This window comes from Equus asinus, chromosome 8 (assembly GCF_041296235.1).
Source record: "Equus asinus isolate D_3611 breed Donkey chromosome 8, EquAss-T2T_v2, whole genome shotgun sequence".
Classification (NCBI taxonomy): domain Eukaryota; kingdom Metazoa; phylum Chordata; class Mammalia; order Perissodactyla; family Equidae; genus Equus; species Equus asinus.
In genome coordinates this window covers 93,380,550-93,520,417 of record NC_091797.1, presented here as the reverse complement: position 1 = coordinate 93,520,417, position 139,868 = coordinate 93,380,550, and the positions used below count along the sequence as shown (strand labels likewise).

At 47.8% G+C, this 139,868-nt stretch overlaps 4 protein-coding genes across 9 annotated transcripts in view; 2 read left to right on the top strand and 2 right to left on the bottom strand.

Annotated features, from left to right (window-relative positions):
* Positions 1–6,841, top strand: part of PATZ1 (POZ/BTB and AT hook containing zinc finger 1) — a 17,620-nt gene extending 10,779 nt beyond the window's left edge. The window contains exons 4-5 of one of the 4 annotated variants that reach the window (XM_014834427.3): positions 3,734–3,871; positions 5,328–6,841. In XM_014834427.3, coding sequence (XP_014689913.1) covers positions 3,734–3,871; positions 5,328–5,743 — 554 coding nt within the window. In that variant the 3' untranslated portion in view covers positions 5,744–6,841. Of the gene's footprint in view, positions 1–3,733; positions 3,872–5,324 lie in introns of all 4 variants that reach the window. The other 3 variants (XM_014834439.3, XM_014834421.3, XM_014834430.3) reach the window with 3 other exon arrangements.
* A 24,977-nt stretch (positions 6,842–31,818) lies between these two features.
* PIK3IP1 (phosphoinositide-3-kinase interacting protein 1) lies at positions 31,819–42,877 on the top strand. Its single transcript, XM_014834460.3, has 6 exons — positions 31,819–32,080; positions 33,048–33,164; positions 33,246–33,365; positions 34,309–34,503; positions 34,605–34,683; positions 41,129–42,877. Exons 1-6 carry the CDS (start codon positions 32,011–32,013, stop codon positions 41,331–41,333), a joined length of 786 nt encoding a protein of 261 aa, XP_014689946.1. The 5' UTR covers positions 31,819–32,010; the 3' UTR covers positions 41,334–42,877.
* Positions 42,878–44,083: 1,206 nt separating this feature from the next.
* Positions 44,084–99,019, bottom strand: LIMK2 (LIM domain kinase 2). Of its 3 annotated transcripts, XM_014834471.3 has the most exons (16): positions 98,831–99,019; positions 87,941–88,040; positions 60,420–60,555; positions 59,643–59,752; positions 58,857–59,045; positions 57,527–57,632; positions 56,969–57,165; positions 55,084–55,270; positions 54,149–54,235; positions 53,321–53,452; positions 53,021–53,077; positions 50,830–50,895; positions 49,745–49,919; positions 48,951–49,006; positions 47,736–47,893; positions 44,084–45,896 (listed from the first exon to the last, which is right to left on the bottom strand). In XM_014834471.3, the coding sequence occupies exons 1-16, from the start codon at positions 98,844–98,846 to the stop codon at positions 45,752–45,754; spliced, it is 1,917 nt and encodes a 638-aa protein (XP_014689957.1). In that variant the 5' UTR covers positions 98,847–99,019; the 3' UTR covers positions 44,084–45,751. The 3 variants fall into 3 exon arrangements, with proteins under 3 accessions (XP_014689957.1, XP_044631489.1, XP_014689967.1); XM_044775554.2 differs by lacking the exon at positions 87,941–88,040 and having other exon boundaries at positions 98,831–98,985; XM_014834481.3 differs by lacking the exons at positions 87,941–88,040; positions 98,831–99,019 and adding an exon at positions 69,149–69,595.
* A 1,845-nt stretch (positions 99,020–100,864) lies between these two features.
* RNF185 (ring finger protein 185) lies at positions 100,865–130,982 on the bottom strand. Its single transcript, XM_014834502.3, has 7 exons — positions 130,816–130,982; positions 116,091–116,314; positions 113,453–113,471; positions 111,372–111,484; positions 109,896–109,950; positions 105,255–105,372; positions 100,865–103,334 (listed from the first exon to the last, which is right to left on the bottom strand). The coding sequence occupies exons 2-7, from the start codon at positions 116,264–116,266 to the stop codon at positions 103,237–103,239; spliced, it is 579 nt and encodes a 192-aa protein (XP_014689988.1). The 5' UTR covers positions 116,267–116,314; positions 130,816–130,982; the 3' UTR covers positions 100,865–103,236.
* Between the last annotated feature and the right edge of the window lie 8,886 nt (positions 130,983–139,868).

Below are 139,868 nucleotides of genomic sequence, written 5' to 3'. Positions count from 1 at the left end.
GAGGGCTCTGGTCCAACCCACCCTGGGTACTGAGAAGGAAGAGAAGATAATTTCCGTCTTTATCGGAAAAGAAGGAGCAGGATTCTACGTCTGGACGCATTTCTTGGGCAGAAATAGGAAGAGACTCCTCCCCCCCCTCTCCCCCTCCCCCAAAAAAGGAGGAGGAAGGCAGTTCTTCCAGGAAGAGGATAAGGACACCAAAGACACTGAGACAGGAATCGGAATGCAGAGAGTTCTGGGTCATCCGTGCCCTGCCTGCCACCAAGGCTGTGAATGCAGGAGGAGCTGCACGAATAAATGAATGTTCTTATCTCTACAAGGACTCAAGCAAAGGCTGCTATCAGCCAGCTGGTCAGATGGTTGAGGTCGAACCAGGTGAACTCCCAAGTGCCCTTTGAGATCCTTCAGTCCCAACAATTCTTAAGCAATCAACTTAACTACCTATTAGATCTGCCTCTTCTCAGTCTTTGCCACACAAACGGCTCCTGCCCGTGAAGAATGGGAAAGAGGGGAGGCAGCCTGGCTGCCCTGGCCCCACGCTTGAGACAGATGACTTTGTCTTTGTCCTAGAGACATAACAGGACGTGGGTCATACCATCTGTAAAGGAAGATAATTTGCAGTGGAAGGAGTATGATGGCTAGAAAAGCTTGTTCCCTTATTTTCAAGTTGAGTTGAACAGTGTGAAGGAGGCAGGACCTGGTAGATCACCGTGATTTTCTTCCCTCCTTTTTAAATTTCTGTAGCAGTCTTTGTATATATGCCTGTGTACTGATATGAGGAAGAGGGATAGCTTTCTGCCTTTGACGGAGACAACATTTGAACTCAAACATCATTGCTTAAAGGGTAGAGGAAGCCTTCTGCCCAGTCAGAAGTGAGCGCACAAGTTGTCACCAATGCCAGTCATGGATGCAGACAGCCTACCATTCCCTGGGACTGAGCTGACATAAATCTACTTAGTGCCTCCCCCAGCACAGCTCAGTTGGGCATGGCCCCACCGAGGTTTGGACAAGGAGAAAGCAGTCCCCGACTCCTGCATGGATGTGAAGCTTGCAAAAGGAGGATTTGCTTCTGGAGTGCAAATTGCAGCATACTAGGCAAGAAAATGCAGTGGAGGAACAGTAGCCTTTGGTAATAAATCCTTCGTATCTGGAGTGTGAGGGTGGGTGGCTTGTTGGTTGTAGTGGAGTCATATGTGTGCTCAGTGTCTCCAGCATGCTGCTGCCTGGATCAAGCTGCCTTTTTGGTTAATCAGTGGTGAATGGGCAGGTGAGTTCAGAATTCTGGCTAAATATTTCTGGCTTCAAAGATGTGTTCTTCTCAGAAACTCAGCTTCCGTGTTATCCCAACACTTGGCTGCTGAGTTGCTCTGTGTTTAAATTCTGGGCTTTAAGTGGCAGCTGTGGATCCACTCCTAGCACCCCACTGTGTGGTTTTGCTATAGATAGTACAGTCTGCAGCTTGGGTAAAGTCAAGAAGACCCAGCCACGTGTTTCTCAGACTGTTTTTCAGGAAAACACAGCAAGTTTTCAATGAGCATCTGCTGTATTCCCCCGGTATAGCTCTTCCCACAAGGAGTAAATATAATAATCCTGGTGCTCCTTTCCTGTCCCCTTTGATTGCAGTATACCTGCCCCAGTACTCCATAGAGAGGCCTTCATACCACTTCAGAGGCCCCACAAGGGATTAAAAAACAAAGAAAAAATTCCCTTCTAAAGTGGCATCATGATATCATCAGAGTCCTGATATCTCCTGCTTGTTGCCAGGGGCCACAGCCCCAGTCCCAGGCACAGAGCTAAGATCCTCTTTTCCATTAGCCTCATCTACTCATTCCTGACTACTGCCTCCCTCTTAGGAATATTTATATGGGACCCTCTTAAGCCAGTCTGTCTCCCAGTAATTGGTCCCAGGCAGACCTGGTTACAGCATAGGACAACTTGCTCTAGAGGCAAGGCAAGACACCAGCATCTGGTCTAGGCAGGTCTGTGGAGTAGCTGTGTCAGGAAAGGACAGAAAATTCACCCAGTCCCCCCATTTCCCTCCAGAACCACCAGCTGCTACCGTCAGGGGAATGTTTGTTAAATAAGCTTCCCACAGGTCAGCCCCCTCTACCAGCAGCTTTGTTCTCATCCACCAGTGTGGCAGAGAAATACATGTGTGTAAATGGTAATAATGAAATCCACTGCAAAAGTGCAAGGGGTGTCTGTAGGGCCAGGACCAAGACACAGGAACCATTAAAGAGTCTGCTGAGTAGTTAAGGACCGAGTTCTGGTGGCACGTGGTCCTGGGGTTGGAGTCCAGGCTCCGCCGTTTAGTAGCTGTACATGTGACTGCAGTTACTTAACCTCACCAAGCCTCTTGTCTCTTCAACTATAAAACGGAATCATAATTCCCAGCTCACGGGGTGTTTGGGGGAATTCTGCAGAGTAATGCATGCAGTGCCGTGGGCCCTGTTGCACCATCATCACTCGCTACAGGTGAACCTTTATTACAATTCCAGCAGCAGTCAAAAGGCCATGCCAATTTGGAATTTTTTTAAGCAAGTCTTGTGCAGACATTGCACAGTTCTTTCCAGCCTCTGACCGGTTAGTAGTGGGTCCCACTGTTAGCCTGTGACTGTAATTTAAAAAGGGAATCAAAGTACTTGAGACTGTGTCAACCAGATCTGGAGTGGATTAAAGGGACACCATCAGGGCACTGGCGCCCCAAGTGGGCCTTACACCCGAATGCTTTGTTTCCTGCTGAAGGCGTTTTCGGATCCTTGACCGTGGTGGGGTCCGTGTCACAGTTCCTTCCTACGAAACTCAAGTCAGAATCCTTTGACTGGCCTGCCTGGTTCCATATCCTCGGACTCGTGGCTCGCATGGAAGTTGGCCCAAGATCTCCTCTTTCAAGCATGAGATATCTCACAGCGCAAAGTGACCAGAGCATCTGGGTTGGGCTGTAGCAGCTCCGAGAAGGCTGGATGGCCTCTCCCCCAAAATAAAGACAAACAAAGATTGTCCCTGTTTCTTCCTTAAGAGAACTGATGGATGCTCCAAAACTGAACCAAAAAGACTACCATGAATAAGAGATGACTACTCCCCTGTAACATAAGTTCCTATTTTTTGTTGTTCGTCACAAGGTCTAAACAGTTACTAAATCCAGTAATTCTGAAGGTGAGGAAGTTAGCAAAATAGAATATGTCCTAATAGAAGCAAAGGGACTCCTGGAGGCATCCCTCTGGGGTTTCATCCTGCCTCCACCTGGTGTGTGGTGCAGTTTACCTTTACACGTGTTGAGCGGGCATTTGCTGGCCGGAGTCCCATGGCTGCCCTGGAGCCCCATATACTTTTCTGACTACATTTCTAACCTTAGTCCCTGCAGCTAACCTGGGGCTGTGGGATTTCGCTCAAACCACTCATTACTGAGGCACCAAGCAAGCCTGGAGGCATCTGGCCTCTGCCCTGGCAGGAGCAGGATCTCAGGCCATCTCTCCAGGCAGCTGGCCTGGGCCCTCCACTGCAGCCTTGCAGAGCGGGCTCTGCAGAGAAGCTGATTCGAGGACAGTGCCACCTCCCATCCTGAGCCAGGTGGCTCCTGTGGTTGAAGCTGTTTCTGAGCCAAGGAGGGGGCCCCTTCTAGGTGCAGCTGACCCGGGAGTGCTAGCCAGAGCGGCCAGAGGAGAGGCATGGGGGAAGCAGAGAAGTATCTCTGTGCTGGCCGCGGGATCTCATCTCCTTTTGTCTTGTTTAGGTTTCTCCTCTGCCTCCTACTTAAAGGTCCATGTTAAAACCCACCACGGTGTTCCCCTTCCCCAGGTCTCCAGGCACCAGGAGCCCATCCCGAATGGGGGAGCAGCGTTCCACTGCGCCAGGACCTATGGCAACAAAGGCAAGCGACCCCTTGCTCTGCACTTTGCTTCTCTGCGCAGACTGTGTTGTGGGGGCGCTGGGCCGGGTGTGGGGAGGCAAGAAGACTGCCAGCTGGCTGGCTGCCTCGAGGAGGCTCGGAGAGTGGCAGTGGCCTCCAGGACAAAAGTCACAGTGGGTATCTCACTCCAGGGCAGTGAGTGAGGCTTCAGGGCACTGCCAACCTCGCCTCCTCTTCCCAGCCCTCCCCTCTTGCTCCTGGCCAGCCCCACTGTCTGAAGCCCTGCAGGGATGCCCCGGGCCCAGGGCAGGAAGAGGAGCCCTGCATGATGAGTCATTCTGGGCCTGTCCATTGCCTGTGGCCCTTCAAGGACGGTGTGGAGCTGCGGCCGAATGCTCTCTTCTCCTTGGTCCGTGTGGGCAGGGGGAGCCAATGGAATGGCTGGCTTCCTCCTCAATAGGGGTGACTGGTCGCTGTGAGCAGTCCTTTCTGGAGGGCCTCTGGCTGCATTTGTGAGATGCATGGCGGTAAATGAGCTACTGGACTGCCTCTGACTTGGGTTGGTTTGCATAGAGCTCACTAGGCCCCACCTTCACTTGTTGATTCAGGTTGTTCTTGGTATTTTAAGTTGTTGTTGGCTTGGATGAAGCCAGGGGCTTGGCAGATGGCAGAGATGGCATGCTCCATGCTCCCATCACAGACCTCCCTTCCTGGCATGGCTCTCTGAACCCAGACAGGAAGCTGCTGATTGGTGGAGGACTCCAGTGTGGGCCGGGCAAGGCAGAGCAGGGAGTTGCCTTGAGGCCCAGCTTATCCTAGGCCCTGCGTGGGGACAGCCAGCTGACTGAGTTGTTCACAGTTGCTTTTAATCTCTGTGCTTTGGCCGCTCTGCCCTGGAAGGGTTTTGGCAGGAGGAAGGTGGTAAAGGTAGGGCTTGTGTTTGCAGCACTGGGGAAAGGACTGGCTTCTGTCGCAGCCATCGATGGCGTCTGCCCAGGTTAAGGACCTCGTGACTCTGGTTCTGCCTTGCTAGGGCGCAGCTAGTCTGGTGCGGAGGTGAGGCCATTGACATACCCGCTCAGCATCCTCAGAACAGCCATCTTACCCTCAGAGGCACCCAAGAGGGTGCCTAGGAGTTGGAGGTTTTTGAGTTGTTCTCAGCAGAAGCAGAGGAGGTCCCCTCTCCGCACCCCATTCCTTGAAGCAGGCTGAGATGGTGGTGAGCGGTACAAGTGCACCTGCATGAAGAGTCCTCGGCGAGGGAGGCTGGCAGCCCTCGGGCCCTGCTGTCTCACCCCTGTAGGCACACCAGGCTCCCCGACTGACCAGCCGAACCTCCGTGGGTCCAGCCAGGGCAGTGGCTGGCCATCAGCTGCCCTCCACAGGCCCGTGAGCTGGCCCCTCACGACCCCTCCAGGAGGGGGCATCTCCAAAGCCCGGCCTCATCTCTCCTCTTTGTTTTGTTTTCTCCTAGAAGGCCAGAAATGCTCACATCAGGATCCGATTGAGAGCTCCGACTCCTACGGTGACCTCTCGGATGCCAGCGACCTGAAGACGCCGGAGAAACAGAGCACCAATGGCTCCTTCTCCTGCGACATGGCAGTCCCCAAAAACAAAATGGAGTCTGACGGGGAGAAGAAGTACCCCTGCCCTGAATGTGGGAGCTTCTTCCGCTCTAAGTCCTACTTGAACAAGCACATCCAGAAGGTGCATGTCCGGGCCCTTGGAGGTCCCCTTGGGGACCTGGGCCCTGCCCTCAGTTCACCTTTCTCTCCCCAGCAGAACATGTCTCTCCTCGAGTCCTTTGGGTTTCAGATTGTTCAGTCGGCGTTTGCATCATCTCTAGTAGATCCTGAGGTTGACCAGCAGCCCATGGGGCCTGAGGGGAAGTGAGGTAGATGCTGTGTCCCCACAGAAACAGCCATCCGGGGACTGCTGAGAAATGCTGTGAATGCGGAGGGAAGTGATGTCTTTGGGTTGGTTCTGTAGCTGAGAGATTTTTATTCGTTTTTAACTCCCCCCCAACCCTATCACCCCGTCTCTCTCCACCACCCATTCCCCCAGTGGCCTTTAGAAATAGGTTCTCATCTGATACTCTGCAGAAATATCTGCGAGCCCCAGTATGGGACAATGGCAGAAAACACTACATAGGCCTCCAAGGCAACACCAGTCTCAGTTTCTCTAGTGGGCAGAAGCTGGAATTCCTGGTGCTCAATTCTTAGTGACCCCAATCCCAAACCCATACCTGATGGCATTCTAGGACCTCAGTGATTTGGTCCCCTCCCACTTCTCCAATCCCTCATTTCCCCTTCTCATATCCTTCAAAAGAAACCACAGTAGGGTCTCCACCCACTTCCACAATGCTGATGCCCAACTGTTTTTAAGGAAGCTGGAAGCCTACAGCATCCCATGGACCATGGGGTGAGTGTCCTCCGAGAGCCCCCTGAGCTTGACCCTGGACTTGGAGGGCCCCAGACCTTTCTGAGCCCTGCTTGGAGGCTATCATTTTGCTACTAGGACAAGCTTAGCTATTGAGGACACCCCCACCCCAAATTCCAGTTCTTATGTGATTTTAACCATTCAACTTGCTGTTGGGTTTTAATTCTCTAATTATTATTATTATTGTTATTATTTTTTAGGACCAGTTGTAGTGATTGCTACTGAAAGCTATCCCAGGTGATACAGAGCCCTTTGTAAACCGCAGTCACACGTTAGGGTTAGTATTAAACTTTGTTTAGATGTACCATAATTAACTTGGCTAGTTGATTGTTTGAAGTCTATGGAAGAAATAGTTTTATGCAAAATTTTAAAAATGCCAGTCTGGTCAGGGAGGTAGGGGGTTCAATGCTGTCGGGAGCCAGAAAGTCAGGAGAGCTGGTAGGTGGGGACATTGTGTACCTCGGTTGTGTCACACGTGAGCAAGCCCAGGTTGACCTCGTGATGTGAATTGATCTGATCAGACTGTATTAAAAACGTTAGTATGTTACTCTCCCTGCTCCCCTGAGTCCGGTTTTTCAGCTGTGGGGGTCTTTGGGACCCAGAGGGTGGGCAGTCTACCTGCACCTGGGGGGGAGGGGTAGGATCACAGGAGACTTCTCTTCCTCTTCATTGCATCAGTTTCACTGCAGTTGAAGGTGGGTGTTCACACTGAGGACTCAGATGCCAGCATTTACCCATCATTCAACAAATATTCACTCCTTGTTATCTTCACTGCTATGTGCCAGGCCCAGCCTTAGACCCTAGGGACACAGTAGTGAACAGGACACCTTTGTGGAGGGAGCTTAATGGGGGAGACAGTTAACATGTAAGCAGATTTAACCATGAGTTCAGATAACAAGAAATCCAAGGAGAAAAACTAGGCAATAGGTGGGGATAGTGACAGCAGGAGGGTAGGTCCGGTGGTCCAGGATGGTGAGAGGCAGGGGATGGGACTGAGAGAGAAGGCCTGGAGTTAGAGGGGACCCAACATACGACCAGCTAGGACCTAAGGAGGGACATGGGCAGGGAGAAAATCCTCATGGCCACAGGGCTCCTGAAGCCCAGCGACTTGAATCTGTCCAGCCCCGTGTTACCCACAGGGTTGAGTAAAAGGTTGTTCCACCCTTAGTGGCGAACGTATGAAGAGAAGGGGAGAAGAAAACCAGGAGGCAAAAAGTGAGCACGATAGAGAATTAAGGGGAGCAAGAACTGGAACAAGACAGGACAGGCAGACGTGGCAGCCCAGGTACCTCGAGAAACCTCGGGGAAGAGGGAAGCCCTAAACTAATAGAATAGCATTCAACCTCCAAACAAGTAGAAAGGAAGAAATGTGATAAAGGAAAGAAAAATAAACATATAAAGCACAAAATGATTTAGACCCACATTGATGTCAGTAATTATATTGCTCTGGTTTAAAGGCAAAGACTGAGCTGGAGTTTTAAAAAACCCTCTAAGCCATCTACATGAAATCTTGTTAGTTGTTGGGCTCTGTCGAGTGTGTGGGATGGAGACTTCGGCCATTTGGTGTAAGTATAGGAGGAAAGGGCAGCCCTAGAATGCTGAGGCCCTGTGGACATGTCGCCTTGTGACCACCACAGAATCTGCTAGCTGGTGACACCCGCCAGGCATTAAAGTGGAGAACCTGGCTTGAACCAAAGACTTGAGACATTCTCGGTCCTGTCCCCCAGAACCCCTGGTCACATCCGTGGACAGGTAGGACCACAGTTAGGAAGCAGTATCTGTCACGTGGCAGGAGGGGAACGACAGAGCAAGCAGGCTGCCGCTTCTTCCAAAGCGTTACTCACCTGGATGCCTGAGCAGCCCCTGCCTGCCCCCTCACCTCCGCATCTCCTCTGTATACCTGTGCCCTTCAGGCCACGGGGAGAAAAGCTGTTCAGAACATGGATGCATACAGGCAGAATGGCTTCTCTTGCCATGGTCAAGGGTCAAGAACCTGAGCTTTGGCTGTCCAGCTCCATCATCTGCTCACTGCCAACTCTGGGCAAATCTCTGAGCCTCAGTTTCCGCATCAGTAAAGCAGACTCTGAAGACTAAGGGAGGCCACTGTGAGCTAACGTTCTCTGTGCCTAATTCTCAGCATGACCTGTGAGTCGGTTCCATTATTACCCTCTCCTGCACATGAGCAAACAGGCTCAGAGAGCTGGGCCCCACACCCCATCCCTGCCCTGAGTCACAGTACATGGCAGAGCCAGGGTTCAAACTCAGGTCCGTCCTCTGACTCCAGAACCTTCATTCCCGAGCTCTAGTGACAGTGCTTTCACACATATGTAAATGCCCACTACCGTGCTTGGCACAGTACAGGTTCTGTAACCCTGCCAGGCCCCCAGGACAAGGGCCTGCACAGCACAGCAGAAAAAATGCCACAGAGGAGCTCAGGGTCAGTGCCAGAGGGAATGCGCAGAGACCCTGCGTGAGAAAGCACACTCTTCATACTTACACTGACTCTCTGGGGTGACTTGCACCAGCAGCAGCCTGGTGGACTTGCTCTAGCAGAGCTGTCACACCAGAGAGCCCATCCAGCCACTGCCTGAGGGTCTGGGCCAGGACTGGGCACTGGCCTCCTCTCCCGGTGATGACCCGTCTCTGCCCCTAGCAGAGGTGAGGGAGGCCTCGTGGCACCAAAGGACCCCGGTGCGTATGGCTACAGAGACATTTGACCACTGACAGCCAGGAGTGGGGCCGGGACCTGGGGGCCAGGCAGGTCTGGGGCTGTGGCCAGTCTCAGGATCCGCTTTCTGAAATACTTTTTACAACACTGGCAGTTCTTCAAGCCTTGGCTTCCTCATCTGTACAGTGGGGCTGACAGGACGACTTGGGAGGGTTGTAGTGAGGATTAACAATGTCCCTCAGGAGCTGGGCCCAAAGCCAGGCTCCCCACAGGTGTGAGTGAACTTGAGCCCCTTCCCTGGCCCCCTCTTTTTCTACTCTCTGCCTTTCTCCCTCGGCAGCCTTGGGGATCCCCCAATCTAACCTTCCTCAGCAGCTTGCCTCCTCCGGGTTTCCCCGGCTCCAATCCCACACATCTTACTTGGTGTGCCCCAAGCACAGGTCCCCACTTGTGCTTCTATTTTGTGTGTGTCAAGTCTTTTTAATGCCAACCTTCAGTCACATCCTGTTCTGAACAACAATAGCCATAATAATAATGACAAATGCAGTATTTACTAAGTGCCAGGCACCCTTCTACGCACTTTGCACGTATTAATTCAGTTCGCCCTCACAGTCGCCCAAAGAGGTGGACGCTGTTTTTACAGTTAAGCAGCTGGCCCTAAACACACGGCTTTACGTGGTGTCGTGAGGCTCTGAACCCAGGCCCAGTCTGTTTCTTCACTGCCACCCTGCACTGGGGAGTGCCGTGGCTTGACCCCAACTGTCTGTCCAACCAGAGCGCCCAGGCTCAGCTCCTCCCATTCTCAGTACGCACCACCCACTCCGAGCCCTGTGTCTTCACCCATGGAACACCCTCCACAGCTCTGAGCACCTGAATCTTACCCTTTTCATCGTCTTCTTCGCCACAGCTCTCCTCCGACCTTCCGCAGCACTGCACCTGCCCTTCCCTGGGTCGTCGTCACTGTGCCCTGGTTCATGACGGTCTCTGGGGAGAGCCCGCTGGGCGCCACCACTTTCTAACTGGGTGACCTCTGGCAGGTGTGTCTCCATTTCCTCAGGTAGAAGACGAGGATAACAGTTCTTATTCACATGGCTGCTGTGAGGATTACATGGGCTGGCACCTGTAAAAGTAAGAGTTCCCTTTTAGTTTACCTGCATTATCTCCTCCACCACTCTACCCGCGTGAAAATGAACAAGAGTAGGGACAGGCAAACTTTTTCTGTAAAGAGCCACAGGGTAAACATTTTCAGCTTTGTGAGCCATACGGTCTCTGTCACAGCTACTTAACTCTGCGTTGTACAAGAGCAGCCAGGCACAGACAACAAAAGGATAGGCATGGCTGTGTTCTGATAAAACTTCATTAATGGACAGTGAAATTTGAATTTCACATGATTTTCACGTTACAAAATATCCTTCTTCTTTGGATTTCTTTCCAACCATTTAGAGATGTAAAAACCATCCTTAGCTCACAGGCTATATGAAAACAGGTGGCAGGCTGGATTTGGCCCCCAGGCCGTAGTTTGCTGATCGCTGCACAGACCAGCTCCTCCTCCTACTCCTCCAGGCCCTCCCCTGGCTTCAGATCTTGGATTTCACCCAGACTCTGGTCCCAGCCTACCTCAGGCTCATGTGAGTTAAACTGATCTGACACCCAGAGCTTGTGATTTCTTGGTCTGCCGATCAATCCATCTATCCACAGAGACTACGACACCGTGTCCCCCAACCGAGGTCATCCCGGAGAACTCCAGAGCCCACACAAAGAAGTGCCTAGTGTGCTCAGAACAAGAACTATTTGCCCAGTTCACGTATCCTGTGTTTCTGGTCATTTTGTTTTCATTCATGTCTCCTTTTGAGGGTAGGGGCAGAAGAGGCAGTACGCAGGGAAGACAGTAGGCAGGGAGCTGGCAGAAAGGAGTGGAGGATGTGGTAATGAGGCCAGTGACTGAATCTGCTACCGTCTGCTGGGGACCCTCCTGGCTGCTTATCTACCTCTGCTTTCTGGCTTTCCTGAGAGGCTTGTACTTGGAGGCACCAGGGATGCAGCGAGGGCTGCCAGTTTGGGCAGCGACTTCAGAATTTCACAGTCCTCTTGAGTACCCCTTGCAGGAGGAAGTTCCACAGTTACGCCCTCTCTTATATTGAGCGATGATGGTCAGCGCTCACCCTAAAGTTACCTAAAACTTGCCCCAAAGTTATCACCGGAGTCTCGCAAATCCCTCCTGGCCCTTGGAGGAAGCAGGCTGGTGCGATTCGCTGCAGTTTACGGTATCAGGCCTGGCCACCGAGCACCTGGCAGCAGGGCCTCCAGAATTCCAGCCCTTCACACTGTACCTCTCCCGCTCCTCTCCATGGCCACCGGCCCAACCCTCCTCTGGACCTCTCCAAGGGGGAGGGTGCCTGTTAGACCCTGGGAAGCCTGTCCCACTGGAGGTGGGGAGGAGGAGGGCAGAACAGCTAATGTCTGGATCTGCATCTCTTGCTAAACTGCTGTGAAAGGAAATGCCAAATATTTATCTACGAGACTACTCCATCCTAACAAAACAAGTTTCCTTTGAGGACAAGGCAGTGTGGAGGTAGGCGCCTCTGAATAAAGCTTCTTTGTATCGCTGTGGATGGGCACAACAGGATAATAACTTATTTTTGCTTCAGGGCAAGTCTGCTGCTCTCCCTAAGTCTGGTGCTCTACCCTGTGGCCAGTCCCTACCAGGCCGAGGTCAAAGCCTGTGGCAGCAGTGGAGGAAAAACTGCGTGATTATTGACATCTCCCTCCCTCCTTTAAGGGCATTCTCTTCTGATTTTCTCCTCTTCCGAGTTAAAATCTGTACCCTGAGCCTGCCGAAAGCTTTGGGGTCCATGTTAAGGGGCAGAAACTCCATGAGTGGTGGGGCCTCTGTTTAACTTTTTTCATCTTTTCTTTGGCTGGCGATGAACTGTTTGCTTATTCACATAGTTTCCTCTGCCTGTAAAGTCCTTATCTCTTGTCTACCTGTGGAATTATTATTCAAAAGCTCAACTCAGATGGCCCCTTGTCTACTCACTTTCCCTGCCCTCTGCAGAAGCGAGACAGCTCTCATTTATTACATCACTACTACATGCCACACTCCATGCCAGGGGCCTTATGTAAATCAACGACCCTGTGGGGTAGGTACTATTTTATTCTCACTGAGGCCCAGAGAGGTCAAGTAACTGCCAATGTCACATAGCTGTGAAGTGGCAGAGCCAAGAGTAGAATCCGGAACTGTCTGACCATGGAACCCAGTGGGGTTTTATCACTGTGTCTTCCTCTGTGACATCTCCCTATTCTGCACATATTTCTACTTTTGCATCATCTTTTTATGGATCTGTCTCCCCATATGAGATCAGGTGTCTTTGCAAATGGGGCTCATGCAAAGATAATTCATCTCTGTATTCCCAATACCTGGTATCACGCTTGGCACTTAGCAGGCACTAATTCATTTAACAGATATTCTGAGCGGCTACTGTGTGCTAAGAAAGACAATTCCTGTTTTCAAGGAGACTGAGTACAGAGTTGCACAGGACATGGGACATACACACAAACAGATGTCTGTACCACAAGAGAGAACATGACGTGAGAAGTGAGGGAAAATAAATCCTCTGATGTCTGGAGAAGGAGGGGATGCCAGCCGGGTCTGAGAAGGTGGTGGCATTAGAGCAGGGCCCTGGAGCGCGCTTAGAACTTGGCCGTGTAGGGGAAGCAGGGGTGCCCAGAGAAGGGAGGACGTGGGCAAACTTGCCCTTGAAGTCCAAATACCAGCTGACGACCAAAGTGACAAATCTCTTCATGTTACTGAGGGAGAAAAGGTCCATTCAGACTGTGTAGGAGCTGCTGGAAAAAGTTGGTCAGCCAGCAGACTGAGAAGAAGAGCTGGTCAAGGCAGACCGTGGTCGAATGTGGGGGCGAGTCTGGGTGACTGAACAAAGACAATTTCCGAAGAAGAATTCTGCAGCCAGCTTTTTAAATAACAAACTTTCTCTCATTATGATAATAACTACCACCATTTATTGAGCACACAGGTCTTCTGATTCCCATGCTCATGACAGGTGCGGCTGTCTCCATTCCACAAATAAGAAACCTGAGGCTCATAAATCTAGCACCGAATAAACAGCCTGACATTTAGAGTCAGAAGATCTTGGTTCCAAGATTCACTCTTACTTTCCCGTACTGATGGCAGAATTTTTATGGAAAATAATTTGTTAAAAATCTATCAAGTCTACAAGAACATACAATGGAGAAAAGACAGTCTCTTCAAAAAATGGTGCTGGGAAAACTAGACAGCCACATGCAAAAGAATGAAAGTAGACCGTTATCTCATGCCATACACAAAAATAAACTCAAAACGGATCAAAGACTTGAAGATAAGTCCTGAAACCATAAAACTCGTGGAAGATAATATAGGTGATACACTGTTTGACATTGAACTTAAAAGGATGTTTTCAAATACTATGTCTTCTCAGACAAGGGAAACAAAAGAAAAAATAAACAAGTGGGAGTTCATCAGACTAAAGAACTTCTGTAAGGGAAAAGAAACTAGGATCAAAACCAAAAGACAACCCACCAATTGGGGGAAAATTTTTGCAAATCATATACCCGATAAGGGGTTAAGCTCCGTATAAGGAACCCACACAACTGAACAACAAAAAACCAAACAGCCCGATCAAAAAATGGGCAGAGGATATGAACAGACATTTCTCCAAAGAAGATATACAGATGGCCAATAAACACGTGAAAAGATGTTCAACATCACTAATCATCAGGGAAATGCAAGTCAAAACTATACTAAGATACCACCTTACATCTGTTAAAATGGCTATAATCACTAAGACTAAAAATAACAAATGTTGGAGGTGTGGAGAAAAGGGCACCCTCATACTGTTAGTGGGAATGCAAACTGGTGCAGTCACTATGGAAAACAGTATGGAGTTTCCTCAAAAAACTAAAAATAAAAACACCATATGACCCAGCTATCCCACTACTGGGTATCTAGCCAAACAACTTGAAATCAACAATCCAAAGCAACATATGTACCCCTATGTTCATCACAGCACTATTCACAATAGCCAAGACATGGAAACTATCCAAGTGTCCATTGACTGATGATTGGATAAAGAAGATGTGGTATATATACAATGGAATACTACTCAGCCACAAAACAGACAAATTCATCCCATTGTGCTTAGTGAAATAAGCCAGACTGAGAAACATCAGGTGATTTCACTCATATGTGGAATATAAACAAGACACGACAAAGATAACAGGTCAGTGGTTACCAGGGGAAGCGGGGTGGGGGTGGGCACAGGGGGTGAAGGGGAGCACCTGTGTGGTAACAGACAAGAAATAATGTACAACTGAAATCTCACAATGATGTAAACTATTATGAACTCAAATGAAAAAAAAATTTATCAAGTCTAAAAATGTTCATATCCTTTAAGCCAATAATTCTACTTGTAGGGAGCTATCTAACAAAGTAATCCTAAAAAGAGGTACGTCAGATGTGGAAGAAGCCTAAGTGGCTGGTTAATATATAGCCATTTAAAAATGATGATTACAAAAAATGTTTAATACCATGGGAGGAAATGTTTATATTAAAAGTGGTTATGAGAAAACAGCAGGTCATGAAAAAACAAAACTGCCTAGATGGTAAGATCAGAACAGTGGTAAAAAGATGCATGGAAAAAAGACTGGAAGGAAATGCAATTGCAACTGGTTTACTGGGGCATCTCATTCTGTATAAATGTGAAGTTTTTTGATCTTTTCAACAGCTGCCCTCGGTAACACTAGGTCAAACCCCTTTTTCTTACTGGGTAGCTTAATGATAGATGCCACAGATTCCTAGCTACTTTCAGAAATTAGAATAGTCTCCTTCTGGTATTTAAGAGTAATTTTAAATGTTTACACATATAAAAATATTCATTTTTAAAATGTCCACCTTGAGCTCCCCTTAAAGCTTTTGCCCTGTCCCCTCCCGTGGCCCTGGTGGTTTGAGGGGAGGGTGGGGGAAATGTGCCCTGTCCTCCACTACTCTCCTACCGGTTCCTCTCTGAGGAAGGTCTGGGGACAGGGCTGGGTAGGCAGTGTCCTTCTACCTGACAGCCTTGGGGAAGCAGTGGTCTCTCTGTTGGTTGGCTGCTGCTCTTCAAGACTAACTGGCTGTTGTCTTCCTCTGTGTGGCAGCATCCAAAGACTGGTTCTCTTGTGCAGAGCCTTTCTGAATCTCGGCTTCCTTATCTGTAAAATGGGAAGGAAACAAACTACCTTATGTGGGTGATGGGAAAACAGAGTATGGTAATGTATGTGGGAACACTGTCAACTGGAAAGCACTATGTAAACATCATTAGCTATTATTATTATTCCTTTGAGGAGCCTATTATTTGAAATGTCTACTATTATTTGAAGTAGATACCTCCACTTGGTGATCAAATTGGTGTTTCACTTAATAGGCAGAAACAGAACTGGTGAATTTTCCCTCAGACCTGCTCTTCTCCCAATCTTCCCCACCTCAAAAAAACCCATGAGGCTGGCCCAGTGGCTGCGTGGTTAAGTTCATGTGCTCCACTTTGGCAGCCCGGGGTTTGCCAGTTTGGATCCTGGGCACAGACCCACGCACCACTTATCAAGCCATGCTGAGGCGGCATCCCACATATAGAGGAAGATGGGCATGGATGTTAGCTCAGGGCTAGTCTTCCTCAAAAAAAATTAATTAATTAAAAAAAATTAAAACGAACAAACAAACAAAAACCCATTCTTCCAGTGACACAGGCCAGAACCTTTGGAGGTAGCCCTGGCCCTCCCTTTCTCTCACACCCCACACCCATTCCATCAGCGGACCCTGCTGGCTATACTTTTAAACCGTATCTACAAGTCAATTGCTTCTTCTCACGTCCACAAGTACCCCATCCAAGCCTCCTCACCTCTCTCCAGTCACCACCCTCCCACTGGTTTCCCTCCTCCACCTCTGCCTTCTGTGATCAGTCTCCACACTGGCCCCAGAATGAGCCTTTTCAAACATAAATGGGTCCACATTACTTTTGGCTCCAAACCCTCCAATGGCTTTCCCTCTCACTCAAGGCGAAGTCCAAAGCCCCTGCCAAGGTGTGCAAGGCCCCATATGAGCTGGCCCTGGTTCCCTCGCTGACCTGGCTCCTACCATACTCGCTCTCACTCACCCAGCTGTAGCCACATTGGTCTCTTTGCTGTTCCCCCACAAGCCAACCGTGCTCCTGCCTCAGGGCCTTTGCACTTTCTAGTCCCTCTAGAATACTCTTTCTCCAGGTAGTCACAGGGCTTGCTCCCTCACCTCAACTGAGTTGTTTTCCCTGACCACCAAATTTAAAACAATGCACTCCTGCCCTATCCCTTTTCTCTGCTTTTTCTTCTCTGTTAGCACCCCTGACATATTACATGTTTATTTGTTTACAGTTTGCCTTCCCCCATTAGAACGCAGGACTTTGCCCACTGCCAGAGTCCCAGCACCCAGTACAGAAATGAGTTCCTCAAATACTTCTTTATAATGACCATTTCATAGCCATACCTGCCCAAGTCCAAGGGCGATTTTCACGCCCTGAGGTTCTTCTGGATTGGGTTCGCTTCCCTGTGTGTTGGGGAAAGTCACGTGCTTACCTCTGTGTCCTGAAGGGGAACATTTTCCACGTTCATCTTTAAGTGGAATTACCCTGGCTCTTGGGGTTTGGGTTGGAGAGAAGAGGAGGGGGTCTGCCTTTAGTGTCTGATCACCTTTAGCCCTCTTACTGATGATGCCTACAGTGGCTGGAGTCTGGCGAGATTCATTCTGCTACAGCCTGCTGTCTGGGGAATTGAATTGTGGAGAAGACAAATTTGTGTAAACAACCGGGAAATGTGATCTAGGGGGTGGGCAGGTGTGGGGAATTTATTTCCAGAGGGTGAAGGGTGGAGGCCCCAGCAGAATGTCCACCCAGAGCTCCACAGAGTTGTTACTGGTCTTGCGAGTTGGGAGATGGGGTCATGTATCCAACATAGGATCATAAACTCTGGGGATGCTTCCATCTACGTTTACCACCAACCTTGCCTCAATTTTCCCAGGAGGCCAAAATAAACTCTGCAGCCACTCTGCCTGCATGGTGACTATGTCTGACCCAGGCCACTTTGTCTTAAGGGGAGAAACAGCTCATCTCTGTTCTCAGTATAGGGTCTGATCACATAATGACCAACTCGTTTATGGGCCCGTGTGGTCACCACACTCGTGGTCTTCCAATGCCGCAGGCCCCGACCCTGCCCTCCTGACTTGAGCTGGCAGTGGACCCCCTTCCCTGCCCTTTACACAGAAAGCTGCACTTCCCAGAACTGTTTTCTACAAGCTGCTGTCTTCCTCCTCAGACCTGCCTGGACTAGCTAGGGCGCTCTATAACAATGTTCTATTTTCCCTTTGCTCAACTTGCCTCTGGCTCCAATCCTTTGCCACTGGAAGCATCTATATGCAACTGCCCAGGAGGGACCAGCAGGGGGAGCCAGAAAAATTCAGATTCTTCCGGAGACAAAAGGGTCAAGGATAAAAGCTATTTCTCAAGAGGCTCAGGTAATTTTCTCCTCATTTAAGATACACAGAAACAAGAGCACTGTTAAAACAGCCGATTGTATGGTTCAGGTGAGTGGAAAGCCAAGTGGAATTCATCCAACAGTCATCAACAACTATTTATTAAGTATCCACTACATGCCAAGCTAGACACCGCATACAGAGTAATTAAGAAGACTGTTAAAGTCCCTAAGCTCGTACCTTAGAGTTGGTGAACTGAGAGAACTGGTGAGTGGAGGTCTAGGCACTTGGATCAAAGTGAAGACATGTGACAGGTTCATAGGACTCTGGGAGTGGGAGACACAAAAGAATAGAGTTTGAGGCCAGAACTTTCCTGTGATTCTACCAATACAAAAAAACTGCCAGAGAAAGAATGTCTGGCTTAGCAACAAAATGAAAAGGCAACCTACTGAATGGGAGAAGCTATTTGCAAATGAGGAGATGATATCCAAAATATATAAAGAACTCATACAACTCAATATCAAAAAACCCCAAACAGGGGCTGGCCCCGTGGCCGAGTGGTTAAGTTCGCGCGCTCCGCTGCAGGCGGCCCAGTGTTTCGTTGGTTCGAATCCCGGGCGTGGACATGGCACTGCTCATCAAACCACGCTGAGGCAGCATCCCACATGCCACAACTAGAAGGACCCACAACGAAGAATATACAACTATGTACTGGGGGGCTTTGGGGAGAAAAAAGGAAAAAAATAAAATCTTAAAAAAAAAAACCAAACCAAACAATTGTATTAAAAAAATGGGCAGAGAACCTGAATAGACATTTTTCCAAAGAAGACATACAGATGGCCAATAGACACATGAAAAGATGCTCAATATCACTAATCATCAAAGAAATGCACATCAAAACTACAATGAGATATCACCCTACACCTGTCAGAATAGCTATTATCAAAAAGACAATAAATGACAAATGTTGGTGGGGATGTGGAGAAAAGGGAACCCTTGTGCACTGTTGGTGAGAATGCAAACTGGTGCAGCCACAGTATGGAGGTTCCTCAAAAAATTAAAAATAGAACTACTATATGATCCAGAAATTCCACTTCCAGGTATTTATCCCAAGAAAATGAACACACTAATTTGAAAAGATATATGTACCCCTATGTTCACCACAGCATTATTTACAACAGCCAAGTGTCCTTCAATAGCTGAATGGATAAAGAAGATGCAGTATATACATACACATACACCCACACACACACACTGGAATATTACTCAGCCATAAAAAAGAATGAAATCTTGCCATTAGTGACAACATGGATGGTCCTAGAGGGTATTATGCTAAGTAAAACAAGCCAGACAAAGACAAATACCATATGATTTCATTTACACGTGGAATCAAAAAACAAAACAAAACAGAAACAAACTCATAGATACAGAGAACAAACTGATGGTTGCCGGGGGAAGGGGAGAAATGGGTGAAATAGGTGAAGAGGATTAAGAGGTACAAACTACCAGTTATAAATGTCTCAGGGGTGCCATGTACAGCATAGGGAATATAGTCAATAATATTGTAATTACTTTATATGGTGACAGATGGTTACCAGACTTGCAGTGATCATTTTGGAATGTAGATAAATGTCAAATCACTATGTTGTACAACTGAAACTAATATAATATTGTATGTCAACTATACTTCAATTTAAAAAAAAAAAAGAATGAATGTAAAGAAAAAAAAAAAGAACAGCAGGTTCAATAAAACTACTAAAAGCAATCTAAATGGGAGCACAACCCAGTATCTAAGGGAAATAGCATCAAGAACAAGTACAAACTGAAGACTTGATCAATACAGTGACTTTGGTTTAAAATAATCCAGTGGGGAGAGGGAGGGAGTGAGGGTAGAGATGAAACAAGATTGGCCACGAATTGATGTTCCATAAGCTGGGTGACAGGTACCTGGTAATTTATTATATTATTCTCTCTACTTTTGCATATGCTTTAAATTCCCGTAGGAAAAGTTTATATATATCAACAACTTGGTCAATAACCATGACGGCCAAGTTTCACAGAGGACACCCTACTTGTTATGGGAGAAAACTGAGCATCTCTGCTCATCCAAAATTCCTAAAGCATTCAGAACACACTGAAGCTGTGGACGTTTCCTCGCCTGTCCCCTTCTCTCACAGATCTGTTGCCAGAGCCTAGGATCTTGATCCTTTAAAGAGCGGCACAATGTATGCAAGTTATTTACTGGGGCTCCTTACCTGCATTATTCACAAGGACAGGGAAGAAGAACCTCAAGACCTCCCTTAGGGGAAATACTAAGATGTGCATTCTATCTTCTGTTGGTAGGAAGGAAGGTTTGGTAACGCGGATGAGAAGGGAATCCGCGGGCGCAGGGGACGAATTCTGTTCCTAGTAGCACAGCGAGGTCACTGAGCAACCTTGAACAAGTCCCATAATCTCTGGGAGCTCCTCCTTTCTAAAGACAGGGACTACATATGGAAACACCACTTGTAAATGCTTGTTTTGGCAGCATGAGAGAAGTTCAAAACACAGGTTCTTTCCCACCTGTCTCCTCCTCAGTATGCCATCTCAGGGAGAGTAATTTACAAAAGAGCATGGAGAAGGTCTTAAGGCTGGTGCCACTCCTGACCTCTGGAGAGCTCTGGTTCAATACAGAGGTTTTCCTAGCAGGCTCCTACCCCAGGAGTTCGATCCATAACTGGCAGACATATTGGATCTGAGCTGAGGCAGATGGGAGTAGTCAGTTTCTGGGAGGATGAACCAAAAACAGCAGCCAGAATTCCCTGACATCCAGGGGTGTGGGGCTTGATAGCTAATGAGTCTGGGTCTAGAACAAACAGTGCAAACAAAGCCATCTAGAATGTGAAAACCAACCCAGAAAACAGAGTGAAATAAGAGCTTGAAAACCAAGCACAGCACAGGAAGGCAATAAAACAAACACTTCATAATTATTTTAAATGACAAATGTGCTGATTATATAAATGATCCACACAGAAGTACATGCTCCAGAAAAAGTGAAAGGAAAATACAAAATATTGATCATAATCCACAAATGTCCTAAAAATCAGAAGCACGTTTGGAGTAACAAGAGTAGAGCATTTGCAAAGCTACAGTAATCAAAATGGTATGGTACTGGCATAAGGATACACATATACATCAATGGAATGGAATTGAGCATTCAGAAACAAATTCATACATCTACAGTCAATTTATTTTTGACATGGGTACCAAGACCATTCAATAGGGAAATTGTCACTTCAATAATTGGTGCTAGGACAACTGGATACACGCATGCACTATGTGACACCAAAAGCATAAGCAACAAAGAAAAAAAGGATAAAATTAGACTTCATCAAAATTAAAAACTTTTGTGCATCAAAGGACTTTCAAGAAAGTGAAAAGATAACCCACAGAGTGGGAAAAAATATCTCATATATTTGATAAGGGTCTAGTATCCAGAATATATAAAGAACTCTCACAACTCAATAACAAAAAAAGACAAGCCAATTAAAAAATGGGCAAAAGACTTCAATAAATATTTTTCCAAAGAAGATAAACAAATGGCCAACAAGCACATGAAAAGACGCTCAACATAGTCATTAGGAAAACGCAAATCAAAACTACAATGAGATACCACTTTACACCCGCTAGGATGGCAATACTTAAGAAAAGGGGGAGGATAACAAGTATTAGCCAGGAAACGGAGAAATTGGAACCCTCATACGTAGCTGGTAGGAATGTAAAGGTATAGCCACTGTGGAAAACAATTTGGCAGTTCATCAAAGTTAAAGATAGAAATACCCAGTAGGGGCCGGCCCGGTGGCGCAGCCGTTAAGTTCGAACATTCCGCTACAGCGGCCCAGGGTTCGCCAGTTCGGATCCCAGGTGCGGACATGGCACTGCATGGCAAGCCATGCTGTGGTAGGCGTCCTACATATAAAGTGGAGAAAGATGGGCACGGATTTTAGCTCAGGGCCAGTCTTCCTCAGCAAAAAGAGGAGGATTGGCAGCAGATGTAAGCTCAGGGCTAATCTTCCTCGGAAAAAAAAAAAAGAAATACCCAGTAATTCTACTCCTAGGCATATACCCCAAAGAACCAAAAATAGGTATTAAACAAAAACCTGTACATGAATTTTCATAGCAGCATTATTCATAATAGCCAAAAGGTGGAAACAACCCAAATGTCCACCAACTGATGAATGGATAAACAAAATGTAGTATAACCATACAAAGGGATATTATTCAGCCATAAAAAGGAATGAAATACTGAACATGCTACAACACAGATGAATCTTGAATACATTATGTCTAGTAAAAGAAGCTAGACACAAAAGGTCAATGTAGTATGATTCCATTGATATGAAATGTCCAGAATAGGCAAATCCATAGGGACAGAAAGTAGATCAAGGGTTTCCATAGGATAGGGGGAGGGGAGAACGGGGAGTGACTGCTAACAGGTAGTAGGTTTCTTTTTGGAGTGATGAAAATGTTCTGGAACTAGTGTTGATGGTTGCACAACCTTGTGAATACACCAAAAACTGCTGAATCGTGCACTGTAAAATGGTGGATTTTACGGCATGTGAATTATATAGCTCATTCAAAAAGTAGAGCATTAAGTTCTTTTGTTGTTAAATTACTTAAATTCATTAAATTTTGTTTTTAAATGTGTCTGTGTCTTAATGGTGCAGGGAGTTACTGACATCTGAAGGCTTGTGTGCCCCTCCCTTTGCAGACTTATTTGTCACCATCAGTTCCCACGTCATCCTCAGTCCCCAGCTGCATATCAAACATCTGGCCATTACCCGAACATCTACTGCCAGGCTCTTTCACACTTCAGCACCTGTGCTCATGCTGTTCCTCATGCCTGGAAACTTGCACCCTCTGTCCACCTCACCCAATCCTACCTTGTCTTTCAATACCCAACCCGAACGTCACTGGGGCCTGGAAGCTTCTCCAACTCTGCCCTGCCCCAACTCAGAAAAGGTTACCTTCTCTTACCTCTCTCTGTACGTTCCTCCTCAGTGGCATTTCTTATACTATATTGTAATGGTTTGATTTCACGTTTGTCCTCTTCTTCTCTCTTCCCTCTTCACCCAAGACTAAGACGCCAAGGAGGCACAACTTTCCTGTTCCATCTTGAGCACCAGTGCAGTGCTTAGCATAGAATAGGAAGAGAAGAAACTAACTGAAGGCCTAACAAGCACACAGCACATAACAGTGAGGCTTTCAACCATCCTGTGAAGTGTATATTACAGTCCCTGTTAATCAGAGGAGCAGACTGAGGTTCAGGAAGCTTGAGTGACTTTCCTAAGGGCGTTCAACTTGTTAAGTGATGGAGTGGAGGAGTTGAGATCAGAATTGGACTTGCGCCTCTCAAATCCAGGGTTCTCCCTGGCCGTCCCGGGAGGTGGTTATTAGCACAGGCTGTGGGATCAGACTGCCTGGGTACATATCCTGGTTCTCCCACTTCTTATCTTTGGGGATTTAGGCAAGTTAGCCTCTTTAAGATTGTTTCTTCATTTGTAAAATGAGGATAATAATAGTGTCTGCACATAGGGGTTTTATGAAGAATAGACGAGACAGTCTATACAAAATCACTTAGAACACAAGCTGGCACGTACAAAGCGCTCAATAAATGTTAGCTATGATGTTTATTACTGTCGCGTGTTGAGCTAGCATTCCGTAAACTTACTGGATGGCTGGATAATGTGTACGTCATTCTAAGCAGAGATTGCTGGATTATCCAGCCCACTGTCAAGACAGGACCAGACTCTCTCAGGAATCCAGAGTGCAGATGTTCAAACTCGAACAAGTAAAAATACTAAGGTGATAACACTTTGGCCTTTTTAAGACTCCTTGAGCTGACATTGGCCACAAAATTGAGAGGAAACCAAGTATGTTCAACCCTAATTCCAGATAAACTGGATTTTCTTAAGCCACTCAGCACAACAAAAGCAAAATCAGAGGTTCAGCTAGGCTCCAGCTTCTGTTACTAGATGGTGGCAATAACAACAAGAACAATATTAATAATAGCAAAAGATCTTAATATGTGTTAGGCACTCTTCTAAACGCTTTTCACATATTAACAATCTAATGTTTATTGGAGCATGTTTTTCTACTATATCCAAGAGAGCAGAAACTCAGAGCAAAAAGCATGCTACTGGCTGATGGCAGAGCGACTGCAGAAATGGGGAGAATTTCTCATAAATCTGATGACCCATGAAGGTGACAAAAGGTTAGGCCACTCAGTGTTGGAGAGGACAAGATCCTGGAAAGTGGAAATGCTCCACCATTGCCTGGGTAGCAACAGCCTGGCTGCAACTGGGCAGAATTTCTATTTCTAATGCCAGGATAATAAGGAAGCCATTGCCAATGCTGCAGAAAACTCAAGAACACTTAGCAGCGATGGCTGACTTCCAACTGAGCCATTAACGTAAATGTAGACGAAAGCTCCAGGTAGAAAACATTGGGAACTCAGAGAACACACTGAGCGTTTGAAGTAGGTACTTAACCTCCTATTATTGAATTCATGGTTTTGCCATGCTGGGGACAATCTGAGTCCATTTATGACACCGCCCATAACACTGCTCATTTCTGTTATCTGGGCTTCACAGAGGGTGAGAAGGGCAGCAATCAGATCTTACGGCTGGGCCTTATAGTAATAAGATGTTGATTTCTTTTGTCCTTGAATTTCCTTCCACCCACAATCACTCTATGATTTCATTTGGAATTCTTTTTTCTTCTCTCTCCATTATACTGTAACAGAGTCTGGAGAATATATGTAACATTTACTAGTATTTCCTGACATACACATGCTTTAAAAAATATCTCTTAAGAGGAGAAGGGATGGAGCCAACCATAGGAAAAGATGGATAGAGAAAGTCTGAAGGAGAACGGTCCACAAGACAGAGCAGAATGGGAGAGACAGGCAGGAAGGAACTGAGATGATAAAAGGAGAAGCAGTCCCTGACACGGAAGGTACTCAAGAGCTATTTGTTGACTGAAATAGTAATAGTAGAAAGAAATACTAGGATTCTAAAGGGGGAACAGTGATATTTTCCCAGCTACCTTGTTGTTCTCCCAGCCAAGATATATTTAATAGATAAACATCTGATTTACATATTGTTTACGTAAATACAAATGCTAACTATAACCGTGTATGATAAATTAAAAGAAATTCATGTCAAACACCACAATCAGGGTTGGGCGCACCTGAAATACACGGATGAGTGTTTTTACATTCTGAAGACAGCAAAGATTAGGGCAAAAGCAGTGCGTTCCTAAAGTTAAGACACAGGGCTCATCATGCCATGTGACTGCCTAGACGAGGCCTAGTCTCTGGCCAAGGTCAATTGCTCCAACTCCAAACCCAGGACTTTCCTCTCCTGCTCCCTCTCCTTGACAGCTTAGAACTCCTGAGCTCCATCTCTGAGCTCCCCTGTCCATTGCAAATGCTGTTTATAAGCTATGAGGTCTGGATTTGAGGCCTGGTTTCTTACCTCCATTTTAAGACTAACTTTCCAGCCCACCAGTACCTGGCTCCATGGAGTTCACAGACTCTCCTTGTGATGATGAATTCTAAGCCTAGACCCAAAGCTCCTTTGTGCCTTCTTGCCAGCCATCCTGTGTTCTGGTACCTCCTAGTTGATCCTCACTCACCTGAGTGTTACTCTGATTTTCTGTCCAGTCATCTCACCATTAGTTTCGTGTCAAACTGTTTACTGGGCATTTGTACATGCGCACCTTGGCTTTACATCAAATTCAAAACCAGTGAGGCCAAATCCATTATTTGTCCCCAGATCAGCTCCCCTTCTTAACCTCCCTGGCATCGCTACTGACCAATTAGAATGCATGCACAACCACTCAGACTGTCACACCCAGCAGGCCAAATCAGTTTATTGGGTCCAGTGTCAGCCCTGTCCATAATCCTTCCAGCCACTTCCACTCCTTCACAGCTAAACTTCTTCTCTGTTCTCACAGTCTCCCTTCATCTTCTCCTTTTCCTTCCATAATCTACACATTTAGCTACGCCCTGCCTCCCCACCCCCTAAATTCCTCCTTATAAAGTCACCAATGGCCTTCTTTTTGCTAAAACCAATGGATTCTTTTTAGCTCTTATCTTACTTGACCCTCCTGGTACATTTAAAATACTGACCACTCCCTCCTTCCTCACTCTCTCCCCTTAGCTTCTCTAACACCAGACTCTCCTGGTTGCAATCCACCCACCTTTGGCTACATTTTCTTAGTCTTCCCCACAACTGCTCCTCCTCCACCATCTGCTAAGCCCCCAAACCAGAGACCAACTTCCTTAGCTCCTCCTACTTGCTCCTGACACCCCCTCCGCCATGGAGTCTTGCCTGTTCTTCCTCCCAGATAGTTCGCCTCTCTTCGGCCTCATTGCCTACATTTACGGAGCACTTACTATGTGCAGCCAGGTGTGTTCCATGTGCTTCCATCCTCACAACAAGCCTCTAAGGTAAATTTTATTATCGTCTCCAGTTTTCAGATTAGGAAATAGAGGCACATACGGTTAAAAGGTCACAGAGCTCCTAAGTGGCAGAGCCAGGATTCAAGCCCAGGTGGCCTGACTCAGTTCTGGATCCAGGTTACTATTCTCTCACCTAGATCATTGCAACAGTCTCCTTGCTGGTCTTCTGGCCTTCTGTCTTGACTTTCTCTAGTCCTCTCCACCCTGTGGCCAGAGTGATCTCACCAAAACAGAAGTTTGACTCTTGTCACTCTCTTGCTTAAAACTCTTTACTGGCTCCTCACTTCAAGATAAAGTCCACACATGGGAACCTCCATAACCTGGTCAGCAAGCCTGTACCTCTTCGGCTTCATGCTTTTGTTTTTTGGTCTCATTTTAATCCCCACCCTAAATGCTCCACTAACCACAGTGATAGCCTAGACTTCCCGGCTTCTACACATTCCAAGAACCTGACCTGCCAAGAACACTGACTCCTACCCCCTCAGATTTTACTTTTTCTGATAAGCATTTTGGGACCTCCTAAAACCAGGCCATACGCCCCTCCTGTGAGCTCCCCACAGCCACCAGTACTAATCTCGCATTAATAATCACTAATTAATAATCACTAATGTAGCATTGCACTGTGGTTTTTTGCCTTCTACCACATCTGGTCTACCACAAGACTGTGAGCTTCTGGAGCACAAGAACCTCATGGAGTTCCCTGTTGTATCCTCCGTACCCAGTTTAGTAGCCTGACTGGTGCACAGTACACATTTAAAAAATAATCATTGAATCAATAAACCTTTATTGACTGTGTCACACTCTTTAATACCTTACATAATGCCCTATATTGTTTTTATTTTCATATGTGTTAGCCTGATCTTTATAAGCAGATTGTAAGTTTCTTGAAGATAGCAAATATACAGATATTCCTCGACTTAAGATGGGGTTACATCTCGATAAACTTATAAGTTGAAAATAGCTGAAGTGAAAAATGCATTTAATACACCTAACCATCCAAACATCATAGCTTAGCCTAGTGTAGCTTAAATGTGCTCAGAACACTTATATTAGCCTATAATTAGGCAAAATCATCTAATACAAAGCTTGTTTTATAACAAAGTGTTGACTATCTCGTGTAATTTACTGAATACTGTACTAAAAGTGAAAAACAGAATGGTTGTATGGGTACAGAATGATTGTAAGTGTGCCGGTTGTTTACCCTTGTGATTGCGTGGCTGACCGGGAGCTGCAGCTCACTGCCCAGCACCATGAGAGAGTATTGTACTGCATATGGCCAGCCCGGGAAAAGATCAAAATTCAAAAATTGAAGTATGGCTACTACTGAATGTGTATCGCTTTTGCACCATTGTAAAGTAAAAAAATCGTAAGTTGGGTCATCATAAGTACCTTCAAGATAAAGTCCACACATGGGAACTTCTAAGTACTCAGTACTGCTAAGTTAGAGGCTACTCACACAAAAACTGACACCGTTAACATTTATTCAGGGCTCAATGGAGGGTCAACAATCCAATGATATAGATATTATTTTTATCTCTTTCTCCCTCCATATAAGGAAACTGAATCAGAGAGAGTTTAGCAACTCGTCTAAGATGACACAGCTAGTAAGTGACAGAGCTGGGGTTTGAATCCTGACATTGATGGCTGTACTCTTAACTGTAACTATACTATAATAGCAGGCTAAGGAAACTTAGAATTATAGATGCTAAGTAACTCATCCAAGATCATACCATAGTGCTGAGACTGGAACCCAGGTCTTTCCAAAGCCAGCACTCTTTGTTTTTTGGTGAGGAAGATTGGCTCTGTTGCCCATCTTCCTCTTTTGGCTTGAGGAAGATTGGCACTGAACTAACATCTGTGCCAATCTTCCTCTATTTTGTATGTGGGACGCCACCACAGCATGGCTTGATGAGTGGGGTGTACGTCCGTGCCTAGGATCCGAACTCATGAAACCCAGGCTGCTGAAGTGGAACCTGTGAACTTAACAACTATGCCACTGGGCCAGCCTCCCAAAGAAAGCACTCTTATATTTGACATACTGCTTCTCTTGCTTTAAATGTCAGTGCCAAAGCTCATACCGGATGTTGATAAACTTTAAAAGCTGCAGATCCAGTTTACTGGGAGTGTGGAGAATATTTGATCCCCTTCCTAAAGAGCCATAATTGTAGCTTACTGGGTTAATTTACCTTAAATATCGATAGCCTAGTTTCACCAACCAATGAAGTTTATAGTCTCTAGCGTTCTCCCTGTGACACTGAAGACTGTGTTCATTGTGAAAGCCATGTTTTCTAAGGCTGGCCTCTAAGTCAAAATCCACTCTCATTCAGGAATTTACTCTTCCCTTTATTACTTAAAACCAGTAACGTGAGGTTCTCAAGCTCTCTGCTTTTGTGGCTCCTCAGTTCCCCAGTGTGGAATGTCTTGTTTCTGAAAGTAAGTTGTGATCCATATGCCTTCTTGGCTGTTTTATTATTTACCCTTAGAAAAATCCTATTCTCTGTGGACTCATTAGACTCTTTTTCCTTACATGGTATTCTGCTTTTCCCATTTCAAATATTTATTAAACACTTAACTGTACCAAAATGGAAATAACCTAATTTACAGAAGGCCATACTTTCAAAGAAATGGCCTTGGGGTTTAGATATTTTGACTGGAATATTATTTCCTTAACAAGCTTGATAAAATCATCCTCTGCTCAGTTTTCAATTATACACCCAAATATCCTTCAGCACAATCTCAGTGGCTCCTTCTAGAGCACATGATGGGGAGAGAATAGCTGGAGCTAATTCATCAGATCGTACTCCAAAGATTTTTACCAATACCTTGGCCCTCTTTTGCTGACAAAAAGGATTCTTAAGCCTTTTAACAGCTTTATGGCTTCCTTATTAGAGCTCTTCCACTAATGTACCCCGTTATCCAAATGAACTACCCATCCTTCTGGGGAAATTCTCTGAAGGCAATTTCCTGAGTTCACGGTATGGCTTCGTCTCTCTGGGTTAGTACCGATTTAATATGAAACAAAGGGTCAAACATCCCTGAAATATTCAGTAAAATATGAGTGTTATATTTCACAATGTTGTCCTCAGGGATATAAACAATCCAAAATGAGTATTTGAGTAGCGCTGTATTAGAGTATTATTGCAGTAATATTTACAGAAGAAATCTCAAGTTTGGAAAAACTATAGGCCATAAAATCTGGCCATATAGGACCAATACACGAAGCAAAGTTCAAATCTGGATCATAAGAAAAAGACCAAAATATCATCAATGACGGTGACAGGCACATCTCTGAACAAAATCTGATTTCCTTGAGGAAGGAAGGTACTGAACCTATTATAATAGGATATGCCTAGGAAGAACTGGGAAACAAGTCCTTCATTTAAAAAAAAAAATCAAATCACGCTGCTAAATGTCTTAGTTACAGGGGAGGAAAAGCAGAGATGACTAAGCTGAAAGAAATCTCCTCTGGCCTGTCTTATATCTTTTCTAGGCAGTGCTGTTCCTGATAAAACACATGGCACAAAATACGGTTTTACTGTATATCAAGGTGTGTAAGTTAGGGATGATAGCAGTTTTTTAAATAGAAAAATAAGGTGACAACAGCAACAGGTAAGGAAGCTTTGAGCTTCTGAGGGAGCAATACTGGCACCCCTACATGGGCACAGCAGATAATCTGAAAATGGTACAAGTGCCAGCCTGTGTTAGCCCGTCTCTATCAAAGTCAGAAGGAAAAGTATTATAATTCAGCAGAAGTAGCTCCTCAGAGTCTAAGGAGGAGCATTTCATCAGACATTATTTGAGTACTCAGTGGATACAAGGGCAATAGGTTAGGTACTGAGGGGTCAATCCATAAGAACCCCTGCTACTCTGAAATTAAAAACTGCCCTCTCTTTTCTCAAGCCTATATATATATATATATTTTTTTTAAGATTTTTTATTTTTCCTTCTTCTCCCCAAAGCCCCCCAGTACGTAGTTGTGTATATTTTAGCTGTGGGTCCTTCTAGCTGTGGTACATGGGACGTGCCTCAGCATGGCCTGATGAGACTGCTAGGTCCGCGCCCGGGATCCAAACCGGTGAAACCCTGGGCTGCCGAAGTGGTGCGTGCGAACTTAACCACTCGGCCACGGGGCCGGCCCCAAGCCCATATATTTTATGTAATGAAACAAAATACACATCATCTCTCTTACAGCGGTGCAAGAATATTTAGGAACCACAAGGAAAATTGTGCCAAGAACTCTTCCTCTTCAGCCTTTGCCTACAGAAATGTTCTACTGGTTCCCTGAAAATAGCGTAAGCTTTCTTTAGCAAGTGAAATACCATCCCAACGCTCTCTCTCCCTACACTGTTTCGCTTTTTTTCATAACATGTAAGACCATCTGACATTTTATATCATATAATTTGTCTTTCCCAACTAGAATATAAGCTCCATGAGGGCAGAGACTTCAAATATTTTGTTTATAGATGTATTCTCAGTATCTACAACTATATCTAGCATGTAGTAGGTTCTCAAAAAGTTCGTAAAATTAATGAGTTAAAAAGACCCCTGAATAGTATGTTGGAATTGTTAAGTTCTACAATTTTGGCATATCTGTGTGGATACGTGTATGTGAGTCAATTTACAGAGTCTGTGGTGTGATTCCCAGTGTAGACCACCTCAGGTGTCAGAGGATCAGGAGCTTGTCTGGGGATATAGGAGAGAGACTGCAAAAACAAAGCAAAAGGTCTTATTAAATGGACTGAAGGGATCAAATACCGTAAGTAAACTTCTCTAAAGAGTGAACTAAATTTCTCTCTGTTCTTTCCATGTCTGACATCCGATGGTAGTGAATTGAAATTCACTTCAGATTAGTTGCACTGACATCAGCTTTCTTCCTTGATAAAACTTTTGAAACTTATTGAGTAAACTTTTTTTTCTTCTCCTCCCTAAATTACTGCCTGCAAGACCCAAGTCCTCTGATCCAAACAGTCTCCCATTTCTATTTTGAGACGTGCCTGAGTCACAAGGTAGTCTTGGCGAATCAGTCGGCTCTATCTTTCAGTTTACTGAGGCTGCCTGGGAACTTGAACTGTCAGCCAAACAGGAAGAGGGCCCTTCTGCCTAACTCCAAAAGGCCTAAGTCATATGGATGTGGTGAGGTTTAATGATGGATATAAATCACTGCAAATGGATTTCCCACAGGGTGGGGGGAAAAACAGCAAACATTTTACTTAATGTTCTCTATATGAATTCAGGGCTAGTAGAAAGGACAGATTATCAAAAAATATAGCTGAGCAAATGCCCCAATGTTTGCACATGTGTTTTCAACTAAAGAGACCCCTTCTGTATTCTTATTACGTATGACACCCCAAACCCCAAATATAAGAAAACGAATGTGACTGATCTGACCTTAGCAAAGTTACACTGTTTAAAAAAAAAATCAAGTCGGTGTTCATAAACATGTATAAACCACAAAGGCCCTTTTTCGAGAATGAGTACAAAGATTACTTCCACCTGGATACTCTTATTTGTGCCTCCTATGTGGTCTTGAGTCCCTCCTCCATTTTTAGCTAGCACATCCTCTATAAACTGTTCTGCTTTAGTCAGTATAATTCCAAGACTCCCTCCCCTCAACGCTGCCTCTTGACAAAATTACTCTTTCTGTACTCACACAAATGGAAACAGAAGGGAGGAAAAGCCCTGGGGATGCAGCCAGTGCAGGTCTCAAACTGATCTGCTGCTAAGCACAACCTGAACTTCTCTGCCTCTCTTCACTTGGCTGAGTTCCTCTCTTGGCTCAGGGTTAGTGATCTTGCATGGCATAGGAGGCTTAGGACCCAGGGGGCGCCTTTCAGCTGAAAAACACCTCGCTGCAGCAAGCTAGCTGGGAAGCTCCCAGTTCTAAAGAGAGGCTGTTTACCAGAAGAGCATAACAAGGGCAGGTCTGACTGCAAGGCTGGGGCCGGGAGGCAGAGCCACCGCCAAGGGGACCCCGGTTGGACGCTTTATTGATCACCTGCAAGACGAAGGAGGTGAGGATGCTGTTGGCCTGGGTGCAAACATTCTTCATCAGCAACATGCTCCTAGCAAAAGCCTATGGATCTGGAGGTGAGATAACAATCTTTCCTTTCTGCAGCAACTTAATGAAGCAGAAAGGGTAAAGCTCCCTATTTCCCAAGCATGGCCAGGCTAGACAGGAAGATGACAGGAAGCGAAGCTTTTAGCCAGTTTCTGTTGTCCCATGAAAGCTTTTTAAAAAATTTTTTCTTCCTTTCCCTGCCAGGGGCTTGCAGCTCCATCCTTGTCATTAAAAACAAAGGCAAGTAGCCACTTTCTCCTTCCTTTTGCTAGCCTGTGGCTCATGAGTGGATGGAGCTCGGGGGTTCATCTCCCCTACTCCCTACCTAAGTCCTGTTCCTTTCAGAGGCTTTGCACCCATGCGGCCAGGGCACAGGCCCTCCTTCCCCAGCCTCTTCCTGGGGTTCTCCTGCTGAGGGGAGTGGGAGCTGGGAGTCACATCCAGGCAGCGATGAGAGCAGCTTCCCTCCGTTTGAGGCTTTCTTGTGCCTGACTGAATCAAGGTTTTTGTAGAAGTCTCTTGGGAAGGAGTGTTGCCTGCGGAAGTGTGGCCGTATCCGCGGAGAGGGGAACCCCAGAGTTTATGTAACATGGAATTACACACAACACGGGGATGAATTTCAGTTCTGGCCGCCCACCGACCCCAAATTCCCACCATCTCCACAAAGGGACCCGAACCCAGGCCTCTCCCGCACCTTCCTCCAAAGTGGCCACGAGTTCCAGAGTAACAACCCCTGACACTTGTGTAGTACTTTCCGGCTTACAAAAAAACAAGCTAACGTTCTCTCAGCGCTGACTGGGGGCCAGGCACCGGCGGCTGCTTTCTCTTATGGGGCTCACAACAACCCTTCGAGGCAGGCGAGGTTTTCCACGTGAGGACAGTGTAGGGCCCCGGGTGCCCTAGCCGGGCAGGGACACGGACAGGGTGGGCCGGGGCTCCCCTGCCCGCCGCGCGTGGCGCCTTCGTTCGCCGCCTGCCACTCAGTCTGCCCCACAGGCTGCTTCTGGGACCACGGCCACCTGTACCGGGCGGACCAGCCCTCCCCCGCGCCGGGCCTCCGCTGCCTCAACTGGCTGGACGCGCAGAGCGGCCTGGCGTTGATTCCTGGGTCAGGTGAGTGTCCGCCCCTGGCGGTGGGCGGGCGGGCGGGCGGCGGCCGCGGCCCCGGCCCATCGCGCCCTCTCTCCTCTCCAGGCGCCGGCAACCACAGCTACTGCCGGAACCCAGACAACGACCCCGACGGGCCCTGGTGCTACGTCAGCGGCGAGACCAGCGCTCCCAAGAAGCGGCCTTGCGAGGACCTGCGCTGCCCAGGTACCCGGCCGGGACCCCCGGGACCCCCTGAGGCCGGCGCTGCCTGGGAGTGGCCGTTACCCCCGCTGCGCACGTGCGGCCGCCGGCCTGCCCCGCCCCGCCCCCGCGCCGCCCGATTGGCCAAGGCTGTCTCCAGGCCGTGGGGCCCGAAGCCCATTGGCCGCTTCGCCGCTCGGAGTGAGCTCATCCTCCCCGAGCGCCTCGTAAACAACCGTGGGAGCGAGGCCCCGCCCCTCGGCCGCGCGCTCCCGGCTCGTCACGCCGCGTGTGGGAGCGCCAGTGACTCGCGCTCCGGGCCCGAGGCCGTTAGCGAGCCCTTCAGCTTTTACCGACCGTTTGTGGAGGATCTGCTGCGTGCTAGGTGCGCTGCTCACAGCCTCCCTGGGAAGCAGCTGTTTGGGGGAGCTGAGCCTTAGGGAAGTTCCGCGCTCTACCAAAGGCAGTGGCGGGGTCCAGGTTTCAATCCAAGTTTCTTAGACGCCAGAGCGCAGGTTTGTTGCTCCCGAGGCAGCAAGACAATTCTCTAGGATTGAATGGGATGTGTAAAGCATATAACATAGGGATTGGCACAAAGCACGGGCTCAATAAATGTGAGCTGCTCAGAGGAGTCATAGATTGTCTTCCTGGCGTAGAGAGGGACCCTCTGGAGAAGATGGCGACTGAGCTGGGCCTTGGAAGGTGGCAAGGATTTAGAGAGATGAAGACAAGGGAGTCAGGAGAGGCCCTTTCTCATGGCGTTGCCCTCACATTTGCCTTGTCCCAGCAATGGAGCAGCCCTCTCAGGCCTGGTCTTGGCCCTGGGGCAGGGTTTGATTTCAGTGTTGTGTGTGGGGAGCATTCCAAGGTGGACATCCTTCATCTTCCTCAACACTCTGGCAAGGTTCAGCTGTGGAATTCCCTCAGGCCACTCTCTGATGAGAGCTATTTCCCACCTCACCTCCAGAGACCGCTTCCCAGGCCTTGCCAGCCTCCACAGCAGAAACGGAGGAGGCATCTGAAGTGCCAGGCGAAGATGAGGTGTTCGCTCCTGCCAACGCCCTGCCTGCCCGGAGTGAGGCGGCGGCCGTGCAGCCAGTGATTGGGATCAGCCAGCGGGTGCGGGTGAACTCCAAGGAGAAAAAGGACCTAGGAACCCTGGGTATGTCTGCCCCACCCCTGTCCTTGTGGGATTCGTCAAGCAATGTCATTTGCTGATTGTCTGGGGTGAGGCTAATGGAACCTGTGTCCTGTCCTTGGCAGGCTATGTGCTGGGCGTTGCCATGATGGTGATTATCATTATCATTGGAGCTGGCATCGTCTTGGGCTACACCTACAAGAGGTCAGTAGCTTCTCTTTTGTGCTCTCTTTAGAGGAGGGGAGGAAGGTACACAGTCAAATCAGACTCCTTCGTGGCATTCTTACCCCCAAAAAAGGAAGTGAGGTGTTGAAAGAGAAAAATCAGCTCAAAATGTAGAGACTTGGTTTCTAGCCTTTACTAGGTGACCTTGGACACACCCTTTCCTTTGGTGCCTTCACTCCTAACCCAAAAGTCTTGTGAGGTAGGGGTTCTTGTTCCCCATTTCACAGATGAGGAAACCTTTGTCAGAGAGGTGAAGCAATTTGCCCAAGGTCGCACTGCCTGGGAATGACAGAACCTGGATTCAAACCCAGCTCTTTTGTAAACCAAATTCCCTGCTGTCTAATCGACTGTGTCTGGCATGGAAGTGAGTGGCACTGCGGAAATCAAGCTGGGCACTCATTGCAGGGGACCCAGAGGCTGAATTCTTTCTGTGAGTTACAAAATTCTGCTACTAGAAAAGGTTACCAGCCACTCTTTTTGCAGCTTTGAATTTCCTGAGTCATAGGCAGTGGAATCTCCTCTAGGACAGGAGCGAAAAAGTGAGTTGGAGGACAGAGAGCCTGTTTGCCACATGTGAGAAAGCCAAAGAGGCTACCTGGGAAGCTCAAGGACGTGCCCTGTGGTTGGGACGGCAGGAGGAAGGATGCTTATTTTGAGAGGCCCTCTGGGATACCGTGTGGAAAAGGCTGTCAGTCAGTGATGGGTGCACGACGAGAAGCCAGAGTCGCGTTCATTTTTACAGTACTGGCTGACTCTGGGAAAATTATTTGCCATTCTTAGGCAAAATCATTCTTCCAGCCCTGAGTGTCTGTGATATTTCTTTTCTATGGTCTGAAAAGGCTTCCTGTAAAAGAAGTGACATGGTGGCCTGCATTTTCCAGTGGTGAGGGCCACGTCTGAGCCCACGTTCCCAGTGGAACACCCAGCATTAAATAAACTGAGGGTGTGCATAAACTGAGGGTGTGCTTAGAGGTGAAGTAGTCAACCTTCTTATTTTACAGATGAGAAAGGGGAAGTGTTGGGTAAGAGTAATAATAATTACAGCACTAGCGAACATTTACCACATGCCAGACACTGCTTCAAGCAATTTGCATGCTTTAACTCAGTTCTCCTCGTCACCCTTATGAGGTAAATGCTATTATTATCCCCAGTTTACAGATTAGGAAACTGAGGCAAGAGAGGACATGTGCCTTGCCGGAGGTCACATACCTAGCATTTGGTGGAGCCAAGTCTTAACCCTGCCACTAACTAGCTATCTGTGTGACTTGGGCAGGTTGCTTCTATTTCTACTCCAGAGCATTGCTGTAGCTAAAGCATGTGACTGCTTCACTCAGTGTGTAGCACATAGTAAGTGGTCAGTAAGCAATAATGTTTTTCCTTTCTGTAAAATATGGGTACTGTACTAGTGCTCTCCAAGCCCTGTTCCTTCCCTGATTTCCTATGATGCAGGAAGCAGAGGTTCAGAGAGGGGAAGAATTGACCTGATAAGGTCTCCTGATTCCTTGTCTGAGGTTGTTGCCCCAGTGGGATAGTTGACATGGCAAGTCCAGGACACCTGCTTGTTCATTTTAAGGAGTTAGAGGAAATGATGTGGTGGTCCTGGCCTGTACTTCATAGTCAGAAGCAAACCATGTTAGCTGGGTTTAGCCCTTGAAATATTTCCTCCTTCCTCAGCCACTGGATAGCATTTGGCTCTCCTCCAGTCTTGTGACAGTTTCCAGGCCGCCAGGTGCTTGAACTGACTAAATGTTAATTCTGAGCTCAGGTCTCATGCCCAGTGAAGAAGCCAGGCCTTTTTCTGCTAGATTTGCTCCTCTAAGGTTGTCACGGGACTGCCCTGAGGACTAGAATTGACTTTCCTGTAAGCTCAGGGCAGGGCACCCAGTCACCAGACTCCCCGTCACCAACCACCGGACCACCCCGTTCCTCAGCAAAAGTGCTCTGAGAACAGACTGCACAACAGGAAACCGCATGTGAGCTAGAGACAAGCTCTCAGCTGCCATCTCTCCCCAGAGTCAGAGAACAGAGTGTCTAGAAAGAGCTGTTGAGTGTAGGTTCTGCCAGCCTCTGAACCTTGGTTTGTTGTCTTTTAAATGGGGATATATCCCCCCTCCACACATATCCATACCCATCTACCCAAGATTTTCATAAGTATTAAATGTAAACAGTAGAACACCAATTGGGTAATCACAAGAGCAGCAAACATTTATTGCATGCTTTTTTAGTAAGTAAGGCCCTATTGAATGCATTTCCCTGATGATCTCGCCCAAGCCTCATGACCACACTAGAAGGAGCACTTTGACACCATTGTACAGTGAGGAGCTGAGACCTACAGGAGTTAAGTGCCATGTCCAAGCTACACAGCTAATAAGGTGTGTCTAAGGATTATCAATATTTCCCAGAAGTCCAGTGAGGCCCAGTAGCTTCATGCAAGTTTGCTTTGAATTGCAAAGGATAGTAGGAAAAATAGAACCTTTCAAAAAAATAGCTGGCTTTAGAAGTCAAAAGAACCAGGATCTAGTTTTGGAATTGGCACCGATTCTGGGCGCAACCCTGGACAAATCATTTCCTTTCTCTGTTTTCCTCATCTGTAAAATAGCGTAAGGGCAGGGAGTTAGATATGATGATCCTCCCAGCTCTGATATTTCCTGAAAAGACAATATTGCCTGCTGGTGGCTGCAGGCATTCTGGGTTCAAATCCCAGCTCGTCTATTTCCTTGAACAAATGATTTAACCTCTCTGCGTCTGCCTTCCCATCTCTGAAACAGAGATCCTGATAGAGAGCATGTAGGTTTGTTGTGAGGATGAAATTAGACGGTGTAGTTTGGGCATCCAGTTGGTGTTCATAACCTTAGCTGCCCTGAGGAGCTTTCCCCGAGCAGCAGTGTGGCACAGCACTGCTTCTGACTGGGAAAATAGCAGTGGCTCAGTTATGTAATAATTGGACGAAACCTCTGTTGCCTGAAGGAGATCTGCGGTGCCTCCATCACCCCTGAAGAGGATGTCAGAGGCAGGCAGCAGCTCCGTCCACACCTGCTGTCTCTGGCCAGCCCAGCTCCTGATTCTGGCCGTGGAGCAGCCAGGGATAGACTTACTGCAAGCCTTGAACTCTGCCAAGGCCATGAGGCTAATGGGATGGAGCTTTCTCTTGGCTGGGAAGGGCGGGCAAGCACCAGGCTTCCTCTCTGGGGAGGAAGAGCGGCAGGTGGGGGTGAGTGAGGGCTCAGCCTGGCTGGTCTTTGTCCTGGTTGTCTAGGCCACGAGGTTCAGAAGGCCAGTTGGTGACTGGGCAGCTCCCCGTCCCTACCCTCAGCACAATGTCTGTGCTAGCTCCTGAGGGAGTGCCTATTTTCTGATAAAAAGGAAAGGGAAAAACTGTAAGTCAACCCCATTCCCCCCGCCTTAGGAGAGGAGCTGAGTCAGTGAATAAGCCTTTTGTTCTCTCTTGGCTGCCAGACCACCGCCCAGCTGCCCCCCCGCCCCTCCCCAGGGGGAAGGGGCTGAGCTGCATGATGGTCAGTGCAGCAGGCCTAGTGGCCTCTCGCAGGTCTTGGAGGGAGCTGGAGGCAGCCGCTGCGTCTCTGGGACTCATAGGCACCATTAACATGAAGCACGTGAGGTTGGGTGTGTTTTGAGGCTTCCAAATGGATGAGACTGTAATCCGGATGAGTCCTAGCACCTGCTTCCTTTACCCTTGGCTGTTCTTCCAGCCCTGCTCTGCCCCAATACAGTTGATTTTTTTTCCCCTAAAGACTTGTGTATGAAGCAGCCTGGCCATTATCAACAACTCAGCTAGCCACAGCCAGATGCCTGGTAAAGGAGGTAGCTGAGGAGAGCAGGGCTTTGGACTCAGACTCTAAAGCGTCAGTTTCTTTATCTATAAAATGGGGATGACATTATGTTGCAAAGTTGGTGTGGAAATTAAATGAAGAGGGTATGCATATAAAGTGCATGGCATCCAGTAGGTACACAATTAGTTCTTCTCATCCTGGGTAATGGGAAGGCCATTTCCTGGCAGCTTAGTAGGTACTCAGGAAGTATGAGTTCCCACTTTCCCTGTTCCTCCAGCCCCTTAGATCGTGAAATTCAGGCCTTAGCAAACACACTTGCAAACTACATCTTTTGTAAAGTGCCTTTTGGTCTTCTCCTGGCTTGGGGGCTCCCTTGATAAAATTAAACCAAGACCTTCCAAGTTTCTCTCTACCTGGGCAACCTTGAAGAATCTGGCTTTTTGTTTTATTTTGGAGGTGGGTGTTTCCTTCCATGTGGCAGTACTGTAACTGATGAGCAGTGCCCAACGGTAAAGTGAATCTCAAGCTGAGTGTGGATGCACTTGGTCCAGATGACCTTCTCCCCACGTCCCTCCATTTCCCCTCTGGGTGCTCTGGGAGTTATTCTGCTGCGGGAGTTGGTGGTGTCCAGTACAGAGGCTAAGGAGAAGGATGGGGCAAGAGCCTGAGGCTTGCACATTCAGAAACTCAGTCACCCAAGGTGACTCAGGGAGATGAGCTCACGACTTTGCCCTCTGTGACCTTACAGTGGCAAGCGGGGAATCAGAGAACATCTCATGCAAGGGATCTTACAGAATGTTAGGGGCCGCAGAGATGATCAGGTTCAACTCCTTGTTTTACAGATGTTGAAATTAAGGCCCAGAGAGGAGGGGAGTTGCTCAGGTCATATCAGCCATACTTGCCTTGGCTGGCCAGTAGGAGGGTTTGCTTGGGAAGCCAAATTAAGATAACATTGCTTGGTGAGTCAAGTCATATTCAGGGCAAATCATAATAACCACTTATGGGTTTTACAGCAGTCTCACTGTTCTCAAAATGCTTTCACATTCATTATCTTATTTATTTTTTGAGGAAGATTAGCCCTGAGCCAAAATCCATGCCCATCTTCCTCTACTTTGTATGTGGGACGCCTGCGACAGCATGGCTTGACAAGCGGTGCCATGTCTGTACCCGGGATCTGAACCAGCGAACCCCTGGCCGCCAAAGCAGAACGTGTGCACTTAACCACTGCACCACCGGGCCGGCCCCCATTATCTTATTTTGAGGCAGATATTATCCCTATTTCAGAGATGAGGAAACCAAGCCTCAGCAAGGCTAAGTGTTTTGCCAAGTGTCACACAGCTAAGGCTGAGCTGATACTAGAACACAAGTAAAGAGAACTGGTTGATTTAAAGACAGTTCTGAGGCACTCGTGCAAACTCCTTCCCCTCCAGCCCCTGCCGTTTTCTCAATATTGTTGTCTCTGGAAACTCTGGTCATTGTACCTGACATTGTGATGGATGTGTAATCTGTCTGATCTCAGCCATCTCCCTGAGGAGGTCTGAAGCAGGCCTGTGTTGTTTTACCAAGTCATCCCTCAGCTGCCTGCGTCAAGGCCTCTTTGGGGTGGGCTCCTTCCAGGAAGATTTCCTTCAACAGCTGAGTCCATGTGTCTAGTTGCTGGCTTCAGAGGATGCTGACCTAGGTCCTGGTTCTAGTGTGCAGTGTGCTGGGCACTCACCCAACCCTTTGGCCTGCAATTGGGGTGACCTGGTGCAGTGGAAAGGGATCTACATGTGCAGCCAGAAGACTGGGTTTGAGTCCCTGCCCCACCATTTCTTTGGGGTGACCTTGATCAGATCAGAACTTCTCTGAGTACCAGCCAGAGTCCAGCAGACTTGGATTTGAGCCTACCATGTCATTGGAGAGTTCCTTAACTTCTCTGGGCTATTTCTTCATCTATAAAATGAATGAGATCTAATTCTTAGGGTTCAGCTGAGAATGAAGTCAGATAATGTACATAAAGTTCTCAGCATGGAGTGAGCACTCCACGTGAGTAAAATAGGGCAACACGATGGCCTCACTGGGTCATGAGCACCATGAGAATTCAAAGGCCTGTGAAAACTCTGAGGGGTCTGACCGTCATTGTCTCATCATTTCCCATTGACCTGAGCAGCCATCAGAATCGTTTTAGTCCCCTGCGTTGGGTGGGGATGGTCCCTGATTCCAGTCGGGGCTCACACCTTGTGGGACTTCAGGATAAGATGACTGTCTCAGAACAAGATGGTCAAACCAGTTTTCTGACTTTATGGGTTAGGGCCAGGATAGTTCTCTGAGTCTCTTGGAGCCCTGGGCTGAAAGAACAAAACTACATCTTGCTTTAAGAGTCTCTTTCCTCTACACTGTCTTCAGTGAGCCCCATTGCAGCCGTGTGAGGTTCATACTACTGTCGTCCCCATTTTACAGATGAGGAAGCAGAGACCAGAGGTGTGGGACCTCTTTGTTGAGTTAAGGCAGTCTGGCAGAGTAAAAATCTAGTACATCAGCCACTGATTTGCTGTGACCATGGCTTGCCCCTGCTCGGGCCTCAGAGATGCTGTCTAATGAGCAAAGCCACACAAGAAGCACAGCCTGAATGCTTCCCTTTTGTCCTCCAGGGGGAAGGACCTGAGAGAGCAGCATGAACAGAAGGTGTGTGAGAGGGAGATGCAGCGAATTACCCTGCCCCTGTCTGCCTTCACCAACCCCACCTGTGAGATCGTGGATGAGAAGACTGTTGTGGTCCACACCAACCAGACTCCAGTTGACCTTCAGGAGGGCAGTGCCCCCCTCATGGGCCAAGCAGGCACTCCTGGGGCCTGAGCCCCTCACAGTGGGCAGGAGCCCATGCAGACACTGGTGCAGTTTGGCCTACCCTCCTACAGCTGGGAGGTCTACACTTTTGTTGTGGTTAAAACCCTCCCCTCACTTTTTTGTTTTGGTGAATCCTAAGACAGAAGCAGGAGGTGCTGTGGGCTGAGGGCGAAGCTGGGTAGGGTCCTACCAATACGCCTTCTCGATCCCTTGGAGCAGGATTTCGCCTGTGGATGGAGACAGTGGCCGCCCCCACAGCAGTGCTGCTGACAAAGGTTTCCAAACATCACCCGTGCCCCAGAACTGAACCAGGGATGGACAGGGAGCTCCCCCAGCTCCTCTGTGCTTTATTATCCAAGATGGCCTCAGTCTCTGCCTTTCTGTTTGTTCTCTGTGGGCACACACTGTTATTCATAGTCCAGGTCAAGCAGGTCGAGAGGCAGCATTAAAAAATATATTTAGTTTTTTAAATATTTGGGATGGAACTCCCTACTGACCTCTGAGAACCGGAAATGAGTTTGTACAAAAGTCAAAACTGTGGGTTGAGAACAGGATCTAGGCTGGGGGCTGCTGGGTGTGCTCCAGCTTGCTGGCAGTGATGTGCCTTGACAACCGTGGGCCGGGCCTGGGCCCAGGCCCAGGGACTCTTCCTGTCTGGAGAGGAAAGGAAGGGAAGAATTGCACTGAACATTCCACTTAGGAAGAGGGTAGAGAAGGATCTGTGACTGCCTTAGGCCACAGGACCTGAGGTGGACCTGGGGTGCCCTCGTCTCTCTCCCCTCAGGGTAGACAGTGACCTCTTCATTTTGCAGGGGTAAGACACCAGCCAGCTAACCTACGGGAATTACACTGTGGGGTCTTGTGAGCTGCTTCTGAGAGGGTGACCTGGAAACTATGCTCAGAGGCAAGGTAATGAAGTCCTTCAGGCTTGCCTCTGCTGTGGTATGAGTTTGCAGGTGGCCCTGTGGCCTCCAGGCCAGCACCTTCCTGTGGGGCAGTGGGGCTAGGGGTCACAACCCCTAACTTGTAAAACAATCATAGAACCATTGGAAGGGACCTTAGGGTTCCTCAAGCCTTTTGGACAAAGTGGCCCAGAGGGGGGAAGTGACGCCCCAAGGTCAGAGCAAGCTACCGGCATAGCCAAGAGGAGAGGAACATTTCTCCACAGCACTGTGCTGGACTGTGCCAGGGCCTCAGCAGGGCCTCCAAGCCCTGATGTCACACTTGGAAGCCTTAGCAGTACTCTATCCACAGAGCTTCCTTCCCAGAGCCCTTCCACTGCCCCACGTGGAGCGGGGGGTTGGTAGGGCCCATTCTCTTCAGTAGGCTGTTCCTAGGAGTCGTCTGCTGAGGGGACCTAGGCCTCAGGGGGTCCCTTGGTGTTAGTGATGCTGAAGAAGAGAGTATTACTGGTTTCTACTTTTTTATAAAAGTATTTCTCTGTATACGTGTTTTATATACCTCATTCTGACACCTGTGTATGAAGTGCAGGAAATTGCTCTGCCATTTCACTTATATAAATAATAAAAAAAAAGACTCCGTATTGCCAATTTTTTGTAGGGTACCAGGACACTTCTCTCCTAAGTTGGGAAGTCTTGAATTACCTTGTTAACACTGTGTGGTGAGCTCTGGCTTTCTCATTCACTCTGCAGCTCTAACTGGGAGGTGGCAACAGTTGAATGGTTAGTAACTGCAGCCTCTGTGTTCTGTCATCATCGGGAATCTTTCAGGCTGAAGCTGCAGGAAAGGTGGGCGTGCGGGCAACCCAAAGGGATGTTGGTCGCTGCAAATCCTCTCCCCGTCAGCATTCTTTCCGAGCTGGAGGTAGTTAAAGGAACATCCATGCAGCCCTTGGCAGGGGCTGGAGACAGGGATGGTGGGTGATGGAGCTACAGCAGCCAGTGGAGGGATGGGTGTGCAGAGGGGGATGGGTCCTTGGGCTGAGGAAGGTCCCTGTGGGGCTGACTCCTAGGGCTCAAGAAGCTACCAATAGGAGTGTTTGTTGGACTTTTACCAGTGGGTTTCAGCAACAGGTTTTCAGCCTCTAGGAATCCCCAGAGTGAGCTCTGCCCATGTCCAGACATTGCTTTATAGTTCTACAAGCAAGGAGCACCCTGGAGCGTCAGTTTCCCAGTAACCAGATTCTGCCCTTAAGTTGGACTCCTCAAGCTTTGGGAGAAACCACTTTTGGGTATATGGATTTATATTGTGCCCAGAATCCCACTAGCCAGATAGCATCATCCTGCCCCATGGTCATCCATCCATAAAATCCTCTATATACAGAAGCAAGAAGAAACAGGTCGTCTCCTCTCAAGCACTTGTGGGGAAACAAAAGGGGTGTGGTGATTTGTATTCATTGCTTCCCATTATGAAGGTGGACTCGGCCCTGAGGAGAGGACTCCAGGATATCCAGGCTATAGGAGTGTATGTATATTAGAGGGTGGGACTGTAGGGCCCTGAAGGAATGACTTGGCCAGCAGGTGGGAGTCAGTCAGCCCTCTCCAAGGACTGGGCTGCCTCAGGGGGGATGTACATGTTCTCTGGAGCAGGTTGGTGTCCACATAAAGAGAAGGGATTAGGGTTCGGGAGCATAAGAATTCCCTGCTGTGGGGAGTCGTGTGACCTGGGCCTGAAAGTGCCCAGCAGTGTTCCTCTAGAAGGGAGCAGGGGAGGCCTTGCACTTCCTGGCAGACAGGCCAGCAGAACCTCCACACGGATCTCCATGAGCCAGGCCCCAAGTCACTTTTTCACTCTCAGTATCATCAGTTAAGTTAACTGCTTAATTTATTTGGTCTGCTCAATGGCCCAGCGTGGGCCCACCACTCCCACGTTTACTGGGGACAGCCGAGGCACAACCAGCCACACAATACGGACCTTGCTGCTGCTGGGAGCCCAGGGCTCAACCCTATACAAGCTTGCACACTCCACACCTAAGTATGGTCTATACAGCAAGTAAACTCTGGTCAGAGATGACATCTAATCCCACAACTTATCAGGTCTATGTACAGTATTTCACATATCACCCAAGAGATATAACAACAAGATAGTATTAACAGCAACCACTCTCCTGGATCACTCCCCCCCGCCCCGCCCCACCTCACCCCCTCCAAACAACCACCACACATTATAGTAATATCCCAAACCCATTCCCAACTTGTTAAATATGGTGCAAGCTCACAGACACTTAGGGAGAGGCAAATCTAGTTGTGTTCAACAGTCCCTAGAGCTCTGGAAGCCAAGGTGGAGGGTGCCCCCAGGGCTCTTCAGTGCCCATGGCTGTGGCTCAGGAGGCGGCAGCCAGGAGCTAGTGAGCTGGACCAGCCAACAAGGGAGGTAGAAGCCAGAGAGCCCAGCGCAGGGAGCTGTCTTCCCCGGCATCTCAGCTTTAGGACTCTGCCACCACCTCTTTCTGCCCAAGGTGCTGCCTGGACTAGCATGGTGAAGGGTGAGCAGTGGCTGCCACAAGGACAAGGCTAAGAGATTGCTGAGATTGCCACTCCCCTGCCTCATACACTGGGCCTGTGACAAGCCACACAGTCCTCCAGAACCCATCTAGCCCTAGGCAAAATGTCTTGGGCTTCTGACTGAGGTGCCCACCAGGTATGAGTGACAGCAGCCAGGATACAGCCTCTCTAGAGGTCGGGGCCCTCTTTCTTTCTCGCCCCCAGCCATTCCTGCACTTGTGGGTGACTGCTTGTTGCAGGCAGAAAGGAAGGCCCAGAAGTTCTCAGTCAGTCTCCAGCAGAACACGAGGTGGAGGCTTCCCCTCACACTGATATGGCCCCTGCACCTGGGAGGTGAACAGAAACCAGCCCTTCCCCTGACTCCTGGTCAGTTCCACCACAAACTGACTAAGAGACTCTTCAAAACCTACTCCCTCAATCCCTGCCCCAAGGGAAGGCAGGACACGAAGTGGAAGGGGCGTAGCACCACTGTCGTTTCACATCCTTGGAGTGCCGCCTGGCCACCAGGCTTTCTCTTGTCCACAGTCTCACTTGAAGTCCTCCTGTACCCAGCTGGACCAGAAACTTCAGAGCCCCAGGCAGGTTCACCCTGGCATCCTGCCCAGCAGGTCCAGATCACGCTGATTAGTGTAAGCAAGAGCGTCCCGGAATCCCACTGCCAGGGAGTTCCCGAGTGGTCACAAGTAAGACTCCTCCTGGCCCAGGGCCAGGCTTTTTCTTCTTCACAGCTTTCAGGCGAGTGTTGGATTTACAGACAGTAGCCAGGCCCCAAACCTGTGGAGATGTGTTTCCCTGGTGCTGCACCCGCTCGCCTCCTGGGGAGGTAGTAGGGATGGCTTGTTCTGCTTCTAAACAAGCTGCCAATCCACAGGAAGCCCGGACGGCCCTGCCCACAGCAGGAATGGGGCGCAGAGGGGGCAATGCTGGCTGTAGAACGCCCCCCTGCAGGGGGCTGGGCAGGGGTTAGGGGGGTGAGTCCCGGGTCAGGCCATACTGCATGCTCACAGTGTGGTCCAGCTCCTCCAGCTCTGCAGGCAGTGGGATGCCCAGCTCTCCAAGGTACAGGGAGAGGGCCTCAAAGGAGTCCTCCAGTTTTGAGAACGCCGGTCTGGAAAGACAAGGGGTGAGTCAGTGGCAGGTGAGATATGGGCACGGCTATGGGGTGGTGTGAAAGGCAGGTAGGCCTGTGGCTCAACCACATCCTAATTGTATGGGCTCGGGCAAGCCCCTTAACCTTGTTGTGCCTCCATGGGAAATGGGGATAATATAATGTTACTGCTGCTGCAAAGATTAGAGATAACACTGTGAGAAGGCTGGCCTAACTCCAGGGAGTAGCTTCAAAAAAGAAAGTCCAGGAGAAAAAAAGCCCCTCACATGTCTTGGAGAAAATGCAATCATCAAAGGTGGGATTGGACTAAGTGCCTTAAAGATCCTTTCCAGTCCCGAGACTGTTTCCACATCAATGCATCTGCCCAGGAAGGGGCATTTCATAGACTCAGCAGCTCTCCCCAGAGAAAGCAAACACTGGATTCCTCGTGCTGTGGAAATAGCTCAGCTGCTGATGCCTGGAATCCTAAGGCATCTCAGGCTTACTCCTCTGCCTCCTCCACATTTTTGTTTAAGTATCTTGTCACCTTCTCGGTGAGACCTACTCTGACCACCATATTTAAAATTGCAGCTTGCACCCTACACAATCCTCTTTACTCAGCTTGACTCATTTTTCCATAGCACTTGTCACTTTCTAATACTTAGTTTACTATACGTACTGTTTATCATCTCTCTTCGTTAAAATGTGAGTTCCAGTAGGGCGGGCACCTTTGTGTTGTTCACGGCTGTACCCCAGGTGCTAAGAACAGTATCGAGCATATGGTAAGCACTCACTAAGTATTTTTTGAATGAATTAAAGACAAACATTGAGAGTGACTGAGAAGGGATATTAGCTAACAAATATTGTGTAGCTTCTTGTTTTCTCCTCGTGCTCTTCATCTGGCGTTACTGAAGTGTGGTCCTTTGGTCCATGAAGGAACAAGATCTAGAGCCTCGCACTAGCAAGTCCCAGCTGTGAAGTGGACCATCAGAAATCATTTTAAAATAAAGGCTATGTGCCAACTGCTTATCTTGGTGGGGTGGAGTTGAGGAGTGAGGAGAGTGCTGAAGGGTGCATTGGTTAGGAAATTATGGAAGACATATACATCCTGTGCTATATATTTTGGTAACGCTTAAATTTGTTTTTTTAAAAGAAACATGATTTTTGATAGCAGGAGAAAAAGCACAAGATTCTAGTTTTCTGATGCACAAACTTGAAAAGACCCAGGATAACTTTGGTAATAATGAAAGTGATAACCTGAGAAGAATAAAAGTAATTTTTAAAAGATTTCTTTAAAGGAGAAAATTAACTAAATGCATAAAGATGCCCACTGTAGTAATATCAACTGCAAAGAGAAACTGGAAAAACCTGAACATCTACATTATGTATATTATATGTTTAGACAGCTTCTTAATTGAAATTTCAGGTAGTCAACAAAAATGATAAACAGGAAAATTGGGCAGCAACAAGGAAAATGCAGGGCAAAATATAAAACTTTTCTCTATTTGAGATTATTTAATGATATAAAAAATGTGTGTTTGGACATGGACGGGGAATATGGAAACATGAAGACATTTATTCTGTTAGAATGGTATAGTTTGGGTGAATTTTCTTCTGTTAAATTTTTTTAATGGCTGTGTTTATATCCAGCCTGTGATATCCACGTCACTTGCTACTACGCCCTCATCTCCCTCCCCTACCTGGCATGTCAGAGTCGTCAGGTGGCTTCAGTGGTTGACAGCCCCTCTTTGAGCTCAACGCTTTTGCCAGCCCCGTGCCTGGGAAGAGCTCAGAAAGGCTGAAGGTTGGGGCCAGTATCCCAGAGCTGTGTGAGCTGGGGGAAAGGGGTGGGGTACCAACCTGCTCTCAGGCTCCAGTTTGCAGCAGATGGCAGCCAGGGGGAAGAAGGCTGGGGGGCAGTCTGTGGGGACAAACTTCTCCCAGAAAAGCTTCACGTTGAGGCCAAAGTCCAGTGTTCGGGGCAGGCAATCAGGATCTGCATACACCTGCCCAATGATCTGCAAATGACAAGTTGGCTGGTCAGGAATGGATTATGGAGGGTGCAGCCATATGGTAGGAAAGAGGGATGTTGGTGTGTGGACAGGAAGGATGAGAAGAAGAGGGAGGTAAAGACTGAGGTTAGAGAGCTGCCCCCACCCCCATCTCTCCAAATCTTGCTGATCCAGACTTGTCTCTCGACTGAGAGAGTCTGGTTACCGAGGAGGGTTTAGAGGAGGCCTCGCTGCAGCGGAAGCACAATGTCTCAAATTGGCATCTGGAGGGGCAGCTTCCACACTTCCCACCCTGCCCTGCTGTGTTCCCTTGCGTCTGTGTCCCCTGCCAGAGTTCAGGCTCTGTGAAGTGCTGGGTCTGATTCATGTCTGAAGCCCTTTGGCGACAGCCTAGTGCTTTGTACACAGTAGATGCTCAGTTGATCTCTATTAAAGAAAAATTTTAAAAACACTTCCTCCGTTATTCCAACTGTCCCTTGTCTCCTCTACACTCATCACTTTGTAGGAATTACAGCAGCCTTGGAATGCATGTGGTTGGGTGAGTGCTTCGAGAGAAGACTGAGCGAAGCTCCTAAGGGCAGGAATCTCTCCGAGACTACTCATCCTGTACCCCACAGCGCCTAGCACTGTGCTAGACAGGCCTCCTGGAGTGCCTGCTTCCACTTGTCAGGCGGAGGTGGGGGCACCACTAGGGCCTGTGGAAGGGGAACAGAGGGAAAGGCTGCATCTGGCCCAGCGCTAGACAGACAGCCACAGGAACAACCTCGTGCCTTTCCTGGTGGAGTTCCAAGTCTCACCTGTGCCTTATTGGCCATGTCACTAAGAGCAGGCCACTGGCCCTTTCTGAGCCTCAGTTTCCTCACCTGAAAAAACCTGCCCAATCCTTCCCAGGGGACCAACGAGACTCGCACGTGTCAAGAGATGTATGATAAACTGTACAACGCTACCCTTGTGTTGATCCTATGGCAAGCTACTCATCTTTAGGAGGAGAAGCCCCAGTCCTGAGGCAGAACACAGCTGTTAGGCCTGCTTCCTCAGGCCTGGCCTCCACGCCGGAGCTCACCTCGCAGAGAACGATCCCAAAAGAGAAGACATCCACTGTCTCATCGTAGCTCTTTCCTTGGGGAACACAGGACAGCAGGCTGTTAGGTTTGGTCCCTTAACTGCTCTGTACTAAGTCTAGGGTCAAGCCAGGCCACACCCAAGAACCAGGGCTAGAATATAATATGTTCTGTGAGGATGCCCCAAAGGCTGCCCAGAAAAGGCGCCATCTGAAAATTACCTCTCCTCAGCCCTTGGGGTGGGCTGCCTTGGAGAGATCTTATCAAACAACACTGCCCAGGATGAAATGGAAGAGAACTGGACTCCGCCATTAGCTAGCTGTATGCTCCTGGGCAAACCACTGAACTTCTCTGGGCCTCAGACTCCAAAAACCCCTCCATTTCTGAGGCCTCACAACCCTGTGCATTTCAAGAAGCCCAGCCAGCATCTCTGGCTGGTTTTAGCATTATCCACAAGGGGGCACCACACATCAGTTCTCAGCATGGAGAGAGAAGAAAAGGCTGCAAGTTTGGGCAATAAATAGCCTGAGCTCTCAGCTACCCTTGGGACACAAAAGCCACAGTCAGATCTCGCCCTAGGCCTAGGATGGGACACTGACCAGCACGCAGCTCAGGGAGGAAGGAGCTTATGAGTCCTGGTCTGGCAAAGGACAAAAAAGATCCAGCTCTCAGCTCTGGGTACCTGGCCTTAAACTTCACAGGCCTCCCTTGGAGCTCCCAGGGCTCTGCTGCGAGATGTGGGCCCCCCACTCCCCTCTGGGGGCACGGCACGTCCCCTCAGGGCATCAGAACTCACCGTTCAGCATCTCAGGGGCCATCCAGTAGGGGTTTCCCACCACCGTGTAGCGCTTCTTACGGTCGTTCTTGCGCAAGGTACGTTTCTTGGTGGTGGCCTTCTCCACTGGGGGCCTTTTCCTCTCCTCGACTATGAGCCGTGACAGCCCAAAGTCTGCCACCACCACGGTCTTGTCCTGGTAGGACAAGGGCCAGGTCAGGGCTTGGTGGGGACATTCCCAAGAGAAGCCATTGAGAAGGGTAGGAAAGGTCTGTAGCCAAGGAGAGGCAGAGCTGGAGCTCTCTGGCGGCCAAGGTTCTAACAGTCTCTTTTGTGCACACAGCCGATTCCCCAGATGTGGGGGTATTTGTAGAAGAGCCTGGAGGGGTAAGGCTCCGGGACCTAGAGAGTGGAACTCAGAGGCAGGACAGGGGCTTTCTTTTGTTTTGTTTTTTTCCCCATCCTGCTTTTTTCCCAAAAAGATTTAAGGCCATGGCTAGAACCAGGATAAGACAGAAAAGGACAAGGTGGAGGCAGTCAGGGAGGGAACTTGGGAGATAAGCTCTTCAAATAGCTACAGAGCAGTCATGTGGAAAAGGGATTAAGATTATTTGGTGTTGGTCCAGAGGGCAGAGCCAGGGCCAGTTAGTGGACACCCAGGAAGCCAGATGGCAAGTCAACAGGAGGAATAACTCTAACAACCAGAGCTGATGGGCCAGTGGGAGAGTGCTGGCCCCAAACCGGTCACTGTAATTTACTAGCTCTGTGGCCTTAGGCTGAGGCTTTGGTGCCACAGTTATAACATGGGGTCTGCAGTGAGCTGCTTTGCAGGACCACCATGGGGCAAAACCAGGAAAAGTGACAGGGCTCTACATACAGTTAAGGAACTTCTGAAGTCCCTTTCAACCAAACGATTTCGAACTGTGTCTGCAGGTGTCTGGGAACCCCCGGAAGAGAGAGGAGGGCATCGAAGGCAGCAGGAAGGGCAGGACAGGAGCCCTAGGAGACACCTCTGGTCTAAAGCAAGAGGAGGCAGTCAGTCTCCTTTGTGACAAGGAAGCCAGGAGGGCTGGCCCTAGGGGGAGACCCATAGCCGTGGGACATACCAGTTTGATGAGGCAGTTGTGTGAGTTCAGATCCCGGTGGATGATACACATGGAATGCAAATAGGCCTGGAACAGAAGTACACGCTGAGGCTGATGGCCAGTAAATCAACCAGACGCTGATGCCGGAATTGGGGGCCACGGAACCCGTTCTTCTCCCAGGCCATCCCCACCCAGCTTCAGAACCCAACCTGGACTCCAGAGCCCAGACCCTCCTGCTGTTACTCCCTTGTCCCAACACCGAAAGAAAACCAAAGGCCACCTGGGCTTCCTCTCTCTCCCTGCTGCCATCTCCTGCCCATCCTTTGTTCACTCGCCCTAACCCAGTGGCTGCTCTAAGCCCTCACTGCTCTCTGCTAAAGTTCCTAACTCTACTGGGCCCTGGCCCTTGTGTGCCCCCAGACTTTCTACCTGTTTTACTTAGATCCAGGCCATCTGAAGTGAGTGCCCTCAGATGCACTGTTGCCGGCCCCCTCACACCCACCTTCACCCCAATCTCTAGATTCAGCCACCCTGGGTCCTTCCTGCCTGTGATGGGGGAAGAAGTGATCTTCTCCCTGTCTGGTTGGCTCTATATTCCTGATATTCCCCTCCCCTGAGACTCGGCACCCTCCTTGCTCTCTGTCTACACTTTAATCTCTCCCTCTTCTACCCAAATGTTTCTGAACAAGTCTCTGTTTGCTATTTCCCCCTCCAGGCCTCCGCCTCTGGCTCTTGTCACTCTCTGGAGCCACTTGCTTTTCCTTCCCTTCCTTTCCCCAGCAAATGTGGAGGGAGCCACTCCCCCTCCCCAGCACCCTGCAACACTGCTTCCATCCCCTAGGCTCCTGGAGCTGCTCAGAGACCCAAGGAGCTCTACCTGAATCACCTGTAGCTTGTGACCTGCTGCCTATCCCCTCCTCAAAGGTGGCTCACACCTCTCCCAAGCTACCTGCCCGAGACTGCTGCGTGCCTGCGTTTTCCTTCCAGCCTCCTCAATGTCAGCCCTTCTCAAAACCATCTTCTCTTCACATGCGGACCCCCACTAACCACACATCAACCTCAGCAGGCACCTATCCTAGCTCTTCCCAAATCTGTTTCTAGACCACCACTGCCACCCCCTAACATCTGGTAAATGACACCCCCATTGATCTAGGCACCTCAAGCCCCCCCAACTCCTCCTCCCCTTACCTCTGTTCTCTCACTGCCCACCAGTCTCCCCATTCTAACTCCATCTTGCCTCCCAGTCTCCTGTCTCCACAGCCATACCTTAATTCAGAAACCTGAAATATTTCATTAGCCCCCTACTCACGTCTCCCTGCCCTGAGTTCTCCCAACTTTACCCTAACCTCCTGACGACACCAGACTCATCTTGAAAAAAGCACAGCCTAGTCACAAAATTTTCCTGCTTAAAAATATTTTACACCTATCTTTTTGGCTTCCTAAATAAAGTCCAGACTCCTTAGCTTGAAACACAGGGACCTTAAGGTACCCCTAGACTAATACTGTCTTCATGGACCCCACATAAAGAGCAGTGACTAAAAGCTCAGGGTTGGAAGTCAATTGACTAGCCCAAGCGCCTAGCTCTGTCCCTTTCTAGTCTCAGCTTCTCATCTGGAAACCAGGGTGGTAGTAAGGAATAAATATGCACATGCATGTTAAGTTGCTCGGCCCAGTGCCTGGCATATAGAACACTCAGCAATTATCACTGTTATTATTGCTATGTTTGGCACCATTATTTCCCAGGCAAAATAAACTATTTCCTCCTCTCTCCCCCCAAGTCTTTGCTGCTTTCATCACCCTAACCTTGGGGCCTCTCTGCCAAGAGGAACTTTTATCCAATTCTGACCATCCTCCAGGGCTCAGCTAGAACACACTTCCCTCTTCTCTGATTTCCTAGGTGGTGAGGTATTCTGCTTGCCGGACACCTCTGCGTCAGCAAGGGCAGGCCACCTTGTGCTAGTTTGCTCCTCCAGTTTGCCTTGCCCATATCTTGTTTTCCCTTGAAGATTTGGAATTCGTTGAGATAGCGTTGTGAGCTGAGAACAGCCGGCTGGGGGCAATTTCACTGGCACGGAGAGCAGCTCAATAAGTGCCTGCTGAATGACCCAGCAAAAACAAGCTGTCCAGGCTGGGGTTTCTGCCTTCCAGCGCCTGCCCACAATCTTTGCACCTCTCCTGACCCCCCGTTGGCAGGGTTGTTGGCAGGACTCACCATTCCAGAGGCGATGCCTTTGGCAAAGCTGACCTTCTGCTGCCAGGGGAACGGGTCCTGCAGGAAGGAAAAATGCTCATCAGAGGCTGTTGGGCCTATCCCCGTTGTGGTCCAGGCCCCACGGGTCAACATGGTCTGCCAGTGAACCCTCCCTGCCCGTGCCAAGCCCCGCCCAGCATGGCCCTTTGTAGGCAAAGCGGGGAGCCTCTCTGGCCCTTGTAGTTCCATGGTAGTGGTGACATAGGTATCCCACTGACAACCCACCAGGGCTCCTGGGGACCATCGGGGTGTTGTGCTCACCACACTGCGCAGAAAGTCCTTCAGCGTGCCCCCCTCAATGTACTCTGTCAGCAAGTTCAGCTTCTTGTCCTTGTACAGCACGCCAATGAACTTGAGCACATTGGGGTGGTCCAGGCTGCGCATCACCTTCACCTGGGGGTGGGGGAAGACACGGAGGGTAAGTGATTACTTCCCACTATGTCTTCCTCACCCCTTCCCTCTAGGGTGTCAGTCTGGTAAGTGTTACCTGCATCTCCTACCTCTCATCTTACATGATGGGGAGGAACACCTCCACATGGATGGAGATGGCCTCACAGGCTCACCCTTGGGATCTTGCCTTTCTAGGAATTGCACTGGGAGGAACTGGAGTGGGAGGGTCCAAGAGTGAAACAAAGGCCTGGAAGGCAGCACTTAGACCACAGGTGCGCCCAACTGAAGTAATGGAGCAACTTGGGAGAGGCGGTGTAAGTGCTCAGTGGGTGTCACTTTTCTGGGAGGCCCCACTCCAGGTTCCCTTAGCAGGGTGTTCAGGGGGTCATTATAGCATCTGCTCTACTAAATTGGTCTGTTTCCAGGTCCATCATCCCCATTATCTGTGAGCTCCTGTGAACCACCTCTCACTTGTTACTGCATCCCTCATGCCCAGCTCGTGCTGTCTTAACAGGTGTTCATTGAAAAAATAATTATGCTATAATTTAGAGGCGCAGAGACCTTCCTCTAGTGCTCTCTGCTGCTCAGCCTTTAAGAAAGTGATTGCAAACTAAGTTTCCTCTTGAAAACACTGTTTAGTAAGGTCTTTCACCTTTCAATGGTGACACCAAATTCCTAACCCCTACGCCACCTTCGTACCTCAGTCAGGAAAGTCTTCTGTGTCTCCTCGTCACACCGAATTAACTCCTTCATGACCATCACTTTGCCCGTGGCTTTGTGCGTCACCTATAAGGAGGGAAATTGTTACCAGTGCAGAGACCAGAGGCAGTTCTGAGGAACCATTTGTGAAAATCTATGCAACTGGCCATCCCCATCCCTTGGAGGACACACTGAGCTGGATCAGACTGACAGAGTTCATGTGTAGAAGACACAGCACGGGGCAACAGGAAACTCAGAGGGGAGCATACCCTCTTCCCTGGAGAGCTGGGCATGCACAGAGGAGAGGCGAGAATCCAAAAAAGGGAAGTGCAGAAGGAGGCAGGAGGGGATGCTGCCAAGCCAAGCAGGAGCTCTGGTCATCTGACACAGGGGTGAGTCCCTTGGGTGAACAGAAGTCTGGGGGCAGGAGGGTCAGTGCCACAGACATGCACCAGGGAGCTAGGTGGGTGGGGTGTGAGCTCTTGAGCCCCACTGCCCCGAAAGCTGAGACACATGGCTTACCTGACCCCCCCTCCCAGCTCTCAGCAGAGGAGGAGGAGGAGAGAAAGAGAGAAGGTTAGTCCCTGAGACTGTTCATCAGGGAGGCAGAAGCCACTCTCCCTTATGCTCCCTGCAGCATGCCCAGCACTGAGGCCTCTGGGCACCTAAAAACACCCAATGACTGGAGGCAGGAGGGCCATGGGCACAGCTCGTCACAGCCCAGGTCTCCAGGTCCACCAAGCTCACTGCAACAGCAATGCTGCCCTTAGGTGGCCTGGGAGGGTGGGGGTCAGCCCTCACACCATCACCTGCAGCCAAGTAGGAGGCCTGGTGTTCTGCAGGATGTGGGGTGACGTTATGTGATGAGAACTCCCTGAAAGAAGGCGAGAGAAAGCTTGGGACACGGGGGCAGAGCAGCTACTGCCTGTGCTCACCTTGATGGCCTGCCCAAAGAAGCCCTTCCCCAGGACCTCCCCGTGGATCAGGTCACATGGCCGGAAGATCTGCTGTGAGTAGCTGCTGGAACAGCGGAGGGATTCTGAGCGGCTAATGTCACGGCTAAGCAGCAGGGGCTCCTTTGGGGAGCTGGGGCCAGGGGACTTGGATATGCTGTTACTGCGCCTGAGAACAAGGAAAGATGGAGGTAAGGATAGGGTAGTTCTCGGAGAGCCACCAGGAAATCCTGGAAGCAGGAACTTCAGGGCCACCCTGTCCATTCCAATGTCTGTAGTTCAGGTGCTATGAGGAGTGGGAGGGAGACCCACATCATACAGATGTGCCATGTTGGGGAAGCAGACATCAGTAGCTTATTTAAGCATGGTAAAAACACATTCAAAGTGGGAACCTTGAGTACTTCTCGTCGGGAACAATTGACTAGACTCTACTAGCTTATGGTGATCAATATATAACAGCACTGTAGATGGTAATCCACCACCTTCCATGTCTGCTTGATTCAAGGCACTAACCGGGCTAGAGTGATAGCCTACCATCATCCAAAAAACGGTCAAATGGGATTTTGGGATTTTGCATATCTTTGTACCTGTCTACACTTAACAAATTTTAAAATAAAAAGCATGTATGGTTTTTATAGCAGCAAAGCCAGCGTGTATACATTTTTAAAAGCAGCCAGTAATAGTAATGGGTGAGGACTGTTCCTCTGACTTCCTGAAGAAGGGACAAGGTTGACAGCACTGCAGGCGAAGTGCAACCCCGCAAACTTCTCTCCAGGGCATGGTCCTGCTTCACTTGGCCTACCCAGAAAGGACCACTTGCAGGCTTCCTAGCCTTTGCTCTTTTGCTCTGCCTCCCCCCAACTGTGCCCACCAGAGCACACAAGATGAGCTGTCCCCTCTCCTGCATGACGGCCCTCCAGATATCTAAGCAGCTCTCTGGCCACCCCCACATCTTCCCTTTCCCAGGCCATGTGTTCTCAGGCCTTCTCTGCCCTCTGGCGCCCAGCCTCCACCAGCTCACTTGTGCTGATTGAGGCCAAGAGGGCAGTCAGGAGTGACGGGAGCAAGCTGTGGGGAGGGCCTTGAGTGATTCAGTCTGTTTGGTCAGGCGGGTGGATAAAGAACCCGATTCCTAGTGATACTAACGACACCTCACATTTGCTGAGTGCTGACCCTATGCCAGCACTGTGCTACTTTGCATCCCTTTCCACACTGAATCCTTACATAATTGGTGAGACAGCCACCTCTATCTTGCAACTCCACTTCACAGATGCAGAAACAGAGGCTTGGAGAGATGAACGATTTGTAAGGGAGGGAGCAGTATGGGATGTCTGCCTTGAGAGCTGCTGCTCCAGGCTCCTGTTCCTTCAGTCTCCCCACTTGGCACCTGCACCCAGGGCGAGTGCTCCCTCCCCATGGACCTGGACAACTGTGAGGTTTTGCTTGCTGGTCTCTCAAATGTAAAACAACCTACTTTCATCTCTTGCTTTATTGTTTTCAACATCCTTATTTATACTTATTAATCCTATCTGTGCCCCTACTCCAGCCTCTGAGCCCCATGTTTTTCTCACAGACCATGATCTCCTTTGGGGTCCAGCATTGCCGCCTCCTGTCCAGCTCAGAAGTTCAGTGGACAGAGCTTGACCCTCTGGTTTCTACAGAAACCTGGCAGACAGCTGGGTCAGATCACAAACAGGCCCTGACTATGAATTGTGATCCCCGTTGGGGGAGCTGGGTCAGCACAATCCTCATAGCCTGCCCCTAGTCAGCTGGTTCTCTTCCTAATTCTGCTGGCCTTCGAAAGCCAGCTCTGCCTCATCTAAGGGATTGGCAGGGGTCAGCACAGAACTGGGGTGGGAGGCAGCACCTCAGAGAACGTCTCCTCAGCGTCCCTTCCAAATTCTCCTTGGTGTCCAGGGTGCTGAGGGTATGGGAGTGTCTGGTGTTCTGCATGTGGGGAGAGAGCCGGGCATCCAGCCGCAGGTGGTCCAGGCGCTGGGAGACGGGGTCGTGTTCAATCAAGAGCTGGAGCGTCTGGCTGGTCTGGCTAATTGCATCCTCTACCTGTGGCCAAGAGCAGTGTAAGGCTGGCTCCCACAGGCTGTCCCATCCCAGGCCACCCACTGTCAGCCCAGATGATCCAAGTGCAGTGTGGCCAATGCTCAACTTGGCTAATGGTGGCCTCCAGCTGCCGTAGCCCCACGGTGCCCTCTGCCTGGCATCCTGTCAGCTTCCCCATCTGTCAGGCCATCCCTGCTGCCCTGGGAACATGCCAGGCTGACACAGGAGGTCACGAGTGGTCACAGACTCAGTGACAAGACAAAGAGATAGAGTCGGGGTGGGGAAAGGTAAAGGCCAGAGTCTGATCTCCCAGAAATCTATTTCATGTCCCACCCCTACGAGACTGACTGGACACACATGCTACCTCCTCCACTCGGAGTGTGCGGACGGGGGTCCCATTGATCTCCAGGATGCGGTCCCCAGGGTGGATGGCGTTGCGGTTGTTGGGACTGATGTGCATCCGGTTGACCCTGGACCAGACAAGAATTGAAGCAAGGCAAAGGCATCCTAAAAATGGGCCTGACCATTTCACACATGCAGGGAAGGCTCACCAGGCCCCAGGCCCCCGCTGACCTCCAAGGCCCAGGCTGCTCACAGGGAAAGGCAACACCCTTCACAGATGCCTCGTCTCAGTGAAGGGCACTCCACTCGCCCAGTGGCCTACGCCAGAAACTTAGATGTCATCCTCCCCATCGAGAGTTCCCTCACTGCCCCCAACCCTCACCATCTTGGAGAATCCTTCCTTCTATCACCAGTCACCAAAATCTCTCATCTGGATCTTACAACAGTTTAACTGGTCTCTACAGGCTTGCTCGCTTGCTCCTCTCCCGTCCAACTTCCATACCAGCCATCCTTCAAAAATGCTAACCTGGTCACGTCACCCTGTTGCTTAGATCCCTCGATAGACCTGCTGAGTCTTCATAATCCAGGCCCTCCATGATTTAACAGCCCCCTCTCCGGCTACTCCCAACCACCTAATCTACACCAGGCACAACCAGAGACTCCCACCTCTGCCCTGAACACAATTCCCTCCCTCTTTCATCTAATGAGGCTTTAGAGCAGACCTCAGCTTCTCCTGACTACCCCAATCCTAGCACTTCTCACCTATACTGCAAGCACCTAGTGCCCAGCACAAACTCAGTGCACAATCACGATTTACAGGGTTAGCAGCCACAGGTGGCTCATTACTGGTATTAGACGGACACAGATTCCTTCCCCTTCTGGTCTCCGGCCTGGACCTAGAATGGAGGCTTTCTCCTCCTTCCTCCATTCATTCACTCAACTAACAAAACAATCATCAATGAACACCTACTACATCCCAGGCACTGTTCCAGGTCCCGGGCATGCAGTACTGAACGAGACTAAGTTCCAGAAGGAACTTGTGGGGAGGACAAATGATAAACTAATACACATGATTAAGCAGATAATTTCAAAGAGCAAACATGATCTGAAACCTGACATGTGAAAGGTGAACAATTCTGGCATCAAGTGTCCGGTGGGAAGCGGCCTAGGCAGAGAGAACAGTAAGTGCCAAGGCCCGGGTGTGATTACAGTATAGTGACCTCAAGGAGAAAGATATGGGATGAGGATGAAGGGAGCTCTGCATAAGACTCTGGAGTTCTGAGCCACTTGAGGCCCATCTATGGACTCTGCTCACTCACGAACCTCTGCTCCAGGGTTCCCAAAATACTCACTCTTTTACTTGCACAGTGGTGGCGTAGTTGGAGCAGCCACTCTCCACGGACACGGAGAAGCCCCGCCTGCCCTCAGTGGTGGCTGGCATGGAGATGTGTGTCACGGAGTAGGGCAGCTGGTCCTGAACAGACTCCGTGGAGAGCCTCTCAAACATGGGTGCCAGCACCACCTCATTGTGGCACTTCCCACTGGGGAGAGGAGCATAAAGGGGGCTCAGATCCTGGAGCCCCACCTGGAAGCCCCCAGCAGCCACTGCACCATGTGGCTTCAAGCAATAGCATCCACAGTCCCATTATGACTGCCCTTGCCATGATTCTAGCTGGCTGCTCAGAATGAGGAGCCTGGGTTCTCTGGGGCAGGCTGGGACTGCGGATGAAATGGCCTGTGTTCTCTCCACTCTGCCTGACTCACAGTGAGAACCCAGCCCCCTTCCTCTCTGGGCCTCAGCCTGACTTCATTGGTCAGTCGAGGCAGTTGGACTAAGTGAGCTCTAAGGGGCCTTTGCCTTTAATATTCTGGGATCCTTTTTCAAGAGCACCTTCCCAGCCATCCTCTTCCTCTGGGAGGACTGCAGGGCAGAACGTCGTTTTCCTCACAGCAGGTAAGAACAGAGGGCAGGGAAATGTTAACCGTTTTGCTTACAGGTTACAGAGCTGGTTAAGAGCATTGCTGATAGGAATCCAGTTCTCTGATACCCCAGTAGTCTTCCCACCCAACTCACACTGCCACCTGTCCCTCTCTATGGGCCACTCTTGTAGGGGAGAGATACAGGGCCACCATCTTACCAGTAGAGGGTGGCGTGCTGCACCAGGGCATATGCGTCCCCATCCTCGATGATCACCTTGCAGCTCATGCAGGCAAAGCACTCTGGGTGGTACTTGAACTCCCCGGCCACCTGTGAGCAGGTGAGGAGAGGGGTGGACAGACGGAGGAAGTGAGTTGTCACTGTTGCTGGAGTGAGGGTAGGGGTGGGTCAGTGATCTCTGATCAAGGATCTACAGATCCCTGTCATAATCTACCTCTGCACTTGAGCTTCCAGAGTAAGTGTCAGACTGGTGGCTCCTTGTCATTTTTGAGATTGCAAAAAACTGTTTTGGTCTCAGCCATGAGAACAAGTCCTCAGAAGTAACCATCCCCACTAGAAGGCCAACACAGGGTTGGCAAGTCTGTGACTAGGTTCAAAGCCCTTTGTTTAGAGCAGGTAGGGGAGGCGGTACCTCTCTCCGCCAGTCCATTCCGGGGTCTCTTTTTCTGATTCCCTAAACACAACTTAGGTGTATCCACCCCTCAACCTGTACTGCTCTCCTTTAAGGCCCGCATCCCATGGTATTGCGTCTCGTCCCTGCCTGGCCACCCACCCACTCCCAACGCCGGACTGTTAAGTCTTTGAGGGAAGGATCTTGCCTGGCTCAGGAGCTCAACAAACATCGGTTAAATTACTGAATAAATAAACAGAGAGGCCTTGATGAATGGCCTCAGAAGATGAATGTCCATGGAGAACCAGAGGCGCCTTCAATGGACTCTGATGACCAAGAGGGACAGAGGTGGAGGGACTCACTCACCATTACGGGCCCTGTCATCAGCAGAGAGCACCCATGGCAGAACTCCCCAAACTTCCCCCAGTAGTCCTTGTGGCAATAAAGCTTCCCATCCTTCTCGTAGTACCAGTTGGTGAGGGAATCCTGGCATTCTGAACACCTGAAAGGCAAGACAAGAACAGAAACTCTTCTGGATCCTTGGAACAAGGCCACACAGGCTGTGCCTGCCTTTCAGGTCTAACAACAAAATGGACAGACCTCTCTTTGATCCAAGGCCAGAATGGGGGAAAGTTACAGTTTACTGCTATCTCCCCAAAGGAAGCTGGTTCAGAGTGAACAAGACCCCAGAAACCAGCTCTGTATTGCCTGCCTGAGCTGGCAGACCAGTGTTTCTTAACCTCTTTGGGTCTTGAAACCCTCTGAGAATCTGATAAAAGCCAAGAAGCCTCTCCCAGAAAAATGCACATACAAGGAAAATGTGCACGTAATTTAGGTACAGGCTGTGTGTGTGTCAATGACTGAAGCCTATTCACGGCCCCAGTTAAGCACCTCTGGTCTAGACAGATAGCTTGATGAACCAAAGACGCTCAATAACCTCCACTCTTCCAAACCTGCCCTGTTAGCCAAGAGTACTACTGATGTAGCATTCTTACGAAAACCATGTTAAGCCTCAAGAAACAACCAGGCAAATCTAGAATGTGGCTCATTCTATAAGACAGCTGGTCTTGACTTTTCCAAAAAGTTAATTTCTTGGGGGGGGGGGGGGGCGTTGCATAGGGATTAAAAAAGCCTAAAGACATAGCAACCAAATGCAACACGTAAATCTTAGATTTGATTGGGGATTGAAAAAGCAAACAGCCATGAGTGACATTTTTAGAACAATTACGGAAATTTGAATTTGGACTATACATTAGATTATATTGTGAAATTACTGTCAATTTTCTTAGATGTGATAACAATACTTTGGTTATATAGAAGAATTCTTAGAAGAAACATATTACAGTAATTAAGGGTGAAAATCAAAATACCTACCACTTGTTTTTAAACAGTTCAGCAAAAATACATAAATAAATACATTGTGTATATGTGTGTGTGTACACATATAGACAGATAAAGAGAAAGTGGCTTAAAGTTAACAAATGATGAATCTAGGTACAGGATCCATGAGTGTTCGTCGAACTATGCTTTTGACTTTTCTGTTTATTTGGAAAATTTCTTTTCTTTTTTTTTTTTTGTACAGATTTTATTTTTCCTTTTTCTCCCAAAGCCCCCTGGTACACAGTTGTGTACTTTTAGTTGTGGATCCTTCTAGTTGTGGCATGTGGCATGCAGCCTCAGCATGGCCTGATGAGCAGTGCCATGTCTGCGCCCACGATTCAAACTGCTGAAACCTTGGGCCTCCGAAGCACAGCACGCGAACTTAACCACTCGGCCACAGGGCCAGCCCCTGAAAAATTCCAAAATAAAATGCTGGGGGGAAAAAACCCAAAACTCCATTAGCATTGTGTGAGATGTACATGTTAGACCCACGGCTCCTTTCTCCTCCAGTCACCTGGTTGTGACGCTCCACCTCTCAGTCAGGTCAGGTGTGTTCTCAGGCCATGTCTGCACAGACAAACTCCTCCTTATTTCTGAGCCTTCCAGCACCCAGAGCTAAGAGCTCCCTGGCCTGCTGAGCCCATGCCACCTCTTTCTAGTCAACAGACTATTCTTCTTGTCAAGGCCTCTCACCACCCACATGAGCCATAGCCTTGCTTCTGAGAGGCCGGGTGGAGCTGCCCCTTGGTTTGAATCCTGACTCTGCCACTTACTAGTTATGTCATCTTGGGCAAGTTATTTCACTTCTCTGACCCAGTTTCCTCATCTGTAAAAAGGGACTACTGTGAAAATGAAATAACATGTATTAAAGTATAGATGGTTTATATAAAAGGCCTAGTACAGTAGGAACTCAATAAATGTTAAGTGCTATTAAAGATGATGATGATAATGGTATTGGCCATTACTCACATTATTGGCCACGGTCACTAGCTTGATAGCTTTGGACAACTTCTCTCAATAGCTTTTCCTCACTGACAAATGTGACTAATAGCATCCTACTACAAAGAGCCACTGTGAGGACTACATAAGTTAATGTACGAGGAAAGCCTTTTGCAACCTGTGAAGGGCAAGGTAATTATTATAGTTTGCTTGTATTAAGTGTATTATTATAACTTGCTAGACATGGCTGATATAAAAGATAGATACATAAGATTCCCTACGCCACTTTCCAAGAGCTTATAATGAGTTGGGGAAGAGAAAGTCTAAACAAAACTTAACAATGCAAGCTGAGAGGTCACAATGGGTGCTACTACTTCTGGGCACTGCGGGAGGCAGGGGAGGGAGACGGGAATGAAGTGAAGCAGCTGTGGAAAGCAGCTGAGCTACGGAGGTCTGGAGAAGCAGGTGAACCCCTCTCTCTGGAGTGCCCAATTCCCCATGGATGCTTAACAGACTGATGGCTTCTGCCATGAGCCATTCCCATCCTACAGCATTTCCTACTTGTCCTATGCATGCTGAACTTTAGGGTCTTGAGAGCTGGGTAGAGCATGAAGACTGTGAAGTGCCTGAGGCGGCACAGTGAGAACCATGAATTACAGGGGGTGGAGGGGAAGATCCCATTTTGGGCAAGCAGCCCCAACTCCTCTCAACGTAAAAGACATGCTGGATGAGCTCTGAATTGGGAAGAGAGAGACCCGGGGTTCAAGTTCGTGGGAGCTACGTGCCCTTTCCCTCTCTAGGTTCAGTTTCCCCACCAGTAAAATGAGGGGATTATACTATACACCAGAACCCCTCAATTCTGTGCATATCTTTGTTTTTCCCTGGATGATCCAAGGTTCATATCTTAGCACCACCACTACCACCTAAGTGATCTTGAGCCAGCTACTTCACGTCTCCTCTGTGAAATGGCAACATCACCACCTGCCTTCGGGGTAGCAGTGAGGACTAAGCGCAGTTCTGAATGTCTGGAAGGTGCCTAGCAGAGGGCCAGCACTAGGAGCAGGGGCTTCCTTCTCGCCTCTCACCTTCTCACTTAAAGCTCCTGGGTACCTGTGTTTCTCCTTCACTAGACTGTGAGCTCCCTGAAGACAGGAACAGTGTCCCATTTACTCTCGGGAGACTCAGCACCTAGCAAAGGGCAAGGTGGAGTAAGCCCTTAGCAAATGTTTCCAAACTGAAAATGGTGGGAGCGGCAAGAACCAGCAGTCCAGGTGGAAGCACAAGGGTTCCATGGCTCAAGGTCACTAGGTCCTGCCCTTCTGTCTGCCATGGAGAAAAGTTGGTACAGACGTATTTGTACCCAACTGCAGGCCTGGGCCCTGTTACACCCTCGCAATGGTATGTGTGCCGCAGGGCACAAGAGCACCAGAACACGTCCTCCTTTCCATTGCCAATATCCTGCTTTTGTTTGCTGTGAGTAGCCTAGCTAGGCCCAGGAGAGGGGGTAGGGAGAAAAGCGAGTGCAGGCCTGCAGGAGAGCCACGCCAGCCTCCTGGGAAGACACCTGGCTTGAGAGCAACATTACCAATGCACATATCTGTGGAAGGAATGCCTCTGAAGGGCATGGCCAGCTACACTGCCGAAGTCGGCTGCCACAGGTGTCTCTGAAGAGCAGGAAGGTGAACAACTGATAGGAAAACTGGCGGGGGTCCCCAAGCTGTTTTGCCATAGAACACAAATGGTTCTTACGCCACTGGAGAAGTTGCATGGCAGAGTCCTAGTTTAGATATTAATAACAGCTACTGTTACCTGTTACTTGAATGCCAACCATCTTCTGGGCATGAGGTGCCTCGCATCTGCAATCTCTAATCCTGACCACACCCTGCAACGTGACAGGATGATCTCTATTTTATAGACTAGAAGACTGAAAAGCAGAGTCAAATCCCTTCTGCAAAGTCGCTAAATACATACATGATGGAGCTGGAATCCCAACCTATGAGTACTTGGCTATGAAGCCATTTCCACTGTCCATCGCCCGAGTGATGCAACACATCTACTAAGCTGGGCCTCGGGATTCGCATTTGTGAGAATAAGGAGGCTGGAGCCCCAAGAGCTCAAGTCCCCTGGAGAGTTAACACTCCGTGAGGCTTCTCCTTGGCATAATGATTGGCATAATCAAGGTATCTTCTCCTTCATTTAATCCACAGCGTTCTACTCCCCAGCAGTCTCTGCCCTTTTAAGAAAAGAATCCGAAACCACCTCTGGAAATGTAAAGTGCTACTCAAAAAAATAAATAAATAAAAAATCCCACCTCAGATTCTCAGAGGCCATGGCCACAATATGTTCTTTCCAAGCCAAGGCTTTTTTCCAGCTTTCAATTTTTGGAAGTTTCCAATGAAAGTGAGAATCTGCCCTGGCTGCAGGCTCAAGGGCACCCAGCTTGGAGGTGGTGGAGCCTCAAACCCAGGGCTGCAGCATCAGTCACCACACTCTTCTGAGCAGCCAGAGATCACTGAGAGGCCCACATACATTGAAGGCAACCTCCAACACTCATCTTCCAAAGCACTCCAGAGGGCTTGGGTAGCTACAAAGTGAACGGAACCCTGGCATTTAGTTCAGTGGGCAGCTCAGAGCCAAACAGACTTTTTGAGTCAGCAGGGAACAGAGGTTTAAAAAAAGATAATCAGTTGAGATTCTCACAAATAACTCTTTTAAGACCCAGATCCATACTCCTTCTTTGCCATTTAATATCTGCATCACCTAAAGCCAGCTACTTCATGGCTGTGAGCCTCAGTTTCCTCATTTGTATACTGGTGATGATAAAATCTCATGGGGTTTTGAGAATTACATATGTACAAAGGCCTAGCATGATGCTTGGCTCACAGCAGGTGCCCAGTAAGTATTCATTTCTCTCCCTTTCCTCTTCAGTTTGAGGACACCAAGGGTGAAAGGAGACAGACCCCTTTCCCTCCTATGACCAAGCAATATGGATCTGCTTATCAGTGCAGAACCAAATTTCTGTGAGGAGAGAAGGTCCTAAAATGAATTATTTATCTAATCAATTAGAAATCAACTGATTACAATCAATCTCTATCAATTAGGAAATAGTTACTGTGCATCTAGGATGTGTAAGACCAAACAGGCAAGGCGCTTGCTGTTGGAGAGGAGCCAAGTGAGACAAGATAGAGGTGCAGCCCTCACTCACACGCAAATTCTTCAAACCAAATGTTTATAGGTAAATTTTCAACCTTAATGTTACGGGAACCAAAGAGTCACTATTAATAGTAGATTTGCACATGTTAAACAAGCCCTCCCACATCCTAGTAAAGGCCTAGTTGGATGCTCATCGTTAGCCTTTTTTTTTTTTTACAAGATTGGCACCTGAGCTAAGAACTGTTGCGAATCTTTTTTTCTTTCTGCTTTTTCTCCCCAAATCCCCCCAAAACATAGTTGTATATTTTAGATATGGGTCCTTCTAGTTGTGGCACGTGGGACCCACCTCAGCATGACCTGATGAGCGGTGCCATGTCTGTGCCCTGGATCCTAACCGGCGAAACTCTGGGCCGCAGAAGCAGAGTGCGTGAACTTAACCACTTGGCCAGGGGGCCGGCCCCTCATCGTTAGCCTTCCACATGAGCAGACAGACAGCTGGGGCGAAGATTCTTCCAGCCCCTTGCCTGTGAGCTTTGACTGGGCTGAACGGGAGGATGGGCAAGCTTCTCTGCCTCAGCCTGAGAGTGCCATGACTGGGGATGCCAACTCTCCTCGAGGGCCCAGAAGGCAAATATAACAGGGGCCTAGAGACTCTGGTCCATCTGAGTCCAGTTTGCTATCACCACAGATCCCTTTACTATTCCTCCTTCCTGCAGACCCTGTAGATTGAAACAGGCTATCAATTAAGCTGTAATTATTATGGAATATGTTGTTATCCTGTTTAAAAAAATTAACCAAACATATAACAAGCCTCTGATCAGCAAGAAATAAGTGTTACCAGAGTGCGTTGATTCAGTTCCAACCAAAAGCCGGGAAGCCTGTAGTTTCAAGTAATTTGTGCAGTCATACTGCAGTTAAGGGTAGAAGCTCTGTTATTTGGAAAAAATGGAAAAGAGCTGTGTGTCTCTGAGGAGCGACAGCAGTTGAGGAGTTGGGAACCATTCACCTGATCCAAGTCCTTCATTTTTCAGATGAGGAGAAAAAGAGTCCCAGAGGACTTGAGGCAGCTGCCAAATGTTACTGCTGAGCCAGGCAGGGTTAAGAATAATTTTTCCCTTTAAACATGGGTTGCTTTAGAATACAAAGATGCACTTGTTTTCTTCAAGAGACAATGCGTAAACCAAACCGATTAAATCAATGTTGGGCGTTAAGGGAAATTCTATAAAAAGAAAGATTTAATTTACCTCTTTTATAAATTCCAATTTGAAGTGTTTTCTTACTTGGGAGCACTCCTGTAATTGCATCTCACCCCTCACACTAGTGGCACTGGCAGAGGAAGACAGTGCACTCTGCTGAGCATGGCCTGTCAGGCAGGGGTGTACAGGGCACAAAAATTACATTCTTCATTCCTGCTCCCTCTTCCCTCCCTTGCGTGCTGTCACGCCTGATCATGTCCCCGTGGAATCTGGTTGCGTCACTTTCTTGCAACCACAGCCCCAGAAGTCCTGCGGACTCTGTACTTCCCCAGAGGCGTGAGGTCAAGGACTTAATTTGTTCTACAGAATTTGGCAAAGGTCTTATTCAGGAGCCCAGGAAGTCCAGCCCCTCTGCTCTGTAGAAGAAACTAAGGCCCAGGAAGGGGACAGGCACCTGGTCAGAGAGCAGCCCTGGAAGATGCCCTGTAATAAAGGAGGGGGCTAATCGTATAAGCAGCTTTCTGACCAGGCAGTGACAGTGATGACTGATTAGACTGATACCTGGGAGAGCAGAGGGTCTGGGTGGTCCCTCCTGTGGGGCACAGAGCCCAGTGTGCTGGCTATCTCTTCAGAAGTGGTTTCAGGAATGTGGCCTCCCATTTGGGGGAGGGTCTATAGTGACTCAGTCAGTCAGTACCCCTCTGACTTCAGCTGGGCAAACAGAGCTGGTGATGGGGAGGGGTTGTCAGGGTCCCCCGAGGGGCTGGGGCAGAACAAGACAAAGGACAGGCAGCTCTGGGCAGCAATGGTGGCCAAGCCCTCAAAAGTCCAGGCTGAGAGTTCATTATCAGCTCTACTTCTTGAGAAATTGTATCCTGCCCCCAAAGATTAAAAGGGGCACAGCATGCCTGACTCCTAAGGGAATAACCCCTCCCCCAAGATGCCTTTCCAGGATTAAGAGTAAGAGGGATTAATGAGGCTCTGGCCTAAACTGGTGGCTACTTCAAACACTTGGCATCTTGACTCCACGTGGTAAAACCTGCCTCCTAAACTCAAGATCAATTTCCGAAGGCTCTTCAGAAAAGAATCTCTGCCATCCCTTCGACATGCCAGGCAAACTATGGGGGCCCTTTTTCTGCTCTCTCTCTGCTAGGAGAGGAAAGCAAACCTGAGAACACCCCTGGGGGAGGTGCGGGCAGAGGGAGGTTCAGCTTCCTGAAGGATGAGAAACTGGGAAGACGGAAAAGCCTGGCCACAGTGACCCCACATGAGAACTGTTGCCTCATCTGTAAAGTGGGTATACGTAATATCTTCAGGCTGTTGACAGATCAAAGGATAAAGTGCCTAGCAGGATGCCTGGTAGTGTCAGCACTGAGGACCAGTTCCCTTTGCCCTCCTCCAAATCCAGAGGCTTCCCACCACTCTACCAGGGTCCAGTAATTCCGTGAAACCACATAGTGTTCTGCTTTTCTGCCCAGGGCACAGCCACTTGACTAGTATCCCAGCAGCGAGGTTTGGGCATGGGGTTGGGTTGGGAAAGCCAGAAGGGAGAAGTTGACTGGGACCACTGGTGAGGGGGAGGCAGCCCTTGGAACAGGCTGCTCCCAAAGAATGAAAACAAGCCCCACCCCAGCCAGGAATGGCTCCATTCAGAAGGGACCCTGAGGGCTAGAAACCCCCTGGGGAGTTTCTGTTGGAGATGGGGCGGGGCAGAGAGCAAAGAAAGGCAGGTCAGAGGTAGAAAGTTTCCATATCTCTCTGAGAAGGCCCACAGAAAAGAGGCCCCCCTGGCTGCTTGGGGGCTGGAACACTCCAAAGGAATTGCCCCGGTCTCAGCAGCACTTGCCCAGGCCTTTCCCTAGCAACTGTACTCACCTGGGAGCTCAGAAGCCCTTACGTGCTTGCCATTAAGAGAACAAACGTTTACAGAGCACCTACTGTGTACTACCAGGTTGCCCACACCCAGACCTTGCCAGCTTCCACGCTGTTTGGCAAAACCTGCCCATCCTGCTTGTTGGGGCAAATTCCTGGGCAGGCGGCACAGCCTGCAGGTAAGACATGTGAGAGCTAGAAGAACAGCACCCTATTTGTGCTCTTCCCCCCGGAAGCAGTAAGACCAAGAGTAGGCAGCGTCAGCGGCATCTTTTGGAGGCTCTTCCAGGTGTGCCTGGGAAGGAAGGAGAGCCAGAGTTCCCCAGGAGCTTCCTTCTGGGCATATCCCTCACCTCACCATTACCAGAACATGGTAGGGAACCCTCGCCAGGCCAGTTCTGCTTGGGAACAGATTCTCCTGGCTTCTGCTTGACAGAACTGATGGCCAAAGGACAAATGAAATCTGAGAAGCCGATTCAGGGAGGCCTCTGCCCTCCCCTCAGGACCAGGGGCCAGAAGAGGAGATGGGGAGGGGGGACTCAGAGCCCAACTCACCGAAAGGGGTCTCTGGAGGTGAAGTAAGCCGGGACGGACAAGTAACTCCCCATCTTCTTCCCACACCAGATAAACAAGCTCAGCTGCAAACCCGTCTGGGAGTGCCTCAGGCTGGCTGCAGACGGCCACCATGACAGGCCCAAGGCTCTCGGCACCTCTGGCTGCGGGCCGGCTGCCCAGCGCTCACCTCTCCCTCTGGAGCAGCCGGAGGGGCATGAGGATTCCGGGCCACTTGCCCCCTGGCAGATTCCCGCAGGGGCTCATGGCTGGAATGGCTCCTCCCCAGTTCTCGGAAGCTCCGGCGGCCCCTCGGGACTCCGGGAGAACCACCTCTCTGCGGAGGCTACACACACACAGGCATTCTTGGGCAGGGACCGGTGACTAGCTAAGAAAGAAGCGCTGCTGTCAAGTTAGCCTTCTTCTCCAGTCCCACCCCTGATGAGGGAGGGAGGGAGGAAGAGGAGGGGCTCCTCGCGGAACCGAGGTGTGTGGTTGGAGCAGCTATTAGGAAACAGACCTTGCAGGCAAGGGGTGGAGCTGGGCTGGAGGGAGGCCCCAGGCAGGCGCCGCAGACAATAACCAGGACTGGCTGAGCGTCCATCCCTGAGCTCAGGGAAGGGCTGGGCAGGAGAGAGGCTGAGCTTATCTGTCCCCAAGTGTCCCCAGCCTGAGGAGCTGCGTAAAGGACAGTAACTCATCTTGGAGGTGAAGGAAAGCACAGGATACCAGCTCTGGGCCAAGCCATGCCCCCAGAAAGCGGTGGTGTGTGTGTGTGGGGGGGGGGGAGCGTGGTTTGGTGTCTCTCTGGAAGGAGAGGCAGGTCCAGAGAGTCGCCTTCTGGGCTCTCTGCTCTGGGCTGGCATCTACTTGGTCCTGGTGCTAGAGTCCCCATTCGTCCCTCCCCTGGCCTGGCCCAGGGACAGCCCCAAGAGCTGGCCAATGGGGGCTGCTACTCCACTTCTGGGCAGAGCTGTGCTGCGGATGAGGAAACAAGGCCCAGTATTAACTGACACCTGATGTTTCTCCCTGTGGCAAGCACTGTGTAGGCACCCTTTTATTTCCCCGCCGAGATGGGAATTATCTCCACTTTAAAAACAAGGAAAGTGAGGTAGAGAGTTATCAGGTAACTCACCCAAGGCCAAAAAACTAGTCAGTGACAGGGCTGCGATTTTAATGACGGCCCATGTTGACTTAGAGCTGGGGCTCTCAGCCCCTTAGCTTCACTGGGCCTCTTCAAAGGGAGACACCTCCCTCAAAGCCCTTCTGCAGGTAGGAGAGAGCACAGGGACTGGAGCGCAAGTCACCCATCCCTCTCTGTCATCCATCTGCCTCAGTGGGCAATGGTACTTATTCTGCTGTGTTCATGGTAACCAGGCTTCTCAAACTGAAAAACGGGGCATGATGGACAAGGCCCAGCGTGCCTGTGGGGATGATGGGCCTAGGTATCTGGAGTGGGGGCCTGCCTGAAGAGCCCCAGCTGTGCGGATGGCCAAACCAGAGCCCAGCACTGGGAAAGCCCCTTATCCCCCATGAAAAGGGGAAAAGCAAGGCTGCTGGAGAAGACTGGGGCGTGTCCAGACCTAACTGTTGGACTCAGGGGAGTGACACCAGCTCTCTCCCACCAGGCACATACTCCTCTCCACTGGAAAGAGCCACAAGTCACCCTGCAACTGCTGTCTCTCATTGCGAACTGTGACAGCAAAGTCTGTGGTGAAGGTGGTGGCTGGGTTAAAAGGGAGCCTTTTCTCATTCCGCTGCTTCTTGGGCACAGGGACAACAACGAATGTGATGAGAGATTGGGTTTGCACCCTGTTATAAGCTACCATTTACTGAGCAGTGAATATGTTTCAGGCCTGTGTTATTAAGTGCTCTGCATCTGTTATTTACTATACCTTTTTTTTTTTGAGGAAGATTAGCTCTGTGCTAACATCTGCTGCCAATCCTCCTCTTTTTGCTGAGGAAGACTGGCCCTGAGCTAACATCCATGCCCATCTTCTTCTACTTTATATGTGGGACGCCTGCCACAGCATGACTTGCCAAGCAGTGCCATGCCCGCACCGAGGATCTGAACCAGCAACCCCAGGCTGCCGAAGCGGAATGTGCGTACTTAACCACTGCGCCACCAGGCTGGCCCCTCTTATCTACTATACTTAAATTGCCAATGTATGAGGTAGATGTTATCATCCCCATTTAACACATGAGAAAACTGAGGTTCTGAAGGGTTATGTCACTAGCCTGAAGACACAGCTGGTAAGTGGCAGAGACGGGTTCTAAACCGCATATGATTCTAGAGCAGGAGTCAGGACACTTTTCCTGTAAAGGGCCAGAAAGCAAATATTTTAGGCTTTGCAGCCATTTAGACTTTGTCATAGCTATCAACTCTGTCACTGCAGTGCGAAAGAGGCTATATATAAAAAGTAAACAAATGGACATGGCTGTGTTCCAATGAAACTTTATTTACGGACACAGAAATTTGAATTTCATGTCCCACGAAATATTCTTTTGCTTCCCCCCACAACCATTTAAAAATGTAAAAATCACACAGACTGTACAAAAACAGACAGTGTGGGCTACAGTTTGCCAACTCTGCTCTAGAGCAATGCATTCAAACACTCTGTTTACTGCCTCTAATAGTGAAGACCAGCTTTTGGCATATGGGCAGAACTCAGCCACGTCTATCTACTGCCACAGAGACAACACACTCCAGCCCCAGAGGCAGCCAGTGGGGAGCGGGCACTGGACGAGCGCTCCCCCCACACCAAGCACTGCTCACAGCACTTACGTGTATGAATAAATTTTAATCCACACTGTCAGTAGTGCTGTGATTTCTGCCTTTTCACAGAGGAAGAAATCAAGGTACAGAGAGGTTAAATCACTTGCCTGAGGTCACCCAGCTGCATGAGAGAGAAGTGAAGCCAAGATTCGAACCCAGGCTGCCTATTAATGAGCTCTACCATTGCTATGCTGGAGCCCAGCCTGGGCCCAGAGCCAGACTGTCTGGGTTTGAATGCGACAATGCACTGCACGTAAGCCCTTGGCACAGAGTCTGGAACACATTAAGGGCTGATAAATGTTAGCTGCTAATATCATTAAGACTATTGTTACTACCACTAAGGGCTAGCTATGTGGCCTTCAGCAAGTCGCTGCCTCTGTCTGGGCCTTGGTTAGGTCTCTAAACAGCTTCCAGCTTCAACATTTTGCAGCCCATGAGGTTGCAGAGGACTCCTTGTTTTCCTTGGATCTCAAGTTGAGTTTAAACCCCTTGAGCTGGCCCTGAGATCAGGATCCTAGCCTGGGGGCCACACAAGAGCCACAGAAGAGGTGGGGCAGGGTGTGAGGGGGGAATGACACACGGGATACTGAAAGGCCTGCCCAGCTGGAGAGTGGGAGCTCTCTTTCTCCCAGCGACAGAGCCAACTATTTCTCACCAAAAATCTATTATGTTCCCCTGTAATTCGATCAGGCAAGAAGGGGGCCCCAAGTTAAGTCTGGAACTAGAAAATTATCTTCTAATTGCACCCTCTGATTTCCATCTGATGAACAGAGTGCGGGTGGAAGAAAATGCAAGCCACAAAGAGACTGGGGCCAGGGAGCCCGTGAGCATAACTCCTCCTGACATTTCACACAGCTCCGCCGTTCCAGCGGCGGCGGGTGCAGTGAGTCGGTGTCTAGGAATGTGAGCAGGAGGCTGCAGGCATTCTCCATTCCCCCCACTCCCCTTCAAAAGGACTCAGTGGGTGGGTGGGTTGGTGTGTGGGGAACTAGTAAGAGGACTTCTCAATGCCACGAAAACTGCCTCCTCCTGGCAGAGGGGCAGCCGTCTCCCCATGTCCTGAGCTGAAGTGGACGCCCCTCCTCGGTGGAATCCACTTGACCCTCATAAATCCAGACTTCAGGAGGAACCACTGAAGGATTGATCACCAGATGCGATAAGCCGCTGGCCGCTCAGACCCAAGCGCGTGGTTCCTCAGGGCCAACTTCAAAGGGCCCAAACCACCCAGAACTGGGAGGTGAAAGGTCACACTGGAGGATATACTTCCCCCGCCCGCCCTTGGATACTGCTCTTCTAGGTCCCCAGAACAGCTGGCAGAGGGTTCAGCAGTTACAGCTGCCAGAGGCAACTGCAGGGATCTTTGGGCTGGCAGTTACGGACAGGATAAAATGGCAGGAGAAGTGCTAATCTCCTGCACATTTCACAAGTTGGAAACCTGGCGGGGAGCCGAGCAAACCGACTCCTCGGAACCAGCTGAGCCACAGGGCTTCAAGGCGTCTGTGAGAGGCTAGGGACAACAGCCTTCAAGGTCAGCAGGCCCAAGAGAGAGGCCTGGGGAGGAGCGGTGAAGGACTGAATCACCCACCCTCTCCTCGAGAGAAGGCGCTGGTCAGACAAACTGAAGTCTAAGGAACTGTGTTCGTGTGGGGCCCTCTACGGGCCGGGAGGACTCCAAACACAAAAGGAAACTTCAGGGGACTCTGCAGCTTCTGAAACCTTGAAAGGTGGGCACTGCCATCCCCATTTCCTGATCAGTTCTCCTGCCTCTGCTGCTGTTCTCTTCCAACTCGCTTTCCACACATCTACAGCAATCACCTTTCTTTTTTCCTTTTTTTTGAGGAAGATTAAGCCCTGAGCTAACATCTGCTGCCAATCCTCCTCTTTTTGCTGAGGAAGACTGGCGCTGAGCTAACATCTGTGCCCATCTTCCTCTATTTTATATGTGGGACGCCTACTACAGCATGGCTTGCCACGCAGGGCCATGTCTGCACCTGGGATCTGAACCAGCGAACCCCAGGCTGCCAAAGCAGAACATGCGCACTTAAGCACTGCACCACCGGGCGGGCCTCCAATCATCTTTCTAAAACAGCAGTCCTAGGGCCAGCCCAGCGACAGAGTGGTTAAGTTCACACGCTCTGCTTTGGCAGCCCAGGGTTTCGCCAGTTCGAATCCTGGGCGTGGACATGGCACCGCTCATCAGGCCATGCTGAGGCGGTGTCCCACATGCCACAACTAGAAGGGCCTACAACTAAAAATACACAACTATGTACCAGGGGTGCTTAGGGAGAAAAAGGAAAAATAAAATCTTTAAAAAAATAAAACAGGAGTCCTAGAAATTCCACTATGAGAAACTGTGCCTAGAGAAATACGCCAAGACATGTATCCAGCATCCTAGGAACAGACTACGTGTCCATCAAAAGGGGTGGGCTAAATACTATAACGCATCCACATAACAGAATACTATGCAGCTCTTAAAAATAATGAGGTAGATCCATGTCCTGAAACAGAAATTGTCCTGGGTAAGGTGTTACATGAAAAGGCCAAGTATCAGAGAAAGTGTACAGTATAATCCCATTGTTTAAAAAGTTGATGTGCATAATCCTTAGAGACCACCTAGAAGACTCCACTACATGGTTATGAGTCTCTCCTTTACAGCAGTGAGACAAGAAGCAGGGATAAAACAGCATCCATGTTCTACCATTTTGATATTGTTTACCTTTCTTCTTACACTTAAGCGCTGCTTTTTATTTTTTATTTTTTGGTGAGAAAGATTGGCCCCGAGCTAACATCAGTTGCCAATCTTCCTCTTTTTGCTCGAGGAAGATTGGTGCTAAGCTAACATCTGTGCCAATCTTCCTCTATTTTGTATATAGGATGCTACCACAGCATGGCTGGATGAGCGGTGTGTAGGTCCGCATGTCGGGTCTGAACCTGCAAACCCCAGGCCGCTGAAGCAGAGCACACGAATTTAACCACCCACCATGCCACTGGGCAGGCCCCAAGTGCTGCTTTTTAAAATGATAAATGGAGGGGGCCGGCCCGGTGGCGCAGCAGTTAAGTTCACACGTTCCACTTCTCAGTGGCCCGGAGTTCACCGGTGTGGATATGGCACCGCTTGGCAAGCCATGCTGTGGTAGGCATCCCACATATAAAGTAGAGGAAGATGGGCACAGATGTTAGCTCAGGGCCAGTCTTCCTCAGCAAAAAGAGGAGGATTGGCAGTAGTTAGCTCAGGGTTAATCTTCCTCAAAATAAATAAATAAATAAAATTTTAAAAAAGAGTCTAAAAAATAAAATGATAAATGGATAACAACAAAAAGAAGTCCCATAAAGCAAAAACCTCCTCACTCTTTTTTCCTAGTGCTCTTGTCCAGAGGCAAATCCACCCTACGTGCACAGCACTCAGGACCGCTGGCGCTGTCTCTTTAGCTTTTCCACCAGGGTCACCACTGTGGCCCCCTCCTGCCCCACTCCGCTTCCTGGCCTGGCCATGCAGGCTCTCCCCGGCAGTCCCCAAGCCTTTGCTCTCTTAGCTCCTCTGCAGCCTCCCACATCTCCAGCTGGTGGCTGTCGTCTCCTTTTTCCAGGCCCAACTCCAACAGAGCACTCAATCTTCTCTGGAAAGGATTTCCGTGACAGGTCCCCAAGCACATCACCACAGGAAGCGCTCTGAGCCTGTATCTGTCTACCTCCAATCAAACTACATGGAGCCCACACCAGGCCCACAGCTAGCAATTCAGTTTACAAAGGGCTTTTATGCTCATCATCTAGTTTAGTCCCTGCAACAACCCTGCGAGGAGCACCTCCAGCACAGACAGGGCAAGGGAGGCCTGGAGATGGCAGGTAATTCATCCAAGGTACTGCTGGGAAGGGCAGCGCTGAGAGGAAAAGCTGGGTTTGCTGACCTCAAACCCCACGCCCTTTCCTCACCACGAGCCTTACCAAGGTGTTCAGGAATCCCGCCTCTCCAACACAGGGCCCAAAACTGCGGCGTACGTTGAACTCCGGCGTCTGATTTTTCTAGATTTCCTGCCCACATTCCTGCTGTCAGGATACCATGAAAGAGTTTACCAAATGCCTTGTGGAAATCAAGAGAGGGTCTCATGACTGGCAATCCAGTGAAAACACAAAGTCAAGTCTAAGTCACAACTAATTCACTCCTGCCGAATCCTAGCGATCAGCTCCTTTTCTAAGCGTGCAGTGTCCACCTATTCCATCATCTACAAAATTCCACAGAATTCCATCAGAATTTGTCCACAAAATTCCCTCAAGAGTTCTGTGAAGGAGTCAAGTCAAAAAGACTATGAATTTACTTTTTCCAGGATCGCTTTTTCTTCCTTTTTGAAAACTCAGCCAGTTAGCCATCTCCATTTTCATTTCACTAAGAGATCCCCAGTGCCCGGTATATGGTAGGTATGGAACAAATAATCATTATACTTAGGGTGTTGCCCTCATTCTCTACGGTTTCTCAAAAGTTACTAACAGTGGTTCTGTTACTGTGCTAGAAAGGTTTTTTTCTTTTTCTTTAGTTGGGAAACACATTTTTCTGGTCTGAAAATCTAAATGCATTTCATGTGACTGGGTACCCTCACACATCTTGGGCTTCCTGTCCTCCCTTCCTAATTTCAAGTTCACGAGCTGTACAGTAAGGAACTGGACTAAATCCTTACGCTTCTATCTTGATTTCCACAATAGTCGATTAAGGTGGATACCAAGGATTGTCTTTTACCTGGTGTTTGTTAACATGACACCAGGAAACAGAGGTCGTGGACACTTAGCTCTCACTCTGCAAAACACTGACCGAGTTCCACAAGCCAGGTGCTGAGGTGGGCTTGCTCCCGTTTGCTCCCATTGAATTCTCATAACTCCGTGAGGTGGGGCTGTCATCTCCTTACGGATGAGGAACTGAAGCTCACAGAGAAGGCTGTAGTCCAAAGTCACAGGTCTAGGAATTGGCAGAGCTGGGGTTTAAGCCAAGTCTTTGGATTCCAGGTCTGAGACACTAAAGTTGCCTCAAGTAACTCCTTTACACTTGCTATTTGATTTATGGGGGTGCTTCTGAAAGCGTGGTTGAAAGAGCAGCAGCATCGGACTTCTCCAGGCAGAAAATGAAGATGCCTGGCCCTACCCCAGGCCTACATACGAAGAATCGCTGAGACGGGGCCCCATAATCTGCATTCTTCAATAAGCCCCCATGTTTCTGATGCACACTGAAGGCTGCAACCACTGCTTCACGCTTTCCTACATGCGCGTCCACTAGATTGCATTCTACCCTCACGCTAACCCTGAGAGGCAGGCAGGGCAGATCCCTACTGTTCCCTTGCTACAAATGAGGAAATGACTGTAAGACAGGTTGTTCATCTTCTTATTCTGGATGCAGCTTAATAATAAATGTTTGCCGGTTGATATTTTGTCAAGCCTTGGCTCGCTGGGGACTTTCACCTTCCTGGTACTGTTCTTATTCACTTGTAACCCCACAGTAGCTGCCTCTCTCTTTTCCTCAGTGACGCTGGAGTGGTGCTCAGGGTATGGTGGGAAAAGGTGACTCTAGAATTCAGGGTCATCTCATGAAAAGGCCACCTTGGTAACTGAAACAAGTTAAAAAACCCCACAAAGAACACAAGGGCATAAGCCAATTTCAGAACCAGCTTGTGCTGCTGCCAGCGTCAGTGCTACTGAAGGGAGTGGAGCGGAGCAGTCTCTGATCTAATCAGGATCACTACAGGGCAGCCTCAGGAAGGCATGACCAGGAGACGACTGACATGCAGAAGAAAACTACCCTAATTCAAATCTGGCGTGAGGAACTTGGAGGCTTTTCCCTGTAACGGTGAGGAGTGTGGAGAAAGAGAATTTGTTAGCACCCCTCCAGCAGTGCCCAGGGGAGGAGAGACTGGCCCTTGGCGTAAAAAATACAAGGAAAATTAGTACCGTGGGCTGCCGCAAGGCAGAAGGCATGCCATCCCTTGAGGCCTTGGCTTTGATGGTTTTAGACTTTAGAATAACATTTACACACAGAGGTCTTGTTCCAGGCCCCGACTTCAAAACAAAAGTGCTTGCCTGGGAGAATACTGCAGAGCAGACATGGTGATGGTGCATTTTGGACACTTACCCAAGAGTCCAAAAAGAAAGGTGGTCATTGGACAAAAATATCATCCATTCAACAAACACTGAATACCAACTCTGTTCCAGGCACTCTGCTAAGCTCTGGGACACAAAGACGAACTATATATGGCTCCAGACTTGGAGAATTTCATACTCCAGAAGTGATGTTAGATGTGTAAACAAATACTGATAAGGCTCTAACTGAGGTACGAGGAGAATAACAGCGAGGGAGAAAATTGTCCTCTGATTGGTAGGGAGGGTGAAGGTGGACTTGGGGAGGCTCCTCCACAGAGGACGGGATGTAGTGGCTGAATCTAACTGGCTGATTGCCGGGCAGACAAGAGCATTCCAGCCTGAAGGAGCAACATGTGCAAATGCTCAGAGGCATAACAGTTACAGTTACTGTAAATGGCAAGGAGGAATACAGTATGGTCCCTAAGCTGCAGTGCAGGACACATGTGAGGAGTGATCAGGGAGGAGGCTGGGACAGTGGAAGAGAGCAGGCGCAGATCACGATCACCAAGCACCAAGTCTGCCAGGTGAGAGTCACCCATAGGCTGTGAACAGTTATCAGAGGTATTTAAATAAGCAGAGGTTCCCAACGAATAGAATGTAAAGCCTGAAACACCAAAGACAGTGTCAGTCTTTAGTTGCCGGTTTGTCTCCCTGAATGGGCATTTATGCCTCAAGTCTATAGGTGGCTGCATGTACGTCCACGTGGAGTCCCTGGCTAACTAGTGTTCACTAACAGCAGACTATGGCTTCGTCCTCAGCCCACATCTCTACCGAGCTGGTCATTTTAACAGCTGAGATTTGCCTGTATTGGCTGTAAGCAAAGAGGAACGGGGTCACAGCCTCTTGTAGACAGACAATCATCCATTGTTGCTCTGTGATACTAACATTAGAAAATTGAGTGTCTGACATTCAGTGTCAAATGCTTTGTTCACACAGATATTCTTCTTCTGGCTGCGCCGGGGGAAAAAGTGCTCTGGACACCTTAATTAATCTCTGGGTAATGCCAGGAGAAGAGCCCCGGCCTGGCAGAGAAGACCTAAAATTTGAACTGCCTAACAACAAACTTGCCGTGTGATCTGATGGAAGCCATTAAACCTCTCTGGGCTTCAATTTCTTCCTCAGCAGAAGGAAGATGTTGGGTGAGCAAAAAACTCCACACCAGTAGGTCAATGCTGCAGGGAGCAATGAGGAAGGGGTTGTGGTCAGAGAAAGGTAGGCTGGCTGACCACCCAGACACTGCTCCAAGGCTGGCATCACCTTGGTGAATGATGCTAATTTGGGCCTTGTTTTTGGCCTTTTAGGTCCAGAAACAGGACTTCATAGTACACAGAGAGGTGCAGACATTCTGTGATGATCTATCCTAACAATTTATCAACCCCACTGTCCATTTATGAATTGACACTTGAAATTGGAACACCCACAGCCCCTAAACAGGTGCTGCCTCCCGACTCTTCCTGTTATCAAGAGTCCCAGGAAGCTGAATTAGGCATCAGAAGGTTGCTCTGTGAGAACGGATAAAAAGGGACATAAGCGGCCATGGAGAGAAATTTCATTCTGTCGGTGGTGAGCCGGCCAAACCAGCCCTGCCTACAACAAAGAACGCCCTTCTAGGGACCAAATCCAGACCCAGTATCTTTATCTGGACACACTGCTAGTTTTGCCTCTCTGACTTCTCACTTTCTGTTTCACTGCTGACCACTCATTATTATATTGGTTTTTAAACTAATTTTTTTTTTTTAAAAAAGACTGGTACCTGAGCTAACATCTGTTGCGAATCTTCCTTTTTTTTTTTCCTTTTCTTTCTCCCCGAAGTCCCCCAGTACATCGTTGTACATTGTAGCTATAGGCCCTCTGGTTGTGCTATGTGGGACGTCGCCTCTACACGGCCCGATGAGCAGTGCCATGTCTGTGCCCAGCATCTGAATCAGCGGAACCCTGGGTCACGAAAGCGGAGTGCACGAACCTAAGCACTCAGCCACAGGGCTAGCCCCTAAACTAATTTTTAATTGAAAAAAATCATTACTTCTTTAGATATGTAATGATCACCAATTCACATATTACTCAGCCCTGGAAGACATTTGCCTCCTTAGTAGCTAACACAAACGGCTAACACATGAGTGCTCACTCTGCGAGGCCCTGTTCCCACCCAGTGCTGCACATGACTTCACTTGTTTACCCCTCACGATAACACACTGAGGTTGGCAGTAGGTCAGTACCTCCATTTTATAGATGACGAAATGAAGCACAGAAAGGGTAAGTAACTTGTCCAAGTTGCACAGCTAATAAATGGCAGAACTAGGATTTGAACCCAAGCAATCTGGTTCTAGAGTCTGTGGTCTTAACTACCACCTGAGTGTGCTCTCATTACATGTAGATCTAACTAGTTTAACTCATAGAGGACAAACTTTATTTCCACGTTCTTGGGGAACTGCCAACCTATCTACCTATACCCTGCCATAAATTACCCATAAGTAAAAGATACTATGTTAAGTATTCCAATTTTTCCACTCTATACTTAATGGGCATCTTTAGCTAATAGCATCCTTCAAAGATTTCTAAAACTTAAAAACAAATAAATTTAGAAACTTACAATTAAAATTGAGATTTGTCAGATTTCAGGGCAATTCATAATTAGTTTGGGCTGAAATCATTTTTCCCTCTATTGCCTCTCTCTCCAGGGCTTGCTCCTGTCTGGAATTGTGCCTACAGAGAAACGCAGCTCAAGACCTACTGCTGGACAGGAGCACTCCTGGGCCAGCCTCTCTGGCTATTCTGGGGGCAGAATAAGTTTCAACTTCTCACCTCGACATTTGCAGGCAAATTTCCAAAACAACCCAATGTCCGGAACCGATTCCTCCCTGCCGTTTACAGTAAGTGCAGCCACGGTGGCTGCTAAGGGAAGGATGTGGGGAAGGGGCAGGGCAGGGAAAGGCCTCGCTTACATCATATCTTTTGGCCACCTCTGGCAATTCATTCAACAAATATCCCTCCCATGCTAAGGATATGTTCAGTGGTGACCCAACAAGGGGCAAAAAGCCCCGTGGTCCCTGACCAAGTTATGCTGACAGACTATTAGAGGTCTCAGGATGCCACTAAGGAGACGATCACATGAATAAATGTGAAATTAAAACCACAAAAAAGCTTCAAAGGAAAGGTCTATGAAAGCATAAAACAGGGGCCATGACCTATTTTATAACTACTTCCCTGAGACATCCAGGTAAGGATCTGGAGGATGAGCAGGAGTTAATTAGGCCAAAAGAGGGCAAGGGGGCATCCCAGGCAGAGGGAACGGGAGGAACAAAGGCCTTGTTAGAAGAAAGGAAGACGCACTTTGGACAGCGTGAAGAAGGGCAGAGAGGCTGAAGTAGAGAGAGCAGGAGGCTGTGGGGAGAGGCCAGACTACAGGGGGCTCTGTATGCCACGGGGGGCTCTAGGGGCCAAAGTAAGGACTTCAGTCTTTATCCGAGAATACTGGAAAGTAAGTTGTGGAAGTGTGTAAGAATGGAGAGACGACACAGTGTGACGCAGTCAGACTTTTTTAAAGATCACTCACTCTGGCTGCTCTGTGGAGAAGGGATTGCGGGTGCAGAGTGACTATGGACAGTTAGAAGTCCTCTGCAGTCACCCAGGTGAAAGAGGATGGTAGCACGGAACAGGGTGGAGGTGGGGGAAATGGAAAGAAGTGGATGCATTCAAAATATAATCTGGACATAAAACTGATAGGCTTGGGTATAGAGGATGAGAGAGAAGCATCCAAGCGGACTCCCAGGTGCCGGCTTGGGCAGTGCGCGGATGGTGGTGCCATTCAACAGGACAGGTGACAGTGGAAGAGGAACCAGTTTTGGGAGGAAGACAAAGTCCAGCTGGGTCTGGGGTGCCTGGAAGACATTCAAATGGACATGTGAAGGTGACGGCAGGACACATTGGTCTAGAGCTCAGTCAGGGGAAAAGTCTGGACTGGAGATACTGATTTCAGGATTGTCCTTGTGTGGAGGACAACAGAAGCCACAGGCGAGGGTAGGACTGCCTAGGGAGAAAACAGAGAACCACATCTGGGAAAAACACCACCATTTCAGAGCTGGATAGAGGAGGATAAGCAAACTGGAATGATGAGAGAAGTGGGGCGAAACGGAGGAGAGTGTGGAATGTCATGGAAGCCAAGGGAAGAGAACATTTCAAGAGCGACAAAGACACTAATAACAAATGCTACCATCTATTAAGTCCTAATTATGGCCAGGCACCGTGCCAAGGGCTTGGAATACATGATACAATTAATCTGCACAACAACAAATTGAAGTGGGAACCGTTTCCCCTTTTCTAGTTGATGAAACTGTGGCAAAGAGAAGTTCAGCAGTTGGTTCAAGGTCAGGTGTCTGATAAGAGAAACTGGTATGGAAACTCAAACAGCCTGACTCCAAACTCTGAGTCGCTTTTCTCTACTACCTCTAGTGCAGTTTAGGAGTTAATATAAAATGAAGACTGAAGAGTGCCCAGTGCACGAACCAACGAGTCTGTCCTCTGGAACATTACGAAGGGAAGCTGTGTCAGGACAGAGACAGCACGGAAGCCCGCTATTAGGAACGCCCTGTGTTATTACCTGTGTTCAGCTGTCTGAGGGAGTCAGTTAGAAGAGCAGGCCAGTACGTAAATCTGTATCCCCAACAGCATCTAATTTGGTGCCTTCAATACAGCAGACGATGCTCCAAATTAAATGTGAATGATTAATAGAAGAAGCACAAGGCTGCCACATGCTGCTAATCCTTCACATTATACCGTTCGAATGGTTTCAGAATGCTTTCTTCTCCGTACCTCCTTGTTCCTTACAACTACTCCATGAGGTAAATTACTTTCACCACATTTTATAGATAACAAACTGAGGCTCAAGTGGCAAAGGGACTCGCCCACAGTTACACAGCCAGCCTGGCTCCACTGAGACCTAAATCTAGGTCTTCTGACTTCAAGTCCACTGTTGTTTCCTGGAAGTCCCAGTGGAAAGAGGACCCTCCTGGGAGCTAGGGAGACTTGAGTTCAAATGTCAGCTCTGTGTGACCCTGGGCAAGTTCTTCTACCTTTCTGGGTCTTCCTGTTTTATATAAAATGGTGTTGCAGGGGCTGGCCCTGTGGCCTAGTGGTTAAGTTCAGCATGCTCTGCTTTGGTGGCCTGGGTTCACGGTTCGGATCTTGGGTGTGCACCTATACTACTTGTCAGCCATGCTGTGGTGGCAAGCAACATATAAAATAGAGGAAGACTGGCACAGATGTTAGCTCACGGTGAATCTTCCTCAAGCAAAAAAAAGAGGAAGATTTGCAACAGACGTTAGCTAAGGCTAATCTTCCTTAGAAAAAAAAAAACAGAAGAAGGAGAAAAAGAAGAGGAAGATGGGGTTGCAGGGTTATTGTGAGGGTTGACTCACATAATCTAAGTGAAACTCCAGATACAATGCTTAATAAATACCAGTCATCCATCCCCTGCCCCACCCCCACCCCCACCCCTTTCTATCCCTGCCCCAGACTGCAGCTGTGGGGCTTCTGTTATAGCATCTTAGTTGTCTCTTCCCAAAGAACAGAGCAGGATTAAGGCACATGGAAGGTTACATGCTGCTGCTGCTACATACTAGGAGTCCCACCCTGTGTTCATGCTAGAGTCCCTTGTGGGGGCACAGGAAGGCCGAGGTAGTAGCCTGTGCCTCTGTCAGGCAGGTCCCAGCTCCCTGCCCAACAGCCAGCCTTAATGATCCACTGGCCAGCTGTTTCCTTAGAAATAAACTAGACAAATGGCAAATCGGAATCCCAGGCCTGGGTCAATAAACGCAGCAGCAGCGCCCACAGTCCAACAGCAGATGGCAGAGTTGCTCCACTGACTCCCACGCCAGGAGCCGGCAGACCCAGGGGAAATTTAATAGCACTTTTATTGACACTTGAGAGTTCCTGAAGCCTTTGAACCAATACCCTTCAGTGTTATCTGACACCACCTGTGGCACGTAGGGTGAGTGTTTTTACCCTGAAGTTACAGAAGAGGAAACTGAGCCTCAGGGAGGTTAAATGACACGTCCATACCCAGAAATGCAAACAGATTCTTGTAAGCCAGGAGTCAGAACCCCAGCGAACTCTACTTAGTAGCTCTGTGACTAAGCAAATAACCTCCATTTCCCTATTTGTAAAATAGGTAAGACCAGTACGACAATGAGGTTATTGTAAGAATGCAATGAGATAACGCATGTGAGATGCTTAGCACAGTGTGTGGTGCAGAGTAGGCACTCAATAAATGGTACCTATTACTGTAATTATGATTCTACCTCACTTGTTTAGAAGGGGGTGTGGGTGAGAAAATGACCATGGCTTTCAGCATCACAGAAATACTCTGTCGTCAGTCAGCCCATTACACCACAGTCTCTGGTCGTTACGTGTGTAATTTCTTCACCAGCCTTTCCTGGAGTCAGAAATTTAGCGGAAATGATCTGTTGCCCGCTGAAATGACAAGAGCTCGCTGCATTATCCCTTTTCAAGGGCATAGCCATTAGAAACCACTTCTCAAAAGAGAAAGCTCAAATAGTGTGTGTTCATGGCCCTGAGAAAGGAGGCCCTGAATAGTTCCCAGGAGCCTTAAGAATGGTGGATTTTTTCCCTCTGATGATGCTGTTAGGAGTCAGGTCAAGCAACAGAGTCCCATGTAGGGGCCATAAAGACTAACAGAGGCAGCTTTTCCCTCTGCCCACGAACCCTCCTCTTTGGCCAAACACCTCTGATGAGGTGAAAGGGCAAGCATCAGAAAACTTGTCAAGGTTCTTTGGCTTGCCAACCTGCCAAGGGTCACCATTCATAGCTCGACACTCTAACCTCAGCCACAAACGACGTGAGCCTGGCTGCTTTCCTGGCCTCCCCCACTGAGAGAGCCAGTTCTGGAGAGCTTCAGAGAGAAAGGACACAGCTCTGGAGCCAATGACACTGCTCGAGGAAAGGAAAGGCCAGAGGTACTTAGTGTCTAAACAGGCCTATTGCAAAGACAGAAGAGAGGAAGTAGAAGGGCTGGTCAGCTGAGTGTCCAGAGATCAGAAGGATCCTGGCCAGGCGCCCAACTGCGCCACCACAATTACAGACTGGGCTACTTCCAGGAGGTCTGTCAGCTGGCCTCCACTCTACAGTCCCAGGTTCCAGCCCTAAGTGGCTCCCTATTTTCCTGGGTACCTGAGAATCTGGCAGAAGGTTATCGGAGGCAGGATTAGGGATGTAGCCACAGTGAGGGGGGAAGGGGTAGTGCAAGGAGAAGGCGAGGGAAGGAGTTTGGGCCAAACCCCAGCAATTTGTCCACTCAATATCCAGCCCCACCCTGTGACTAGGAAAACAAAGGTGTGGGGGAAGGGGAAAAGAAAAGTCATTTCCTTTATTGTAACTGCAGCCCAGCTGGGTGAGAGCAAGGTTGGAAGGGAGTCATGAAGAATGAACTGCTTTGGGTAGCATGGAGGGAGGGTCCTGCTTCCAGCAGGCCTGCACCCAGACACTCTGAATTCATCAGAGAATCACAGATGAGCTGGGGTGGAAGAGACCTTAAAAGACCATTCAGGCTGATGCCTCTTGCTCCGCATAACCCAGGTTACTTCCAGGGTCAGGCTGGGCCTTCACAGCCCTGAAGATCTTCCTCCAATTTGGGCAAAAGTCAAATTGGCTCCAAAGCAGATGCCCCCACGGCAAATTACTAGACTCCGTCTAAGGGGCTCCCCATCTTCCAGTTTGCATGGGAAAGCTCAGGAGTCTGGAGATGCACCCCTGCAATACGGCTGGATTAGAGACACTCCACCCTTGAGGCAAAGTTGTAAACAGGAGACGAATCTTCATGCTCTACTTCCCTCACAGGCATGATCTTTGGTTTAATTGTGCCAGAGTAATTCAAGGTTGACATTCATGCCGAGCCTCCACATCAGATGACCCATGAGTATGTAATAAGAGAAATAAATGTACGCATGGCGGTGTATATAAACACACACATAGTGTAATATAAAGTGACAGCTACTGATGATTAAGGGTTTTGTATGTGTCAGATGCTATGCTAGGCACTTTACACAGGTTCTCACACTTAATCCTCCCCAACCACCTCGTGGGAGTAGTACACTCTTATCCCCATTTTACAGATGAGGTGCCTGAAGCTCAGCAAAGTCACCTAAAGCCAGTTAATAAATTGCAAAGCCAGGATTTGAAACCAGATAGTCTCATTCCACAGCCTGCCTTCTTATCCACCACGATATCGTGGCTCACTTCTTTACGAGCATGTATTTGTGTGTATGGTTTTCTCTCTCTGACACATATCTCACACACACACAGCTAGCATCTGACCAGATCTACAAATGACCCAAGACTTCACTTCTAAGGCCGGCTCCTGCCATCCATGGCCCGTTGTGTAACTCTTTTTGTCTTTTTGGTTTCAGGCCTCTCATCTGTGATATGAAGCGGTTATATCACACAGTAGGTAGTCCCTTCTAGTTCTGAAGTTCTTTAGTTCTAGGAGAATCCAGAAATCCCAAAGATTTAGCATGTTGTACCCTATCCTGCTTATTTTGGATAGAAAATATTCATACAAATAGGAAAACAGCAGGAACAAATATGACCATCTGGGTTAGATGCCAAGGCAAGCCCCAGCCTGGGAACTCACTAGGTTCAGATGCTGCTGGTTAACCTCAGCTCCAAAAGGGAAGAGTCAGCCAAAGCTTTATCTGTAAGGTCCCTTAACAGCTCTGACGCTTTGCTCCTGTCTTACTAAAAGGCATAGTAAAGGTAGAATCAACTTGCCTGAGGGTAAAAGGAGGAGGAACCAAGGCAATTAGATCCACAGAGAAGATTGGAGAGCTCTGAGTTAGAGCTGAGACGGCACAAAAATGTTGGTTCCTCTCCAACTATTCCAGAGGCCAGAGCTCCCCAGACCAACCCCCTACACACCCCAACCCCGCGTAGTTCCTGTAGTTACGGGTGGAGGCAAGTGCTTAAAGGTCAATTAAATTACTTGATAGCAGCAAGAAGGATGCTTTACAACAAGAGCTGTGTGCGGGAGCTGGAATCTACACCACAGCACATGGTGCCTGTCTACGCAGTCTGTCTCATTCTCAGAATGTGAGCACAGTCCCACCACTTCAGAGCACGGGGGCCACACATGCCTACCCAGCCTCCGACATGGAATGACTGCAGGCCAGGCACTGTTTTATGTTCTGGAGAATGCAAAGACAAGCTCCCACTCTTGAGGATTCCAATCACCCAGGGGAAAGAAAGAACCATTCAGTGTGTGCCTACCATGTGCTGGGCCCTCGGTACACATGATTTCATTCAATCTTAACAAGTCTATGAGATAGAGTCTTAACGCCTGTATTTTCCTAATGACGAAACTGAGCCTCAGATGGCAGGAACAAATCTGATTTTAAAGTCTGCGTTACTTTCAAGAAACTGAGCTGCCTCCAAACAATAATCTAGGAGCTACAATAAAGTTCATAACAAAAAGCAGGACACTAGGGAGGCATCCTGTGGTGAAGAGCGGGCTCTGCCAACTGTGCTCAAAACAGCCCTTCAGGCACCTGCATAATGAGCAGTGCAGTGGTGGGAAAGTCACTCTTTCTGGGCCTCGGCTTCCTCATCTATAAAGCGACGGCGCTGGGACACCCTGGAAAGGGCTCCTCCATCCCCCCACCCCACCTCTAGCTGCAGCTGGCCCATTTATGGCTCTTCCACTTTCACCTGGTGTCGGGGGCCACACCTGACGTTTGCTCATGTGCCCTTCCTTGGCACACCCCGGCCCCTGCCCCCAGCTCACTCACACCGAAATGGAAACTCTCAAGTCAGAAGCTTATTTTTGCATTTTCAGAACATGAAATAGTGCCTGGCCCTTACTGCACTGGCAAAGACAGGAGGACAGGCCCACTTACCGGAAGCAAGAACTGTGCCAGGCTTCATTGACAGTCCTATACAATCTCTGGCTTGGTGCGACGTGGTCCCCACAGCCCTGACACCTCCAGGCATCCTCACCTGCACACAAAACCAAGGGGTTCAGAGGCTGAAGCAGCACGGAGCACAGGGACGGGATTTCTACTGTGTAGAATAAAACTGAGTTAAGAGACTCATATTGAAAGGGCTGGGCCAATGCTCGGCTAGATGCACAATTTCCTCCTCCAGAGGATCTCTGGTAAGTAAGCACTCATCCAGCCTCTGCTCATCTCTCCAGGGACAGGGAATTCAAGGCCTCAAAAGTAATCTCATTCCATATTTTTTTTTTTTAAAGATTTTATTATTTCCTTTTTCTCCCCAAAACCCCCCGGTACATAGCTGCATATTCTTCGTTGTGGGTTCTTCTAGTTGTGGCATATGGGACGCCGCCTCAGCGTGGTCTGATGAGCAGTGCCATGTCCGCGCCCAGGATTCGAACCAACGAAACACTGGGCCGCCTGCAGCGGAGTGCGCGAACTTAACCACTCGGCCATGGGGCCAGCCCCAATCTCATTCCATTTTTAAAAAATGGTTCTGATGGTTCCTTTTTCCACTGAAACAAAACTTGCCTTTTCCTTGAACTTTCAGCCTTGCTCATAGCTCTGAGTAGATGAAATGAACAAGGTCTTTTTCTTTTCAGGGTCAGCCTTTCTTACGACTGTTCCCAGCCAGCACCCAGAAACTTCTCTCTAGGTTAAATACATCATTGCCTTTTCCTATTCCTCCAAAGCTCTGGTTTCCCATCACCTAGTCCAGGAGCTCATTCATTCAGCTAACATCATGGGTCTTCTTGATGTAAAGCTCTATGTTGGAGACTGTTGGATAACACCATCCATGCTCCTCCAGGAGCAAATCCACTGGAAAAGAGACATTCTTCCATATTGTAATTTTTCATTTACATATTATTTCGGAGGTAGAAACAAAGTGCTATTTTAGCTCAGAGAAATAAGCTATAGGTACAGAAGGCAAAGAACAAACATCTAATGAACATCTCCTATATGCCAAGAACTGTGCTAGGTGCTTTCACAGACCCGATTTCATTTAATTCTCAAAACAATCCTGTGAGACAGGGATTATTATACTCATTTAATAGATGAGAGAACCATAACTTGGGGCTGGTGGTGACAGGCCAAGTGGCAGATCTAGCATTTTAACTCAAGTCTGGCTCATTCTAAAGCCCATGCTCTTCCCACTCCGCCATGTTAATTCCTGCTTATTCCACTGAGAGGAGTCAGGAAAGTCTTTGAAGGGGAAGCTGACACTTGAGCTGAGCCCTGAAAGATGGGGCACGTTTACCAAAGGCTGAGAAAGGATGCAAAAGAGCTGTGGAACATGGGTAATAGCACAGAGTCGATCCACGTTCCTCCAAAAGCGACAAAACACAATACTCCTGGTGTGGCTCAGATGCCACCTTCTTGAAATAAAGAGGGCAGCTGAGCTCAAGCTGTGGTACCTGACTCAGCCCTAGAAAGCAGGACAAGGTTGTTACAAGACTCCCTTGTGCGCTCCGTGTATGCAGCTTTGTTCTCTCTGGGTAACTCTAGACTGCCACAGGCACAGTGACAGTCACCGAATCTTGTTTCATAGACACAGGGGCCATGAATAGACAATGCACGGCTCCGGGCACTTCAAGATTGCTCAGCAGCATTCTGGGGCACCCAGGGCAGACAGCCCTGAGGAGAGTTAAATAAGCTGGCAGAAGGCTTTAAAACCTCGACCCACCCACTCCTCTCCTCTAGTTCCACAGCGACAGGACATACATGCCCATCACCTCCTGGATTTAAACTTCTCAGACTGTCAGTTGGGGCTTTTTGTTTTTTTGGGTGGTTGTGGCCAGAGACTATACCATCATCTTCACAAAAACTCCAAGGCAGAAAGTCTGCGAGACTCACTCAAATTGGGTTATGGACAGTGGGGGAGACAGTGAATTAGTGAGAGGGTTTTTAATGAACACAGACATCCAAATGAATCTTCCAAGTCTAGAGGTACCAGTTTGAAACATTTTTGGAAGTCTTACATGGAAGGGTTTTCAGAGTCAGTTTGTGAACTGCCACATCCCACCCCCAGCAAATCTTTCTTTCTTTCTTTTTGCAGAGGAAGATTCGCCCTAAACTAACATCTATTGCCAATCTCCCTCTTTTTTTTCCTCCCTAAAGCCCCAGTACAAAGTTGTGTATAGCTGTAAGTTCTTCTGCTTCTTCTATGTAAGCCACTGCCAGAACATGGCTATTGACAGACAAGTGGTGTGGTTCAACATCTGGGAAGCAAACTGGGGCGTCCAAAGCAGAGTGCACCAAATTTTAACCACTAGGCCATCAGGGCTGGCTCACTCCCAGCAAATCTTATTATTTTAAGTCACACCTTGTGTCTTGTTTTTACTTGTTAACCAAAAGGAATACTCTGTAACCTGACCACCCACTTAACAATTCAACATCTTGGCTCTACAACTTCTGGCTATTTCCAAAGTTCGAAAAGGATCAAGACTTTCCACTAGGAGGATATTCGAGATACTTTCTATCGCCACACCCTCTAGAGCCTGCCCTCCTTTCTCCAGTCCCGAGAAACTCAAAGCCATTCAATCAACACTTATTTAGCACCTGCTCTGTGGTAGGCACTGCGGACACAAAATCAAGACCCCTACTGGCTTCTCTCACATCCACCTGGTTCCACCTGCCCAATCTCTCTCCAGTCCCTCCCTGTGCCTCACCGCAGCTGGAGTTCAGGTCTTTGGCTTCTCTTCCCCGTCCCCTGCACCATCTTGGCTGGCTCACCCAGACTCGCCGATGTCTACAGAACAAAGGCTCAGCTGGTGAGCACGGCACTCCTGTTCTAGACTCCTCCTCTCCCACCTCTCAGAAGATATGCTCTTTCCGCTATCTCTACCACCACTCCCTTCTCCACTGGCTCCTTCCAGTTATCATTTAAATAAGTTCAAGTCTTTCCCATTAAAAAAAAAAAATCTGGACTCCATTTTCCCCTCTAGCTACCACCCTTGCAAACGCTTCACAGCCACATGTATTAGAAAGTTGTTTACACATTACCCCTCATTTCCTCTCTTCCCACTTACAGCATAATCCACTGCAATCTGACTTCCACCCCCGCCATTTCTCTGAAACTGTCTCACCAAGGGCAACAGTGACCGTTTATTGCTAAATTCAATGGACACGCTTCAGTCACTCTTTGAGCAAATATTTCCTGCATGCCAGCTATGTGTCTAACACTGTGCTGGGAAAAGGGCAGCAAACAAGAGAGCGATTAAACATAGAGCAGATATTAAACAATAACATAATTATTTTCATTATAATTGGGGCAAGTAGCATGAAGGAGATATCAAGTTCATAACTAGGAAAATGGGGGTGCGGTAGGGCAAACAAGTAATCCTTAGGGAAGTAATTTCCAAGCTGAGCTCTAAAGGATGAATATAAATTAACCAGGTAAAAAGGAGGAAGGAGGGCCGGCCTGGTGGCGCAGTGGTTAAGTTCGCAGGTTCTGCTTCTTGGCAGCCCGGCGTTCACGGTTCAGATCCATGGCACCGCTTGGCAAAAAGCCATGCTGTGGTAGGCGTCCCATGTACAAAGGAGAGGAGATGGGCATGGATGTTACCCCAGGGCCAGTCTTCCTCAGCAAAAAGAGGAGGATTGGCAATAGTTAGCTCAGGGCTGATCTTCCTCAAAAAAAAAGGAGGAAGGAAGGATAACAATGGAGACTGGGGTAGGGGAGACACGTGCAAAGGTCCTGAGGCAGGAACACAAACTCCCCACACATCATTAAAGTCAGCTACTGTCAGCTCCAAAGGACTAGGGAAAGCAAAACCGGTCTGCTACAGCCTCAATAAACATTTATTGTAGGAACCAATGGCCTTCCGCAAGGTGGCCCTAAAGAACCTTTATCTCTCACCATCCCTTACAAAGGATGCTCTAGCCACATTTCGATCTACTTTCTATTCCTGCCACACACATTCATGTTCTTGCATCCTAACATTCACACCTCAAGCTATTCTCTGTGTTTAGCATACTTTACCCACCTTTTTCCTTAATCAAACATCTAGCCTTCCTTGATGGTCCCCCAAAGGTAGGCAGTGTTTCTTTCACTTTGTCTATGCCTGCTTTATATTATTTATTCTGTAATTACAGTTCATTATGTTTCTGTCTCCTCCAGTCCCTCCCTCCACCCCCAGCTCCAAGGGGCAAAGACTGCACCTTGATCATCTTCAAATCTCTAGGGCCTAGCATACAGCCTGGTGCAGAACAGATACTCCTTTGTGTGGCAAAGCCAACTGAAAAAGTGGATCCAACTGCCAGCTGTAAAGATAAGCTCCAACCGTCAGCAGGGATGATTCAACTGGGAAAAGTGTTCTGGCTCTCAGGCTGACTACCTACAGGTAAAGTCACATCTAGGTGCACAGGCCTCAGTCTATCATGTTCTACCTGAGCAAGGATATTCACGCAGAGCCTTCAGCCTCCCAAGCCCAGACGTTCTTCCAAAGAATACTCTTGGCCTTTTCAGCTCCCTTACAGCCCTGAAAGTCCATGATCCTAGCTCTCTGATAACCTTCACTCTAGGAAAGGTGAGAGAAGTATAATAATACAAAGTCTTGGAGATTTCCGTGAGGCCCAATGGAAGACCAATCCCGAGTCCAGTCTGCCTAGGAAATTCTTCCTCCAGGAAAACACCTTGTTGTACCAGTTTGTTCACTCTCTCCCTCTACTGTATTTACCTCTCATATTTGCAGACTTATCAACAGTGGCTACTGACTGAGTCCAGAAAGGGAGATTGATTAAGTCAATGTCCTCAGTAGCCTCAAATAATAAGGGGCCCTTATTAAATGTTTAATAATCAGAAAAATGTGCCCTGACAGTTATTATTGGAATTTGTTGCTTACAAGAAGTGGTAAATGTGCAATGTAAACAAGATGAGAATTGTACCAAATGGCTCATTATAAAGTTCTCACCTTCAGGTTCTTTTGAATACTAGTATAAAACATATTCAGTTTATGCAGGATGCAAGGATGGTAAGGCTGGAAGGGCCTTTAGAAATCATCTACTCTAATCTAATTCTTTCATTTTTCTAAAAGAAAAGGAGAATTGAGCTGCCTAACCATCAGAAAGCTGATGTGGGGGGGGCTCAAACCCAAGTTCTGAGACTACCAGACCAGTAGCATTTTTATTATCTTACGCAGCCTCCGACAAGCTGAGACTTGCTCAAGACTACACAGTTGTTCCGTGGAAGGGCTTGGCCTGGTAGCTCAGCTCAGAGCCCATGCATTTCCCACAAGATACTAACATTCACCTTAATCTTGGTCTAAGAGCTGGGTTTCTGCAAACTAGTCCTTTTCAGACTTCAAAGTGGTGAGAAATCCCCAAGTGCTGAGAACTCATGAGACCATAAAGCCTAGCCTGAAGCAACATGCACAGACCCGATCCTCTTGTTTGAGAAAAATCCTTGATGCTTCTCATGTTCCACCAGGCAATGAGAACCAGGAACAAAATCCAGCCAATTCAGTGGAGTGCAAAACAACAAGTATGGTAACTGTTGTGACCCCTGGGATCTGGCAGGTCAGGTGTATAAACTGCACTTGTTTCAGGACAAAGCAGGAAGCAGAGGGGCAGGGCAGCAGCTCGTGGGGAACAGCCAAAAGAGAAAAGATCACATTTTAATGAAGTGACTACCAACGAGACTAACAGTAATGATTAACATTCCTTTAGATACTTTCCTCTATATCCCAAAGGGTTTTCCACCTCACTAGCTTACCAAATATTACCAAAGGGAGTGTCTAAGGAAAAAAGATTAGATGATTTTTAAAGGAGCTTTGGAAATTCTCTGGACCTTAGATTCTTCCTTCATAAAAGGAGGCGTCAAACGATTCCTTCTAGCTCTGAGAGTCTGTGACGCCAAACCAGGGGCTTCTCATTCAGGTGAAAAAAATGTCTATGTACAGACATAGGCATCTCAGAAAGTTTCATTCTTGCTGTTGTTCTCTTCTGCTTTTCTTCATCAGGAGAAATTTGTGAGGGTCAAGTAGAAGAACTAGAGTTAGACCTGGATTTGAAACCTGGCTCTGTGTCCTTGGGCAAATTATTTAACCTCTCTGAGCTTGTCTCTTAATCTTTAAAAAAGAGGATAATGCCACCTACTTTACAGGATTACCAAGAGGATTAAGAGAAACAACAATATATGTGAAAATACCTCCCGCAGTACCTGGCATTTAGTTGGCAAATGAATTGAGAGTGGCTTTTCTTCCTTCCTTCATGTATATCTAGGGGGTTGGCTGAGTAAAGGTTGAGCTGCATACGCTAACCTCTAAAACCTGAAGGGAACGTTTTCAACACAAATTGAGCAAATATTTTCTATGTGTCCACTTGCAAGACACAGACTAGGCCACAAACTGCTGGGGGCCCTTGGTGAGTACTCATGGGGCGTGAGGGACAAGGATATGTAGAGAAATAACACACGTCAGAAAGGGACAAACCAGGTGCCGGGGGCAGGGCAAGCTCGGCACAGTAATAAGACACCTGGTAGAGAAACAAACGAACAGATGGTTCCTGTGGCTTTCGGGCACTCAGGTTCTCACTTCCAACCGTGAGTTTACTCGGCTATGAGTGAGCAGGCATTTTCTTATCTGGAGGAAGACCTAGAGAGAATCTCTTTATCAGAAGACGAGTTCACCAATTCACATATTCCCAGATGGCAGTTCTCTACCCATTGTCAATAACAGGGAAAAAACTCCAACTACTTTGAGTCCTTATCGTGTGCCGGGCAGCGTTCTCAGCACTATGCAAGCACGAACGAACTGAACATAAAGATCCCATGACAAGGACTAGTTGTGAAGGACTATTACTGTTCCCATTTTACCGAAGAGGAAACTGAAATGCTCAGCAAACAAGTGTTAGAGCTGGGATTAGACCATAGGTCTGCTAAACTCCAAAGTCTATATCTTTACATTTTAGACTTTCTTTCCAGGAAAAATAAATTACAGGCAAAAGATCTGACAAAATAGAATCCCAGGGTGGACGTTCAAGGAATACTTTAATAGAACCAGGCAACGGTTTCACGTTCTAGTTACTGTTGGATGTAAATTAATAGGTAAAACAGTCTAATTCTTGTTACTGGATAAAGAAAGGGGAGGGGTGAGAAAGAAAAGAGACTTGGAAGAGACTGCCACAGTTCTCACAGGTCCTCTCACTGAAATGCCAAAGTGATGCCTGGGGTGCCCCCCCCCAACCCCCCAAGTATGCCCTGAGCCCTAGCCCCCTCCAGGTTGCACTGATCAGATGCCAGCCCTGGGGTGGGTATCAGCCCAGCTTCCAGAAGGTGCGGAAAATCCACCAGGAATGTGGAAAGCCTAATACAGCCCGTTGAACATGATGGGTTTCTACTCAGCTCTGAAACCTTGTGGTTCTCTTGGGTCCTACCTTGCTCCCTCCACCCCATATCTACGGCCATCCAAGTCACACTGCTCTGCCCATGACAAGAGGCATTTCCTACTGGTTGATGCTTTCTTCTCCATTCCTATCACTAACACCTCAGCTCAGGGCCCACTCTATCTACCTCCAGACTGGTGCCCTGTCTCACCCTTGTCCAATCCATCCTGCCCACCAATGCCAGATTGATAGTCTAAAAGCAAAATGCCCATGTTATGACTCTTCCTCCCTCTGAACCTATGGTCTCTATTACAGACTGGAAAATTCCACAAGCCTGGCATTAAACCCTCCACGGTCTGGCTTCACCCACCCTCTCAGCCTTACCTTCCACCTCCTCTGACTCCTCCACTCCCAATCCTCATCTCTACCACACATACGAATTCCCCACCCTTGTGAAGACCTTGAAACTTGACCACCTTTCCCTCCTACTCCCACAGGCTTCTTCCCTACCAGGATATCATCCTGCCCCCACCCCCTTTTTTTAACCTACCTAAGACTTCTCAAACCTCACCTTCTTCAAGAAGCATTCCCTGACCAAATCTGGTAGCCACCCTGGACACCTTGCTGTTCTTCAAACATGCCAAGCACATTCCTGGCTCAGGGTCTTTGCTCATTCTCTTTTATCCTCTCTGGAATGTTCTTCCCCCAGATATCTAAATGGCTCACTTCCTTGCTTCAGTTCTCTGCTCAGATGTCGCTAACCAGAGAGGCTCCCCTGACCTCCCACTGCTCCTATGCCCTTATCCTACTTTATTCCTCTTCAGAGCATTTAGCCCTAATGGATGATATTCATATATTTACACATTGTCTATCTCTCCCGCCAGAACACACACTCCATTAGGGAAGGGATTTGGTCTACTTTGTTCCCAGTTGTATCCTCCAGGGCCTAGAAGTGCTTGGTACACAGTAGGAACTCAATATATATTTGTGGAATGAATATGTGTACAGAGTTCTTTCCCACCTTTGAAATTCCATGTTATTGCAAATAAGCCTTATAACAATGTGTCTTGATTTGTCCATTTTTTTCTTAATTACTCTCAATAGACAGTGAATTTCTTGAAGGTGTAAACCACAAATTCATTTCCACAAATACTTATTACGGGCTTCCTGTGCGCCAGGCCCTGTGTCTCAGGCAGCCTGGAATACTGGAAAGAGCACTGCGGGGAGAACTCCTAGATTAGCCCTGGCTCTACCACTCGTTCACCAACCCTGGACAAATCCATTTTCCTGCCCGGGCCTCAGTTCTTCACATGTAAAATGAGGAGTTACATTATCACAAGTCTCTCCCGGCTTTAGCATCTGTTAAAATTCATAAGAGGTGAAACTCGGCCCAGCCCAGTGCCTTCGACATCACAGGCACTCAGTAAATATTTGATTTCTTTCTTGTTGATTCTCCTGTTACACAAGAATCTGAGTTGTCTTGGAACACAGTTTGGACAGAACAAGTAAAAGTTTAAGTCCTATTTCCTTCTCTGACTCCATGGGCAACCTCATTCTGGTGTTCGTGATACAGAGAGGATGAAGTATTGAATTTGAAATTGGAAAATATGAATTCTGACCATGGCTTATTTGACTATGGAACCCTGAACAAATCACTTCTGAGTCTTAGTCTCCCCACTCCTAAAAAACCCACATTGGCCTTCTCTCAGTTCTTCAGAGGCACCACATGACTTCCTACCTCAAGGCCTTTTTATGCTGTTCCCTCTGCCTGGAATGTTCTTTGCCCTTTCTCTTCTGAATTAACTTCTACTTATCCTCAGGGATTAGCATAAACTTGCTTTTTTAAGGACAGTATTCCCTATCCACTCTCCTTCCCCTGCTGCACTCTTATAGCACTATCTCAACTGTTTATCTTGAATATTGTACCATTTATCTCAATTGATACCTCAATTATTTAATGTCCATCTCTAGGACTGCAAGCACCACAAAGCAAGGACTGTGTCTGTTTTGTTCATCACTATACTGCTCAGCACTTGGCTAAGTACATGGCACAGAAGTATCTAACAAATACTCTTATGGAAGAACGTATAAACTAATGCATCTAGAGGCTTTAATGCCTCTAGACAGCTTTTTGGTTTACTCAGAGAAAATGTAATAAACACCATTGTACTCTAAGATCTTCTGCAAGTTTCTGAGAATCAAGGTTCAAGACGGGACACCTATGTTACACAGAGGTTAGAAAAAGTCATCGGAAATCATGAGCTGAAGAATTTTGAAAGCCAAAAAAACAAAAGATGAAGGGACAGGCAGCATTTCTACCTCTAGCCCTCTTTCTCCAGAAGCCTATTATCAAGAATGAGAAAATCCTATGCTCCCAGGGTGAGGAAGTGACCCACTGGTGGCCTGGTTCTTGTATTCAGGATGCAGGAAGTGACTGTCCACAGGCTGAAAGGCAGGAAGCGGGGGTAGATATCCAGGACAACTTCCCCCCTCCACTAGTCCCTCCTGCCACCTCTAGAAAGCTTCTGGACGCTGACCCTAGCCGACCTAGAGACTGAGCCACCTACACAGGTGTCTGGGAAACACAGGCAACAGAAAGTCCCTGGTGCTGGGGGACACGCCAGGAGGGCAGGAAGCTGCAGGGTGGTGTGTGAGGTGACCGGGAGGGGACTGCAGGGCCAGCTAACCTAACCCTGAAGCTAACCTTCACCCTTAGACAGCTCTTCTTTCCAGGAGGTGTTTGGCCCCATTCCTCTCCTGTCTCACAGAGGCCAAGGGAGGACCCGGCTCCCATGGGAGGGCTCAAAACCCCAGGGAGCCTACCTTCCCCAGGAAGAATGCTCCAATCTCTCCCCAGCCTCGATCCGTGTCCTAAACCCCAAGGGAGCCCACCCTCTCCTTTTTCCCCGCAAAGAGCCCCAAGACCCAGGGGACCGCAGGCATCAGGACCCCACGAGAAGCCTTGGATCCTATCGGGAAAGTCATACTCTCCTCCATTTCCCCCAGAAAACCCAGAACCCGGGGCAATTCTCCATCCCCTCCTAATTGCCCAGAAGCCCGAGGATCCCGTACTCCCCATATTCCACAAAACACTCAGTCCAAGGGAACCCAGGCCCCCTAGCTGCCTTAAAAGGGTTTTCATTTGAGGACCTGCAGTCGCGAGGTCCACAAAAAAAGCTGGCCCCCTGGCAGAGCCAGCATCCCTTCCTCCCGGGGACCTCAACTCGCGGGAAGCCGCCCAACCTTCCTGCCCCGCGCAGCTCTATCTCCGGCCCCCCAATTCCCGGAGCCCCACAACCTCCGAGTCCTCGAGGTGCGCTGTGCTCACTTTCCAAATTCTCCTTCTAAGGAACCCGGACCCAGGGGCGTCCACTCAGCCCGAGACCCCCGAGAGGCCGCCGGCTCCCCTCGGGCGCCCGGGCCCGGGCTTCCGAGATAACGGTGGGACAGGACGGCGCGGCCCTTCCTTACCCGCCTCCTCGGCCATGGTCCCGGGGGCGCAGAAGTGCGGCGGAAGAAGCAGGGGCGCAGCAGCCACTCTCAGCTCCCGCCGCCGCCTCAGGCGCGGGAGGACCTCAGCCCCGGGCGCCAGCGGGATGCGCCGCCTACGGCGCCCGGGGAGGACCAAACCGCACCTGGCACCGGGGCCCGCCCGCCGACGCCAGGACCCGCCCCCAGACCCCGGACCAGGACCCGCCCCCTGGCTTGGGCTCCTCGACGGCCCTGGCGCCCTCTGTGGGCGCCAAGCTGGTAAGCGTGATTTTGCTCAGGCCAGAGGTCTCAACGCAGAGGATCCTCAGCCCATTTTACAGATGGGGACAGCTGAGGACCAAAGGGGACAAGTTCGACTCCTAATGGCTCAGCTTATTAGGAGCTGAGCTGGGATGGAAACCCAGGTCTTCTGACTCCCAGTCAAAAGCTCTTTCCAGGAGTGTTTGGAATCAAGAATATGAATAGAGAGAAACCAGGTCTACCCCACAAATAGCTTTGGGGGTTGAAAGTGGACTTTTCTTAGAAGCTTCCAGCTCAGAGAAGCCATTTCTCTGTGCCACTATGAGTAAGCTGACACTCAGTATATAATCTCTAGGTCAAAGATGGCATGGAGGTGGTACAATCAGCATTCCAGGGGCAGATCCTTAGCAAGGCCAAGTAGGTATATAAATGAACCCAGCACACCAGATCTTCCAGTTTTTCACGACAAGCCAAAAATCCAGGTCTTTAAGTGAAATTTCCCACTTTTTAAAATGTTGGAAACATTAAAAAATTCTAAGAATGCCATGTAGGCCAAAGGAAACACACCTGTGGACTAGATTTGCCCTGCGGGCTCCTCTTTGTGGAGGAAAGAGCACTGGACGAGGAGTCGGGACACCAGACTGGTTTCTGGCAGCTGCTAGCAGGCTGAGGGGCCTTGAGAACCACTTCCCTTCACTGGGTTTGGGAGTGGATTGGGGTCCTCCGTGTGAGGAGGGGTTGGCCACATCACCTGCTCCCTGAGATTCCTCCCATTTGATTCTCTTGTGCTGGATCTTTGGCAACTGTCATTTCCCTAGATCAGATTTAGGTCATGTGAAACGTGTCCAAATGACCAGGAAGGAACAAGGATAGGGCCCAAGGAAATGGATCACGATGCCCCACAAGGACAAAGTTCAACCCAGCTGCTCTGGTCCCAGCACTCTTGAGTAAGCAAAGATGAACACTGCTCTCTTTCTTCCTGCCCTCTGTGGTCCAAACCGGATGCTGGGCTTATGAGTTCCTGAAGTTCCCTTATCTTTCCATTTCCTACTACAGTTGTCCCCGGGTATCCATGGGGGATGGGTTCCAGGAGCCCCCCGCGAGTACCAAAATCCATGGATGCTCAAGTCCCTTAGTGGGCCCTCCATACCCACGGATGCAGAACCCACGGATAAGGAGGGCCAAATGTATATCTTAGCGCCATTCAACTTGATAACTGTTAGGTCAGAGTGTAAGAGGGAGAAAAGAAAAAAATCTCCTTTCAGAGGGATGACCCGTAGCTCTAGTGTGCTGGGGAGCCTGAGGCTGGGCCAGGTTTGTATCCTCACCATCTTCCATCTCACACTCTGCTACTGAGGAAACTCAGGAAGCAGCACAGCCTCTGCTCCAGGAAGAGGGGTTGGTGGGGGCCCACCTGCCCTGTTGAGGAACATGCGGAGAGATGAAGACACTGAATAACCTGGTTGTCCTCAAGGCTCTGACAGACCACAAGCTAAGCTCCATCATGGCAGCTTGCAAGCTTAGGAATTCCATGCACTTTTCAGGGCCAGGACTGCCTGTCAGACAGGTCACACCTTGGGCAAGACTGTGTATGAAGCCAGGCCTCCAACCTATGCTTCTCATCTCTAATTATGGATGGCTGTCTGAGAACTTTCATCCTCAGTGTGACATTTCCAAGGACGCACAGGTGCTTCCCACAGGCCAGACTGGTGTGGCCACTCCCCAACCCATTCACCACCTCCCATGACAAAGACAAGAAGTTCAAAGCTCACAGTAATGTAAAACCATTTGTTTAATTCTAAATCATATCACTTTCACAACAGTGAAAATCAGTGACTGGTCAAGGTGTGTCACTGTACATGGTGTCATTTTCTGACTGTGGCTGGGACCTGGTCCTAACCCACAAAGGTGGCAGGCGGGGGGTGGAGGCAAAGAACATAGAAAATACACACAAAAGAAGGGAGTATTGCCTTGGCAGAGGGCAGTGGGAAGGGGGCTCCCTGTCGGGGCTGGGCCAGCAGTCCCAAGTCAGCTCTCCTGCCCCAGCTCCTGGAGGCGGATGAGTGGGGGCCTATAAGCTTTAAAATCAAAGGGCATGTGGCCAACCTGGCTTTGCAAACAGGTTCCTGGGATGCCTTTGCTGGTGGTGCTCTCCAGGGCTCACTCCATTTCGTAAGGAGTCCAAGGGATTCGTCTTTCTATCCACGACCCTTTAACCTTTCTTCTGGGACCATCTGACTGAAGTCCTCTACTTCACCCACCACTAGGTGGAGCCATTGCACTGAGGGAATCCCACCAATCCTCTTCAGCTGAGAAACTCCAGGGGCCACCCTCTGACTCTGGGGATCTCCAGAAGGTAATAAAAAGAGCACTCTTAAGTGGGTGCCCCCAAGGACGTTTAAAATCCAGCAGGCACACTGTAAAGCTGGTGGCTTACTCCTACCAAATGAATTCAGCAAACGATATCCAATACTTACATTTTGTCTGTTTAAACACTGAACTCTGGCATTGACAGGTACAAGGGAAATGGGTGGGGCTGTGGAGAGGGGAGGAGGGCTTCCTTCATCTTCTTCCTCAAGGTCTTGGTTCACACACTATGCAGAGCCATATCTGGAAAAGAGCACTAAGTGGGGCTTTCTACCACTTGTTGGCTATTGCTGGGAGTAAGCCAGGAGCAGTGTGGACTGGAGAAGTGACAGAGAGGCCCCCAGAGGAAGTCCACCTCCCCCCACCCTCGACGTCTCCTGTAAGGAGATGGATTTCTAGGAAGAGACCTGACTGGCAGAGTGAGAACCATTCCATCAAGTGACCTGTCTTCCTGCCTGGCACCGCACTCCTTCAATCAGATTCGGAAGAAGAAGCTTGTGAAGTTGAAAAACAAATCAAAGGCTTGGGAAGAATGAGTGCCCCTGGAAATTTCCAGGGGAAGACTTCCACAGGAAGACCATATCATATGATTATATTGAGGCTCCCCAGGTCCTGTGCCTGGCTTTTACAAATCATCAGGGATTGCCTGTTCTGCAGTCCCAGGCTTCCCTGGTTTTAGAACACACACAAGGAGTTTTCAGGAGAATCCATTGAGCCACACCAAAATCAGGGTCACAAGCTGGTCTCCCCCTTCCCTGCCTCTTCATTAAAAACAATTTAGCTTCTGAGGAAGGTGGTCTTCAACATGCAGCTTGACTGACTTGACAAAGCCCCCAGTTTCCTTTGGGCAGGTCTGGGAGAGGATGCACCCGGAGCTTCTGCAGCCTTGCGGACAGGGCCGCTTGTTCGGTTGCTCCTCCATCAGAGCTCGGAATCCCACCGGAGTCCTGACTGCAGGTCTTTCCTCACAGGCAGCAGTCAGTCCCGGCTCGGCAGCAGTCTAGGCTGTGTGCCCTCTAGCCAAGAGGCAGATGCACATAGTTTTGGGGGGAAAGCTGATGGGAAATCTGGGAGTGAAGCCACATGTCTCCAGGGACAATCTAATCCAGGAAACCAGGAGGTCATTCAAGCCAATCTCTGGGGCCAAAGACACTGAGCACACCCTAGAGCCAAAAAAAGATCTTTGGGTCTCTGGTGAATTCCTGAAGTGGCTCCAGCTCCAGCTGCTGCCATTATGATCTTTATAGGACAGCAATTTCTTGCATTTCTGCTGAGGAGGAGGAGGAAATAGGACAGAGCAGCACTGGGACCTGGAAGGAGAACCTCTCTGTATGAGGAGCCCTAGGGATTTCAGAGGTCATTTGTCAAGGGGTATTTAAAGAGATAAAAGAAAGTACTATTTGGTTCATCCCTTTGTTTTTGTAGTATTAAACTCAGGTGACACTGTACTGCCAGTTTTGCTCTTCCTGCCTTTTCCCTGTGCAGAGTCAGGACCTGCTGAGCTGGCTGGAACAGGATTTCATGGTGTAACCCATGAGAGATGACTCAATGCCAAGGACTGAGGATAGCAGGGTGTTCCCAGCAGTGGCCACATTCTAGGGTCCTCGACAGCTGGTCTTGAGTCCGAAAGCTCTGATGGAGAAGCAAAACTCCTTGATGTATTACTGACCCCACTGATTCCAGGGGTCAGGATTAGCCAGGAAGTCAAACATCAAGAGCTGGGGTGGTGTGTCACCAGTCCAGAGGCCCTGCCATGGATGTAGGCCAGGAGCCCAGCATTAGGCAATCAGGAGCCAGAACATGATCACCAGGGCCACAAACAGGAAGAGGCGTGACAGGAACTGCTCGTCCACGTACTGGGGCGTTCCAGGGACAGCTGCAGAGACAGGAGGGAGAAGAGAGACTGTCAGAATGCTGCTGCTGTGCACACTGCCCATTTGGGCCAGAAGTGGAGAGCATCACTGTTCATCTCTTTACAACAGAATCCTGCACACTAAAAAGCTTTCCAAACCCCAAATAATATTAGGCAAAATAAAACTGGAATTACGAAAACACATGGAATAATATAACAATGAGGATAAGGTCTCCAATTTATCCTAAGAGGGTTTGGCCTGCAGGTGCAAATAAAACAGGAAACTCTTAGAAGAAATAATAAAAGAAAAGCTACTGTTTGTTAAGCATCTTCTGTGTGCTAAGTATTTTGTACACACATTATTGTTTGGTGGGTATTATTCCTCTCACTTTGTGTAAGAAGAAACTGAAGCACAGGTAGGAGGTGACCTGCCGGAGATCACAAGGCTCAGGAGGTGGTGGCAGAGCTCTGCAGCTGCGTGCTCAGCCTCTCTGCACACCGCATCTCGAGTCACATAGTCTCTAGATTCTGGCACTTTTGAGCCTGGAGGGGTCTCAGAGAGCCCCACACAGAATGCCTTTCTTTTCCAGAGGAGAGAACTAAGGCCCAGACAGTCAAAATGATTTGTCTCCCTCATCACACAGCCAATAGGGGCAGAAGTGGATTGAGAGGCTGGCTCTCCACTCCCCTCTGCTTTAAGAAAAGCTACTATGTAGAGCTCTCTGTCTTGACTTTGGGGGAAGGAGAGTAAGAGAATCTAGATCCAGGATGGGCAAATTGTACCAAACATTACAAGGGAAAACTGTCTGTGATTGTGGCAGGGAGATAAAATGATTCAGAGTCCAGCCTGGCTGTGGAACTCTGTTTACCGGGGGAACGCAGGGTGAGCTCTGGACCAGGCTGGAGGGAAGCAAGCTACCAGGCAAATTCCTGCTGCCTCCCCAGGGCTCTATTCCCACTTCAGAGTACAGCATGCCCCTGCCCTTTGGGGTCTCCTTCCTCTGAGAAAACAACATGTGAACACACGAGAAACCTTTGCAGTAGATGAAGTAAGGAAGGGCATTCCCAAGATCTCTGGGTGCTGTACTATTCCCAGTTAGGTGCTCTGATGGACTCATGCAAGCAGGCAGTCAACAGAGACTTACCGATTGCCCGCTATGTGCCAAGCACCAGGGTGGGAATGCAGGAGTAGGCTTCTATCCCTAGAGCATAAGCTCCTGGCCAGGAACCACACACTGGTCCCTTCTGTACTCCACACTGTGCCCAGTACACATGAGGCTCCAACAAGTGCAAACAGAGCTCAACTGACCTTGGCATCTCAGCAGACTCCATGGGAAGGATCTTGGCCCAGGGGTCAGATTGCGATACAGTACAGGGCACCAACCTCACCACCCTGCTCTACACTGAATGCAGCTGACACCTTCAAGCTGGCTGGACGGAGAAAGGCAGCAGCAAGTGGCACACCTAAGAAGGGTTCCCAAAGGGCTGGGGCTTGGGACCAGCCCCATGTGTGTCCTGAGGGAAGCTGGACAGAGAATGGAGAGGCCATGATTCCTGCAGGGTCGCCTTGCCCCTCGCTGCCCCCAAATGGTCAAAGTGGGCGGTATGCACAGGACTAGGCTTTTCCTCAGGTGGGTATCATTTATACTTTTTCATCTTATGGGCATGGGGTACGTCTTGGGAAACATTTGTAACTGAGCTAACTGCACACCTGTCTCAAAGGCTTGTTGTGAGGATCCCCCAAAATTATAATGGCAAGTGCTGTGAACGTGCCTAATACTTGGTAAGTGCGCGATATCATTAGCATAACTACCAGTAATCTGAAAAGAGTTCAGCATATTTTGAAAAGGCTGATTATCCAAGCAGTGACAATTATCTGCAACCTTTATACTGCCGAATTCCAAGGAGGCTTCAAGCAGGATTACCAAAGAATTAGGGTCTTACCTGGAGGAGGCCGCCCATCATTTATGTTAAATGCTGTGGCAAAAATCCCAAAGGGAAATGCCCCAATTCCAAAAGACATCTGGAAGCCACCATCCCCAAATCCAAATCCTTGAAATCCCTGCGTGGAAGAAATGCAAATAAGAACAAGAAGCAGGTTTCTCTTACACCTATCAAACACGTCACCTTAAATGTGGCATCCACCTCTCCTGCCACCTGTTTCCAAGGGGGGACATCTTTTCCTCCCATTTAGACCCCAAAGCAAAGGCCTCAAACCAGGTGGCCACTCTGCCTTTCTAGCCTTCAAGGGGTCCCAGCGAAGGAGCTGTGAATGCCAGAAAGGACCGGCTCTGACCCAAGGTAAAACACTGCTGACGCAAGTCAGGGTTCTTAGAGCTCCAGGCTCTTTCCCAGAGTGGCACACTAGCCAGTAAAATTTTCTACATACTTTGTAACAGCAAAATTGGCAATAACTCCTACGCCCAATTACAAGGGAATATTAGAACAAGCTACACATTATCGGTAATAGCAAATAAGTGGAAATCTAATTAACCAACAATGGAGGTCATGATCAGAAACTTGATACATGCTGTCTGAGGACCATTACACACTGACCCTGCAGCAAGAGAAACTCTTGTGACCAAGTTACCAGACAAAACTGAATACTATGGTCACAAGTACATGACAATATGTAGGTATGTGGACAAGACATAGGTATAAGTATTTTCCCTTAAAATTTTAATATTGTTACAGAGAATTTTTAAAATTTAAAATACTTTAACTTTTTTCTGATTACAAAAAGATACATGCTGGGGCCAGCCCGGTGGCGCAGAGGTTAAGTGCGCACGTTCCGCTTTGGCGGCCCGGGGTTTGCTGCTTCGGATCCCGGGTGTGGACATGGCACCGCTCAGCAAGCCATGCTGCGGTAGGCGTCCCACACATAAAGTAGAGGAAGATGGGCATGGATGTTAGCTCAGGGCCAGTCTTCCTCAGCAAAAAGAGGAGGATTGGCAGCAGTGAGCTCAGGGCTAATTTTCCTCAAAAAAAAAAAAAAAGATACATGCTTATTATAAGAAATTCAAGGGCTGGCCCCGTGGCCGAGTGGTTAAGTCCACGCGCTCTGCTTCAGCGGCCCAGGGTTTCGCCGGTTCGGATCGTCGGCATGGACATGGCACTGCTCATCAAGCCAAGCTGAGGAGGCAGCCCACTTAACACAAGCAGAGGGACCTACAACTAGAATATACAACTATGTACTGGGGGGCTTTGGGGAGAAGAAGGAGGAAAAAAAGAAGATTGGCAACAGATGTTAGCTCACGTGGCAATCTTTAAAAAAAAAATTCATATATTAGAAGAATAATTGACACAGAAAGTTAGAGCTCTCCTTACTCACCCTCCATTTCACTGCCCCTCCCACCAATATCCACTGCGGGGAGTTTGGTACGTCATCCTCAGCTTTTCCCCATACATGTTCTACACTGCATCATCTTTCACATGAGAAGATTCAGCAGGAATCCTAATGTTGTGAGTAAGGAACTCCCATTCTGTAAGTGCTAATTCTGTGCTGGCACTGTGTTAAGCACAAGCTACTCTAATTGCATTTAATTCTTACATCAGCATCAGCCACATTTTACAGATGACCAAACTGAGGCTCGGAGAGGTGAAATAACTTGACCAAGTTTGCACAGCTAGTAAGGGGTAGAGTTTAGACCTAAAACTAGGTCAATATGATCCAAAAACCCATGCTCTTATTTTGCACACCTTACCAAAAAATCTCTTCCTCTCCCACATCCCTGGGTAGATCTCTAGAACAAATGATTAAAAAATAAAGAAGAAGTAATCATTGGGCCAACTGCTCTCCACAAAGAGCTGATTGGCTGTCATTTGTGAGTGTTTTGCAAGTCATGAAAGTGGCTGCTCCCTATCCCATACTGAGCAGTCTGGCATCTAGCTCCAAACTTCTTGTTGGGTGGCACCACCTACAAAGCTTAACAGCCGGTTTAATAAGAGGGCAAACCTACAGGGAAGGAAACAACTGGTTTCCATCTCCTCAGTGCAGAAATGCCTCCTACTCAGACCCAGCATGGTTGAGTCTGAGGGCTCCTGGGACCGAAGCTGCCTTACCCAGGAAGGTGCAACTGTTTCATCAGGAAACACCACTTCACCCAGTGCAATCCTGAAGACTGACCCCACAGCATCCCTTTTAGCAACCCCTATACAAATCGCACAGGTCCTCACATTTGGTGGGTTTATGTACCTGGGGCAGAGAAGGCAAAAAGCATCACTGGCAGCTGCAGGTGCTTGTAAATGCTAGAGGTGTGGGACTGCAGTCATCAAGGCCAGGGCCTCTGACTTCCTGGGGCCTCTGATTCCTGGGTTAGGAGCTAATACTCTGTTGGGAACCAGAGCTTGGGAAGGTTAAGTGGCGCTGCCTGGTAGTCAAGAACAGGGACTTCATACCAGCCAGATCTGGGTTTCAGCCTTGTCTGTGTGGCTCTGGACAAGTCACTTCACCTATCTGGGCCTCAGTTTCTTCTTTTGTTAAATGGGTTGATGGGAGGCTTAAATGAGATCGTGCATATAAAGCCCTTAAGATATAATTCTTTGCATATAATAATTATCAACAAGCGTTCACTGGTATTACTATTGAGGGTAATATGGAGAAGAGACTCTCAGTTTCTATCAAGATCCCTGACTCAATAATCCCACTCCTGGGAATCCTAAGGAAATGCCAAAATTAAAATAAGAAAATAGATACGTGTGCAAAGATGGTCACTGTAGCATTATTTACAACAGCAAAATCTGGAAGCAACTAATTATAATGCAAACCCAAATTATAATGCACCAAAATTCAATGGAATAAATAGCAGCCTTTAAAAATAATAAAGAGAATACTACAGAGCACTATGGAAAATACTGCCAAAATTAAATTTTAAAGAAACAAACAGAATGGTGATGGCTACATAAAAATACATCACACAAATGAAGAGAAGATGGAGAAATGAAAATATATTTGTTCTGGAATTCAGGTAGTGTGGGTAAATATTTTGCTTTCAAAATTTCTTTAACACATATCTATTTTTTTGTGAGGAAGACTAGCCCTGAGCTAATATCTGGGCTAATCCTCCTCTACTTTGTATGCGAGATGCCTCCACAGCATGGCTGATGAGTGGAGTAGGTCTGCACTCAGGCCATTGAAGTGGAGCACATGGAACTTTAACCACTTGGCCACGGGGCCGGCCCCCTAAAATTTCTTTAATATTTTAACAAGAAAAATTTTTAGAGGGCCGGCCCCATGGCCTAGTGTTGAAGTTCACGTACTCCACTTTGGCAGCCCAGGGTTTCGCTGGTTTGGATCCTGGGTGCAGACATGGCACCGCTCGTCCGGCCATGTGAAACCCTGGGCCGCCAAAGCAAGCGTGTGAACTTAGCCACTCAGCCACGAGGCCGGCCTCAAATGTGCAAATTTTTTGAGCCAGTAATTTCTACTTCTAAGAATTTAGCCTGGGGTCGGCCCCGTGGCCAAGTGGTTGGGTTCGCACACTCTGCTTCCATGGCCCAGGGTTTCACCGGTTCAGATCCTGGGCACAAATATGGCACTGCTCATCAAGCCGCACTGAGGCAGCATCCCACATGCCACAACTAGAAGGATCCACAACTAAAAATGTACAACTATGTACCGGGAGGCTTTGGGGAGAAAAAGGAAAAATCGGCCGGCCCAGTGGTGCAGTGGTTAAGTGCGCACATTCCGCTTCGGCAGCCCGGGGCTCGCCAGTTTGGATTCCAGGTGCGGACATGGCACCGCTTGGCACGCCATGCTGTGGTAGGAGTCCCACATATAAAGTAGAGGAAGATGAGCATGGATGTTAGCTCAGGGCCAGTCTTCCTTAGCGAAAAGAGGAGGATTGGCAGCAGTTCGCTCAGGGCTAATCGTCCTCAAAAAAAAAAAAAAGGAAAAATAAAATCTTTAAAAAAAAAAAAGAATTTATCCTCATAATTGTGAACCTGCTCAAAATTTATCTGTAAATTCATCAGATTATTTTCAAAAGAGAAAAGAGAAAATGAAGCAGCTAAATGTCCAACAAAGGACTAATTATGTTAAGTCTGTGCATCTGAACACTAAACAGCCATTAAATAAAATATTACTGACATGTAAAATCTCCAGATCTCTCTCTCCCTCTGACAATGTAAACTCCGTAGGGCAGGGATCTTTGCTACGTGCACTGATATATCACCAGTGCCTAGCATGATGACCAACACACATAAGGCACTTACCATAGAATGAATAAAGTTTCAAAAGAGGGTTACAAAACAGGAGCCAAATATTGTAAAAAAATATATATATATATACATACGTATGCACATAAGTATACAAGCACATATATCTATAAAATACACAGATAAATAGATGTATAAAATTTGCATGCGTATATAGGTAATTATAGAAAAATAGAAAAGAAAACAGACCAAAATGTTTCCAGTGGTTATCTCTGGATGGTGTGATTCTAAGTGCTTCCCTGCCCCCCTTTTCCTTTCTGTCTCTTACAAATTTTCCTTTACTTTTACAATCAAGGAGAAAAAGGCCAAGAGAGAAACTTCTAAAGTCATGGGTTTATTTCTAGAGACTTTTCCTGGAATTCTCCTCACCCCTCTGTTCTCCGGCTCTGGCCTCTGTCCTTGAGGACGGGGAGGGGTCTTCTCTCTGAAACAGAAACGGTGTAAAATAAGTCTATTACAAAATGCTTTCCGCTGCTCCCTGAGTGGACTGCGAGCTCTTCATCAACAGGGGCAGGGTCACAGCGCCCTTTCCTTCCAGCACATGAACTTACGTCAAATTAAACCAAACACTAACTCTGTTCTACCTGCAATCGTTTTTCCCTACTGTATAGAAAACCAGGGAGACACTCAGGCTGTTACAAGATGTTCCTCACATTGCACTCAGCCTACTCCTCTCAGAGCCTGACCCAGACTGGTTACGAATGCCAGCCAGATATCTTCGCTGGACCTATGTGACGTATGATGTCAAAAATCCCAAATCCAAACTGAAACAGAGATGGTCTGCCAGCAGAGCAGGCTGAGATTCAGGGTCTCTCTGATCTGCCCCTATTAACTGCAGTTTTACCTCCCACTACTCTTGGGCAAGTACTCTACACTCTTCTTTTTGCCTCTGGGTTCTAGCCCCTTCTATCACTCCTCCCTCAAATATTGGACTGAGGGCTTGTTACCTATCAGGCACTAGGCAGGATGCTACCAATACTAAGACTGATGACCGACTCTACTCTTGAAGTGTCCATGGTTTAAAGGGGGCCACAACCAATCACAACACAGTGTGGAAAGGGACTTCTTTAATAGAGGTATCAACTAAATGGGGTAGAAGCAGGGGTGAGAGCAACTAATGTGAGGAAGAAGGGCTACTTCATGGAGGAGGTAGCTTTAGGACTGCTCATTAAAGATGGGCAGACGTTAGAGGAGGAGGAGGGGGCTGAGCAGGATTGGGGAGGGCAGAAGAGGCAGAGGGAAAACTAACAAAACCATGAATGTGAAAGGGTAAGCCCAATATGCCTGGGTACAGGATATGCTGCGGTGGCGAGGGAGAAAGTAAGAGATGCTGCCAGGGAGGTCGTATGCGTGTGCACATGTGCACGCCAGACCATGAACGGCTCTCAGTACTTGTGTTTGCAGAATGCTGGACCCAACCACACCTCCGTTTCCTGTATCTCAAACTTCACAAAGCCTCCTAGGCCCACTGTCCCCTCCTCCCCTTGTACTTTATACTTCACTGTTGTAACAACTCTGCTCCTTGCAGACTCTCCTGCTGGATATCCTGCTTCCCAGGCTGCTCCTTCACATCACTTTGCACACTTGGAATTGTGAGGATGTGTGCACTGCCTGGCACATTGCTTGCCTGTTGGCAGACGCTCAGTGGATATCTGTATTACAGTCTAGCAAGTGGCAACTTGGCTCCCCTCTCCTCCTGGCTGACTCCCATCTGGATCCCAACTGCCTGCCTCAAAATTGAGGGTCTGTAAGCACTAAGTAAAGGGTGGGGTGAGGGGGTCCTGAATGGAAATGGCTTCACGTCCAAGGGGAGAAGTGGGCGTGAGAGATGCCTCAAGGCCTCACCTGGGGTCCTGCTGCCCGGTGCTGCCCCTGCCATAGAGCGGGATGACCTTGTCTCGGCTGATGCCAGCTTTGCAAACTGGACACACTTGTCTGTTAGGTCTGGTCTCCAACCACTGCAAGCAGGAGAGAAAAAGACATGAATGGCACAAGCCTACCACAGAGCACTCAGTCAGTCAAGCCACCAGACCCACGTGGACCAGAGGCCTCAAACTGGAAGTACCAGCACCAGCTGAGAACACCTCAAGGAACCCAACTAATTCCTGCTCCTGGCACTCAATAAATATTTACTAGTGGTTAAATCAAAACTGCCTTTAAGTACCATCATAATTAAACATGCTTCTTCAGGCTTCGTCTCTCTAGGGGCTCCCAGCAATAAAGCAGGAAGGCACTTTAATCCTGGAGCTGTGTCCACCAGCTCTGACAGACCCAGCTCAGTTCAGGCCGCAAGTGCAGGTAGAGGAACTCTAAATCCCCACTTTCCCCGACAGATCAACTATATTACCATGGCAGTCGGGTTTTTCTTTCTGTGATTTCTCATTTTGACAGCATTTCCTCAACAACTCTGTATCCCAGACCTCAGGATCTGGGCATAAACTGACCACTTTCTGGTGATTTACTATGTGCTAAATGATAGCTTTTGCTCATTATCTAAATTTGCTTAGTGTTTCTAACGTACTTTCATTGATTTTGCATTCAATTATTTCAATATTAAAAACACCAAAATTCTGTTTGGGGTTTCCCAGGCTCTTACACTGGTTATTTTAAAAACATTTTGTTTAACTTTCTTAGAAACAAAATAAAAATGATAAAAACATGCTACCTATAGTGTCTTTGTAGACATTAAATAATAGTTTCTCAACATTTATCTTAAAACATAAATTGCATCTTTAGACCCAATGATATAAAGTTTATTACATAAATGTGAATCTAGGACTTCAGGGCCGAGGAGAAGGCAGCATTTAATGATTTTATATCCTATTTCTTTTATCTTACTGTCAAAGGCTCCAAAACTTGTATGTTATGTGTGCTTTATAAACTTTCAGCAGACATGTTCCACCAAGTTCCACTGGGGTCAGAATGCATAGCCCTGAACATAGCGGGAACCCCTCTCGTCTCCCCCGCTTCTCTCTCCCATCCAGATTCTGAGGCTCTCGCGGTGTGGAACTTCTGTCCTCCCTCTCCATTCCTAAGCCACCTCCTAGTGTCGGGCTCTACTGCCAACAGTCGTGGAGACAGTCAGCTTGCAGCGATTATTCACAGTCGGTTGTGAAAGCCAGGCCCTGCTCTGTCACACCAAGCAGGCGCCTGGGTCTTTGTGAATATCTGCAAAGTGGTTTTCATAATAATCTAAAGCTGGGAAAACAGACTTCTTTCCTCTCACAAAAGCTCTCTCTTGACACCAAAAAAAATTTCCCTTTCTTAACATTTTTAAGACCGTTAAAGGTAAGGGGGATTGGTGATATGACAGGAGGTACTATTTTAGTACCTTTAAAAAAAAAAATTTTTTTTGAGGACGATTAGCCCTGAGCTAACCTCTGCCACCAATCCTCCTCTTTTTGCTGAAGAAGACTGGCCCCGAGCCAACATTCATGCCCATCTTCCTCTACTATATGTGGGACGCCTGCCACAGCATGGCTTGACAAGCAGTGCCAGGTCTTCACCCGGGATCCAAACCAGCGAACCCCAGGCCGCCGAAGCGGAATGTGCATACTTAACCGCTGCGCCACTGGGCCGGCCCAGGAGGTACTATTTTACAGAGGGACAATCTCAAAAATAAATACCTAATATATTATCAAATCCAATGCAATTTACATGAGGAAGTGAGACTCAGAGAGGTAGTGGCCTGCTAAGGCCACAAAGCCATCAGTAGCAGAGTCAGGACCATCCTGGGTACCACACCGACCCCTTGTTTCATTAAGTGCCTGTCAGTGGGCAGATGTATAAAGAGGGTTGAGGGGAAAGCAAGCAAATGAGCCCACAAGCAGGGGAGATTGCAGCTTCTGACAGCAGTCTCCTGAGAGCAGTGGTGTCTTGTGTAACCAAAGCTGATGAAAGACAAAGTAAAATGAAATGCATCTTACCTGATGTAAACACGGCCAACTGCCAATGTCCCCAGGGCAACCAATCATCAAAGAGGAAAAGAAAGGGAGAAAGGAAGAAAAATGCTTTTATTAGCAGAAACATCAATGGGTCAGAGCGGGAGTAGAAAATGGGAAAATAGAATCAAACTGTGGAGCAACACAACCCCACTGAGGGTCTGAGGAGATCTCTGGCGTCAGAAATTAGAAAAGACTGGGCTAAAATCACAGGAAAAATGAGGCAATGGAGACAAAACCCTAGTCTCCAACCCTGGGATCCCAGTGCTTGTGAAGACCCCAGGTTCCAGACCACCCCAGACCCAACTTCTCTACAAGTCAGCCTTTGAGGGGTTAGGGCATATGAAGGAATCCAATAAAAGCTAAGGACCCCCCGTGCAGAAAAATTCATGGGGGCATTCCTATGCACAGATGCACACATGTGCACACACACATACGTGTACTATTTTAGACTCAAGTTCAGTGGGTTCACAGCCTCTTCATACTCAGATCCAGTTTAACAAAATCCTCAGGCTGTCCTCTGCCTTGATAGCTCTGCTGGCAGAAAGTAGGTTAAAAGTTCAAGTCTACTGTAAAAACATCTTTAAGTAATGGAAAGGATGGGGAAGCTGCTTGGCAGAAAGGACTACCTTTGGCTTAGTAAGCGACACTACAGAGGTTGCTGCCCACTCTCTCATTTTTCAAATGAGGAAAGCAACCTCAGAAACGTGAAAGGACTTGCTTGCGGCACCAGGACTAAACAATAAGTCTCTTGACGTCCAGTTTATTGTCCCTTCTATCACCCAGCACTGGGTGCAAATAATGACATTTACAGAATTGAAGGAAAAGTTACTCTAACTCCAGATTTTTTGACTTTTCTTTCTCTCTCAATTCACTCATTCAACTAACAAACGTCTACTGCACACCTACTACATGCCAGGACAGGAGAAAATGTGGACATGGTTTCTGTCCCTCACTTAACTTGTCTCCTCTAGTTGAGTAAAATTTGGACTCAGAGAATAATTCCTTTCTCAATTCCTGAACCACAGTTTAGCCTCACAACCCAGGTACACAACCTCCTCGGACATAACAGACACCTGACATCTGATTCCAACATTAACCTTGAAATGCCATTCCAAACTGAGTGAAGGGCACCCCAAATCATGGCAGATGGCCACTGGCCATTTCCCACAGAGGCTGTGGGGGAGAAGTGGAAGTGACTTTCCCTCAGGGGAAAGTTCAGAATTATAACAAAGATGGTGATTACTCCCATTTATTAAGCAACTACTCTGTGCTAGGCTGTGGCTGAACAGCTTTTCATTTGTTAATGTCACTGGATGGTCACAGTAACCTACAAGAGAGTGCCACTATCTCCATTTTACAGATGAGGAAACTGAGGTACAGAGAGGCTAGTGGATTTGCCTAGGGAAAAACTACTCTAGTTGGAAGCATCTGTTAGAGTCTGTGTTCTTTCCAACGGTACCCTGACTTAATTCTTAATTTTGTCACTCATTTCAAGTCCTGGTTTTCTGATACCTGAATCACAAAATTGGAGTATCTCCAATTTCTAGGAGAGGGCTGATGACAACAGTTTCTGCATAAAACTTAATAATTAGGGCAAGAACCTCCAAAACAAACATTTCCGCCCCATTCTATTCATTCACCAACAAATTTCTCTTTTTCAATGGTGCCAACTTAAACTCCCTTAAATATTGCTTAAATGACCCTTTCTTCACACCACTTCCCTGCTCAAAAATATTTAATAACTTAATGTCCTACTCAGTCAGATCTGGGTTTGATAACTTGGCCCAACCCTCCCTTAACCATTCTTGTTTCCTAACACTCCCCAGACCAGAGTGCCCATCCAAGGTGCTATTCCAGGTCAACAGTAGCCTCAGGGTCTCAGACAAACCCAACAGCGCATATGCCTGTCCCTAGAAATTGCCTGCCTTGGGATGGCACACACTCTGCCTTTCCTGGCCTTCTGACCCCTCTAGTTACCCTAACTCACCCCTTAGGTCCAGCTCAATACCAAGAGAAAAAAAATAAAATCTCAACCTTCACTCAGATCCTCAGAGCCAGGAGGAGCTTCTGTAGCTGAGGCTGGAACAGCCACTGACTCTGCCACTTTACTTTGATATACATAAAATATAGTAACAATTAATAGGATCATAGTTAACACACAATCTTTACTATATGCTAAGTGCTCTTCTAAGCCTTTTACGTATTTCAAGTCATTTTATGCCCACAAACAAGCCTATAAAATGTGGCAGACTGTGTGTAAGGGAAGTGGCAGAGTCAGGATTCAGAGCGGAGAAGTCTGGCTCCACAGTCCTTGCTCATAACCACTCTGCTATACTGCCTGTTGGCTCAGCACGCAGGTGGTGTGTAGTAAGTGCTCACTAAATGGTGCGTGCTATTACTTTAGAGATGCGGAGATGGAGCCCAGGTGGGGACAGGATTTGCCTGAGGTCACTCAGCTCATCAGCAGCAGAGCTGGGATGAGAACCCAAGTCTCCTGCCTTGGACCTGAGTGTATCAGGACCCAAAGTGGGTGGGAAACCTTCTGCTCCAAAGCTGTCCAGGGCCATGAACTTTCTAAACTTGGCAGTGTGTCCTCTGGGGCAGTGGCAGGGGTACTGACCAGAAGAGGTGGCCGCACAGGCTGATGACGGCGTCCTTAGCTGTGTCCAGGCAGATGTTGCACTCGAAGGTGCTGTCCTGCCCTCCGCTCTCACCAGTGCCATTGCTGCTGCCGCTGGGGCCCCCTGCACTGGAGTTCTCAGGGGACGCAGAGGCCGAGGGCCCCTTGCTCGCCATCCTTGGCTGTCAGCAAACTCTTGAGTAAAGATTCTCCCCAGGAAAATCCTGAAAGGCAGAGAGCCCATGATTGCCCGTTTCTGCAGCACACTCCCTCCAGCCTCCATGTCAATACGCCCACCTTCTCTCAGCTCCAGAAGTTCAGATTATGACTGCACCCCTGAGTAGACTCCCCAGAGGCTGCAGAGGCTGATAGTTGTGGGCCACTACCTGGAGAGCAATGACTCAGAAACTTCCCACGAACACGGCCCAAATGTACCACAAAAACACACAAACTGCGCAAATACCGAACAGCCTCCAGATGGCTCTCCATAGGAACTGGGAGCCTGTCTCACTGTCTTTACATTCTCCCAGGGTATCCACGCCAGGTGATAAATATACGCTCAACCGAACTGAACGTTCACAGGCTGTCTAACTCTGGACAGCCTCTACGTTGGCAGGTGAATCTGCTCAGGCCAGAAGGCTGTGACTGGTATATGCCAGAATATAAAGAAAATCCTGTAACTGTGAAAGGTTAAGAAGCTAAGAAGGACCAGAAAGATCATCTGGTGCAATGTCTTCCGTGCTACAATCTTCTGCATTCCTCCTTCTGCCAGGTTAGAATACCACCCACTTTATTTTGTCTAAATCTATCAACTTTTTAGTGTCAATACATTTAAAGAGGAGGCTTATGTCACTGCTGAAAGTGGAAAACCAGCATTACTTACCATAAGCGAAAGATAAATATAAACGTAATGAAGGAAAATCTTTTACCCTTATACCACCTGAAACCATCTGGCACACATACCATGCTCTGCACAAAAGTGACCCGGTCCAATCTCTTTAGGAAACTGCGGACCAAGACATCTCAGTTAGCTGATTGATGTATAGCTGAGACTGGGACTCATGACACCTGGTTTGTATTCAAACCACGGTACCACCACAGTCCAAGCTGGCCACCAAATGCTGGAAGAAATGGACCATTATTTGTTACCACCTCCAAATCAAAGAACTTGCCAGGAATTGAACAAGGAGGACAAGACCAACACCAAAGGATACTCAGAAATTCTGGGTGCAGATTAAGAACCTGTCAAGATCCTGATCTGGCCACCCTGATCATCTCAGAAATCCCAAGGGGGCCAACCCCATGGCCGAGTAGTTAAGTTTGCGCGCTCCACTTCGGCGGCCCAGGGTTTGGATCCTGGGCGTGGACATGGCACTACTCATCAGGCCATGTTGAGGCGGCATCCCACATGCCACAACTAGAAGGACCCACAACTAAAATATACAACTATGTACTGGGGGAATTTGAGTGGAAAAAGAAAAAAAAAACAAAAAAACAAAAAATACATTGGCAACCGTTGTTAGCTCAGTCTTAAAAAGAAAGAAAGAAAGAAAGAAAGAAATTCCAAGTAGGAAATGCTGGCTGGTACCAGAGTGAGAGAACTGGAGGGCTGGATGCTGGCCTTAGTTGAGCCTCCAGCTTGCTAGGTAGTTTTGGGAACCTCCGTTCTCCTCTGTGGGTCAGTTTTCTCATCTGTAAACTGAGGCACTGGACTACATGGTCTCCTAGGTGCCACCTTCTAGCTCTGAGACTGTGCTACTCCAGTCTCTATGCATCTGGTGAGACTGTGCATCTCACTCATCCTCTCCAAAGTAGGCGCCCCACCACAAGTCTGGAACTCACCGTGGGAGCACCAGACGACCACTCTGATTTCAGCTTCCAAAGTACAAGGAGTTAAGGACCAAAAAGCCGCATTCCCCTCAGACCAAGAAGCCTTCCTACACACCACGAACTCAGAAGTCTGGACTCGTGAGCATCCCTCACCATGACAGCAGCTTAGTGACTTGAGCAGGGAGAGAAGGCCAGCTCACTGCCAATTTTTCACTCAGTTACATCATTTTACATAATGTCCCAGAAGGGCAGCTGGCTGCCAACAACATCAGTGCCTTGCTGGCCTTGGCTCTAAGACCTTCCCCGCAACCGAGTGCTTCCTCCTTTCCATACACATTTGCTCTCTTCTTCGTAGGATGGAGCCTGCTTATAAGGGCCACATTACGGCCTTTCTTTGTTGTTCCTGCTCAAGTACTTGATACGTGTGTTTCTTTAAAAAAAAAAAAATCTTTTAAAATCAAGGACTATGTGTACAGATGTGGAAAGACAACCATAAAGTCAGGTTCACTGATCGAACTTAATGAGAGTCTCCTTATGTGATGCAACAGGAAATATACTGCAACAATGAAGGACTCTCACCTTAAAACATAGACTTTAATCCAGTCTCTAAAATAAATTACTAGTTTACAGAAAATATGGGGCATAAATGCAGGTGTTAACTCCAGGAAGATGCAACCAGCTAATCCAGAACGAGGTTACTTCCTGCAGAACACATAACCCAAGTTCTCCAAACAAATGAACAGCACAGGTGAGGAGTGGAGCTACAGATTGAGACGAGACAAATTAACCACCGGTAGGGTGGGGATCTCACCAGAACCAGATTCAAACAAATCAACTGGAAAAAGACATTTGTGAGATGACAGATAAAAATCAGAGTTAGCCTGGACATTAGTTGCTATTAAGAAATTCTTAATTTTGTTGAGTATAATAATCGTATTGTGTAATATTTCTTAAAAATTCTCATCTGATAGAAACACATATTTAAGTATTTATGAAGGAATGATAAGATGTTTGGGATTTGCTTCACAATACTCCAGGGGAAAAGTGAAAGTGGAGAGAAAAGATGAAATAAAAACTGTAAAGTTGACAGTTGTTGGAGCTGGATGATGAATAGGGGTTCATTGTATTAGTTTATTTTTGTGTGTGCTCATAAATTTCCATAATAAAAGGTATGTTTTAAAAAGTTCAGGTTGCAGAACAGTAGGTGGGAACTTATTTGGGTAAAAACAAAGTATATAAATGAATATATATCTACACATACACAAAGAAAGTGTCTAGACAGCACACACTAAACTATCAACAGTTATTTCTGGGACTATGAGGGCTGGGGAACTTTGAATTTCATATTCTTATCCTGTTTTAATGTTTTATGACAAGCAAGTACTACTTTTTACAGTAACATTTTTTTTTTTTTTTTGCAGGGAAAGATTTGCCCTGAGCTAACTTCTGTTGCTAATCTTCCTCTTTTTTTTTTTTCTCCTTCCCAAAGCCCCAGTACATGGTTGCATATCCTAGTTGTGAGTTGTTCCAGTTCTTCTGTGTGTGCCGCCCCCACAGCATGGCAACCAACAAACAGGCGGTGTGGTTCAGTGACCGGGAAGTGAACCTGGGCCGCCGAAGAGGTGAGAATCGAACTTTAACCACGAGGCTATCAGGTCTGGCTCTAAAATAACATTTTTAAAAAAGGAAACTGTAAAATATATGTATAATATTATATTTGTTGCAATAATGAATATAAATATTAGAAAACGTCTTTAAAAAATGTTGAAGAACATACCAAACTGTTAATAGTGATTATCTCTGTACTGGTAGGGCTCAGAGGTAGTGACTTATACTTTCTAACTCCTCCCCATTCACAAAACTGACATTTTTACATGTATTAATTTTGAAATCAGACAAAAGGGTAACTACTTTTTAAAAAAATTTCCCCAATGTTCCAGTTTTCCCTAATCGTGAAAAGCTCTGAGTTCAAGTCCTGGATCCACCACTGACTAGCCATGTGGCTCTGGGTAGATCCCTTGATGCTTCCATCTCTCTTCTCACCTAAAAAGTGAGAGTATCATGCCTCCTACAAGACTGCTAAGGTGGCCCTATGAGAGAACACAGTGACCTGCAGGGCCTGCCAAGGTAGCAGGGGGCTGGGGAGACTCATATACATGCTGCTTACCCTAGTCCACTGCCCTCTCGACTCCCTGGACCCAACAAGGCTATGCATGGTGCACACTCCTACACAAAGGCCTAAGGGGACAGTGAGGCTCAAGGTAGGTGTCGGGATAGAAATGGTCAGGGGACAGTAACAGGTCAGCTCAGAGTGTGCAGGGAGTAGCAGCCTTGCAGCAGGCCAGGCATTGCAAGAGGCCTGCACATCCCAACTCTAGGCAGACCACATCACTCTCATTCTAATTCTTAGCAGAGTGACCATGTGGTCCCTACCTGGGTTCTACAGCCTCATCCTGGTAGGCACTCAAATACTTGCTGAGTGAGTAGGTACAGGCATGCATGACTGGTTTTGGACAACTCCCAGGCGGGCTGCTCACAAACCTTCCTTTCCAATATATCCCCAGTCACATACCCATCCCTGGAGCCTCTCCTCCTCACCTCCTCCCTACCCTCATAAACAGCAGGCCAGCATGGCAGATGTGGGCAGCCCTCCCTGGGGCCTGTCCACGGAGCATGTGTAGAACAAAGAAGTGGTCACAGCATCACAGGCCCAGCTGGAGCAGGACAGTGATTCAGAGGACAGAGGGCCCTGGTTGGCTCAGGAACTAGACAGAATAAAAGGTCCTGAGCATGACTGAGTTGCCATCCTACTAAAATTTTCACCTAGTCCTTGTAGGGCCTATGGACTTGGTCCTGACCACAGAGCAACCTTGTGTGGCTGGTTCTCTGCCCCTGTTCCTACCCTGACAATTCTTTACTCCTGATCTGAATCCACTTTCTGGTTTTCAAAGCACATTTACATGTATTACCACTTCCGACCTTCACTCCATTTTACAAATGAGGACATCAGGCCAGGGAAGTTAGAGGACTTGCCCAAGGCCAGGCATCATATAGTGCCAAATTCAGACTTCCCAACACAACATCAGCAATCTTTTCGCTCTTACATGTTACCCCTTTAACATGCAGCTTTACAAAGTTAAATACTTGGTCTTTGTTTTCACTCAAATTTATCGTGCAATGCTGTAACTTTTGTGTTCTCTGAAGTGAGTGTAAAGTAAACTCACCACTCATCCATTTATGCATTCAATCAAGAGATCTCCAGTAGCAAACTACATTGGAGGCATGGGGCTATCAAACTGGGGACGGGGTTCACAAAGAAGAGCAAGGCCAAGTTGACGCTCTGGAGTCTAGAACAGGAGCTAAGGAAGTCACATGGATAATTCTAAGAATTCTTTAAAAAAAATTTTTTTTTAAAAGATTGGCACCTGAGCTAACATCTGTTGCCAATCATCTTTTTTTTTCTTCTTCTCCCCAAAGCCCCCCAGTACGTAGTTGTATATTCTAGTCGTGAGTGCCTCTGGTTGTGCTATGTGGGTGCTAGGTCCATGCCCAGGATCCGAACCAGCGAAACCCTGGGCCGCCGAACTGGAGCACGTGGACTTAACCATTCAGCCACGGGGCCAGCCCCTATAAGAATTCTTACCAAGGGGCTCCATCAAACTTGTCTGTTCTTCCTAAACAAGGCACTCTCCCCGAGATCTGGTTCTTAGACCCCTTCAGTAACTTAAATAGGATCTGGATAGTGCCCAAGAATATATACATGTACACATATATATATACACATTAATAATATATAATAATATATCATATACATTAATATATTAATAATATATAATATCTATAAATAAATAAATATATATATGTATTTTTTTTGCTGAGGAAGATTCACCCTGAGCTAACATGTGTGCCAATCTTCCTCTATTTTATATGTGGGCCACCACCTCAGCATAGCCACTAACGAGTAGTTTAGGTCCATGCCCAGGAAGCAAACCTGGGCTGCTGAAGTGGAGCATGCTGAACTTAACCACTCGGCCACAGGGCCAGCCCCTCTATATTTTTAAATATGTGTCCCGACCTTCCAATCCAGATGACCATCTGATGAAGAGTTTTGGAAACCCAGGTCTTGAACAGGGAAGAACTCTACCAAAAGCACAAAGCAACACAGCACAGCACAGAGTTTGGGAGGGACAGTAACCTGAGGGCCTGTCCTTCAGAACACACAACCCCCAGCTACAGTCCACAGGGATTACAAAGAGGTCAGATAAACTTGGGGGGCGGGGGACAAGTGTGCTGAGATCTCAGATCAGCTAGCACCTTGCCTATCCAGGAGAGAGCCGGCCATTTAAGAAACAAGTTCAAACCTAGTTTTGAAAAACATTCCTAAATTTGAGATGTCCAGGGTAACACATGGTGCTGGGACTAAGGCAGAGGTGCAATACTTATCCCCGGAGGAGTGCAGAGCCTGGAAGCTGAAGTCGACTGACCCAGCATCCTCACTCCTATTACCTTCCCAGAGCTGGCCAGGACCACCTCACAGGACCTGAGCAAGGAAAAGAACACAAGAGTTGCATATCCCTGTAGGAACTACCAGGGAACTCAACCTCATGAAGAAATCTCTTTGTAGCATTCTTGTGATCAGTTCTCAGGTTCTAGACAATTGCAGATATTCATAACTTGCCTTCTCTGCTCCTTTAAGAATTCCTGAACCAGGATGTACACAGACATCTAGAAACCTTAATCCTAGTTATGAATATTAGAAATCTGCGTGATAAATAACTAGCATGATCAGAGAGGGGATCCAGCAGAGGTCTTGCTCCTGGTGGGCACACACTTGTTCACAGGGAAGCTTTCTGCCAGGAACTGCAGTGTGCCTGAGCCTGTCTGCGCTGCTCATTAGGCTGCTGCTGGATCACATGGAGGCAGAAACAGGATCCAGACCCTAAGAACATCTACATCACATTCACAGAAGGGTGGCGTGGGAGGAAATCTGAGTAGGTTGATTGGAACACACAGAAAGCAGGCTCTAAAATTTTGGAGACTAAATGGAATTTGGGTCTCTAGGCTAGCTCACAGAGGCCTGGCCCTCAAATTCAGGACCAAGGGCATGAATGGCCTTTCAGGTCCAGAAGGACAGAGGAGGCTAGAAGACTGGCCTCTTTTCCTCGGGGTTGCACTGGTCCTTTATTCTGGTACCCTCTAATCCACCCTCTGTTGAACCAACTCCTCTCTTACCTTCAAAGATTTATTAAAGATCCTATTTGCCATGCATTCAGGATACAGAGATTAAGGATTTCAGTCTAAAGTGACACACAGACAAGTAAACCAACAAGGCAGCCCAGCGTGCTGGGTGCTGAGAGAGGTGTGTACAGAGTGTGTGAGGGCAGGGAACGCTGGGGAGGACACAGACGCAGCACACGGGACAAGTGGACAATTCAATGTGCCAAGTTCAGTGTGGCTGGAGCCCAGGGCACATATGAGAATGATAGGGCAGCAAGGGCTGGGACTGAGGCAGGAAGAACGGCCTTAGAGTCCTTGCGCCCGTCATACATGAATTGGGATTCTAGCGTCAGCTGTTTCTACTTTTTCATATTTTCTTCCACTATTTCTGAATCAAAAGGGCTTTTTATTTTGTTTTAAGCTTCAATCCTTTTTCTAAAAGTTTATCAGGTTTCCTAAGAAAGGGTGAAGTAGGACTTGGGCACACCTAGCACAAGCTCTTAAGGACCATCCAAGAGGCTGCCTTTTGTCAGCCCTTACAGCACTGTCTTAAAATGTCCCTTAACTTTTTATGGACTTTTGTCCTTAAAAACTAGCATGGCACAGAGGAATTTGATAGCTTTGGGTTCAAATCTCAGCTCTGCCACTCACTCTTTCAGACATTCTTCCCTCTCTAAACCTTTGTCTTACTCATATGTAAAAAAGGAGCTATTACCTTCCTCACAGGACAGCTGTAAGGAGTAAAGAGATAAAACAGTAAGGGACTAGCACAGTGCCTGGCACACAGTTAAGTGCTCAAGAAATGTTCCTCTCTCCACTGTAAGGTCTCTCACGGAGTACACTGAAGGTGTACTGCTTCATTATATTCCCCACAGAGCTACGCAATCAGCAGGTACTCGGTTCATTTGCTGAACGAATGAATCACAACTTCACTCTCTGAATAAGCAACATTCCTTGAAGGCATGGTAGGTGAGGCATCAGAACCGTCTATAAGGAAATCTAGAATGGGACACAGTTTGATTCAGGCAAAATTAGATTTTCCCATAAAGCGTTAAAATCACGAGGCACTTGTTATATTTATCATCACTATGAATAACATCAGCTAACACTCTGCCCAGCCCTTTACAATGAATTATATTATTTAATCTTTACAGCCTGCCTTTGAAGTAAACACTATTATATCATTGGTAGCATCTCCTGGGATGTTAGATTAAAGCTCAGAGTGGTTAGGTCACTTCTCATGGTCACAGAGCCAGTCAAAGGCAAAGCTTCCCAACTCCCAAGTCAATGTGCTTAACAGACAGGACCTCAGTGATCTCTTGGTGTCTGTCTCCTCAAGACCACACTCAGCTTCCAGGTGCCTTACTCAGCCCAGGGCCAGGTACCTCAAGAGCACCTCACAAATGTGTGTGGGTTGATGGATCTGATGCCCAGGAGTACTTAGAACTGGACAACTCAATATGAATCAATTAGGCCAACTCAAGTTGTGGAAAATCAATATCCTAAAAGAATAAGACATTCTTCAGTGATGTTTTCAGAACTGGAATGTTACATAATGGTTTTAGAGTAATTTTTTTTTAAATAAGTATTACCCAACACTATTAAACAAGAAAAAAAGATCAGGGATATGCCACCAGAAAAAGGTTTGGATTTTCTCAAATTGTACCCACCTCTATTGGGGATAATGACACACACACAGAGGATTAATTATTCATTGAACTGTCTATTACTCACTCTAGTTAGACACCTCCTAGAGCTGCACGCACAGTGTCTGTCACACAGTAAATGTTCGATAAAAGTATGTGAACAAATGATGGGGACGTGCAAATTTCAATTCAAACCAACAGAACTGAGTATTATGTTAAGGAAAAGATCTTCAGACTGGTCAGCTCCCAGTTAAGGGCTGCGGATTTCTAGTACAATATAGTGAAAGGAGCCAGAGGACCTAGTCTGATGCTCATCTTTGCCACTCACCAAGCCAGGGTCCTCACTTGCAAATGGGGGAATTGTGTCTGCCCTTCCTTTGTTACCAGAAAAGTTTTCAAAATGAGAGTTTTGGTTTTGTTGTCACATAGGCAGTTAATCCTAATTAATTCAGATTCTACAAAATCTCATCAATTCAGATTTTACCTGAGATTGAGCTAAAGACCTATAAAATACTCTGAGGGTACAGTATAAAAAGAAAATGAATAAGGTTGACAAGATTTAATTAAGAAAGAAAATTTCTAAGCATTTAATAACATCCAGTATATACTTGACAAAACAATGATTTCACTTGTCATTTCAATAGGAGGTCCCCAGGAGGACCATCAGGAAAGCATATATAAGATAGACCAACTGTGGTTAAAAATAATAAAACCAAAATGAAATCATTTTGAATAATCTATTAATATTGATTTTTAAAAATCAGGCTTGTGTCCCAAGCTACCTGACATTAATTGTCGGTGTGGTTTTGGAAACATTTAAAGAATGCCAACAACTAGGCTCAAAGATAAAAATAAATCAGACAAGGTTCTGGTTCCTGCTCTCAAGGAATCCACCATCTAGTCAGGATTTAACTGCTATTTTTTAAAAAGCGCCTCACAGTGAGAAACGCCTCTATAGAAACAGTAGTAAAAAACAAGTAATTTTCCTGAGCTTTTGCCCAGAATCCACTCCCATATTCAGAGTTGTCCATCTTTTTTTTTTTTTGGCAAGGAAGATTCGCCTTGAGCTAACATCCATTGCCAATCTTCCCCTTTTTTTTGCTTGAGGAAGATTAGCCCTGAGGTAACATCTGTGCCAATCTTCCTCTATTCTATCGTATATGGGATGCTTCCACAGCATGGCTGATGAGTCCATGCCCGAGATCCGAACCCACGAACCCGGGCCACCAAAGCCGAGCACACGGAACTTTAACTACTCAGCCATGGGCCAGCCCCCAGAGCTGTCCATCTTTAAAACCCCTGCCATGCCTACATCACAAGGCACTTCTGAGGAACAATGGGGAGTGTGGACAGTAAACAGCCAAGTGCTGTGGAGACTACCATGGCAGTCAACCTGACGAGTGGTCCCAGGTTGAAATGGCCAGCCAGTCACCTAGGCCACTTCCAGAAGCAGGCACGGCCTGTTGCTTCTGATCTCTGTGTGTCCTTAAGCCAGTTGGTGGACAAGGGCACCACCACTTAGCGGTGCTTTGCTCCCACTGCTCAATGAAATGAAGAGATGGACCCACGCCATTTCTAGCTGATGTGAAGAGTAGAGAAGTAGGGGCCATGGTAACAATGCAGCAATTTGGGCCACCTCTGATAATCTTAAGCCAGGGGCCACTTGGTGGCTTCCTCCCTACTTTAAAAACTACATTTCTCTGGAACTGGCCGGGTGGTGCAGTGGTTAAGTGCGCACGTTCTGCTTTGGCGGCCTGGGGTTTGCCGGTTCGGATCCGGGTGTGGACATGGCACTGCTTGGCACGCCATGCTGTGGTAGCCATCCCACATATAAAGCAGAGGAAGATGGGCATGGATGTTAGCTCAGGGCCAGTCTTCCTTAGCAAAAAGAGGAGGATTGGCAGCACACATTAGCTCAGGGTTGATCTTCCTCAAAAACAAAACAAAAAAAAAGAGGAAGATTGGCAACAGATGTTAGCTCAGGGAGAATCTTCCTCAGTCAAAAAAATTTGAGTGGGGGTTGGCCTGGTGGCGCAGCGGTTAAGTTCACATGTTCCACTTCTCGGTGGCCCAGGGTTTGCTGGTTCAGATCCCAGGTGCAGACATGGCACTGCTTGGCAAAAACCATGCTGTAGTAGGTGTCCCACATATAAAGTAGAGGAAGATAGGCATGGGTGTTAGCTCAGAGCCGGTCTTCCTCAGCAAAAAGAGGAGGATGGGCAGTAGTTAGCTCAGGGCTAATCTTCCTCAAAAAAAAATTTTTTTTGAGAGAGATTCTCTAAAATAATTGACCAGTCTGACCAGTCCTCTTCAAAAGTTTCCAGTCATGAAAGACAAAAAAGATGGAGGAATTGTCTCAGATTAAAAGAGACTAAGCAGGCCAGCCTGGTGGCATAGCACTTAAATTCATGCGCTCCGCTTCAGCAGCGCGGGGTTTGCCAGTTTGGATCTGGGCACGGACCTACACACCACTTATCAGGCCATGCTGTGGCAGGCATCCCACATATAAAAAAATAGAGGAAGATGGGCACAGATGTTAGCTCAGGGCCAATCTTCCTCAGCAAAAAGAGGAGGCTTGGCAGTGGATGTTAGCTCAGGGCTAATCTTCCTCAAAAAAAAAGTAAAAAAAGAAATAAAATAAAAAGAAAACAGACTAAGGAGACTTAACAACTAAACGCAATGTGGGAAATTGGACTGGATCCTGAACAGGAAAAGGACATTAATGGGACAAATGGCAAAATCTGAATAAAGTCCATAGATTAGTTAGTAGTATTACATTAACGTTAAATTCTTGTTTACATAATTTGAATATGGTTATGTAAAACATTAACATTAGGGAAAACTGGGCGAAGAGCATACAGGAAGTTTGTGTATTATTTTTGCAAGTCTAAAATTATTTTAAAACAAAAAGTTTAAAAAAATGTACATGAGGCTGCCCCAGTTAAGTGCGCACATTCTGCTTCAGCGGCCCAGGGTTAGCCGGTTCGGATCCCTGGTGTGGACATGGCACTGCTTGGCACGCCATGAAGTGGTGGGCGTCCCACATATAAAGTAGAGGAAGATGGGCATGGATGTTAGCTCAGGGCCAGCCTTCCTCAGCAAAAGAAGGATTGGCAGCAGTTAGATCAGGGCTAACCTTCCTCAAAAAAAAAAAAAAAAAAGTACATGATGCAGGTCAGGGGTTGACAAATTTTTTGTGTCAAGTGCCATATAGTAAATACTTTGCACTTTGTGGACCATATGGTCTTTGGGGCAACTACTCAACTCTGCTGCCAAAGACTATATGTAAATTAACAAGTGTGGCCGCGTTCCACTAAAACCTAATTTATGGACACTGGAATTTGACTTTCCTATAATTTTCAAATATCACAAAATTTTATTCTTCTTTGGATTTATTCTCCATCATTCAAAAATGTAGAAGCCAGGGGCCGGCCCGGTGGCCGAGTGGTTAAGTTTGTGCGCTCCGCTTCGGTGGCCCAGGGTTTTGCAGGTTCAGACCCTGGGAGCGGACATGACACTGCTTGTCAGGCCACACATCCCACATGCCATCCCACACACCACAACTAGAAGGACCCACAGTTAAAATATACAACTACGGACTGAGGGAATTTGGGGAGAAAAAGCAGAAAGAAAAAAAAAAAGGACTGGAACAGTTGTTAGCTCAGGGGCCAATCTTTAAAAAAAAAAAAAAAGAGTAAAAGCCATTCCTAGCTCACAGGCATGCAAAAACAGGCATTAGGGCCAGATTTGGCCCACAGGGCAGGGACAGCAGACTCCTGCTCTAGGTCAGAATTTGCCAATGCGTGCTTCAATTAAGGCAAAAAAATTGCTTCATATCAATTAAGTTTGGCAACACTAGATCAAAGAAGGTTAGGTACACGCCTTTATTGCAGGACATCTCAGTGCCTTTAATGTGGTACTACACACTGACAAGCTCCTAGAAGGGATAATGATACGTAGCTTTTTCCAAACTTATTTTTACCACACAACACTTTTTTCAGGGGCATCTCTTCAGACTAGTGGCCTGAAGACACACAACAGAAATGCTGATTTAGGAACTTTTTTAAAAGGAAATTTTCAGATTGAGAAGTTTTAAAGACGCCACCAAATTAAAATAGTTTTACCCAGCACCTGGATAATATCTGAATAAGCATTTGACAACTTTTTTTTTTTTAATCCTAGGAAACACAAACAAGGCAGGAAGACAAACACAGGCAGGAAGTCTTGGCTCAAACCCAACCTTTTCTGGGGGGGAGGGGAAGAGAAGTGGAGGGTGGTGTCAGCAGAATTAGGTCATAATATGGAATCTCTGCGCCACAGGGCAACGTAAGCATTCTAACAGGTTCTGAAAAAGTGATCTGCTTAGAATTTTGTAAATCACAAAATAAGGAGTTTTGATGTTTGATTAGAAAACTAAAGACACGCTAGAGTATTATCTGCAGATTACATGTAAGTGAGGATTAACTAGCAAGTCAAGTCCTTAAGAGGACTGGTTTTAAATGCTGGATGGAAAGTTAGCTGACAGATTTCAAAAACTCTCTCTGTAGACACATCTATACAACACACTGCTGGAGAGAGGATTAAAGAGGGATTTATGTCTCAGGGAGGAAAGGCTGGCCTGAACGATCTCAAGGGGCCCTTCTGACCCCTCATTCTGTGATCCAAAGAGTCCACTGGCTTCTTCTGATCAAACACAAAGTCTTCAGAGGCATTTCCAAGTTGTTCTAAGAAAATAAGCTACAAACCCATAGGGTGGGGACCCTGCTTAGCTATTCATTCAATAAACCTTTAAGGAGCCTTTATCAGATGGGGTGTTCTAAAGTCCTTAAAAGGAAGGATGGTGCACAGGACAACCAGGAAGAGATTACGTAAGTTCAGACCCACCGGCCTTACTTCAAGAGGATGTAGGCTAGGGGGATCGAGGTGTCAGGAAAGAGGGCAGAAAAAAAGCACTCAGCACCAGAAAGATTCAAAATAACCACTCAGAATCAGACACTCTTAAGCTGGAAAGGAGCTTCATCCGACACCTGTATACCTCCTTCAACAGGGAGTTCACCACCTGCGGAGGCAATCTATTCCATTGCTGGTCACCTCTGCCCAGCATTTAGTTCTTAATTAAGTCAAAATCTTGTCTTCTTGTAGAATTCACCTGTTGGTCCTAGTTCTGCCTCTTTCAACCCCAAAGATGAAGTGGAAGCCCTCTTCACCATAACAACTTTTTCAGTTTTTAACGACACTTCCTTTGCAGGGCTCTCTTTTCTGAGCTAAACATCCCAATTCTTTCAAAGATCCTGAACTGGCTCCAGCTGCCAGAAAGCGAAGAATGGATACCTAGTACTCACAGCAGGAAAGCACTTAGGATCAGTGGGTTTCAAACATCAGTAAGCAAAGGACCCCCAAGTCTAAGTTCAAAACGCAGTTTCCTAGGTTCTGACCCAGATGCTAAATCAGGGGTCTTATTTGAGCCTCGTCGTGTAAAGCATGCATCTCAGAGCATTTCAAAGCAGATGGTGTGAGCACCATACTTTGAGAAACACTGCCCTGTTTCACAAATGACGAAACTGAGGCCCAGCACAGGGAAGGAATTTGGCCCAGAACGCACAATTGGCTGTCGGCAGCGAAGTCTCGAACCCGATTCTCTTACTCCCAAACCCAACTCTGTTTACCACGGTTCCCGGCTTCGCCTGACCATTCGGGAAACTCGTTAAAAGCACCTCCACATGAGAGAGGCAGCTTCGAGCGGGGCACAGAAGGAGAATGAGTCCCTGCCTAGACAGGAGAGCTCGTGGGAGCTTTCCCCTTCTCGGGGCCTCAGTTTCCCCAAACTATAATCCCGGGACGGAAGACCACAACGCCAGCCCGAGCTCTCTTCTGGGGCGGCGGGCCCGGGGCAGAGCTGGGCTTGCTGTCTTTGCGCCCCTGGGCTCAGGAGTCGCAGCCCGGGGGCCGGGTGAGGAAGGAACGCAGCGCCCTGCCCCCGTCCCTCAATCTCGACAGCCCAGAGCTGCCGACCCAGCCCCTTATGTACTTGCCTCTGCTCAGGTAACGCCGCCGAGGCCGCCGCAGCCCCGTCCGTCGGCCGCCCAGCAACTCCGGCAGTCACGTCAGTCGGTCGAGGCCGGACCTCTGATCCCTCCTACCCGGACTCCGGTCACCTGATACAGAACCGCCCCTCCCCGAGGGACTTCCGGCCACAACCGGAAAAGGTTGGTCCGCTGCACTGTCTTCCGATCCAGGTCCCCGGCTCTAAGGTTCCGCCTGCGGGCAGGCAGCGGGGGACCCTAGGGCCCACTTGGTGTTACCAACTGAACATTCTCCGCAACTGGGGAGCCACCCGAGGAAGGGTCTCTTGCCCTTCCTCTTGGAGTTCTTCCTCTTTTCGGTGTCGCGAGCTAAAGATAACATTTTGGCTTGTTCTGAGCAGGTTGTGCTTAATGTCTTATGGAGCCAGAGCTGGGGTAACGTTGGCAGCTTCTAAAGAGCCTTGGTTGAGGCAGAGAAGGTACCAGATTGATGCGGGCTTGGCGAGCGGAGGAGTCAAAAAAAAGATTTCTTGGACTCTCAAGGTCTGGTAGTAGTACTGCTTTATTCAGAGAATAGCATGGGGACAGGAACCATGGGCAGTGAAGGGCTGCAGGCATGTAGGCCAGGACACCTTGGCCTTCTCTACCTGGGGCAGCCTTGATCCACATCAAGATAAGCTTAGAACTTCTTGTTGCATCAGAATGTGAGGATGATAGGAATAAGAATGATGGGAATATGTCAAAGGGGTCAACACAGAGGTTAACTTGAAGGAGATACCACTGGCCAAATCAGGGCAATTTGACCATCAAGATACATAATGATAGTAACAGAGTATAATTGAATAAAATGGTAATCCATGAGTCTTTACTGACATAAATAAAGAAGTGAATAAATAAATGAGGGAGAAGGGAAAATTCTTCCTTTTGGTAGAATGCCAACCAACGAATATGATTGAGTTAGAAAAATCAATAGTGAATGGTAAAACTTGAGAACAGGATGGTTACACAGTAAAATTGTCTCCCATAAATTACTTATTGATTACAAAGGGAAAAGAGTAATTTTACAGAGGTATAACCTTGAAGAACAAGTGAATCAAAGTGATCAAAGTTAACATCACCAGTTATGGGTCAAGTAGAGATCATGTGCCTCCTAATAAGATCCACTGAAAAGGTGGCCGGCGTGTGGCCGAGTGGTTAAGTTCACTTACTCTGCTTTGGCAGCCCAGGGTTTCACTGGTTCGGATCCTGGGCACGGACACAGCACCACTGTTCGGGCCATGCTGAGGCAGCATCCCACATGCCACAATTAGAAGACCCACAACTAAAAATATACAACTGTGTACTGGGGAGATTTGGGGAGAAAAAGCCGGGGGGGGGGGGGACAGTGGGAAGATGCGCTGAGGAGGACACAACATCTCTTCTGTGGTATTTGTCAAAAATGCATATCCCAAATCTCATGAGGAAGCATGAAATAAATCCAAGTCCAGAAACACTGTACGAAATAACTCTGTCATGGGAGACAGAGAAAGGCTTAGGAACTCTTTAAAGAAGATTAAAGAGGCGTGACAATAGACTGTGGTGTGTGATTTTTTTTTCTTGAGGAAGACTAGCCCTGAGCTAACATCTGTGCCCATCTTCCTCTACTTTATATGTGGGACACCTACCACAGCATGGCTTGCCAAGCGGTGCCATGCCCACACCCGGGATCGGAACTGGCAAACCCCAGGCCACCTAAGTGGAACATGCGCACTTAACCGCTACTCCACCAGGCTGGCCCCTGGTGTGTGATTCTAAATTGGATCCTGGACTGGGGTGAGGGGGGACAGAATAGGTACAATGGACAATATTGGGACAAATGATGAAATTTAAAAAGAGATTGTGGGCTAGCTGTTAATACATATTGTATCAATGTTAAATTTTCTAAATATGATTGTCGTATTGTGGTTATGTTAAGGAAATGTCCTTGTTCTTAGGAAATCTTTGTGAAAGTATTTAGGGGTAAAAGGGCACAATGTCTCCAACTTAATTTCAAATGATTCAGAAAAAAATGCACATATATATATAAATAGAATGATTAAGCAAATGAGGCAAATGAAAACAACTGTGAATCTAGGTGTTAGGGAGGTGGCTGAATTCCCCCCGTTTTCCTCAAAGTTTTTATGGCTGATGAAATAATTTAATAGACAAGTTAGCAGGAGAAAATAAGTTTAATAGCATGTGTAAAAGGGAGAAACTCAGGAGAAACTGAGTAACTCAGCCATCCAGTAGAGGCTGCCTGTTTAAATATCTTTAGCCACAGACAAGGAGGACGTTGTGGGTAGTGATTTGGGGCTTCAAAGGCGGGGAAGGCAATTCACATGGAGATGGAAAAGCAAATGTTTGGTAAATAGAACTTCAATAAGAGTGAGCTTAGCAAGGACCCTCCCAGTCTACAGATACCCAGAGTTATCTATGGTGATGACCTGTAGGGGACAGGCCTTTATTTTAAATTTCTTTTAGGCAGTTAGGGGGCAAGGTCAAATGTTCTTCCTGAGTCTTCTAAGACTCTATTGTCTTCAGCTTGAAATAATCTGCATACCAAAGTGGTGTATCTTGGGGTGACCTGCTCTGAACCCCATCATTGGTAAAGGTTATATGGAGTTCTTTATGTAATTTTTGCAACTTTTCTTTAAGTTTTAAATGATCTAAAAATTAAAATTTACCCCCAAAATGGGAGGAGTGCTTAAGTCCTAGTGAATTTCCTTATTTATCTATCACACATTTATTTATGTGCTAGGCGCTGGTAGTTTAGTGAGAGACAAGGCAAGACCTTTGCTTTCATGTCTAGTGGGAAAGATATTAAACATGTAATCACATATCTAATAGACTATTTATCTAGAGGAAGATGGGCACGGATATTAGCTCAGGGCCAGTCTTCCTCAGCAAAAAGAGGAGGATTGGTGGCTGATGTTAGCTCAGGGCTAATCTTCCTTAAAAAAAAAAAAAAATACCAACTGTGGGGGAGGAAGACATTTCCTCTACCCGCTGTGGGTTCTTCTGGCCAGAGAATAAATTAAATTCACAGGAGACAGAATAACAGGAGAAAATTAAACAGAGCTTTATAACATGTATACATGGGAGAGGCTCAGGCAACCTCAGCAACTCGCCAAAATGGCTGAATCCACCACCTTAAATATCCTCCTCAGCTAAAGACAAAGGAGGATGTTTGAGGTGGGTGGAGTCAGTTACAGGAGGTTACCAGACAAGTACAGTAAAAAAGATGCAGATTTAAGTCCTTGCCTTTGGCGTTAAGAGTCTCTAGAGATAAGGTCATCCCCTCTTCTTCCTGGTGCAGAGAGGAAGACACCTTTACAGATGGAGATTTCCTTTACAATGTAAATGTCTCTTAACAAAGGGTAAGTAAATTCTACTTTTCAGAGTTTCTTTCCTGTCTGCAGTTTAAGTAACCAGCCCCAAATAATCCTCATGCCAAAGAGACATATCTTGGGGTGGCCAATTCCAGTCCCCCACACTAACATTTACTGAGCTAAACTAAGCATACTCCACACAATGGTTCATTTGATCCTCACAGCAGCCCTATGAATGGTTTTGGTGACTATCTCCATTTTACACATTAGTAAAGGAGAGTTTTTAAAAGTTTGGACAATTTTATCATTCAATTAAAAGGGTTTTTGTTTTTTTTTTAAGTCTGAAACCACTATACAGGCAGTCAGTCTCTGGAGTTCTTGACACTTGTCTTCATTGTTTCCTTAATTCAACAAACATTTGTTATTAAGTGCCTACAATTATCCCAGACGATGCAGGCTTGCGAGCCAAGGAGGCAAAAGAAAGATTTCTTGGACTCTCAAGGTCTGGTAGCAGTGCTCTTTTATTCAGAGAATAGCATGGGGACAGGACCCATGGGCAGTGAAGAGCTCCAATGGGTTGAGGGTTAGGACTAAACTTATAGGGCATAGGTATGCGAGTTATTTCTTTACAAGACAAAGGAAAGATTATATTAAAAAGTCATTAAAATGGTATCAGTACAGGTGGCGTCTGGTTATTGGAGTCTTATAACTTTGGATACTAATCAGGTCAGGACGTCCTATACTTCCCGGAGGATGATATAGATGGGTATGTAGGCCAGTACGCCTTGGGCTTCTCTCCCTGGGGCGACCTTGATCTGCATCACCAGAGACTGTGTTTTTTAAAAATATAAATAATGAGTTCAAATTAGCCTCAACAACAGAGAAAAGTCAAGCCTGAAATCTGTGGGAATTAAATAGCCCTACTATGAAAGGTGAACGATGTGGTAGCACCTGGAGGAGCTTCCTCAGAGATTCCCTTAGTCTGGCCACCCTGGGGGAGGCATTTCAAAGGTATAGGTAATAACAAGCAATGGGCTCCCTCTGCTCGCCTCGATCTGAGCCAATTAATCACAACAAGTTAGAGATCGAGAAAGGAAGTTTAATTAGATTAGACTAGCCAGCAAATCAGAAGATGGGTGACTAATGTCTCAAAAACCCATCTTCAAGGATTACAGAATCTTGAGGCAGTTTGTAGGGAAAATGGACAGTAAGGAGGGGATTTAGAAATGTACATGATGGACTCCAGGATCTCTCATTGTTCTTTTCTTCTGTCGATAATGATGTATATTCTACAAGTGTTCTTTCTTTTTAGATGCCTTCTTATTCCCTGGGAAAATTCATTAAAATTGTTAGGAACAAAGCTATCAGAGTCCCTCAGCAGGGGTACGTGCACAGGATCGGGGCCAGAAAATTATGAAACCATGCAGCAATTTATAATGATCACATGCTAGAAAGATTTCAACTGAGAAAGGGTTATTCAGTGTAACAAGATGGCCTCACTTATGTTCACTTACATAGGGTCTCAGTAGGGGATGAAGGTAGTAGGTAAAATAACTCATAGATGAAATTCCTCATCTGCCAGCCTTCTTCTCAGGTTCCTGTGGACAGAGAGTAACAGAGGGGATGTTTCTAGTCACACAAGCCTGGATTTGAGTCCAGGCTCTGAGAAAAAGGAAAGAAGCCCCTGATATCCAGGACCTGGCCTGGCACTCACAGGTAGGCCTTGGTGTTCTCCTGTTGAGCATAAAAATGTCACAGAATATCAACATCAGACAAGGCCACTCTGTGACTGTGATGAATCCAGAAAATAGCAAGAGATTTTCGTAATCATGTTTGAACAAGACGAAACATGAGCATTGTCCAAACCACAAAAATGACCAGACATTTCCCTGTCCTGGTTTATATAGAGATTGCTGCTTCTTTACTCATCACAGCTTTAGTCTCAGTCTAGTCTTCCTGCCTTCTAGATAAGATTCACCAAGATATCCAATCATAGATAGCATTCAATCCAGATCAAAACCCTGCCTCTTTAACCGCTCCAGATTTCCTAACACAAGCCTAAATCTTAAATGCCCTTCCTAACCCTGTTACTGAGATACCTCATCATTCCTCCTGATTCACATCCCCTCTTCGCTGTAACAAGTAATAAGTAATAAACCCACCTTGTTCAACCGTGAATATGTTCCTGGTGGTCTCTTTTTTTTTTTTTTTTTTTTTTGAGGAAGATTAGCCCTGAGCTAACATCCACTGCCAATCCTCCTCTTTTTGCTGAGGAAGATTGGCCCTGAGCTAACATCTGTGCCCATCTTCCCTATTTTATGTGTAGGATGCCTGCCACAGCATGGCTTGATAAGTGGTACGTAGGTCTGCACCTGGGATCCAAACCAGCGAACCCTGGGCCGTCAAAGTGGAACGTGGGAACTTAACCGCTGCACCACCAGGCTGGCCCCTCCTGGATTTCTGACTGGAGGGTATTGAAAGCTCCCACACTCACTAGCTCTGTGACTTTATTTCTTTTCTTTTCTTTTTAATTTTTTTTGAGGAAGATTAGCCCTGAGCTAACTACTGCCAATTCTCCTCTTTTTGCTGAGGAAGACTGGCCCTGAGCTAACATCCGTGCCCATCTTCCTCTACTTTATATGTGGGACGCCTACCACAGCATGGCTTGACAAGTGGTGCCATGGCTGCACCTGGAATCTGAACCGGCGAACCCCGGGCCGCCAAGAAGGGGAACATGTGAACTTAACCACTGTGCCACCAGGCTGGCTCCCCAAGCTCTGTGACTTTAGACAGCAGTTTCACTTACAGAAGTCTCCGTTTCCTCGTCTGTTAAAATGGAGAGATTTATTGTCATCTCAGAAGGTTGCTGTGAGGATATAGAGCAGGTTTAGCACTGAGTAAGCTCTCAGTATACTTTAAAAAATTCCTGCTTGAGCTCCTACCTCCTTTGAAAAAGTCAGAGGGGCCGGCCCCATGGCCTAGTGGTTAAGTTTGGCGTGCTCCACTTTGGTGGCTCAGGTTCACTTCCCAGGTGCAGACCTACACCACTCATCAGTAGCCATGCTGAGGCAGTGACCCACATACAGAATAGAGGAAGATTGGCACCAATGTTAGCTCAGGGTAAATCTTCCTCAGCAAGAAAAAAAGAGAAAAACTCACAGAGCACCATCATTATGAAAAGATCTTTGAAGCCGTCAGCTTCAATGAAGACAAACTTGCTGATTATATTCCCCTTCGCTCTTTTTGTTGGGTTCCCAAGGCAGACTAAAGGTGAGAGTTCAACTTTTCCTTTGTCAGAAATGGGGTCATTCTCATGGTCTCTTCTGGAAAGCAATAACCACATTCCTGAAACTTTAATGTTAGGGAACCAGCACTGTTTATTTCTTCACGTTCTTCTTATTAAAAACGTTCCCAAGAAATAACAGCATTGAAACTACCAAACTTGAAAGCACTTCAGTTTCAAAAATATGCCAAGTAATATCTTCTCAACTTTAGCACACTAAGGCACTCATAGACCCCAGAAGCCCTGTTGGTGATGTCTGCGTTTATCCTGCTAGGACCCAGCATGAATTTAATGTTATTTAATGCCTACAACAGATTGTGCTGAATAAAAAATATTCATTCCAGTGAGAAAGAATAAAATCAATAGGAATGTTCTGATTTCTTCCTCTGCTTGCTCTGAGCATCCCAAGTGTTCTCAATTTAATAGCCCTAACCTTCGCCCCTACTTCTTCCCTTACTCCTCTAATACTAATACTAATGCTAATATTTATTGCATGTTTATTAATGTGCCACACATTGTGCTAAGGGCTTTATGCAATTTAATTTTCACCTCTAAATCGTGACACAAGTATTATTACATATGAGGAGCTGGAGGCCCAGAGAAGTTAAATAACACCCCCAAGGCCACATAGCTGGGAAGAGTCAGGCTCAAGATTAGAATCTGTCTATAAAACCTGCTCCTGTTGAAATGCTGCCTTGCCACTCTGGGCCAGAGAGTGTTTGTGAAAGGATGGAGGGGAGGGTGGGGCTGGAAAGGAAGGAAAAGGCTGGGGCAGGGGGATGGGGGTGGGAATCCGTGGAGGGGCATTCGGAGCTTCTCCCAAGTATGGAGGGGAAGGGTGAGATTGGGAGCACAAGACAAGTAGGAGGCCACTGCAGAGCATCAAAGGGAGCAGGGACCTGCGTCAAGGGGCTTGGGGGGCCAGCAAGGGCAAATGGTGGGAAAGGGCAGGTGATTGGGTGGGAGAAGGATGTGATTGAGACCCTGAGGCTCCAGGTGTACATCTGACAGAAGAGGAGAGGCAAGGGGTCTGAGGGACCTTGTGGCCTATTTGGTCTGTTAAGACTCACAGGTCTCTACCCTTTCCTGGACCTCAGTTTTCTCTGTTTAATGCAGGGAGAGAAGATTCCAGGATCCCAGGAACCAGCCCAGCTCTGGTAGGTGGTGAGGAGCTGGCATCAGTTTTTCCTACAGTCCCCTCACTTGACATCAGGGAGAAGGTTCCTTGGGCCTGGCCTGTCCCCACCCTCCACCCCAGGCTGAGGTTGGTCTCCCCTCGTGGGTACAGGAGGCTCAGAGAGGAAGACTACGTGTGCAGACAGAAGGGAGAATAAGCCAGAGAAATCACCCCCTAATCCTCCTCAACCGCAACCCTTCCACGGAGCAGAGGAGACCGGTTAGGAGCATGGCCTCATTGGTGACGCAACCTGGGGCAAATGTGCAAATCCTTGCTGTGTGCCTTCAGGCATGTCACCTAACCCCTGGGCCTCAGGCTCCCTAAGCTTAGGTTGAAGCCCACTGCACCCCTGCCATCAAGCCTCCTGCCCCAGGACAGCTCAGGGTCTGTTTCTTCTGCCTCCTGCTGGGACCTGGCCTAGGACTCTGCCTGCATGGTGGTTTTGCTGGCTGAGGGCAGTGTCTCACTTGGCTCAGGGACAGAGTGAACCAGACTGACTTCCCAGGTTCGGGTCTGGACAGTATTATTTGATTAGGGACATGGCCATTAGGTGGTATTATGGCCATATTCTGGAATCCTCTGAGAGCTGGGTCAGGAGGACCCAATTCCTGAGAATTAGGCCCTTCCCAGAGGATTCTGGGATATTCCCAACACAAATGAGGCATGGACAAAAGTCCAGGAAACCAAGCAAGGGAAAAACTAGCGAAGGAGGGGAAAATCTGGAAGGCTCTAAGAGATCATGGGGTCCAATCCCTGGGCAGTGTGGGAAGGAAGGCAGGGTACTCATTGGGCAGTCCATCTCTGCCCTTCACTTCCGGGAGCCCAGGAAGAAGGGACACATGTTTACTCAGGGCCTACTGCATGCCAGGCATTATGGGGAGTTCCTTTTCTTATGTTTTTCCCAGTGAGTCCTCTTAATAGGTCATTGAGAAAAGAATTATTAGCCATTTTACAGAGGGGGAAACTGACGCTCAAAGAGGTGAAGAAATATGGCCAACGTTACACAGAAAGAAAGCAGAGCCGGATTCTGTGCTTCTGAGTCCTGGAGGATGAGCTAGGAGTCTGATTGCCAAATAAAATACAGGACGCCCAGTTAAATCTGAATTTCACATAAACGAAAATGGGACATACTTATACTAAAAAAATTACTTATTTATCTGAAATTCAAATTTAACTCAGTGACTTTTATTTATTGCTAATCTGACAGTCCTAGATAGAGGGGCTGCTCATGGCTCCAACAGCAAGAGCTTTAGAC

Bases quoted from the DNA above. Each gene is read 5' to 3' on its own strand.
- RNF185 (XM_014834502.3), bottom strand. From the start codon at position 116,266: ATGGCGAGCAAGGGGCCCTCGGCCTCTGCGTCCCCTGAGAACTCCAGT. The intron at 109,951-111,371 runs GTGAGGCCTTGA...TTTCTGTTTCAG, and splicing joins ACCGGGCAGCAGGACCCCAG to AGAGAAGACCCCTCCCCGTC. The intron at 103,335-105,254 runs GTAAGACCCTAA...CTGTCTCTGCAG, and splicing joins TGATGGGCGGCCTCCTCCAG to CTGTCCCTGGAACGCCCCAG.
- PIK3IP1 (XM_014834460.3), top strand. From the start codon at position 32,011: ATGCTGTTGGCCTGGGTGCAAACATTCTTCATCAGCAACATGCTCCTA. The intron at 34,504-34,604 runs GTATGTCTGCCC...TGTCCTTGGCAG, and splicing joins AAAGGACCTAGGAACCCTGG to GCTATGTGCTGGGCGTTGCC. The intron at 34,684-41,128 runs GTCAGTAGCTTC...TTTGTCCTCCAG, and splicing joins TTGGGCTACACCTACAAGAG to GGGGAAGGACCTGAGAGAGC.
- LIMK2 (XM_014834471.3), bottom strand. The intron at 53,078-53,320 runs GTGAGCACAACA...TCCTTCCTGCAG, and splicing joins AGGACTTTCTGCGCAGTGTG to GACCCGTTCCCCTGGCAGCA. The intron at 50,896-53,020 runs GTGAGTCCTGCC...CTTCTGTTCCAG, and splicing joins AAGGCATCGCCTCTGGAATG to GCCTATTTGCATTCCATGTG.